Raw genomic sequence first — 144,179 nt, 5'->3', positions numbered from 1 at the left:
GAGATTTATAGTATAAAAAAAAGGACTTAAATATCTATATGTTTCTCATCCACACCTATCATATCTATTCAGAAGACATGGATTAAATGACTGGAGTTGTAAAGATTACTTTTATGCTGCCTTAATATGCTTTTGGACCTTCACACATCTGGGATAACATGAGGGTGATTAAATGATGAGAGAATTTTCATGTTTGGGTGAACTATCCCTTTAACTCAACATCATGTAATAACCCATGTGACTTATGTTCAGAAACACAAAAAGTTATTATATAGGATATAAACCTTATATTTTGTTGTTGTTGTTATGAAGTTTGGTCATGAGATGCGCAAAAACAAGGTTTGATTTGATCAATGATTTAATTTGATCATACAATGTGATTGTTTGGCTTCAGAAATCTTGGAATATGATGCACAAGTCACATGGAATACTTGTATTATTTGTTGGTTCTTTTAAGCTATAAAGTGAGTCACTATCAACTGCTATTGTATGGAAATCAGCAATCACAACATCTTTAATTCATCTAATTTCGTGTTCTGCCAAATAAAGAGAGTCATATGGGTTTGGAATGAAGTAAAGGTGAGTAAATAATGACAGAATTCTCATTTGTGGAAGAATTATCCCTTAAAAAAAATTATAGGAATAGTCTCGAAGCAACAAAGACCAGCCATTTAAAATGAGTAGCGACTGAAATCACCTTTATTATTTCAGTTTATTATTCAGAGCTCTCTGAGCATCTGGGTGTCTCTGCCACGGCTCTCCCAGAACGAAGATGAAACGTTCTGTATGCATAACCCTTCTTGTGCCCCTCTGCCCCGCGTCCACAGAAATTGGACAAGGCGAGATATTAGAGCTGAAGTTAAATTTGTGGATGTGGCTGGGGGGTGGGGACTACAGTGTCACATTACATTCAGAATATTTTTATGGCAAAGGAGGCAAAAGCCACAGTGCTCCTGAATGATTTAACAAACTGAATTGATACAGCACCCACCAAGAAATATCCCTGCGCTAATGCATCTCCTTTACACTCTTGTGTCGTCCGAAGAAGAAATCTAGTCTGTTACATACTGTGTCCGCTGGCATGACAGATACAAACTAGGCTGCATAACACATCAATGTTGGTTCTGAGCATTGGAAACATACTGTTGTTTACAGCTTTTTCAGAGATATTCCAATTTATTTTCAACTTGATGTCTTTAGATAGCATCTGTGACCTACTGTCGATAAAACCAGAAAATACTTTTAGCTTGTACCTAGTTTGTAAAACAGAATGGAAAAATATCTTTACAGCAATATACTTGCATTGGAAGTCCATGGGCCTGTTGTGTACACACAAAATGGGCATTGACTATTCACTATTCACGTGCAACTTTTAGGCTTCAGTATTATCTTCTATTTTCCTGGTACTCTTGTACCGTTATACTCCGTAGTGTCACACAATGGCAATATGCACATGATAATTATATGTAAATTACAGTATGCACAGTAAAAACAAGCAAAAATGTTTTTGTTGTTGTTTATTTATAATTTGTTTTAAATATCATGAATAATTTAGACACACACATATAAGGTCTGTTCCAAAATTTAGTGAGCTTCTTCCGGAAACAGCATTTTAAGACATCATAGGTGCACTCCCGACGTGAAGGCTGTCCCAAAACTTGGGTATCTTAATTATGCTGCCTAATCAGATATCTTGTTTTGGACAAATTCTAAGGAATCACCGTATGTATCCTTGCTGGATATCCTTTCTGGGGCAGGCAATCCCAGAATGCATCGTGATGAGCTCTGCGGGAAAATATATCCAAGATAGCGGATGAAGTAGGAGAAATTTGGATTATAAATATACTTCTAATACACTCAATACTGAAAAATATCAATAATTATTTATTATATGATAGAAAACTGACTATTTACACAAAATGTGTGTGCACTGTGCATATTTATGCTCATTAAAGTATTGCATTGTTCCTCTTGCATCACCTCTATTGAAATCCATTGCGAGCCATGTCTCGTCTGCACTGCACGTGACAAGCACTATTTGAACGATGCACGGAGCTGCTGCCCCCTATGTAGAATGTTCCAAATCTGTCTCTTATTTCAGTAAGGATGCTGCCATAGAAGACAGCTGCCTATGTAGGTAGGAGACAGCAAGGCAGCTCAGAAAGTTTTGGAACAGACCCACAAATATATATATATATACATTATGATCCAACATGAATTTTCTTGATAAAAAATATGATCGTGCCTGGTAACATGTGCATGTAAAATAACTTGAAATAGCATTTTAGCTTAGCATAAAGCTGACAATTTACACAAGGATAATTTCTATTTCTTCTGCTCCAAACTTACTTCTCTGTCTGCTCGTATGAATGTAACACATCTTAAGAAAGCATCATTTAGTAATGTCTTCAGTGATCAAAATACTTTTTGAATGTAACTTTATTCTAATTACCAATGATTTAAATCGTAACTGTAGTGGAATACAGTTACTTATATTTTGTATTTTAAATACATTAATCCGTGAATTATAATCCGTTACTCCCCAACATGTATATGTATGTATGTATGTATGTATATATATATATATATATATATATACACACAGTACTGTGCCAATGTGTTGTGTGTCAATACGTAATGTACATTTTAGACTCCCAAACATGGAATAGAATAGAAGAACACGTAGCCCTGCAACAGATGGCATGGCCCCACAGATACCCCCACTGAACATCGAGTCAGTCTGGGACTACATGAAGAGACAGAAGCATTCTATCTGCCAACATCCAAGAAAACTGTGTCCAGGTATCGCTAGGAAATGTGGTGCTGCTTTGAAGGCAGTGTTGGTCACACCAAATATTGATTTACCTTTTTTTATGTTTACTAGACTATGACTGACTATGACTGATGTTAATTGAAAAATAAAATGTATTATGGCACTATTTTTGAAGAAATCCTTACTATGCAAAATGTTTCATATGTGCCTAAAACTTTTGCTCAGTACTGTATGTATATAAATCACCTTTTTCTATATTGAAAGCACTACAACTAAAAAGTATATTATATTTTACCTTGTGAATTTCATTAAAACATTTTTTTAAATGTGCAGTAATTTCAAAACAAGACCGAAGGGGAGGACTTTGTACCGGTATGCCATGACCTCGAAGGAACAAATTGTTACGAACAAATTGCATGTCCGAAGCCATGCTCCTTCAGCACATGTGTCTGAGCTCCACCTCGTCAGGCCTTCAGAATTTCCACAGAAACCCTCAACACTGCAGTGAATAGGCATCTTAAGTCAGATTGTCAGATTCTTCAGCCAATCAGATTGATTTATTTGCTCTTGGTGGGTGTGGTCTTTAGGATATGCCCCAGTCCAGGCCTTCTAGCTAGCCTTGAGTGACGCAATCATGCATTAAGTGATGTACATAATTTGAAAGCGAAGAACGCAAGATCTTGCTGATGAGTCGGCTGTCACTGCCTCATCACCATCGAGAAAAAATCCTTTTGAATTTAAAAACATGAGATGTTCTGCATGATCGTGCAATTGATTAATTAAACAGGAAAGGAGGACTGATTTTCACTTCAAGCAAATTGGTGTGCTTGTTGCATTGTTATAGCAACATCAGGAGTTTTCCAAGTGTAAATTAGGCTGCTTGAGCATTCAGTGTCGGATCAAGTTTTGAAAAGTAACCGTGTACCTTGACGAAATGAATGTATTGCAAACAAAATTTAAATCAAAAATGTTTTCTTTGCATTATTCGAGGTCTGAAAACACAAATAAATGGTCTAAATGACAATATTTGTATTTGGAATTCGGGATAAATGTTGTCAGTACTTTATAGGAAATGTTTTTTTTTTTTATTTTACTCAAACACATACCTATAAACAGTAAATCCAGAGAAACTGATAATTTTGCAGTGGTTTTAGCAGAGTTGCATATTTTAACAGTATCCGGATAGTTACACCATTTTGACTTTATAAGCCCCAGAAAAAAATATCAAAATAACTTGCTCATCACAGTGAAGGTGTATTCAAGTCAATTAAATATTTATTGTTTGAGTTGTGAAATTGCCTATATTGTCTTTTTGGACTTGGCAGAGGAACATCTGGTTGTGTTACCAATAGTACTTTTGGTTGTAGTTTGAGTTATGTTTAAGCTTAAATTCAGCAGAACCTGGATGGCTAATATTGATTTTCACTGAACAACATGATCATTCTAAAGAGGTTTAATCTGTGTCCTTCACACTGTGTGGATCTGTTTGTAATAGTGTGTGGATCTGTCTTATGAAGAACATGCAAAAATGGTTAGATGCAAATCAGTGACCTTGAAGATGGCTGCAAAAATGACTCTATAAATGCATACACACACACGCACAATCTATCATTCTCGGTTCAGGATTGGTCAACATAATCATCGGTCACTTTCTTAATATCCGTCTCCCTCATGTCGAGATGATGAAACTGCTCTGCAGATGAGGGATGGCTGGGGAAAATGTGTGTATGTCAGTCAGTACCTTCCTCATTAACCTCTGTTAAGGTCTGACTGACAGCTGCCAAGATGAGCATCTCATTAATATCTGTCAGTAAAATAAAGGCTGTTGTGAAGAATAACATGAGAGAGAGAGAGAGAGAGAGAGAGAGAGAGAGAGAGAGAGAGAGAGTAGGTGAAATCAGTCAGAGAGAGATTGGATAAGCAAGACTTATTTGACACATGGCTGTAAATCATTAGCTTATGGAAAGATCTAGATCAAAAAGTTCAGGTCAAACACAACTGACTAACCCCAAAGGTTACTCTTTCAAACCTCAGGAGACTTCATTGAGTTTTAATTTATGTTTCATTTCAGAATCTGAAGGAGAAACAAAAATACAAACCAGATTTATTTTGCTTGTCCATGCAAAAGTGCTGTGATGATACTTCACTGCATACTTTAGTTTCTATTCACTTGTTGCTGTATTGTTGGAAGCAGCACACAGCTGGAGTTGGACACTGGAAGCTTCTGTCACCAAGACAAATTCCTTGTACGCGTAAGCATACTTGGCTACAGAGCTCATTCTGATTAATATATATATATATATATATATATATATATATATATATATATATATATATATATACAGGGTTGGGAAGGTTACTTTTGAAATGTAGTCCACTTACAGATTACAGAATACATGTTGTAAAATGGCATCAAATTAAGTGAGATTTATGCTTAAAATGAGAAAAACTGTTTGCCAATGGGGTAAGAACAATCAAATTAATTCAAAGGGAAAACCAGTTTATTTTGCTGACCCATTGGCCAATTTTATTTCTTGTTTTAACTCTAAAGTTCTTAAAACAAGACTTAATATCTTGTCCCATTTTGCTTGACATGTAAATAAATCCCACTTTAAAGGGGTCATGACATGGTTTTTTTTATTGTATTATTATGTTCCCTTAGGTGCAATTATAGTATTAATATATTTTTTTTTAAGAAAAACTTTTAAAATCTAGTGATTTATGACCTTTTCCCACCCCGTTTCTCATCCTCTGATTCAAACAGTCTGTTTTGGGGCGTTTTCCATTTAAGACTTCAGTGTTAACGCCCACTGTTATGATTGGCTAACGTCAGTGCCTATGTATCAATTATTGACGCCCCCAGCCAGAACAGTATGCAAGTAAACTAAGTAAAAACACTGTGATTATTCATAATGAATGAAATTGCGCTTTAAAAAGTAGTTTAAAGTTTAAAATAGATTACTTACAGTTTGCGTCGTCGTTGTTCCCAGAATAGTCGGCACGGACTTATCTTTGAGCAACAGTTTTCTGGCAAAGCCAGCATCATATTGAGATTTGTTCTCAAAACAGTCATCCTTAAAATGTACAGAACAAACGCTTAGGTTAACACTGCCGTGACTGGAACGTCCGCAAAAAATAAACTGCATCCATTTTTCCCTGACGTCTGGATCTTTCGGCAGCTTATTCAGAGGTTTTGTTTGACCACAGCCAGGAACAGCACATCTGTGTGGCTTCGTAATTTTCCTGTGCACAAGTAGTCTCTGTCAGAGCTCGCTGTCCATCGACTGAACACTTGTGAGGCGACGGCGATACTGAAATGAGCGTAGTTGTCTTGCGCTTAAATCGTAGTTATCTTGTGCTGGAGGCGGTCATATGCAAACGCTGTTACGTCACTTCTAACCAACACGTCACTTCTAACCATGAATCCAGAACGAGCTGTATTTTGAGCTTGATTAAATAAATGATTCGTTTAGAATGGGGAGGACGTCTTAAAATATTAAACTTGCAGGACGTTTTAATGATACAAAGACCTCTTATATACCAAAAGATCAAGGCAAATTTGGTTTCTCATGTCATGACCCCTTTAAGAATGTTTACATTATTTTACAGGAAAACAAGACAAAAAAAATAAATAATGTTTTGCAGTGTAGTGTGTTCTGAGTGGTTCTTAGGGCATTGCTGGGTGTTGTTAGTGTTACAAGGTGGTTACTTACTGGCCCATCAAGTCTCTTTGGTATTCTGGTCTGTAGATATGGCTCAGATGCCTCCTTCAATGCAAGGCTTAGGGATATTTTGCCCGTTCTATTTGTCCACCAGGTGAAAATTTCAGATGTTCGGAAAGATTTCTGATTGAGTCTGATTGCTTAGAAAAGTAATAGCAAACCTCTTCTTACAATACAATATATGCCTGCTTATAATGCTCTTCTCTTGTATTTGATCATCTTTTGGTCAGTTACTGCTGCCAGGATCAAAAGAAATTGTACCCAAACAGACATGCCTTTTAAATACAATTGCATTAATTGGCTGCATTCCATGGTAGTTAAAAGCACAAATAGGGCTCTTTTTTTAATAAGGCACAATGTATTATAATCCTAATTTACATAAAAGGAGGTTTCTTTGGGATAAAAATAAAAAGACAAATTCATTCATTTAAATTTGCATTGCGCAGTGCTATACCAGCACATATAGTGTCTGCTTTAACAAATTTAGCAAATAATATGCAGGTTTTGGTGCTGAAATACCAACATGATCAAACTGAAACTTAATATGTTGAGTTCATGTACCTTGAAATCAGTCCCATTCTGCCATATCCATCACGCATTTTTGAATCAATTCAAGCATGAATACATTTCCCTTCTGCATTACTGATAGTGTGTTGAGCAAGCAACCTTCGACAGACGAGTACTAGTCCCGTACAAACCAGTAAGTTATTGCATTTATGTAAAAAATGGTGAACATGATTGAGAGGTTGCATTTTCACTCTAAAATTAAATGTTTTTAATTAGGTTTAGAGTTGGGGTTTGGGTTCGGGGGTAAATTAATAAAACATACTCTGACTGTTGACTGTATTACCTAATTTACTACTAAAAATATAACTCGATTTTGGCGCCACTCTGTGGACATTTCACCCGGAAACTGGAGCTCACACGTTCTACAACACTTCCAGCTTCGGCCATTGGGGGGCAGTGATTACAATTTCAGTAAGCACAGACCGATTTCAGTCATGAAACTTTCTACCTACTGTTGCAGATTTCACAGTGTGATCTGTCTGGAAATTAAAAACGCAAAAGTAGTGCCAAGTGTTTATTTAATTAATTCCTTAAGAGATCGTAATGAATGTGTTTTGATGCACTCTATATCAAAGACATGCACAGAACGGGGGCCACAGGCGCACAAGCCCTTGTCCCTTTAGTTCACAAATCTAAAGGTGTTCTTTAAGAGCACAGAAATTTAAGCGGAGGTGTCTTTACTACAGCACACACACCCCCACACTCTGTCCATTTCCTTTCGCCCCTGCTAAGGTCTTTGCACGTCACTGCTCTATATTGGACATAGAGTATATGCAAAACTCATAATCATGCTTAAGGGCTTGACAGTGAAGTGCATGTAAGTACGTAAGTGGGCCTGTGTGGGCATTAGTGGGCAGTGCCAGTCTGACAACCCTGAAGTAATGGGAGTCAGGTTGAGGATGATCTGATCTAAGGAATTACATTGTTATGTGCACATTCCCTTCCAGTCAAGAGTAAGCGAGAGAGAGAGAGAGAGAGAGAGCAGTCAGTCACTCGGCTGAACTCTAATGAGTCTCTTTGTTCTGCACCCAGGGCTGTGATATACTGCTGCTCAAACACACACGCATTATTACTGACAGAAAGACAAATACTCAAATATCTGTCTGTACACAAAGAGATTCTCTGTGCATCTTTATGTGTGAGAGACTGTGAGTTATGGCAGATTGTGCATATGAACAATATGTGTGCAATAGCATTGTCTCTGCCAGTCAGTCAGAGAGAATGCAAGGGAGAGAGAGAGAGAGAAAGTGTGTGAATATGTGCACGTCTACATGTGAGATAGAAAGCAACCTTGATCTGGGGCAAATCTTTACAGACAGAATGCGTACTCATGTTTTGGTAAATATACTGTAAAGATTTTTGGAGATTACTTACATTTTCACACAATTTCTTTTTAACCCAGAGTCATTTTTTAACTTTGCTTAATATGATCCTGTGTTCTCTTGTTCCATGTATGGATGGATGATACCAATTATTTTCGATGTGATACAAAGTACTTTCAAGGCCAAGTAGCCCTTCAATGGAGGGGGTGTTCCATATTTTTCAACTTTGAAGGTGACAACCCTAACCATAGCTATATATCAATACGATACCTGTACTAAATTGATTTTTTCTAGTTTCTGAGGATAAAACTATTAAGTTTGGAATTTAACATTTAAAAGCATTTTTAATTATAAGCCTATTTATAGATAAATTGCTTTATTATGATTTAGAAACTACACTGCATAAGATATCGAATCGGTTACCTTACGTAACCTCGGTTCTCTCTAGATGAGGGAACGAGTATTGCGTAAGCTAGCTTACGCTACGGGAAAGATTCATCTTTTCTGAGATATTGAAGCCAAAAAATTATCCTTAATTTTGTATCATTTGTCAACGCAGTGCAGCAACTGCAGACCTTGAGCGGGCTAGCTAGCAAGCTCATTGGTTGCTCTGCGGCAACTGCTGCAGCCTATAGACGAACTTGGGCGAACTTCGCGTCCAATGAGAGAGCGTCCGCGTGCTACTGCATCAAAGCCCGCCAAAATGGGCGTGGCTAGAGTGCATATAAGCGTAGTTCGTAGGCTGGAACCCTGGTTTTCATTGAATGAAGCGAAAGTCGCTCGTGGCGCGAGCACAGCCGGCTACGCAATACTTGTTCCTTCATCTAGAGAGAACCGAGGTTACGTTAGGTAACCGATTCGTTCTCTTACGAGAGGTTCTCTCGTATTGCGTAAACTAGCTTACACTACGGGAACCCATTGTCAACGCCGTGCGCTCAAGCATCCACTGCATGAGCCCCGGGGTGGGGGAACCGGGGAGCCCTTGTGAGTGGGGAAATAATATTTGGCGGCAAGAGTGCGGGCCAGTGTGTGTGTAATACATAAGCACATAGTGGGAAGGGAGCGACAGAGCGGCGGTGCCGGTCTGTGTGGAATGAGTCCCATCAGTGCAGCTCACCAGGGGAGCTGTAGCGTGATTAAACCGCTAGTAGTTTTGCCTGCAGGGCGGGCACTTCCAGATTGTAAAATCTGACAAAGGTGGAGGAAGCCCAGCCCGCTGCCACACATATGTCGTGAATGGAAATCCCGCTGGACCATGCCCACGATGAGGCCATGCCTCTAGTGGAGTAAGCCCTAATGCCCAACGGGCATGGCAGGTCTTTTGACGCGTATGCGGCAGCAGTAGTGTCCACTATCCATCTAGACAGTGTCTGTTTCGAGGCGGCGAGACCTTTGGTGCGCCCTCGAGCGAAGCGAAAAGCTGCTCGGAGCGTCTGAAAGAGGCGGAGCGCGCAGTATACAATCTCAGTGCTCTGACTGGGCAAAGGAGATTGGCGTCGTGTTCGCTATCGGATGCTGGCAGCACCGATAGGGAAATGACCTGTGCTCTGAAAGGAGTACCGATCACCTTGGGAACATAGCCGTGTCTAGGCTTTAAAATGACCTTGGAGTCACTTGGTCCAAACTCAAGACACGCAGCGCTGACAGACAGCGTGTGAAGGTCTCCCACACGTTTGACTGATGACAGGGCAGTCAGAAAAAAGGTTTTGAGTGAAAGGTATTTCAAATCCACGGATTGAAGCGGTTCGAAAGGGGGGGGCTTTCATAGTTTCGAGAACTATAGAAAGATCCCAGATAGGAACCGATGGGGGCACGGGGGTTCTTCCTTCTAGCTCCCTGAGGAAGCGGATGACCAGCTCGTTTTTCCCAGTGACTGGCCGTGCAGGGGTTCAGCGAACGCGCGACGGCCGCCACATACACTTTGAGCGTGTATGGGGATCTGCCCTTATCCAGCAGCTCTTTGTAAAAACACGAGCAGCGACGACACCCCACATGTCCGTGGGTCCAGGTCTCTGTCGGTGCACCATTTTGAAAACACAGACCATTTTGATGCATAGAGTCTTCTCGTGGAAGGGGCTCTAGCGTGTATGATGGTGTTTATTACCCCTTCTGGCAGAGCGACGGGTAGTCGTTGATCACCCACGCGTGCAGCACCCAGCGCTCTGGGTGGGGATGCCAGATCGTGCCGCGAGCTTGAGAGAGGAGATCTGCTCTCACTGGGATGGGCCACGGCACTGTCAGTGACAGCTGCGTAAGCTCTGGGAACCATGTCTGATTCTCCCAACGCGGGGCTATGAGGAGCACCGAGTGACGCGTTTCCCTGATCCTCTGCATTACCTGTGGCAATAGCGAGATGGGAGGGAAGGCGTAAAGCGGGCGGTTGGGCCAGTCCTGGGCCAGCGCGTCCTCGCTTCGAGAAAAATATTGGCCAGTGAGAGTTCTCTTCTGGCGCTAAAGAGGTCTATCTCTGCTCTGCGAATATGCGCCATAACTTCTGGACTGTTTGAGCGTGCAGGGACCATTCCCTGGGGAATATTGTCTCTGGACAGTCTGTCTGGGCCGTCGTTCAGGTGGCCTGGCACGTCGCGTCGCCCTCAGCGGCGCAGGTGGCACTGGGACCAACTCAGTATGCGTTTCGATCAGATGGAAGAGGTTCCTGGATCTGACACCACCCTGGCGGTTTAGGTAGGATACCACAGATCTGTTGTCCGAGTGGACCAGGACGTGGTGACCCTGAATGACCGGAGAAGCGCCATGCGCGTACTCGACCGCTATCATTTCCAGACAATTTATGTGAAGGAGCTTTTCCTGAACTGACCATAGGCCAAAAAACCGGAGAGCCCTCGCAGACCGCGCCCCAACCCGTGTTGGGCGCGTCTGTCGAGATGACTTTTCGGCGAGATACAGCTCCCATCGTCACTCCCGCTGATACCATTCGGCCACTGTCCAGGGCTGCAGAGCTGAAATACAGGTCTGAGTCACCTTGATCGGCTGGCGGCCTGTGGCCCAAGCCCAGCGAGACGCTGGGTGTTTAGCCAATGCTGAAGCGGCGCATGCGCAGTAAACCCAGCTGAAGTACTGCTGCGGCTGAGGCCATGTAACCTAGCACTCTCTGAAATTTTTTCAGAGGCGTGAGGCTGTTCATCTGAAAGGACGCGGCTAGTCGCTGAACACGGAGGGAATTGCATAAGCACAGTAAGGAAGGAAATTGCCTGACTGGGCTGTAGTGAGCTCTTGGTCCAATTGACTGCAAGACCCAAACTGTTCAGATGGCTGAGGAGAACTGTTCTGTGAGACAGAAGCTCCGTATGTGACTGTGCCATAATCAGCCAGTCATCCAAATAGTTCAGAATTCGCAAGCCCTGACTCCGCAGGGGTGCGAGCGCTGCATCCATGCACTTCGTGAAAGTACGGGTGCTAAAGACAGGCCGAGCGGAAGGGCGGTGTATTGATAAACCTGGCCGTCGAGGCGAATCTCAAGAATGGCCTGTGACGGGGATTTATCTGAATCTGAAAATAGGCATCTTTCAGATCGAGAGAGATAAACCAGTCCCCTGGCGCGTTCTGCGAGGAGTTTCCTGATTGTAAGCATTTTGAACGGTCTTTTTGCAAGCACCTTGTTCAAAACCCTGAGATCTAATATTGGTCTGAGGCCGCCGTCTTTCTTGGGAACAAGAAAATAACGGCTGTAAAACCCTGACTCAGCTCAGCGAAGGCGGCACTTTCTCTATGGCCCTTTTGCACAGAAGGTTTGCTATTTCTGAGCGAAGCATGCAGGCTGCTTCCGTGTTCACAATAGTTTCGAGCCAGCTCTGAAGCGGGGAGGCGGCGATCGAACTGTAGCAAATAGCCCTGTTTTATTGTGCTTAACACCCATTTGGATATCCTGGGATAGCTTCCCACGCTTTGAAGCGTAGCGCTAGAGGGTGAATGGCCAAATCGCCCTGATTGCCTCACACAGCAGCTGAACAGAATGTGTGGCCGCTTACTGTGCTTATGCATGACTGCTCGCAGACAGCAGAGACAGGCTGTTCTGTGAGTGACTTACCGATTGAGGTGAATGGGGAAAGAGTCACATCTGTTAAGTGATCTGCGAGCATAGTCACGACGCGGGACTTACATACAGAGAAGTGTTTGCTGGCCGTGTGACAGAGCGGGCAGAGAATGGAGCGCGCGCGTATTCGTGGCGCGTTTATTGACTCTAACACTTGAGCGGGCTGTGTCCGCTTTATGTGAGTGGGCTCTGATCGGGACACGGGAAGTGTAATGCTTGTGTGTAGAGGTGAACACTGGATTGTGGGCACATTTTCTACACAAGGCTGGTTGTGTGACAGAGCGGCCAGAGAAGGGCGCCGCACGGATTCGTGGCGCGTTTATTGACTCTAACACTCGAGCGGGCTGTGTCCGCTTTATGTGAGTGGGCTCTGATAGGAACACGGAAGTGTAATGCTTGTGTGTAGGGGTGAACACTGGATTGTGGGCACATTTTCTACACATAAGGCATGTTTGCTCTTTACAAGATTTCTTTGGGTCGCCGTGAAAGCGGCGTTTGAGTGCAGAGCAAGCGGGCAGTATCACCGGCTTGTTGGCTGCTGAATCCACCACTGCAGTAGCCTGAGAGAAGGGGACTGACAGAGGGCGAAGCTTTGACGGCTGTCGGCTGCGGCGGGACTGAGCAGTTATTTTCTCAACAAAGCTAGGAGGACTTCGGTTGCTCAGGTTTCAAGCGCAGTCTTAGGCCGAGGCCCGCGGGGCGGCGGTCTGCGGCGGCTGTCTGAGCGCGACCTAGGGCGGCCGCCCTGTCGACGCTGAAAAGTCTGGCTTTGCTGAGCTGGGCGCTGTGAAGAGGCTGCGTGCAGGAGGCTGGTCACGTGGGCGGCCTGCAGAGGAGCTAGCGCGACGAGGCAGGAAGAGATTCATGGCTTGGGTGGCTTTCTGGACTTCCGAAGCGGTCAACAATGCCACTCACCGCTGGAACCGAAGAGACCGGACGGAGAGAGCGGCGCGTTGTCCGTCGCGCTCCTTAGATCTGAAACAGCCTCTGGGTGTCCGCCTTTCTCATCCCATTCTCGAAGGAGGTCCGCTTGGAGGATCTGTAAGGCGGCCATGGAATGCAGAGCAGATGCGGCTTGGCGGCGGCGGCATAGGCGCGCCAACACAGGCGGAAGTAGTTCTGCAGGCCTAGGCGGCAGCACCGGTTTAGACCGCCATCTCGCGGAGGGCGGGCAAAGATGTGCTGCTACCGAATCCTCTGGATTCCTGGGCCGAGCAGGAGGCCTGGGAGCCTGACCACTCCTCGCTGTCGAAGCCATGATGGAACAGCAACCCTTATCCTCCGCCTCGTCATCCCAGATGGCAGCAGTCGCGGCGCTCGGCGGCAACTGCACGTCCCGAGGCGGGGAGGGTGAAAGTGAGACTTCGAGGAGAGGCTCGGCGAGGCAGTCGCTTCTAACACCGGTTCCGGCAGCCTTTGGGAGTGGCGCTTCTTATTGCTTGGCGAAACAAAAGGCGGTGTGGCGGCTTCGGTTTTGCATGCTTCGAGTCGAGCCCGCAGGGTCGACATCGGAAGCTCCTCGGGAACATGCAGAGCTCGCCCTCGCTGACGGCGGATGGGACCTCTGCATGTTCCCGTCCCAGGCAGAGAGCGCAGATGAGGTGGCGGTCTCCGGTGCTGAGAGGAGCGCGGCATGAGCCGCAGGAAGTGCGAGGCATCTTTAAAAAGACGCTCGATACTCTTTTTGTTTCTTCGAGCGCTGTCCAAGCTTGCTAGATGCCCCTCGAACGGCGACGCGGCTTCCAGTTCAGAGATGCGAAGAGCTTCGCTGAAGAGATGAAAATCAGGGTTCCAGCCTACGAACTACGCTTATATGCACTCTAGCCACGCCCATTTTGGCGGGCTTTGATGCAGTAAGCGCGCGGACACCTCTCATTGGATGCGAGTTCGCCCAAGTTCGTCTATAGGCTGCAGCAGTTGCCGCAGAGCAACCAATGAGCTCGCTAGCTAGCCCGCTCAAGGTCTGCAGTTGCTGCACTGCGTTGACAAATGATACAAAATTAAGGATAATTTTTTGGCTTCAATATCTCAGAAAAGATGAATCTTTCCCGTAGCGTAAGCTAGCTTACGCAATACGAGAGAACCTCTCGTAAGAGAACTAGGTTTTTCAGGGAATGTATTTTTAATGTGTATTTTTGTCTTGCTACTGGCAGAGTTTTGAAGTCAAAACAAATGAAAAAATCTACCTTGTGCTGAAGAAGTAATCCAAAGTATTTCGATTACATTACTGACCTTGAGTAATCTAATGGAAAATGTTACAAATGACATTTTACAGCATGTAATCTGTAATCTGTAGTGGAATACATTTCAAAATGAACCCTCCCAACCCTGTATATATATATATACACTCACCTAAAGGATTATTAGGAACACCATACTAATACTGTGTTTGACCCCCTTTCGCCTTCAGAATTGCCTTAAATCTACGTGGCATTGATTCAACAAGGTGCTGAAAGCATTCTTTAGAAATGTTGGCCCATATTGATAGGATAGCATCTTGCAGTTGATGGAGATTTGTGGGATGCACATCCAGGGCACGAAGCTCCCGTTCCACCACATCCCAAAGATGCTCTATTGGGTTGAGATCTGGTGACTGTGGGGGCAGTACAGTGAACTCATTGTCATGTTCAAGAAACCAATTTGAAATGATTCGAGCTTTGTGACATGGTGCATTAGGATGGGTGGGTACATGGTGGCCATAAAGGGATGGACATGGTCAGAAACAATGCTCAGGTAGGCCGTGGCATTTAAACGATGCCCAATTGGCACTAAGGGGCCTAAAGTGTGCCAAGAAAACATCCCCCACACCATTACACCACCACCACCAGCCTGCACAATGGTAACAAGGCATGATGGATCCATGTTCTCATTCTGTTTACGCCAAATTCTGACTCTACCATCTGAATGTCTCAACAGAAATCGAGACTCATCAGACCAGGCAACATTTTTCCAGTCTTCAACTGTCCAATTTTGGTGAGCTCTTGCAAATTGTAGCCTCTTTTTCCTATTTGTAGTGGAGATGAGTGGTACCCGGTGGGGTCTTCTGCTGTTGTAGCCCATCCGCCTCAAGGTTGTGCGTGTTGTGGCTTCACAAATGCTTTGCTGCATACCTCGGTTGTAACGAGTGGTTATTTCAGGCAAAGTTGCTCTTCTATCAGCTTGAATCAGTCGGCCCATTCTCCTCTGACCTCTAGCATCAACAAGGCATTTTTGCCCACAGGACTGCCGCATACTGGATGTTTTTCCCTTTTCACACCATTCTTTGTAAACCCTAGAAATGGTTGTGTGTGAAAATCCCAGTAACTGAGCAGATTGTGAAATACTCAGACCGGCCCGTCTGGCACCAACAACCATGCCACGCTCAAAATTGCTTAAATCACCTTTCTTTCCCATTCTGACATTCAGTTTGGAGTTCAGGAGATTGTCTTGACCAGGACCACACCCCTAAATGCATTGAAGCAACTGCCATGTGATTGGTTGATTAGATAATTGCATTAATGAGAAATTGAACAGGTGTTCCTAATAATCCTTTAGGTGAGTGTATATACTGTATATACTGCACTTATAATTCAGATTAAACCATTGCATAAATGTGACAGACAAGCATTGTCTGTCACATTGTAAAGCATTGATTAGTCAATACAAAAAGTGGCTTTAGATGTCAAAATATTGTTTTGTTTTTTACTCAAGTCATTTTTATTTGTATAAACATTTTCACAACACACATCGTTTCCTAGCAGCTTTATAGAAAATCATGCATTAACTGAAAATAATGCATTACCTGTAATGCATTACAATAATCTAGTCTTGCGGTCACGAATGCATGAATTCGTTTTTCGGCATCAGCAACAGAGAGCCTGTGTTGTAACTTAGCAATATTTCTGAGGTGGAAGAATGCTGTTCTACAAACATTGGAAATGTGATTTTCAAAGGACAGATTGGTATCAAATATAACACCTAAGTTCTTCGCTGTAGAAAATGATGTAATAGTACATCCATCGAGAGTCAAATCATATTTTAGTGGCTTATTTTTAGATGTTTTTGTTCCAAGAATTAGCACCTCTGTTTTATCGGTATTGAGTAGAAGGAAATTTCTGGCCATCCAATCTTTGATTTCATTGATACAATCTGCTAATTTGGAGAATTGTGACATTTCGTCAGGTTTTGAAGAAACATAAAGTTGGGTATCATCGGCATAGCAGTGGATACTTATTCCATAATTCCTGATAATATCTCCTAGGGGAAGCATATATAAGGAGAAAAGCGGTGGCCCTAAATCTGATCCCTGTGGCACTCCATACTAAACAATTGTTTGATTTGACAATTACTCGTTTACATAGACAAAGTGGTAGCAGTCTGCTAAATAGGACCTAAACCATGCTAATGAAACTCCACAAATGCCAACATAATTCTCTAGCCTATTCAAGAGTATGTCATGATCTATGGTTTCAAAGGCAGCACTAAGATCTAAAATCACTATAAGAGAAATTACAGCTGTGCTCAGATGAGAAGAGCAAGTCATTTGTAACTCTGAATAGTGCAGTCTCTGTACTGTGATGAGGCCTAAATCCTGACTGAAATTGTTCAAGCACATATACAATTTATCTGTAGAAATGAACATATTTGGGAGGATACTACCTTTTCTAGTATGTTTTAAATCAAGCTGTGGCTTCTTAATAAGTGGTTTGATAACTGCTATTTTAAAGTTTCTTGGGACATAGGGTCCTAGGGATAGTGAGGAGTTAATAATATTAAGAAGAGGTTCTAATGTTACTGGGGATACATTTTAAGAGCTTAGTTGGTATTGGATGTAACATATATGTTATGGCTTTTGATGTTTCAATACATTTTGTTAGCTCTTTGTGACCTATGACAGCAAAGATTGAAGTTGTTTGTGAGCAATATTATGAGATATGTTCTCTGACAAAAAATTGCATAATTCCAATTTTATTTCTGATTATTTCAATTTTATCGGTAAAGAAATTCATGATGTCATTACTATTGTGTTGCAACGGAATATCTGGTTCTGTTGAGGCTTTATTCCTAACAAATTTAGCCACAGTAATGAATAAACACCTAAGATTGTTGTGGTTATTTTCTATGAGTTTGCTAAAATATGCTGACCTGGCAGCTTTTAGTGCCTGTCAGTAGCTACAGACACTATCCCTCCATGCACCACAAAATACCTCTAATTTTGTATTGTTCCACTTGCGCTCCATTTTCCGAGCTGCTTTCTTGAGAGCATGAATGATCATTGTACCATGGTGTGGGGCTTTTATCTTAAATTTTCTTTAATCAAAGCAGGTTGACACTATCAAGAGTGCTAGAGAAGACTGTATTTATGTTTTTTGTATTAGATCAAGTTCTCCTAGACTTTTTGGCTTACTGAATATATGAGATAAATCTGGAAGATTATTAATGAAGCTATCTTTAGTGGTCAAAAGAATAGTTCTACCTGAACGAGAGCATGTTGTAGACTGAGTAACATTAGCTGATTGTAGCACACAAGAGACGAGTTAATGATCCGAGATGTCATCGCTCTGCAACAGAATTTACATAGTATCAACTCATATGAGTAACACCAAAGACCCTTCAGATGAGGCTCATGTTTATAAAAATAACCTGGGGGAGTAGATTCATTTAAACTAATATATTCATCTGGTTTAAGCCAGGTTTCAGTCAAACAGAGTGCATCAAATCTATGATTTGTCATAATTGTATTTACAATTAGTGCTTTGGTTGAAAGAGATTTAATGTTTAGTAGCCTTACCTTTATATGATGTTTATCTTCTATTTTTATTTTGTTATTTTCAAGTTTTACGTAATCAGATTTTTTAAATATGATTTAGTGAAGGGTTTGTGTTTGCTAGTTTGGGGAACAGACACAGTCTATGTATGATATCTAGGTGATACTGTCTCTGTGTTGTAGTTTATGTGACCTGTGTGAAGTTTCAAGGCAGCTAGCAGACGTTCGGATTAGCCAGTTTGTCTGCTTCTTGACCTGGGCCCCAGTTGGTCAAATATTATCTCTATTAAGACTATGAGCCAAAATAATAGAGAGGAGAGTAGCACCTTCTCTGGAAGGATGGAGTCCATCTCTCTTTAGCAGGTCATGTCTACCCCCAAAACTCTTCCTATTGTCTATAATCCTATGCTATTCTCCAGACACTACTCAGACATCCAGCCATTCAGTGACACTAATCTACCATAAACCTCATCACTACAACAAGCAGGGAGGGGTCCAGTGCACAATAACTGTCTGACAACATGTTTACTCCCATATGATTGAATAAGCCGACGTTTTGCAATAAAATTTGTCAATCTGTCCTTTTCTTATAGAATACATTATTGCATTCTGCATGCACTATTAATTAACTATTAATTGTCATTATATGTAGGGAACAATGGGGCTAAAGGCAAACCTTAAGAAAAATTAGCTTTTTTCCTTGGTGAAACATAATTTGTGTGAAAAATAATAATAATGTAAGGTTGTTTTGATAAAAATTCTGATTTAAAAAAAGGTGGCGAAGGACTATTTCCCAAGGTCCTAAGGGGGGTTATAGTGAAATAGTGTAGATATAGGGGCAATAGTTACGTAACAAAATTTGTCAACTAATGCAAATAATTTTGAGACCGCAAGATGCTTTTTAGAATAACAAATTAAGATCATGCTATTAAGATATTCAAAATAATCACTTCAGAAATGGGTGCACAATTTCCTGTTTATTTCAAACACATTTGGCATTATATAACATCTCAAGAATTGTATAAACAACTGAATCTCCATTGTGATTGGATCAGTCAAGTTGAGCCCATATTTACAAATTTTCATAACAAATATACCCCCCTCCCCTTTAGCCTTTTTTTTTTTTTACCCAAATACTCTCCTTTCACTTAACAATTATTCAAATTCTTTTGATTTAATTACTTTGAACAAAACTATATATGAAAATTATAAATAATTATCTTGTGTTAAAATAAATGTGACATTTTCAGGGATTCTCATTAGCTACATAAAAATATGAAAAATTAGTTCAAATTGCCTCAGAATCAAACTTCAGAAACCACACGCAAAAATCTCACAGATCAGGAAAATTTAGCAGTTCATAGTGACAAACATATGTTTAGGAAGGTGCTGTGGTGGTTTTTGTTGCTATTTAGTGTTTTGGGAGAAAATACAATCAAAAGCAGCCTTTAACCCCGTGGGGCTTTTAGCTCTGTTGTACCCAACATATGCGTCAGACAGATGCTTTTGGAACATCTCACTGATTAACAGCGTTATAAAAGTCTTGTTTTCGGATGCTGTGTCAGGATTAAAGTAGTGGAACTTTGAAAATTGCATCTTGAGACTCCTGCATTTCTGTTGGTCTTTGTCCAACTACCAAACAAACTTGTGCTTCCAGTGTGACCAGTTCTCATTATGTGGCTTTGCTGCTTTTGAGGTTTGTTGAAGCATGCTGACACTGCTCACTACTGTCACGGCTTGTAAAAATGGGAAAGTACAGTACTTTCAGCTTGAATTGCTCCGATGGTAGAAAAATGCATACTTTTATAGGACACTTAATTTTTTATGTATTTAATCACACTAAATTAACTTGTTAAATCAACAGCCCTATTAAAAACATTTAGTATCTGTATTTTAATATGAGTATTGATTCTCTCGATACAACATCAGTATCAGAAGAATCAGACTGAAGCATAGTGCCCTAGAATTGATAGCTTTGGGTTGCAAAGCCTCGAAATATCCTACCTTATCTTTAAGGGGTCAAACATCTCCCTGATTTTCACACTCCTGAGAACCTTCTGTAGATCCTTCTGATGCATCTGAAATAAATGTTAACTTTTTCAAATCTCAGCTGTTCGGTATTTTCATTTAACACGTTACACATTCCTACAAAAACATCTCAGAATCAAGAACACCATTATTTGTCTAGACTTCATCAGTTTGAATTTGTGCCTGGATCCCTCTTAAGTGTTGAGCTGTGGTTTTGTTCTCATAGCCAGTAAAGGCCACCCCTTCATTCCTTAGCCTCTCATCTTTTTCTGCAGGCATTGAGACATGAAGGGACACTTTTGACACCTCTTCCCCATCTGTGCTCCCACACATTCCATTTACTCTCAGCCAGTTTATCTCTCCGATCAGCTGTCCTCCGGGAAAACTACACTCTTATCTGGGCAAAGAGACAGAGCAAAATAAAATAAAAAATGTGCGCTTTTGAGCGAAAGAGAGAGTGAAATAAAAAGTAGACTCAGATATTGTTACCTCTACGCAGAAGTGGGGAAGACAGGCAGGAGAAATGTATGTCTTGATGTCTCACTAATGGACTCTCTCCTTTTGTGTTTCACTATAATCATTTGACTTTGCTTGGCAGGACCACGAGCTTGACAGTATTCTCAAAGTCCTACTGATGCTTTAATGTGAAAATTGTACCTAGGCAGCTGAACTTCCTGGACTTTTTCTTTTACAGTCTGTGATGTTCAGTGGTTGGCGTATTACTTTGTTTGGTATTTTAAAGGTTTTTTTATATGCATAATTCCCAATTAGAGGTGGGTAGTAACACGCTACATTTATTCCGTTACATTTACTTGAGTAACTTTTTGGCGGAAAATTTACTTTTAGAGTAGGTTTAAAAGTGGGTACTTTTTACTCCTACTCAAGTGAATTTCTTATGATTTTTTGTTACTTTTACTTCTTTACAATGGGCAGCGTTCCTGTCATTATATTACTAGGTTTCATTTGACTTAATATGTAATTTATTGAGAGATTATCGAATATGACTTTTACGAGAGCGGAAGTTCACACAGCTACGCGAGCTGAGCCAGTGTCACAGACTGTCACTCAAGTCATCAGTGCAGCAGAATCAAACTTTAAAATTGAAGCACTTTCTGCACTCCGCACAGTGAAAAAAATGATAGTTTTGTCATTTAACAACAAGACAAGCTGATATTTCAAGATTAAAATGGTACGTTTTGGCTCTAATTCTAACGCAGGCTTTTCTGTGTAATGAGATGGTCATTTTCAGGGTGATTCTGTAACTGGGCTCTTATGACATCAGTGTTTAAGTGTACATTTTTAAATCAGTGCAGCAATATATCAGTGCGCTTTGTCCCGCATGTCATAAGCAGTATTTATGCATTTATTCCGCGGACTCGCAGGGTTATTTCTTTAAAATCAAATAATGGCTGTTTGAGTCACGTGACAAAGCAGGTTAAAGTGGGATCTGGACTCTGATATTTACTGATCAAAAACACCAGGAGAAGAAAGTTGATGTTGATGTTGAGATCTGTGTTCAAACCTCATTTTATGCCTTAGCACCACAAATCACTGTGGCTTAGAAACACCATATGAAACACATTATATCTTTGCCGAACCCTATCCCAAATAAACACCTTCCAAATTTCTTCCACATTTCCATTTCAATTTATTTTGGAATAAACACCTCTTCTTGGCAAAGACAGTGGAGTGCGTTTGACCTCATTTCCCCACTAGGCTACTATACTGAATATACACATACAGTATACATGATTTTTAACACAAAGAGAATAAAATAAATATTCACTAAATATTAATTGTATAATTTAAATTATACATCCATTATGAATTACAATTAATGATGTGTTTTAAATGAAAGGTAATATGTGCAAACCCTGTCAGCAATATTTAACATGAAATAACATTTAGGATGAAATAAAGGTGTACATTTCCTTTTCATTAAGTGGTGACCCAACAGAGTATAAAAATGTTATAGAAGTAAGGTTGTTTGCATTAATATGTGTTAACTACATGCAGTAATTTAACATAAACTAACAATGAACAAACGTTTTTCAACACAATGCCAATAAATGTTTTTTAATTAAAAGTTTACATTAGTTAATGCATTATGAACTAACAAGAACTAACCGTGAACTTTAATCTTGGTTAATGTTAATTTATAAAAAAATAAAGCCTTTAAAGACACAAATAAAGCCCTTTAAAGACAAAAGATCCGGGAAGCATTTTCTTCTCCCTTTTAAAAGTTGACAAGCCTATTTATAATGCTGTCCGAGCTATGCACTAGTATATGATTAGTTACATTTTATAATTGTGAGTGCAAAGCTGTGTTGAAAAATAATTTCATTCTTTTCTCGTGCAATCATTTGTGAGTATTAGTTCCTGCTTTTCTGCATGCAGTGGGTGTGTGTGTGTTCATGTGTGTGCGTCAAGGAGCTTTTCCGCACGCAGTGTAATCTGCATAAATTTCAGCCCCCTCAGCTTTGCACTTTTGATTTGAACAGAAATTCAATTAAGGTAATTTTTTTTATTGCTTAATAACAAACAATAATAATAGCATCATATCTGTGTTTGCTGAGAGGCAGGACAGGATTTTGGCATTAAAACACCATCTTTGATGCCTCGGTAATGTTTTGACAGTGTGGTGGATCGTTAGACTGCAGATCATCCTAACGTTTATTAATCATTTAGGCCATTACATTTTATTTGTTTATTTGCTGAGATTAACCACATTTGTGAAAGGAGTGTCGAGGGGAGACTATAAATATGTTCAGACAGTTTTTGAGTCCATTTGCTGCAATTCTCTGAATGTTTGACTTTCCACCTCATGATCATGCAGTGTAGTTCTTGACCAAGAATTCTGTGATTAAATTTATTAAATTTTTTACACAGTTGAAATAACATGGACTGATGGCTTCAGAAGAAGCATATACAATAGATTAAAAACCACGGTGCTCATAGTAGGTCTGTCTTTAAAGGTTTATCAGTTATCGTTACATATCAATTCACCTATGGAGAAAATTAATGAGATTTTCATTTCTGGAACAAGACTGTTGTGCTCTATAGCAAGTAGCAAGACAGTTCACAGCTGTGATGTAACTAAAATCTATTGGAAATTTTAAAAAATAACAAGGAGTGAGATCTTCAATACGTCCCACTCCACCACAGGAAAGAAAACTGTGCTTGTCTTTAACCTACAAGAACTACCACTTCGACCATCTCTCCGTTTTTATTGTTCTACTAAATGTTCTCAATCCCATCCTTAAAGGGATAGTTTACCCAAAAACGAAAATTCTCTCTTCATTTACTCTTTTCCCTAATGCCATCCCAGATGTGCATGACTTTCTTTCTTCTGCAGAACACAACATTTTTTTAGAGTAATATCTCAGCTCTTTAGGTCCTTCAATGCAAGTGAATGGTGGCCAGAACTTTGAAGGTCCAAAAATCATAAAATGTCAGCATAAAAGTAATCCACAAGACTCCAGTGGTTTAATCCATGTTTTCTGAAGCGATCTGATAGGTGTAGGTGAGAAACAGATCAATATTTCAGGCTTTTTTTTACTATAAATCTTGTGATTTATAGGTCACGTTCTTCTTCTTTTTTTTTACCGATTCACATTGTTTGTGCTAATCGCCACCTACTGGGCAGGAAGGAGAATTGCAGTAATTTATAGTAATCATAAATTATAGTATACTATGGTACTGAATGATAATTTACCATATTCAAGTAATTTATGTTATTACCCTGGTAATATGTCCAAAAAACATGGTAATACCATGGTATTTTGATTGTGTAGAACCAATAAAAGAAATACAAAACTGAAGCCTTTTTTCCAGAAAGATTAAGCTCCCAACTGCAGTTTTAGGGCACATGAGACAACTACTAACAGTGCTCTCTTCTACAGAGCAACAGGATAAACGGCACTGCTTATTTAAATATATAACTCAATTTGCAATGCTAATGCTCGCAGGCACAAGAATAAGATATTTGCTTTCAGGCAATTAATGCTTTTGTATTTAGCTGCAAGCTGTATGAACCACATATATTATACGCTGTGGATAAAATTAATTTAGAACTTGGGCCTCAAATAATTGTGTGTAAGCTGAATTTGAATTTCAGATGAGTTTAGTACCGTATTTTCCTCCTCATGCACATGCTTCTACGGGCAGTGTTAGGAAGCTTACAGTTTGCAAAGGAGCGATTCACGGATGATAATGCGTTTCACAGCATTAATCCAGCATCTATTTCTCAGATCATTTTAGCAAATTAGTTCAAGTGAAACATCAGCACCCAGCATCCCTTCCTAACAGAGGCAAAAATAATTATGGGAATAAATGAAAATGAGGCAGTCACACTAGATGGGGCAAAATTATTTTGGACCCCACAATAAAAATAGGCAACAGGATATAATTCTGTTTTAAATAAACAAAAATAATACACACAAGGATAACTATTCAGAATCTCTTTTCAACTGAAGTTTGCATTATTGCTGCTGCTGCAGCATGATCACATGGGAAGTCAGCATGCTGTTACCGAAAGTCCCAGTACCCTAGGATCGGCAACAGTATGCTGACTCACTGACATGCCCAATCTCCCATCGGACACATTTGGAACGGCTCAACAACAATTACTTTCCCTCTTGGCACGACTGGTAGCATGTTGCAACAGTTGCATGGGATACCACAGTTCAATCCCCATTCAACTGAGGAAGTAATAACATTTTAGTATAATAATGAGGTTCATTTTTTATCCCTAACATTTAATTTTGTCTCTAATAATGGTTAGGATTAGATTTGGGTTTTGTTTGGGGGGGTAGATTAAATAAAATAAGCATTTCTCTTCAATGTTTTACACCCTGTTCAGATGAAAGCAAATCTTTTTACAACTGGCTTCTGGCGACCTCTCCTGGATATAAATGGATGTCACACTTATTTAAATGCTCTGAAACACTTACCGCTTTAGCCTCTGGAGGCAGTGTTTTCAAATTCTGTAAGCGTATACAGATTTCGGCTAAAGAAAAATTGGCACACATTTGCCGATTTTTATGTGAGATCAGGATGTTAACTTTTTAACGTGATACAAAACCACCAATATAAGAGTTTCCTCCATGTTGCATTCTCCATCAAAATCTCATTCTGTAATGTTTACATCTTCTGCTCAAACACCTTTTTTTTCCATTATATATATATTCATAGGTCAGATTTCACCAAACATGAACTTAAGTATGCAGCGAAAATTATTTGCTTATGCTTGCTTTGGCCTACCTGCTCATCCATCTATGGTCTCATAGAATCACGTTACTATACCTAAATTTTTGCTAAATAATATTTACGTGGTTTGTTGTACGTATCACAGCCGTTTCCAGGTGAAATGACCACTAGAGGCGCTACAACCACGACTTTTATTTACTTTTACACAAATCATGAGTAAAACTGTAGATTAACAGTTCATAAACACTGTTCCTCACACAATGCTATCTGACATCTAAACACATTTAATATAGCACATGATGGCATGTGATATATTTGACTACATTTACAATCTTGTTCAAATACGATCAAATTGCGCTGATAGATCTATGTACTTGCAATACGAGTCCTGAAGACATGGTGGCTTCAGAATCTTTATATATATATATAATATATATATGCCACATTTCGTTTTTATGAAATTATCTGTTAGGTTTAAGGTAGGGAGGAAGGTTATGTTGATTTAAAAATTAGCTGTGCATTAATCATATAAAACCTAACCTGTTTGGGATAATATTTGACTCGCTTATAGCACCACTCAGTGTACATTTCAACTTTTGCGATACATATTAGGAACCAAGTAACATAATTTTGCAAAACTTGCAAAACTTTTCAAGCAACTTTAAATAGGTTCAGGAAGTCCATAGTTTTCATGATAAAAATAAATAAAAAATTTAAAAAATAAAAAAAAAAGTTTATATTGGCTAGTCTAGAGATTCTCCTCTTCAAGGAAATAGCTTACCTGCACACTAGGCACTGATTACGTATATGGTGTCTCACCTTGTATATCTACTGAGAGAGATACAGCTTCAGTCTACCATGAAGAATGTCTCTACAAAACCTATGAAACATTTACATTTAATCATTTAACATATGCTTTTATCCAAAGTGAATTACAAATTAGGACAAAATAATCGACAGCCCTAATATATACAGTATGTATGTGTGTGTGTGTGTGTGTGTGTGTGTGTGTGTGTGTGTGTGTGTGTGTGTGTGTGTGTGTGTGTACAAATACAAATATTTTATATAAAAGATGGTGCAAGGGAATGGTAGAACAGGTAGGTGAGGTTTGATAAATAATAATAGATTAAGTTGTGTATTGCACATAATTATTGCTCAATGGGGCAGATTATATGAAGGTAAATACTGTATGTAGAAAAACTCAAGAGCTTGCATATTTGGATTTGACAACTTGTACAATTCATATTTGTACTCGTAAGTTGAAATTTACACTCACTAAAATACAAATTTGAAGCTGAATGTTGCAATCTGCACTCACAGACAATAATTCAAAGCTTGTGTGGTGAACCATCAGACCAGATGACATTCCATGATACATTTTATAGCAGAGCCTCTCCCTAAATGTCAAGGCAAAGAAGAGTGGCTCCATTTTTATTGGATAGTGTCAGGACCAACACAAACAAATGCCAAGCACAGCACAATAGTTCACACAAACTGAACTATGGTGGTATAAATTAATGCATGCATGTTTGGTCTCTATATCTTAGAGGAGGTTTGGAAAAGGAACAGCACATAGATGAAACTTTAAAGACATTGTTCTAACTATGTACTTTATAATATGCAAATGTTCCACACAGAGAAGGAAGGGTGAGCCACACTGTGTGGGCCTCCTCAGCAGCCAATCATAACCCTGAAACAAGAAGTGCCAAACTGAAATCTCCTCATCATCAGGAAGGTATAAACTATCCTCTGGATGACCACACCTTTGACCTGAGTCCCAGTCCAGAGGGTCATTAAGAGGATACACTTCTAAAACACCTTTGATCTGGTCTCACTCTAATAGAGAGAGGCAATAACAGAATAATAATGAACATTCTGTATCTATGGCTTGAGTGGTAGGAGATGTAACAGATTACAAACCATCCAACATACTAAGTCTCACTCCATGAGAGAAAGGATAACAGATCATCCAACATTCTTAGTCTCCATCTGAGAGACTGAAGAAAATCGATCAAGTACCATGTCTCACTACAAGAGACTATTGCAATGGCAAGTTCGGAATCCCTATACCAGGGAGGTAACTATAGCGACAAGGTTTAGCTCTGGTGAGCAAACCTTCTCTTCAAGCATCTGCAAGTTCCAGATGATGAATTTTGCACCAACATAAGGGCTGTATATCTGCGTGTTCCAGATTGCAAGAATCTGATCTCCTGTGCTTCCAGGAGATCAGCATTCCTCAGCACTCAGCTTTGTGTCCAAGGCTTTTAAAACAGAATCCAGCTCCTTCCCCACTGTAATGTGGCCCTGAACCCCAGTGGAAGACGTCGCTATCACTGAACTCATCAATCGATCAAGGAGAATGTAAATATCATTACTAAACCTCTTTCCAGAGACCTTGGCATTAGTGTATACTGCACGTTTATGATTTTCCAATGTTCTTTAGATTGTATAACCTGTGTATCAAACAATGGACAATACAAAGTTGAGAGCAGACATCTGTAGAATACAGACATAGCCACTTTGAAAACAGAGATGGTCCAAACCTAGAATGACCTGTCAGTACAAACAGTGAAGCTAAGTGTTCCCAGCACTAGTGAAATAAGGACCAAAGTTAAGTTGAAATCAGCTTTGCTTGAAACATCTGTGCTGAAAAATCATCTACAAGTAGAACATAAAACTTGTGAAATGCTGAAGCAACAACTTTCCAAGTCAAATGCTTTCCAAATCCATCTCAGGGAAGAATTGAGTATAACTCGTGCCAAATTGATAGAAGTACCACAAAGTCATGACAGGGCTGCAGATGGAGCTCATAATTGGGCATCTAAAGATGGTGTAGCAGAGCAGAGATCCCTAGGAAAAGGAAGATGGATGAGTGAATATGAGATAAGTGTGCACCCCCGTTCCACACAGTAGTTAGGGACCCACTGGACAGTGTTTCGCAGAGATGATATTTCCAGGACAGTGATGATGTCACAGCCTCTATCTGCCTAACCATGAGTGCTGGTACTAATCACACTTGTGGAACACATACTGACTCCCCAATATAGGGAAAAATGTGTAGCCCCCTCTCCCGAAGCTTCCAAGACTACTGACATCTAGAGAAAGCCGACTGCGTGTACTTAGAGAATTGGCACGTGACATTGAAATGTTCAATCCTGATACCCTTGAAAACAGCATAGAGTTTAAAAAATATATTTTCTTTGACTTAATTACCAGAGGCCAGTATGGCAGACAAAATCTTCCTCCTTAGGAAGATGACATCACAGACTGTCCATGCTTTTAAAGAAAGGTAGTGCCCATCTATCACTAACAATTATGATGAATTGTGTAAAGCACTTGTAGCAGAGTATACCCTGTATCAAAATCCTGCCTCTCGTTTTTCTGCCTTCCAAATGAAACACAGTTGCCATGAATCTCCAAGAGAATATTTTTTTTTATTATTTTTTCCCCTTTTTTCCACAATTTGGCATGCCCAATTCACAATGTGCTTTTAAGTCCTCGTGGTCGCATAGTGATTTGCCTCAATCCGGGTGCTGTAGGATGAATCCCAGCTGCCTCCGCGTCTGAGACCGTCAACCCGCGCATCTTATCACATGGCTTGTTGAGCGCGTTGCCACGGAGACATAGTGCGTGTGGAGGATTCACGCCATCCACCGCAGCATCCATGCTCAACCCACCACATGCCCCACGAGAACTATATAGATCCAACTAAAGTCCTATACAAATGTGTCCACTGCAGCTTGGTGTATGCAACAATTGAAGACATTAGAAGGAATGTTTGCCTTGTCATGCTGAAATGCGAGGCAAATGTTGGATCACCATAATTAGGAACCACAGTTTCCACATATCCCTTCACTCGATTGGGATGTTCTCTGCTATTCTGGATGACAAGGGCAGTGACTTAATATTTTGTAGTATTAAACATGTATTTAAACCGATTTCATCAGGCTCCAATATTATTTCTAATAATAATTAGAAAAGAATGCAAAGAATGGCCTTCTCAGCTGCCATAGTTGCAATGGGTGTTCAAAGGGTGTTCAATGCACCACGTTTCTGTTTAAATAAACATTTTGCCACGTTTTGTCATAGCTGAACATGCCCCAGTATTTGGCAGGGGAGGGGTCAATGACATTGTTTTATTGGTTGATGCCTAGCCAATGAATGCCACCAGTGTAGATCATGTTAACTGGGCATATGTATGTGCACGTGAACAATTTCACTTGCCTTTTCAGCAGATTCCTTCAATGTGAATTGTCAAGGAGCATAGAAAAGACATTTTGCACATTATAAAAACAATGCTGGTATCATTATTAACCCGCTTTGTTTCATTGATGTCTGTTCTAATGAATTTGACACAGTTTAAGAGTGATTTTAATGGTTTCACAGGGTAACATCTGGTTTCTCATGTTAACGTGGAACATTGATTTGAACGGGAACTGGCGATTACACTTGTCAGAGTAGTAAATCGCAAGCAGAATTATTTTATTTGCAACATTAAAGCATCATAGGCTGATATGTGTCAATAATATACTTTCAAGATGAGATGCTGGTCCAGTGGTTAGGATTACTGGCAGTACAATCAGTGACCAGGGTTTGAATCCAAGTCTGACAGCACAATATGTACAGTATTTGTAGCTTAGATGCAGATTTTTTATGTATTTTTTAACAGATATAATGATTTTTTTAAACACACAGACAAACAATATATACAATTGTTTTAAATACATCAATCAAAATTTTTATTGAATCTGACAGCCAGCAATTACAGTATAATCTATTACGTTTTGTGAGAATGCATGAGTTACTGAGAAAAAATAAATAAATGAACTACGTTTTCAACATACTTGAGGCTTTTTAAAAAATAAAAAAAAATCTGCTTTAAAATGTTTTCACATCTGTGTTGTTTGTGTAAGTTTCAACTTACGAGTACACATATTTATTTTACAAGTTTTCAAATCCAAATATGTAAGCTCTCGAGTTTTGCTACTGATTTACTTTTATATGTGTAACTGTTCATGAGATAAACTTCTTGTTCCTTATGGTTCTGGTGCTCAGTGCTCTGTAGCCAGAAGGCAACAGTTCAAAAAAGTACTGGGCTGGGTGAGTGGGGTCCAGAGTGATTATTCCATACATTTTCCTCACTCTGGAAGTGTACAGTTCTTGAAGAGAGGGCAGGGGGCAACCAACAATCCGCTCAGCAGTCCGAATTGTCCTTTGTAGTCTTCTGATGTCTGATTTCGTAGCTGAACCAAACCAGACAGTTATTGAAGTGCAGAGGTCAGACTCAATGACTGCTGAGTAGAACTGGATTAGCAGTGCCTGTGGCAGGTTTAACTTTCTCAACTTGCAAAGGAAGTACAACATCTGCCTGGTCTTTGTGGCATCACAATGGCATCAATGTGGGTCTCCCACTTCAGGTCCTGTGAGATGGTCCAGGAACCTGAATGACTCCACTGCTGCCACAGTGCTGTTCAGAATGGTGAGCAGGGTCAATGTTGGGAAGGTCCTCCTGAAATCCACAACCATCACTACTGTTTTGAGCGTGTTCTGCTCCAGGTTGTTTTGACTGCACCAGACAGCCAGCTGTTCAACCTCCCTTCTGTATGCAGACTCATCATCATACTGGATCAGGCCAAGGACAGTAGTGTCATCTACAAACTTCATGAGCTTGCAGAGGGGTCATTGGTGGTGCAGACATTTGTGTACAGGGAGAAGAGTAGTAGGGAGAGCACACATCCCTTGGGGGTGCCATTGCTGATTGTACAAGTACAGGAAGTGAGTTTCCCCAGATTCACTAGCTGCTGCATGTCTGTTAGAAAGCTGGTGGTCCACTGACAGAGAGGTGGGAACAGAGAGTTGGGTTAATTTAGTCCAGAGAATAGCTGGGATGATGGTGTTGAAAGCTGAACTGAAGTCTACAAAAAGGATCCTTGCATATGTCCCTGGTCTGTCCAGATGTTGCAGGATATAATGCAATTCCATGTTGACTGCATCATCCACAGACCTGTTAGCTCGATAAGCAAATTGAAGGGGATCCAGAAAGGGTCGAGTGATGTCCTTCAGGTGAGTCAACATCAGTCTCTCAAATGACGTCAGAGCCACGGGTCCGATGGGGGACCAACAGTGTTGCGGGATGGTATCTTGTAGTTAGTAATGTCTTTCAGGCCTCTCCAAACTGTTTCAGGGTCGTTGGCTGAAATCTTGTTTTACAGTTTCTCAAAGTGGCTTCTTTTAGCCACTCTAATCGCCTTTGTCAGTGTGTTTTTGGCCTGATTATACAAGATTTAATCCCCACTTCTGTTAAGCATCCTTTTTGGCCTGACAAATCTGTCTGAGTTTGGCTGTAAACCATGGTTTGTCATTGTTGAACGTTAAATAAGTCCAAGTAGGAGTTTACATATCCTCACAGAAACTGATATATGATGTTACAGTGAGCTTGTCCAGATTGGTGTCTACAGCTTCAAAGCACTCAAATCAGTGCAGTCAAAACTTCATTGGTCCACCTTTTTACAGTCTTTACTACAGGTTTAGCTGATTTACATTTATGCCTGTTGTTCGGAAAAAGATGAACCAGACAGTGATCTGAGAGTCAAAGCTGCCCTAGGGACAAGGTGAAATGCATCCTTTACTGCTGTGTAGCAATGATCTTGTATATTTCTGTTTCTGGTTGGGGCATGTAATGTGGTGACTGTATTTTGGCAGTTCACGGGTGAGGTTGGCTCTTTTAAACTCGCAGAGAATAATAATAGGTGAGTCTGGGTATTGCTGTTCCGTGTCTGTGATCTGATCAGGCAGCTGATTTAGCGCTGCACTCACACGCGAATGTGGAGTAATATAAACACTCACCAGACTAAACAAGGAAAACTACTGTGTCGAGTAGAAACGCTTACTGTTCATAATGAGTGCTTCCAAATTAGGACAGCACATCTTCTTTAACGTTGTTACATCTGTACATCAGCTTTAGCTGATGTAATGTGCTGTCCGGAATGGCTTCATTCAGCCAGGTTTTTGTGAAGCACAAGGCATCATTAGGAAGAGAACGGAGATTCACTAGATGAATACTCTGCAGCGCTGTGCGAAAGCCATGCTGTCAGAGCTTGACCAGCGTGCCAGCTCGCTTTCCACACCTGCGTCTCATAGTGAGCGTGAACAACACAGCTGCGCCTCCGACTAAAATGTCAAGCAAAATGTCAAGAAAAGTCAAAAACCGGGAAAACAATTTCTATCGAGAAGACACGCAGACTTGAGTGAAGCTTAAGATGCCATTTATTTGATAAATGTAAAACAGAAAATAATGCCTCTCTCTATGGCGTAGGCCCCGTCCGGCAGTCCGAGGGAGTTGTACCCGGAACCATCATCTCCTGCCGGAGATAGGAGGCAGGGGCGAGGAGCCTACACCCTGCGGGACAGGGCTCAACTGGTGGTGGTGAGGTGGTGGAGGTTGCCGCGTTAGCACTGAAACAGCAATGTGATAGATTGTGAGCAGACTTATAAAGCAATGGCTTACATGCGATTGGCTAGGAATTACCCAGCTAATGATGTGTTGATGTACAGCTGCTGGTCTTCCCGCTAGAACTACGCTGCGCTTCCATGCCTGGTATGTGTTGCCGAATGTGAAGCAGTTCATCCCTGGTGGAACTGATTCGAAAAAAGTATTAGTATTCCCCATTCCTCAAACTTTCTATTCTGAATACTGTAAAAACAAAATTGCAAAATTAGAAGTTTTTATTTTTTTAATAACTGCTTTATTACTAAAAGTGTATAGGGACATTAAAGACCCTAGATATGTAATAGTGCATTTTTTCTTTTCTTTTTTTCATAAATCATATTCTTATGATTATTTCATATCTAAATAAGTTTACTATCACAGGATATGTATTTATTTGTTTATTACATATGTTCATACAAATTAATTCTACTGTATATCACGTTGATTTGTGTGACAATGGTGATTTATCAGTAGTCAAGTGTACACACATAATATTCATGCTATTTCTTACGCAACGTGTCTCTAATGTGTTATTGATTGACTTGATGAAGAAACAATGTGGAAGTAAACTATAGCAAGTGTAACACATGAAAAATATGATATGACTTTTGTCATTTTTTGTCAAGTTGTGTCTATTTAGAATTAAAAAGTGCCTGAGAAAATACATATGTGTAATTTATTTGTAGTTTATATGTTGTATAGCTTAATACAGTATGTGTTTCACAGCCAGTTGCGTCTCATCAGTGTTAAAAGTAATGAATCCTGTTCTATATTTGTTGCATCATATTGTTATGTTAAAGTAAAACATCAAAATATATAAGAATATAACCTATTCTACTATTTTCTAATTGTCTTGAAAATATTTTGAAAAGTTAACACTATCTGGGCATTTTTTAGATCCACTTTTGATAGATTTACGTACCAGGCCTCTAAAGACCCGAGTATGTAATAATGTTTGGGGAAAAAAACATGCATTTAAGGCTTAACCAAGATTATTAAATGCTTTAAAAGAATACTGTTGTAATTGTAATGTGTTACCACCAGAATAGTATAATGTAGAAGCTAGGGGAGAAGTAAGAAATGCAGGAAAAGTAGAGGAAATATTTATTTATTTTAATGGTAAATGACTTGGATTATGGTTGTGGTCTAGTTTTGTAATGTTTTGTATAATGACTGTTAATCTGTTTAATTGAATGCTGTCCCAGGCAAGCGATTTACTACATAGCTGTGCTAGTTTTATTTCTCTCGTATCACACTGTGGAGTCTTTCTTCTCAGATAATAAAACAATTTCAGCTAATTCTATATATTATGCTCATTTATTTATATATTTATTTGTTAAGTAGCTGTATAAAAAGTGGGATAATGTATAGTCAGCTGGCCATGTACATTCATTAATGCAAAATAATCCCCTTTATTTGGGATTTATTTTGTGATAATGCTCAGCTGACTGTACATTACATAGGCTTATTGTATAGTTGAAAGATGGTTCTTTAATTCATCAAGATCTGGCTGTATTCTAAGTCATCCCGTTTCCACGGCGACCACCTCCAGTCTCTCAGGACTAAAGAAGCAACAGGTGTGCACAACATCTAGAATACATAAATCTGCACATTGGAATTTTTTGGTAAGTAATTGGCTTCTATCCACAAACTCTTATCCAAAAGTTCTCTACTTTAATAGACTCTTTTGTTGGTGTGGGCACGGGCAGCTTGCATAGCAGGACAGGCGTCTGTCCCCATTTCTCCTGTAGTTATTTAAACCCTCTGTATCAGTCGAAAGATTAGACGGGCGTACAGAGCCATCAATAACAACATTTCAGCACCCGTCTCCCAGGCCGACGCTTATGATGGAGCGAGCGGAACCGTTGCTTGGTAACGGACGGATGGTCTTATTCAATGCAGAATCACCGCTCTGATGAACAGCACCCATTTTTCCCCCACCGTCTGGCACATGTCCAAAGTGCCAACCCAATTGCTTCCTATGCAAAGCCATGCAGGGCAACTTATCTCTGATGGGTTTGGGAGCACAATTTTTAATTTCTTCTGTTTTGCTGTGAAAGCCTTAAACCTCCAGCATCCAAAAACCTTCTTTGCTTTCTGTTTCAAACAGATAACTGCATCTTGTTCCTTATTCTTGAAGGGAAAAGATGCAGTTAAGTGTGCAGTATTCCATTTGGTTGCATCCATATGTTAAATAGGGACAACTTCACCCAACCATGCATAATAAAGCAATGTAGAGACCTTAGTAAATAACTTCATTAATCAATTGCAGACTGACTATAAATCATTCTAAAGCTACTGAAGACTTGTTTTAGTCCTTTTCCAATTTACTGACTCAGGTGACGATTTAATATTTAATATTTAATATAGTTTAATGCTTCGTTCACATAATGTCGGATTTACCTTAATTACAATTTTCCAACCTGTAAAAATCAATGAAAGCTCTCTGACTTTTAAAATTGACCAATGTGACAGCATGAAAAACCAACATAAACGGCAGTTGCTTCTACAATTTAAGGTATTGATGTCATTTTATTATAGCCAGTGATTCCTCCTGCCACAAATCCAGCTAAAACAGTCTGGTTGGGTTTTTTCAGCAGGGTTATTTAATATTTTTCAAGAGCATATACAAGTGAATTGATGTATTGATTAGCAAGGATTCAATTGGGGTGTAAAAGGTGGGGGGAAATCATGATTTTAGTGTGATGAAAATGACTTATAACCTTTTCTGTGTAATGTTATACCCAAGTTATGATGACATAGTACTGTAAGCCGTAACAACGGCAATTTAAACAACTTTACAGTCCAAATAATTAGTATTAACAGAAAAATGAATGTAAGTGCTTTTATAAAATTCTAAGCTTCACATTTCTGCCTTGAAAAACCTAAAAAAGTTGGCCCCATTCACTTCTATTGTTAGTGCCTCATTGTAACCTTGATTTGTGTGTGTGTGTGTGTGTGTGTGCGTGCGTGCGAGTGTGTGTGTGTGTATTAATCAACATTATGCCACAAATGCTGTCAATTTAGCTGAAATTGTATTGATCCTGGAATATTCTTTTAAAAGGTTATTATGAGCAATGTCACATTTCCAAAATTGTGACAGAAAGTGTGTGCCGGTTCCAAAAAATAGACTGGAGGATACAGAAAATGGAACGGACTAACAAACTGCCAATATTTGACTTTATTTTAATTGTTTTAATCGAAGTTAGGGAATTTTTTTTTGTGTGATCCTGGTAAGATATGACTTTAAAACACCCTTAAAGGGATAGTTCAACCAGTGGTGGCCAGAACTTTGAAGCTCCAGAAAGCATATAAATGCAGCATAAAAGTAATTCATATTACTCCAGTGGCTAAATCTTTAGTTTGGTTTGGGTGAGAAACAGATAAATAGTTAAGTCCTTTTTTTTTTTAGTCATATGGATTATCTTTATGCTGCATTTATGTGCTTTTTGAAGCTTCAAACCCTTCACTTGGCTGATGTAGGAATTTACATTTTTGGATGAATCTTGTTATCCTGTTAAAGGTTATTTTTAGCAAGAACATTTTCTAAATGGAGACCGAAAGCATGTACTGGATCAAACAAAAACTGACTGGAGGATATAGAAATGGAATGGATTGGCAAACAAGCTGCCAATTTTATATAATGTTTCAGTTTTACAAATTCGAAAATGCCAGAATGCAGTTTTGGGTCGTTCTGGCCCAACTTTACCCTGGGTTATGAAGTATTTTGCTGTCATTACAACAAAGTTGAACATGGATCCATTTTCTCATTGAGTTTTGCCAACGAAATGAATAATTTGCAAGTCCGGGGGCAAGTACAGCTCTGATAACTATCTGAGTTGTCATCTTGTAATAACAGTAATTCAGACATGACATGAAGTCCAAACTGATTTCTAACTATGAAGTTTACTATGCAATCTCATAAATGGATGGCTCTGCCTACATGGCATATTAGACTTGAAACAAGTCACCCTAAATGCAAGCAAAGGAGCAAGAACGTATTTTTAGCAAATTTGCACACACAGTAGTGTGAGAGGGAAACACACACACACACACAAACTGTTGGAGCAGAGATCTATGGAGTCTGCTAATGCCCAGGGCCAGTGGGAATCAAGGGCATGGTGATATCACAATATGCAGAGACACATACCATACCATCTGCTCAGTATCGGCTGCCAAAACCCAACACCTGGACACAGACTGGACACAAACACACACAGAGAAGTCCAAGGCGGGTTTGTTTACCATTGCACTGCAGAGCAATACAAACTGGCAGAACATTCCAAACAAATATTTTCATAGGTTGTTCAACTTCATTACTTGAAACTATTGTGGTCCTTTCTGTAAGGGTCTTCAAAGGAATAGTTTACCCAAAAAGGCACATTTGATTATGAAATAGTCAATGGATTGACGTAGTAACGAGTTAACTAGAACAAAACTGTATTTTCTGCTTTGTTTTCTTATGTGACGAAGTGTGCATTTATTTTCTTTACTCAACTTGGTCTCCAATATTTTTCTTTGCATTGTCTGTACAATCAATTGGATTGTGAAAAGTGGGCGTTCGATACAAGCAGGGTCAGACTAGCCACCGGAATGGGTGGGACTTTTCCTGGTGGGCCGGCAGGAATCTATTAAAAATAAATAAATAAAAAATTATGTGGAAAAAAAACTAATTTAAATAATAGAATAAATAAAGAATAAATTCCCTTTAAAATATTATTATTGAACAAAATATTTAATAAAACAAATACATATTTTATGTGACAAAATAAACACTATAGATATATAGCCAATGTACTGTAACTTTGAGTTAATGTCTTAATATTTAAAAGGTCAATATGTCACAGGGAAACTGATCATTATCGATCAGTACATACCTACAGCTTATCTTGTTGAGGCTAATGTTAAAGTAAGGCTAGATTAATTTTATCAGGCCAGCTATTAGGCTGCAACAATATTATGCATGTTTATTTCTGTATAGCAAGCCAGTTGCTAATAAGCGCTAACTACAAATGTATTAACTAAGTTCACTCGCACTGAATGGCAACGTACGATTGCGTGGAATTTCAACTTGAACTTAATATTGAAATAATCATTTGGCATATTGCCATTATTAATTACAGGGCTTAGTTAGGGAAGAGGATTGGGGTGGGGTGGAATAATAGGGTTCAAAACGTCTCGGGTTACATGTGTAACCCTTGTTCCCTGAAAAAGGTGGAACGAGATGTTGCGCTGCTAAGCGCTACGGGGGGAACAGCTTTCACTGTGAGCCGAGCTGAATAATGTGTGGAACACGTCAATGGACATTGACCGGAATTTATAGCCTCGGCTGATGTAATCATTAGATGCACCTGAGGCCAGGCTATAAATGGATACGTCACCAGGTGTCGTCAGATACTTCTTTTTGAAGAGCAGTCCTGGGACGTCCCATTGCGGCAAAGCAGCGCAACATCTCGTTCCGCCTTTTTCAGGGAACAAGGGTTACACATGTAACCCGAGACGTTCCCTTTACAAAAGGCTTCACTCACGATGTTGCGCTGCTAAGCGCCACGGGAATGCAATACCCACACCGCCGCACTTGGGGCTGTCCGGACCCCTACGGTTGTGCAGTGTACTCACAAAAACGCGAGAGGTCTCAGACATGAGCTTGAGATGTCGACTCAAGGGCATAAGAGCCCGGAGTAGCATAAACATCTAAACCATTAATTTTTTGATGAATGTGTGCGAAGAGAACCCTATCGCAACACAAACTTGTCATAAAAACTGATGAATGTGAGCGGAGAGGATCAGCCTGCCGCATCACAAACTTGTTCAGGCATGAGCTGAGATGTCGACTCAAGGGCATAAGAGCCCAGAGTAGCAAAGCATCTAACCCACAAAGTTCGATGAATGTGTGCGAAGAGAACCCTATCGCAACACAAACTTGTCATAAAAACTGATGAATGTGAGCGGAGAGGACCAGCCTGCCGCATCACAAACTTGTTCAGGCATGAGCTGAGATGTCGACTCAAGGGCATAAGAGCCCAGAGTAGCAAAGCATCTAACCCATAAAGTTCGATGAATGTGTGCGAAGAGAACCCTATCGCAACACAAACTTGTCATAAAAACTGATGAATGTGAGCGGAGAGGACCAGCCTGCCGCATCATAAACTTGTTTAGGCATGGGCTGAGATGTCGACTCAAGGACATAAGAGTCCGGAGTAGCAAAGCATCTAAACCATAAAATGTGATTAGTGTGTGTGGAGAGTGCCAACCTGCCGCACCACAAACTTGTTCGGTGTCAACTTAAGGGCGTAAGAGCCAAGAGTGGCAAGAACATCCAAACTATAAAAGTTTAATGAATGTGCGCGGAGAGGACCAACCTGCCGCACCACAAACTTGCTGCAGAGGGAGACCTCTAGCCAAGGCTTTAGAGGAGGAGAGCCCTCTAGAAGAGTGCGCCCTAAAACCTACCGGCGAAGCTTGAACGCGCGCCTCGTAGGCCCGGGCAGTAAGGTCCCTCACCCAAAGTGACAACCCGGTCACGGCTTCAAAGTGAAGAACTGCTGCCCTGACTTTACGCCACTAGCAAATGCGGTGGACATAATTCTGAAGGGCACAGACTGGACAAAGTCTGAGTAGTCTTTAGCTGCTCCGGCATTACAAACGGCAGGGAGCAGAAGGCTTAGAGAATGACTGGCCAAGGGTCGAGAAAGGCACCTTGGGCAGGTAGTCAGGGTGAGGGTGCAAAGAATGCTCTTGGTCCTACCTGGGGCAACTCAAAACAGGCCGGCAAAAGAGACAGAGCCTGTAGGTACCCAAGTCTCCTTAGAGACGTAATTGCCATATGAAAAACCATCTTGAGAGTCAGAAGTCTACCAAACGCTGACTCTAGAGGTTTTAAAAAGGGGGGTCTTACCCTATGAAGAGGTCCTAGCAAGGATGCCTCTTAGAGGGCACCCCGCCCACCAAGGCGTGGCAAGCCGAAGTGGGAGCCACATAGAACCTGGCAGTGGCGAGGCAAGTGCCCGCTGAAAGTTCTTTCCACAGAAAATCCAGAACTGAAGCAAACTGGCAGTTAGCTGGTTCTGTAATTTGAACTTATTAGAAGGAAACGCATGCAGGAGCATTTGTGCCATGTATGCGCCACCACGATCAGCACCCCCGAGGGGGGGACTGGGTGACTCGGGGAGAAGTAGAGGAGACATTGCGCTATCAACAGAGGCGAAGAGGTCCTCTTCTGCCCTGTAAAATCTACCCATATCAGTTCCAAGGGAGGGAGCCCTAGCACTTGAAATGGTCTCGATAACTTCAGGAGAAAGCCCTGTGAACCTCAGTTGGTACCCTATAGGGGCCAAGCATGAAAGGTTTCACAATTCGGGCCGGGGATGAATATGTCCCCCGAGCCTGAGAAAGAAGGTCCTACCTGTTCGGAATCGCCCAAGGCGAGCCGTCGAGGAGAGATATTAACTCCGAGAACCATATCCTGTTCAGCCAGCGCAGCGCCATTAATAGAAGGCAAGACCCTTGCTGGTGAACATTGCCAAGACTCACGGGAGCAGAGAAACCGGGGAAAGAAATGCATACAGACGCATTCTGGGTCATGTATGTGTCTTAACGTCCAGACCCATGGGGGCTGGGTGATTTCAGGGAGAAGTAGAGGAGACATTGCGCTATTCATAGAGGCGAAGAGGTCCTCTTCTGCCCTAAGATCTCACCCAAACTTGTTCCAAGTGGAAAAAGCCCGGCATTTAAAAAGGTCTCGATAACCTCAGGAGAGAGCCCTGTGTCCCTCAGTTGGTACCCTTAGGGGCCAAACATGAAAGATTCCACAATTTGGGGCAGGGATGAAATATTGCCCTGTGCCTGAGACAGAAGATCCTTCCTGTTCGGCATCGCCAAAGGCGAGCCGTCGAGGGAAGAGATTAGCGCCGAGAACCAAGCCCTGTTCGGCCAGCGCGGTGCTATCAGTAAGAGGCAAAAACCCTTGCTGGCGAACTCTGGGCAACTACTACCTTAGGGTGGAGTTCTTAACTCCCCCGTTGGTATTTTTTGTCTGGACCGTAAATCTGCTCCCATATACGGGCATCCAGGGATATAACTGACCTGAGTGACAGGAGCTTGCCCTGGGCCCTAAGGAGAACCCAACGTGTCAGAAATACAGCTGACAAGAACGTGGGTCTTCTTGATGATTTATGTAAGAGGCTACCGCTGCATTGTCCACCCGCACCAAGACATGGCAGCCTCAGGAGGAGGTATTTCAGGGCCAGAAATACAGCCATCAACCCGAGACAGTGACTGTGACAACCGAGCTGACGACCCTCCTATCCCCTTAAGCTGGACGACCACTTAAGGCCGCTACCCCGCCCATCAGGGAGGTGTCTGTCGTTAGCAGCCTGCGACAACAAGACGCACCTAGAGTGGGACCCAAGGCAGAAAACCGGAGTCTGAACCACATAGAAAGGGAATGAAGCCTGAGGCGCGTAACCCTATTTAGCCTAGGGGTTTTGGCCCTTGGAAGAATCCCCTGGCTTTTGGCCACAACAAAAACGGTCTCATGAGCAGAAGGTCCAGAGGGATCACTGTGGACGCATTCGCTCTGAGACCTGGAAATCATTGATACTGATAACAGTGCAACCTTGACCTAGCCTGACTTTGCTCAGGGTGATCTAAATGGACTCAATCCTAGCAGGAGACAGTTGTGCCAGCATTGAGATTGAACTCCATACGATGCCCCGATAGACAGTGTTCTGAGTGGAAGAGAGGACGCTTTTCTTGGCGTTGAGCCTCAACCCCAGAGAAACAGATGAGCTAAGACGATGTCCCTGTGCTGAACTGCCAGTTCCTGGAACTGCGCTAGGATCAGCCAGTCGTCTACATAATTCAGAATGCAGATGCCCCGGAGTCGCAAGGAGCCAGCGCTACATCATGCATTGTGAATGTGCGGGTAAAAATGGCTAGGCTGAGTGAAAGAACCTGACCCTGGAAGACTTCGCCCCCGGAAGTGAACCTCAGGAACTTTCCATGTTGTGGCAGAACTTCTAAATGAAGTTTAGAAGTGCGTCATAAGATCGATGGTGACCAGCCAAACGAGTTGTAGGGCTTGAGACACGACCGTCTTGACTTGAACACCCACGGGTAGTTCAAGCTTTAAGATCTAAGCCAGACGCCACCCCTCACCCTCCATGGGTAACGGGAAGTATTTAGTGTAATAACCTAACTCTCTCTCTGGAAGGGGAACACATACCGTGGCCCCTTTAACCAGGAGAATGAGTTTTTGTTTTTACAAAAAAAGAAATCCGGTTTACGGTAGTGAGAACACGCCGTTGAAACACGGAAAAACAGCGAGTGAATTAAATCCTGACGCCCTTATAAGACCCACAAAAAGAATATATCCGGCAGGAGTTTCCACGCTGCCAGGATCTCTGAGATGGGTATTATATTTTAACACTTCCTGTTGAGGGGTTGTCGGGTGCTTCGCGTCCTGAATAAGATGCAGGAACAGCGAAAACACCCAATTTTGGTGGAAGCCTCTGCAACCCGAAACACCAAGAGGTGGCGGGAATGGGGGGCTTCGAGGGGTACCGGGAGGGGTGAAGTGAAACACGCGCCCCGTCCCGAGGGGAGCGACCCCCTAATCTAGGTTCAAGACCGTCAGGGTTTTCTCTTGGGTCTTGCTTCGGGGCTGGCGAGGGCGGCGAGACTGTCCCCAATCCCTGGGAGGAGGAGCACGACTCGCCACGCTTTGTTTTTGAGCCTCCCTTCAGTCAGGACCGAGGCGGGTCTGCGGCTTGCTCGTCAAGCGCAGAACCCACACTCAGGTCGCCCAGGGGGTCAGCCTGGTACGCCTGTAAAACAGCATAGTGTGCAGAGCAGCACCAGCCTGACCTGCTGCTTGATAAGCCCTTCCCACTAAAGTGGAGGTTGTCCTACAAGGCTTTGAGGGGAGAGAGGGCTACTTAAGTGACGATGCCGAGCCCGGCGAGAGATAGCCCATAAGCGTCTCTTCGACCGGCGGCATCACTGAATACCGCCGTGCCTCAGCACCCACGACAGTCGAATATAATGACGTCGAGGGTATGTGAACACGGGAAGAAAATATATATATATATATATATATATATATATATATATATATATATATATATATATATATATATATTTTTTTTTTTTTAGGGGTTCTCCATGAGCGAAAAAGCTCTTAATGGAGGTTTATCAAAGAAGGGAAGGAAGCCATGAGGCGTTCCCTTTCTTAGACTGGAAGATAAAATCTATCCCCTAATTTGGAGCATTTGGGGGTCTCTTTTTCGCGTGGCCAGACCAATCTGGCAACCGCACGAGTAACAACATCGAGCAATTCCTCCGTAGATTTTTTATCGCGGACGGAAAGCTCGGAGGCGGGAAGAGAATAGCGATCCACCTCATGATCCGAGAAGCGTCGAGATCATGTGAAAAAACAGCTGGGTTTGGGGAGAGAGTGAGAGAAAGGGATCAACCCGTCTCTTGCTCCTCAGCAAAAAAACCATGCAAGAGCCCCACGAACGATCTTCTTTTCGAGAGTGCTGACTCCCGGAAGCAAGCGAGGCGAGCACGACGCACTCTTCCTGTTAAAGCAAATCACAGTGCTCGCACCCGCCCTGCTGCAACGCGAGAGCAGCGTGCTCCCGAACAAACAGCAAAAACTGATGTGTGTCGTCTTCAGCTATAGAGCGAGAAGAGGGGAACACGCACCGTTTGCGGCTTTCAGTCATTCTCTCTTTTTTAGAAATATATATATATAATATTTTCTAAACAGAAGAGAAAAGAGAACAAAGAACAAAGTTCACTGCACACTGTTTAACTGATTCTAACTCCTAACTGAGGAAAGAATGTTTTGACAGGGTGTGTGAAACACACAGAAACAGAATCGCTCTGAAAAAAGAGTTTCTGACGACACCTGGTGACGTATCCATTTATAGCGTGGCCTCAGGTGCATCTAATGATTACATCAGCCGAGGCTATAAATTCCGGTCAATGTCCATTGACGTGTTCCACACATTATTCAGCTCGGCTCACAGTGAAAGCTGTTCCCCCCGTAGCGCTTAGCAGCGCAACATCATAGTGAAGCCTTTTGTAAAGGGAACAGTGTTACTATGAATGCAAACTTTAATAAATTGAAAAAGTCACTATTAGCATAACATAAATATATATATATATATATATGAATTTCCAACATTCTTTTGAATGTCCATGTACTAAAATAAAATATTTGATGCCATGAGAGTACCTTCATTTACTGTTACTATTATTTTGAATGGCCATGGAAAATGAAGCAATGTGATAAGAATTTTACCTGGTCGCAAAAAGTAGTCCGTTAATTTACCTGATGAACTTTCACCTTTTGCTGACCCTTTATGCTTCACAGAGCTAATGTGTGCTTCTAAATCACTTGCACATTTATTAGCAACTGACACATAAGTGCCAGCTTTACATGCCATACATTCTGCTTCCCACAGATCTCCACCTGGACAAAAGCATGGGAAGATTTTGTGCAAATTTGCACTTCCGTTTGGGCATTGTTTCCACTCAGCTGTCATTTGTTTCTACTGTAAAGCAACTGTTTGATGCCGAACACAACAGTGCTTAGCGCGTTTGTGGAGAGATTGACAGGCAGGAATTTGGCCAATAGTTGCTGCAAGCCTCTTATAATCGACCAATTGTTGTGCGAGAAGGCGGGACTTACAAAGAGGGGTTAAAGCAATGCAAATGTGCGCACACGCAATTAAGTATTAGACCAGATGCACATCATAATGCAACTATGATATGATATTACAGGATGCTCAGTTTGGAAAAACGAGCAGAACTGTCACAAATTAACTGTCCTGCTGATGAGCGAACATGTTGGATGGGTTCCCATGTTTTGTTGCTACTTTTCTGCCAGTCTGTTCAGTGTTTTACACAAAGGGAAGCCATCTTCAACCAACAATCATTCTGCATTTTTAAAAATACTTTCACACTTCAGACTTTAACCTATTAGAAGGCAAATAAAGGTTCGACTGCATTCCTCCTTCAGCCATGCTTTTGTGCACATTGTCATCTGTGCCGCATACACTGCTGTTTTGTTATACAAATGTTGCGAATTTGATTCGTTGATTGGGGAAAAAACTTTCAGAAAAATCTAATCTTTGACTAAAAGTTTATCTAGAATTATTTACGGATTTTTAAAGTGCCCACGATAATCATATCGCGCATGTTAATTACCTTAATATACCATATTACCGAATACCATCACATGCCTAGTGCACGATAAAATCAGGAACATTTTTAATTTTTCCAACATCATAAAGCATATGTTTCCAGCACTGGCAGACAAAACAAAAGTGGTTGCAAACATTGGCCCTGTAGATTAAATTAAATCAGTATCTAGGCATATTTAGTATTTATTCTTGTAATCCACACAAAAATTCCTAAATTCAACTGTCAGATTAATTGCTCTCTCGGGGACCTCAGGGAGTTCTTAACCCTGATGTTGTTCTCACTCAGGTTTCCTACCACTGCAAGACGTTCCTCATATCCACTTGAAATCTAATAAATCTTTGTGATCCAATATCTTCTGTTCCAACTGCATTAGAAAAAGCTTTAAATGTCACAAAAGACTGCAAGCAAACCCAAAATGAGGCGAGGACATCGGATCAAAGGATTAAAGGGAAATATAAATAAATATCTAACCCTTCCTGAAGTTATCACCTCAAATAATGAATTCAGAGGTAATTCTGAATGCTGACTTAAGGCAGAAAGAAGCCAAAGTGCAGATATTTCTCACAGCATGATGACGGAGGGTAATCAAACTACACTCACCTAAAGGATTATTAGGAACACCATACTAATACTGCGTTTGACCCCCTTTCGCCTTCAGAACTGCCTTAATTCTACGTGGCATTGATTCAACAAGGTGCTGAAAGCATTCTTTAGAAATGTTGGCCCATATTGATAGGATAGCATCTTGCAGTTGATGGAGATTTGTGGGATGCACATCCAGGGCACGAAGCTCCCGTTCCACCACATCCCAAAGATGCTCTATTGGGTTGAGATCTGGTGACTGTGGGGGCCATTTTAGTACAGTGAACTCATTGTCATGTTCAAGAAACCAATTTGAAATGATTCGAGCTTTGTGACATGGTGCATTATCCTGCTGGAAGTAGCCATCAGAGGATGGGTACATGGTGGCCATAAAGGGATGGACATGGTCAGAAACAATGCTCAGGTAGGCCGTGGCATTTAAACGATGCCCAATTGGCACTAAGAGGCCTAAAGTGTGCCAAGAAAACACCCCCCACACCATTACACCACCACCACCAGCCTGCACAATGGTAACAAGGCATGATGGATCCATGTTCTCATTCTGTTTACGCCAAATTCTGACTCTACCATCTGAATGTCTCAACAGAAATCGAGACTCATCAGACCAGGCAACATTTTTCCAGTCTTCAACTGTCCAATTTTGGTGAGCTCTTGCAAATTGTAGCCTCTTTTTCCTATTTGTAGTGGAGATGAGTAGTAGCCGGTGGGGTCTTCTGCTGTTGTAGCCCATCCGCCTCAAGGTTGTGCGTGTTGTGGCTTCACAAATCCTTTGCTGCATACCTCGGTTGTAACGAGTGGTTATTTCAGGCAAAGTTTCTCTTCTATCAGCTTGAATCAGTCGGCCCATTCTCCTCTGACCTCTAGCATCAACAAGGCATTTTCGCCCACAGGACTGCCGCATACTGGATGTTTTTCCCTTTTCACACCATTCTTTGTAAACCCTAGAAATGGTTGTGCGTGAAAATCCCAGTAACTGAGCAGATTGTGAAATACTCAGACCGGCCCGTCTGGCACCAACAACCATGCCACGCTCAAAATTGCTTAAATCACCTTTCTTTCCCATTCTGACATTCAGTTTGGAGTTCAGGAGATTGTCTTGACCAGGACCACACCCCTAAATGCATTGAAGCAACTGCCATGTGATTGGTTGATTAGATATTGCATTAATGAGAAATTGAACAGGTGTTCCTAATAATCCTTTAGGTGAGTGTATTTGTCAAGAGCAGATTACAAAATTCCACTAGATCCAGTGTGTTAGGAACCAGTCCTGACACAATATGCATGTTCAAGAACAGAAACAAAAATATAAATATCTGAAATATAAACATCTGAAGATATAAATATCTTAGGGAGGCCATCAGGTCTGTGTGGGTCCTGATGCCCCAGTATAGTGACAGGCACACTTTACTGTAAAAAAGCACCATCTTTCAGATGGGACGTTAAACCGAGGTCCTGACTCTCTGTGGTCATAAAAAATCCCTAGGGCACTCCTCGTAAAGAGTAGGGGTTTAACCCCGGTGTCCTAGCCAAATTCCCCCATTGGCCCCCATCTATCATGGCCTCCTAATAATCTCCATCCCTGAATTGGCTACATTACTCTACCATCTCCTCTCCACCAATAGCTGGTGTGTGGTGGGCGTTCTGGCGCACTATGGCTGCCGTCACATCATCCAGGTGGATGCTGCACACTGGTGGTGGTTGAGGAGATTCCCCCTATACTATGTAAAGCACTTTGAGTTTGAGAAAAGCGCTATATAAATGTAAGTTGTTGTTGTTGAACTCAGCAGGAAACCGATGGAGTGCGTACTCCAGGTAGGGAATGAGGTTTTGCCCCAAGTGAAGGAGTACAAGTACCTCGGGGTCTTGTTCACGAGTGAGGGGACAATGGAGCAGGAGGTTGGCCGGAGAATCGGGGCAGCGGGGGCGGTATTGCACTCGCTCTATCGCACCGTTGTCACGAAAAGAGAGCTGAGCCGAAAGGCAAAGCTCCCGATCTACCGGTCAATTTTTGTTCCTACCCTCACCTATGGTCACGAAGGTTGGGTCATGACCGAAAGAACTAGGTCGCGAGTACAAGCGGCCGAAATGGGCTTCCTCAGAAGGGTGACGGGCTTCTCCCTTAGAGATAGAGTGAGGAGCTCAGTCATCCGTGAGGAGCTCGGAGTAGAGCCGCTGCTCCTTTGCGTTGAAAGGAGTCAGTTGAGGTGGTTTGGGCATCTGGTAAGGATGCCCCCTGGCCGCCTCCCTAGGGAGGTGTTTCAGGCACGTCCAGCTGGGAGGAGGCCTTGGGGAAGACCCAGGACTAGGTGGAGAGATTACATCTCCACACTGGCCTGGGAACGCCTCGGGGTCCCCCAGTCAGAGTTGGTTAATGTGGCTCGGGATAGGGAAGTTTGGGGCCCCCTGCTGGAGCAGCTGCCCCCGCGACCCGACTTCGGATAAGCGGTTGAAGATGGATGGATGGATGGATGTTGTTGAAATATAAATATCTGAAGAGATGTTCACAATTCAAGTTCTACAACATAAATAGCTCAAATCTGACTTTTGAAGCTGCTGTGATAATAAACAAGTTACTAAATATGGACTACAACTACCACAAGCATGTTTACATGCTTGACGAATCAGACAACCATTGTAGTCCTCATGTAGCAACTTAAGTTTCAAAACAATGCACCAGCTTTTAAATTCACATTTAAGGTATGATTGGATATTGTTTATGTTGTAGAACCAAACATGAACATCTTTGTTATTCAAAAAACCAATAGGAAATTCCCGAGTCAACCCATGGCAAATCTACAGAGCTCCTTAGACTAGAGGACAGGAAGAGATTTTTTTTTCCTGAAATAGTTCTGCGTTTCCTCGCAATTGCCTAATCCATCCCTAAGGAAGATTAACCTACAGCTGAAGCTAAACTATGATAGCCTATTTGTAGAAAAACCATATATTCACAAAATGTACCATGATTTTACTACAGTAATCATATTTTAACCATGCTATTTGTGGTGAAACCACAGTAATAATAATACAGAAAAACCAAAACTATGTTAATTAAAAATCATAATCACGGCAAATGTTTTTTTATACAATTTACTATAGAAACATCAATGCCACCTGTATCAGATTTGATACACTATATTCTAAAGCCTGTGCATCATTAACATAATCAAAATTGTGCCGAAAATCCTGTTGTCTGCAATGCACTAGATGTCTGCTGCCACCTGGTGGACGTTTCTGGGCATTTCTTGTTGGAAAAATATTTGTAAACATTTTCCAAAAATTTCCGCTTTGGTATTGCATGCACACATTTCTCAAGTAAAGGGACAGTAATAATTATATTGTTACTGAAATTGTAAAATAATTATTTGCTGAATATAAGCAACATGTGCTTGGTTAAAATTTTGTATGTTATTTTATTGAAATCATTAATTTATTTAAATTATTATCAAATATGCTTTTGATACATGGCTTTTGAGGTATATCTCTCAATCACCATTACATTCCATTCATGCCCACCACCACTAAGAGTGAACTAAATAATATAAAGAGTATTTTCATATATGCTGCATGCTCTGTCATTATAAAGATCTCATTATTTTACATTACAAGCTATTATGATGCTATCTTATCATAAGTTCCTTGAGACTCAGCGGAAATATCTTCTTTACATGATGCGTGACACAAACTTTTTCATCAGCAGAGTGCGTGGCCCGATTTTTCTAACCGCATGTAATCTGAAGGCGCAGTATGCACCAGGAATTATTTTTCACTTATTAGTGTATAGAATATGTAATCGCTGCTAAACAGCAGGAGACAAAGGTGGAAACAAAAACAGTGGATGTGCACATAGAGAACGCATGTGTAAGGAAGTCATGAGATATCTGCATTTGTATAACTCGAGCCTGAAGGAATATAAAGACATCTTTATGGGTCAAAACTCTTGAAGTCTAGTCTCTCATTGCAGTCGTGGTGCATATGCGCCTGTGCATGCGCACAAAGTCAAATGAAGGATGATTTGAAAGGCTAGCATTTGATTGTAGTCAGATGCTAAGCGTTTGAGTTGAAACTAAATTATACTTTGGGCTTTACAGTCCTTTAAGTACATTGTTTATCCAGGTAAGACGAAGGCTCTGATTGGACAGGCCTCAAATGCCACCCTCAGCCTTTGCGGTCATCCTCCGAGTCCACACTTTGGTGAAGTGATGGTGCATAGACTGTTGGCTAGCAGTTGGTTAGTAACCGCAAAGGCCACGAGACTGTAAGTACACATCATACACTTTGCAGAACGCTATGAATAAGCAGCCTTCTGAGTTTTCAAAACCTCTTCACGTAGGACTTGAAAGAATATTTCATCCATTTATATGGTTCAGCATGTGATGAAACTTTAATGAGTTTCTGAAATAATCATGTATTAAAGAGAATAAAAGGCCTCAGGTGAAAAAAAAACTTCTGGTATCATTAAACACATTTAAAGAGCAAAAAAAAAAGAAAGAGAGAGAGACATGCAGACAGACAGACAGAGGTGAGTAAGGTTGTGGCATCCATTAAATTATCTTGGAGTTTTGTAATTATCCACTTTACAAAAACGACTCCAACCTCTTACAAAATGGCAGTACATGCCTTAAAGATGGACAGATTGTGATACTTTGTCCAGAAAGGGTCTGAGGGTTGTCAGTTGGTTACATTGTTATTTGTCTGAGCTCCAGGTTCTGGCTCTTTTCTCAAAAGTAGTGGTGGGCTTAAAGTATTGATACTTACAAAACTGATGTTACATTCATGTAAACATACTAAAGGCTTTTACTTAACTAGAGATTTTATTATTTCTTTACCATGAAAAATATTGTGTTTCATAAGACTTAAAGTGAATAAAAAAATAAATAAAAAACATAAGCAAATAGTTGTGAATATTTATTATTCCCATTTTAAAATTCTCTGATATTTACAGGTTTTCTATGACCTTGCGAACCCTGTAACTAAAATACTAAGTCAGCATACAGCCAATGCTAGCTGTATTGCAATTTCCCATCATGCTTTTGAACTTTAAAATTCAGTGTGACTTGTGGACATTTACAATTTAGTACACTATAACTTGGCTAAAAACTGCTGTACTGTGTCCTGTTTCGCATACAGCGGTGGCCAAAAGTATTGGCAGTGACATAAATTTAGTGTTTTGCAAAGTTTGTTGCTTCAGTATTTGTACATTATTTTTTCACATTCTATATAATCTATTCTATTATATACTGGAAAACAATGATAAGCATTTCATAAGTTTTAAATGCATTTATTGGAAAAAAAATTACATTTATGCAAAGAGTCAATATTTACAGTGTTGACCCTTGTTCTTCATAACCTCTGCAATTCACTCCTGCTGGATATCAGCTTCTGGCCCAAATCCTGACTGATGGCGATCCACTCTTGCCTTATTAGTGCTCGGAGTTTATCACAATTTGTGGGCTTCTGCTTGTCCATTCACCTTTTGAGGATTGACCACTGGTTCTCTATGGATTAAGATCCGGGGAGTTGCCTGGTCACGGATCCAAAATTTAAATGTAATGTTCTCTGAGCCACTTCATTATTACTCTTGCCTTGTGATATGGTGCTCCATCATGCTGGAAAATGCACGGATCATCACCAAATTGCTCCTGGATCGTTGGGAAAAGTTGCTCTTGCAGGAGGCTTTGATACCATTCTTTATTCATGGCAGTGTTTTTGGGCAGAATTGTGAGAGAACCCACTCCCTTGGATGAAAAGCAACCCCACACATGGATGGTCTCAGGATGCTTCACTGTTGGCACGACACAGGACTCGTGGTAGCGTTCACCTTTTTTTCTCCGGACTATCGATTTTCCAGATGTCCCAGAACAGTCGGAAGGGGGCTTCATCAGAGAAAATATCTTTGCACCAGTCTTCTGCTGTCCAATCCTTGCACTTCCTGCAGATTTTCAGTCTGTAAATACTTTTGGCCATAGCTGTAGACAGTATATGTAGAATTATATTTTGCTACTAAAATCAGGCAGATACATGTTTTAAAGGGGTCATGACATGAGAAACCAAATTTGCCTTGATCTTTTGGTATATAAGAGGTCTTTGTATCATTAAAACGTCCTGCAAGTTTAATATTTTAAGACGTCCTCCCCATTCTAAACGAATCATTTATTTAATCAAGCTCAAAATACAGCTCGTTCTGGATTCATGGTTAGAAGTGACGTGTCGGTTAGAAGTGATGTAACAGCGTTTGCATATGACCGCCTCCAGCACAAGATAACTACGCTTTAAGCGCAAGACAACTACGCTGATTTCGTATCGCCGTGCGCCTCACAAGTGTTCAGTCGATGGACAGCGAGCTCTGACAGAGACTACTTGTGCACAGGAAAATTACGAAGCCACACAGATGTGCTGTTCCTGGCTGTGGTCAAACAAAACCTCTGAATAAGCTGCCGAAAGATCCAGACGTCAGGGAAAAATGGATGCAGTTTATTTTTTGCGGACGTCCCAGTCACGGCAGTGTTAACTTAAGCGTTTGTTCTGTACATTTTAAGGATGACTGTTTTGAGAACAAATCTCAATATGATGCTGGCTTTGCCAGAAAACTGTTGCTCAAAGATAAGTCCGTGCCGACTATTCTGGGAACAACGACGACGCAAACTGTAAGTAATCTATTTTAAACTTTAAACTACTTTTTAAAGCGCAATTTCATTCATTATGAATAATCACAGTGTTTTTACTTAGTTTACTTGCATATTGTTCTGGCTGGGAGCGTCAATAATTGATACATAGGCACTGACGTTAGCCAATCATAACAGTGGGCGTTAACACTGAGGTCTTCAATGGAAAACGCCCCCAAAACAGACTGTTTGAATCAGAGGATGAGAAACAGGGTGGGAAAAGGTCATAAATCACTAGATTTTAAAAGTTTTTCTTAAAAAAATATATATTAATACTATAATTGCACCTAAGGGAACATAATAATACAATAAAAAAAACCATGTCATGACCCCTTTAAACAAAGATTTACACCCCAACAAAGACAGAGACAAATAGGTACTTAAAGGTATAGTTTATCCAAAAATTTTAATTCTCTCATCATTTACTCATTTACGTTATCTCTCATGTGCAGAACACAAATTAAGATTTTTAGAAGTATACCATAGCTCTGTACGTCCTTTTATGTTTGTGTTCAGCAGAAGAAAGACATACATAACTGGGATGGCAGTAAATGAGAGAATTAAAATTTTTGGGTGAACTATACCTTTAAAGTTCCTGAAATACTTCATATGAAATCGAAACATGAACAGGTGTGATGTGATTTAGAACAATATCTGGCAAAAAAGAAGCAGATTTTTTAAGTTCGTTTCGGTGGTTTGTAACAGCTCGCCTGGGCGAACTTTTAGCAAAACTTCTTGCAAGCAACTAAACGTCATCTTATTGCCATTGGTCCATGGAAGTGGTAGGTGTCACCTGTAGCTCCGCCTACTTTGAGGCCGGCAGCTAATTCCCCTTCAGTCAGTTAAGATCAGTCAACATGTTGCAGAGTTATTATGGAGCTGGTGCAAATGTAACTACATCTCTACAATCGTTCACGTAGAGACATTTTCCAAGAACATGTCATGCATTTTGTGTTTAATTAGTCTACAAAAGGAATCAAATCTACTCAAATACTGTCAAGATCCCATTCACTCTTTTGTTTTATATGCTGCTTCACTCATTCTGAAGTGAAAGCCATTCACACATCTGCCCATAAGGTATGGCTATCATAATTCTTTTGTCTGTACTTTTATAATCTTTGCAGTAGTATCAGTATCATCATTAATTACAATGACAGAGTGTAATCGGTGCATATTATGGCCATGTATAGCATGTTAGCGCATTAGCATCATGAACTCAGAATGTAAACAAGACAAATTGTGCATTTTCTACTGCATATATATTACTTTGATCATCATCGAGTGGTTAATAAAGCATCTATTAGTTATCTAGAGTGAATTCAAATCATAGAATGAGGCATAAAGTCATTGATAACACATTGTAATGTCACATTAGTTAAGGTTTTACTAAGCTTCCTCATATTTGTATGTACTTCTAAACACCTCTCATTGCGGTGTGGCGGGTGTCTGAATGTTCACAAATAGTATACCTTCCTATAGCCTTCCTATAGCGCTATCTGGTGCTCTGCGCATGCATTAAGCATTAGGAAGTTTAATGGAACTTGAAATCATGATTGTGCCTAGAGACTACAGTGACAAGATGTACAGTGAATAAGGAGTTAAAAGTTGGTCTGTTCTCACCCAAAATCAACTGGATCGCTTTAGAATACATTGACTAAGTCGCTGGAGTCATGGATTACTTGTATGCTGCCATTTTGTGCTTTTTAGTGCTTCAAAGTTTTGGTCAAGAGTTCTGCAAAAGAAAGAAAGAAAGAAGTGAGTAAATGATGAGAGAATTTTTTGGATGAACTATCCCTTTAAAGCACTGCCACATTTTCCTGAAGAGATACCATGGTAATCATTACATGGTATGTTAGGCCATTACAACACACAAGCATGCTGTCCAACAGCTAAATGTGAGGCCACAAATTATCATGAGCTGTTAAAGCAGTAAAATGAAAATGAATATCCAATCTATCCTCATTGGAAGTAGCAGTCATATATCGGGAAAAGTTAAGGCGAACTGACAAACAGCCCGCTCTCCTGTCATCAATCACCCTATTGTGATGTCAGGCTTACTTTGTCAAGGACAAAAGGGTACTTCTTACAGTAGTGGGGATGAGACAAAACATTTATCTCCAGATGGTAATCACTTCCATTGTATGGAAAGATGCAATGAAAGTGAATAATGACTGTTACACTTCAGTTCAACATCAACTGTACTGATCAGTCTGGTCATGTAAAGGTTGGTTTAAAGAGAGAGACACAGAATTCAAACCGATCACTTTTTAAATTGCAAAGCATATACATCGCATAGATAAAAAGTTATGTCCTTGCTTGGCCCTCAAGTCTTGTTGAAGTTTGTATGGATGAAGCATCCCGCAGGGTGTTCTTTGTGCTGTTATTCCCAAGGATTATTTCACCATCACAGCTCCCAACTAAAAACCCCATCAAAGTCCCATTTCAAAAAGTTCTCTCATTCTCTAAGTCAAACTCTGCGCTTCAGACACATCACAGCAGACATGAAAAATGTAAAAAATTTTGGTGTTATAGATTCTGGTGCAGAGAAAATGAGCCACAGCACACAACCTCCATTATTCATCTGCCCAAGGGCCATTTACGTATTTAAGTTCCCAAAAATTGTCCCACACTCGATAGTCATCCGTTCCAAACAGTCTGCTAATGCAGTCGTTGGGGTGTGCAGAAATGTCCAGGGGCTGCATTGCAAGTCTCTTGGCTGCATATCGTAGACTCAAACCTTGTGATTCAGGACGCTTATCTGTGATTATGCTAATAGTTCATGTATGGCTTTTTGCTCATCAGATGTGCGTTCATCAGGCTCATACAAGGGTCTGAAATTTGGTTATGGAACTTTGAAAAGCTAGCGATACAAAAATGTTTTTGAGAGTATAATAGATTTTGATGTACAGAAGAGTGAATGCACACTTGCTGTGAAAAATGTGTGCCTGTTTGTGTTAAGAAATGTGCTGATGTGCGATTAGCCGCCAGTGTTGTTGCCTTAGTTGTGTGCGTGAGTGAAAAACTCAGTGAATTTGAATAGTAATGAGGGAACGTTGCCCCTACAGTTAAAAGTGACTTCTCTCTTATGCAGATTCAATGCATCTGGGCCGCTCCAATAAATATAATTTAATTTGAGCATAAGGATAATCTAAACAGGAGGAATGTTCATAATAGCTTGTTAGTTATGCTCCGTTCACACTACATTGCGTTCTCTCTTTCATAAGCACACGCTGTTTTGCATTCTACTTCCTCTCCACTTTATCACACTCAGATTGTCCTCAGTGTTCTGTGAAGTTTTGAAATGCAGGACAAACTGAACGCTAATGCAATTTTGCTACTGTTGTATGGATTTCAAACTGCTTGGCAATTTCAAAGTAAACGGCAAATCTTCTGAAAAGTAATAGTTAAATCATAAAAGAACATTCTGTCATCATTTACGCACCATCATGTCATTCCAAATATGACATTTGACTTTTATTTTATTTCTGTTTAACACAAAAGGAGACATTAGGCAGGACGTTCATGCTGTTCTTTTCCATACAATAAAAGCATACAGTGACCAATGGCTGTCAGACCAATTTAAGTAAAGGTGAGTAGTTTGCATCTCTGAATAAATGAGGGACGAGTCGAAATTATTTTGGCAGATGCTTTTTGCAGACTGGTGCAAATAAAGTTAAATGCTATTTACACCCCAGTGCAAATGGAGTGATATATTATTTGCACCCCAGCCCTGGTACAAACAATGGTAGTTGCTATTTGCACCCCTAATTAAATACCAACAGTATAGGGGCATCACTGTGGCGTGTTTATTGTGTTTATTTAGAGTCCCACAGAAAACATTACAGCAACTCCTACCCCGAACCCTAATATATGGTAAATAATAAATGCTATAGCACCTGAAAACATTTCCTAACCACTTTCATCAGCATAGCTAATATAATAGAATTCAGTTTGTTTTGCAATGAAGCTGAGAGAAGGAAGCAGGACCTATTAAATGTGTCTTTCGGTGTCCGGCAAGGCAATGCATGACAATTTAAACTGTAATATGTTTAATATGTAATATGTAATGTTGCTAATATGTTAATAGTGCCACCACTATTTTTGTGGTAGTCATCATTATGCCTTAAATGCTGTTAATTGGCCTTGTAACAAGTAAAACAAGTAAAATGCTTGTTAATTGGAATATTCTGGATTAAAAAAATCATAAAATGTCGTAAAATCGTACAAAAGTCTTTATTCACTATAAATCCCTCCACCATAGCTTTCAAATCGTATTTATGGTCGCACACATTTCAACATGGCACCTCAAAAGTGTCATGTCAGGTTTGATGACATGCATCTTTTGACGAATCATGTCATAAGTAACGCGTTTGAATGTTTTGATTTTAGCCAGGGATTAAAAACTAAACGTTTTTCATTTTGGTTCTTTCTGAGCAAAATTTATTTTAGAACAAAATAAAACAATATACCATTAATAACGTTCTTCTTAAAGTGACAGTACTCTGAGATAAGGGTGGGTGAAATACAAGTTGCAGGGTTGCCAGATCTAGCAAGAGAAGCAAGCAACGACATCTGGAAAATCAAGCCCAAAATAAGCCACTTACCACACCAAAATAAGTGAAAATAAGCTATTACATTTTTCTGGTTTGGGGAATTTACCAACATAGAAATCATAACCAGCATACAGTTAATTCAAGTATAATTTTTATTACAGATCTGCTTCTCAGTCAAAATCCAGGAACATCAAATCTGTATTAATGCATCATATTCATCAGTTGGAAACAACTGAGAAATTTACTTTTTACCACTGATAATGTTTTCCTTGTATCTGGATTAGCCGTGCATGTACAGTATATTTAGTAATTATACATAGTTGTTAAAAAGGTCTTCATCAACAGAATGCGACATACACAACAGGCAATTAGGCAAAGAAATGTGTGATGCAGCAGATTCCTTCAGGATCAAAGCACATGTGTTTTGGCAACACAAAGTAAAAATGTACTGTTATAAACTCTTTGGGCTTTGGTTTCATGAAAAAAAAATTGGAACAAAATTAACCGGTTATAAACAGTTACCAGCATTTAAAAATAAAAGTTTTCCCTCCGGAATAATTGAAAATGTCATTTTCGTTCTTTAAACCGTTTTCTGTCCCTGATTTTAACCCAATCTGAATTGTAGAATTCAAGAAAGAAAACACAGTTTTGGAGTGATATGAGGGTGAGTTTTTATTTTGGGTGAAATAACCCTTTAAAAGAACGACACCCCATGTTTGTGCATGAACAATGGAAAATTACTTTCATTTCGGGTTGATTTTCACCCAAAAGAAGGATTACTTTTATTATACTTTTAGGTCCTTTTTTAAGCTTTAAATTGAGACACTACCCATTGACATTTTATTGAAAAGACAGCAGAGAAATTCAATAAAACATTTCCTTTAGTGTTCTGCAAAAGAAAGAAAGTCTTACAGGTTTGAAACGACATGAGAGTGATGACAGAATCTTCATTTTTGGAACTATCCTAGTATGTTCTTGCCTGTCTGGGAATGACTGTGTGTATGAAATAACTTGTTTTATTAAACCCTGTGTGTGTGTGTGTGTGTGTGTGTGTGTGTGTGTGTGTGTGTGTGTGTGTGTGTGTGTGTGTGTGTGTGTGTGTGTGTGTAGTGTGTGTGTGTGTGTGTATTATCACTTTGTGGGGACCAAATGTCCCCATAAGGATAGTAAAACCCGAAATTTTTGACCTTGTGGGGACATTTTGTCGGTCCCCATGAGGAAAACAGCTTATAAATCATACTAAATTATGTTTTTTGAAAATGTAAAAATGCAGAAAGTTTTCTGTGAGGGTTAGGTTTAGGGGTAGGGTTAGGTTTAGGGGATAGAATATAAAGTTTGTACAGTATAAAAACCATTATGTCTATGGAAAGTCCCCATAAAACATGGAAACACAACATGTGTGTGTGTGTGTGTGTGTGTGTGTGTGTGTGTGTGTGTGTGTGTGTGTGTGTGTGTGTGTGTGTGTGTGTGTGTGTCTTTATAAAGTTGAATTATAAAAAGTTCATGACTTAAGATGAAAATATGAACAGCACACAATCTAGCTAGCATCACAGGGAGAAAGTCAACACAAACACACAGCTAGCTTTGATAAAACACGAGCAGATACTACTGAAGCTTTTATCATTCCGGTTCTTTCCAGCACCCGGTGAATTTTATTTGAGATCATCTTTGATGGGCGTGTCCGATTTCTTCCGTCATTCAACACAGATTCATAGACAGACATACAGACAGACACGCATACTTTCATTTACATAAACGCAAACAGCTTTGTGCCTTTTCGAGGCACCCGGCTAGAGATAAAAGAGACTTCTGATTGTGTCTTTGATGAGTCTTGGAACGAGACAAGCACATTACGCTAAGACGCTGAATAATGCTGGTTAGACAAATGTGGGCTCTTCAAACACCCCCTGGTGTTTATTATTTTTCAGAAAATGAGGAAGAGAAAGATGAGAGAGACATAGGGCAGAGGAACTGAGGACATGGGTAAAAAGAAAGATGGAAAAATGTATACCTGTGACAAGACTCATTGAGCGCCGACTACACACACAAAATAACATCACAATGATAAACACAACTGCTTCATACCTTAGAGAGAGATAGAGATAGAGAGAGAGTTCCTAGTCTGGTTTGCTGGTTTTAGGCACTTGAGAAACCTGCTAGACCTTTAAACCATTTTAGGCTGGTTTAAGCTGCTTCTTTTTTCTCCAGTAGGGTGTATTTCGGTGATTCAATCTTAAATCCGTCGAACATGTTGACATTTATTAAAGCTGCACTATGTAACTTTGTGCTCCTAGTGACATCTGTGGTTGCCAGTTAAAATTGCAAGCAATTTGCAGAAGCACACTTTACTTTAGTCGTGTTTCGGCACTGCTCATCTGGCGAATACATCTCATGATTTGAGCTTACCTGGACATTGACTGTGTGTGATCATTCATGACTGGAGATATTCAGAGCTGGAATGATAACATGCTACTTTCATGTTGATATGTATGTTAATGTGGCAGGGCGGAGGGCGGGGCCAGGTCGTTATCCTACACACCCGGTCCTGTATTAGGCTAATTATGCCTCCGTGAGGGGGTAAAGCACGCCCTCCCCCAGGGAAAGAGGGGGGGATATACGTCAGGCCGGGGCTCCCCAGCCTGAGAGAACGAGGGAGGAATGTGGCAGGGCGGAGGGCTAATTATGCCTCCGTGAGGGATAAAGGTCGACTGCAGGGGATCGTGTGGGAGAGAGAGATAGTTTGAGGACATGTCCGTCATGTGTGTGTTGATGTTGTCTTTTAAGTTTATCATTAAAACTATTATTTATATCGTCAAGCCGGTTCTCGCCGCCTCCTTTCCATTGATCACTTTACAGTTGATCAAAGTATTACTTGCTTTAATGTAGATAAACAACACTCTTATTTACATATTTCTGACACTACACTCAAAGTGCTTTTACATCGAGAACAGGGGACTCAATCACCTCAATCATTACTATCCATCCATCTTCAAACGCTTATCCGAAGTCGGGTCGTGGGGGAAGCAGCTCCAGCAGGGGGCCACAAACTTCCCTATCCCGAGCCACAATAACCAGCTCTGACTGAGCGGACCCTGAGGCGTTCGCAGGCAATCAATCTCTACCGTTATATTTTTATATGATTATTCATATGTTTCATCCACTATTAATGTTCGTAAACTAAAAACATAAAATGTGGTTTCTATAATGATGGGGATAAAATATACATTATTAAACATGACAATAATATGCTTAAATATGCAATGTAACAATTACAATATGTCAATTTCAGAAGTCATACATCAACATTTCATAGACAACATAGACATCGCGATCGTTTAATACACGAGTAATGTTCAGTTCATAAAAGCATGACAAGCAATATAAGCTTCAACAACCCTACCAGACAACATATCCAAGCATTATAGCAGGTAAACAACTTTGCCAAATGGATAACAGATAAATATCCATCCAGATTGTTGCAATGCTCTGCTGAACTGTGTGAATGTGACTGAACTGAACCTAGTTTCTCCAGCTGGAACACGTGATGGCCGATACTTCTTTCCTGTATTTACAGACATGACATAATGACGCAAGGATGAACGATATGAACGCAGTGATTCTGCGCCAAAACCGACCCGACAGCTCAAAAAATAAATCATTTTTACAGGCTTACCTATAAAGTTGTGAATCAGGTTAAGGTAAGGACATTTGTTTTGAACACTGATTGTTTATGTACTCAATCATTTATGGCAATTGTTAATTTTGTTGAATCTAATATAGTGCAGCTTTTATGAATTCTGGTATGAACAGACAGGTGTGCATCTCATCCAGCACCATGAGTGAAATATGTGCGCTTCAACAACAACTGGGGAATTGCCTGACCTTTGACCTGTGTTCACCAGTCAGCACATCACTGTAGAGCTAGAATCACAACCAATGAAATCTTAAAGAAGAGGTAGAACAGGAATATTGTGGCTTAAACCATGGCTCCTCCAGTGATTACAAAAATATTGAAGTGCACACATCCAAAAAAGGGGGGGCGGGGGGGCGGTTATTGTCACTCTACTTTTTCTTATGCCACCCCGTTGTATCATGGAACAATCAAGATTAGTGTCTAAAGCAAATGAAATATTCAAGAGATCTCCTTTGTTATTTTTCTGTCCTTTTTATCTCATAAGAGAACAGGTAAGATAAAATGATCTTTTATTTAAAAGTATGATATTTAAATGTAAAAGCAACTTGATTATTCAATATTCTAAAACGTTCATCCATTGCCATGCGGAGTTGCAGACAATCTATGCAAACACTATAAAAGTTTATTCACGTAAACATCAAGCTGCACATTCAACACAGCTCCACACTGCCCCCACCTGTCTGAAGAGTGAATTGTACGAGACGCTGGAGACAGGGCTCTGCCAGGCTGGTCACCCTTTACTCTCATCCAACCAGGCATCAGAGGGGAACAGCGTGCCATTGAAGGGGAGAAAAAATTAAAGCATTCCTGAGACTTTGGAAGAATTCACAGTAGACTACATACAGTACATCTTATACTTTCAACATCTGGGAGCGAGAAATACGAGAAAATGACCCAGGATCTGTGTGATTTTTTTAAGATCTGAATATAGAACTTCACTCTTAACACCATCACGCCTTAAAACAGACAGTTTAAGTGTTGATTGTGTCAAAAATCGACATTATGTAGTGCAGTCCTCCCGAGCAGAGCCCAAACCACTCCTCTTCTTTCATTGCTCTTTTCGCTCATTGCTCTTTTCCCTTCTCATTGTATCATGACACTTCTGTTTGACACCCCCTCCTCTTCATCACCTCTTCAGTTCCTCTCTCGACTCTATCACCTCTGTTGTAGTCTCATTTCCTCAGCATCTCTCTGTTTTTCGTCATCTTTTTTTTCTTCTTTTTTTTAAACTAAGCATTTTCCTCAACTGCATGAACTGCACTGCCACAATGTCGGCCATGTGACATCTGAATGTGCCCACAGGTGTGAAACTAAGGTACAAGCAGAATCCAAAAAGCATAAAGGGATATTTTTGCCATTATCATTTATTCACCCTCATGTCATTCCAAACATGTAGGACTTTTTTCTACTTCAGAACACAAAAGGAGATGTCAGGCAGAATATTCAGTCTCAGTCACCATTAAATGTAATTTTATGGTGAGAAAAAATTACCCCATGAAAGTGAATGGTGACGGTGATACGGAGCAGTTTCAACTCAACTTCAAACTGAGATAACTTGCTGAAAAAAAAAAAAACACATTACGCCAGGCTAAAATGGTTTGCCGGTCTCCAAGCCTAGCCAAGCTGTTTTCAGACAGTTTAGCAGGTCAGGCAGGAAGTCTCCCAGCCTGGCCAGCTGAAAAGTGTTAAAAACCACTCCAAACCGTGCAAAAGAGAGACCATCTAGGACCAGTTTAGGCTGATTTTCAAGAAGGATCCAAAATCCGAAGGGAAGAATAATCACCTTGAGCTGAGGGATGCACTGGCCCCTCAGAGACTGACGTTATAGTGAATTTAAAATGTGACTTCAGGCAACCAAAAACAAAAAACACTCCCCAATGCAGAAAATCAACAGTGATGCTTTATACTCAAGAGCAACTGAGGGATTATGGCAAATAGCATCTATGCACGCAACAGGATTGGGACCCCACACATACACACATAGTAAAACAAGCTGCGTGTCTAATCCTGAACACTTGACAATTCCCCAAGGAGGTGTGACTTCAAAAGGATACTGCCCACAGCGAGAGAGATAAAGCACCACACAATTTTCAATTAACTAGTCTTTTTCATGTTCCGTTGTGTTCTCATTTGTTTTTCTTGTTTGCTTCAAATTCTATTCTTTCACTCATTCCTCTCTCTCTTTCGGGGCAATGGTATCGGCACATAGAGGCGAACTGACATTCATGCTGTGAGAAGCATATCAAATGGCGAGTTATGGCTACATAATAGTAAAAATGACAAATAACGAATAGCGCCCAATATCAGAGCATTTGGATCATGGCTTAAGGGTATATGCCCGACAGGAGCTGTCAACCTGATGAATGCATGTGATTTTGAGTTTCTGTCAAAAAATATCTACAGAAGAACCCTATAGTAAAATGATTCTCCCCGGTATATTATGGAATTATTTGCCTCAGGCAATCTGGAGGCTTAAGGTTTCAACAGATGCCTTTTTGTAAGACGAAAATCTATACGCAGCGCAACAAATAGAACAGAATGCAGGTGTCTTGAGACCCTTTTTTTTAAGTTGAAATACTTTTAACTTGACACGGCTTCAAAAAAACGTGACATTCCTACTCGAGACAATGTAAGATAACAGTAAGATTCAGCACAACGGTTAAGCAGGGCATGACCCTGGCAACATTTGTTGACATGTCGAATCGAGAGGCACCTTGACATGTAGCTAAGTGCTGATGTCTACCAACACACTTGCGCCCTAAAATGAGTAAGCGCTTAAGTGACTTCATCATAAAAAGTCCCGTCATGAGTGACAAGGTTAAAAACCCGCTGGAGAAATTAGCATTTCTTATATAATTCAACAGGAGAGAAAGGGAATTCGAACATGATCTTCCATATTAGTGAGGCGTTAAAACTCTTAATTGCCCTGTTGAAACTCACTGGGTGACATCAAAAAGACATGAAAGGAAAAAAAAGCCAGTGAGGCATCTCCATGAGTAAGGGCTTAATAAAACCTAGCTGATTTACATATTAATTAATATGCGGGTAGTGGAGGGTGACCAAGGGATGCAAGCTGTCTGGATGTGGCAGAGTCCTTCAAATTCCACTCTCCGTCAAATGTCGACACTCACAGAGTCCACGGGATACGTCATAAGATATTTAGACACTTCGACAGTGATGTGTTTATTAACAGCTGCCCTGGCCTACTCTGCAAATGTTTGCATGCTTAATCATACCCACAAGACAACAGAAACTTTGGTTGGAGTTTAAGTCAGCAGACTCTGGACCAAATATCAAAAGCAAAAATTATAGATTTTGTGGACTTTCATTAAAAATCAATAGATACTCGGGGGAACCATTTTGAAATTTTTGGAGATTCTCCAGATATTTTAAAGGAGCCTAAAATATTCTATTAATGTCCTCAAGGAACTTCTAGTTCTTATACTATTAATTTCATAAACTGGTGAGGACAATATGTCAAAGAATTCAAAATCCTCAGGCTGTGGACACATTAAAAGACACTTACGTGCTCAAGCTAACACCCCGAGCAGCAGGCCGCGAGCCAGGGAGCCGATTTGATCGGGGAAAATGTTGAACATGTCGCCAATACTGACAAAGGTCATTGCTGACTTGGAGGATCTTGCTGTAATATGTTGATCGATCACTACCATGGAGACAAAATTCACTGAGATGGTTACAAGAGTGGGGGATGTCGAGAAACTGATCGATTATCTGGAGTCATCGGAGAGGGAATTATCTGATAATCCACTAGCGACTAAGGGGATTTGGAATGTGTCTGAGAGAAGTTGGAGGACTTGGAGAACCATAGCGAGTGGAATAACGTCTGTATATTTGGAATTCCTGAGGCCGAAGAAGGTCAGGATATGGTTAAATTCCTGGACAGGTTCTTTCAGAGTCTGCTCGACATAACAGATTGGAAAAAGAGCGAGCTCACAGGGTTCCGGCTAGGTGATCCTCTGAGGGAGACCAGCCCCTCTTAATTCTGGCCAAATTTCTGAGATTATCCAATAAAGATCTTGTGTTACGCGAGGCGAATAGTAAAGGAAGGCTTTCTTGAAATAACCACAGCATTTTCTTGTTCCCAGACTTTGCAAATTCAACGAAAGAAATGTAATCGGTTCAAGGAATGCAAGAATCTCTTACATCAACGGAAGGTCGCTTTTGCACTGATGTTCCCGGCCAAATTGAGAATAGATGCTATGGATGACCAAAAATATTGACATGTCCCCAGCAAGCAATGTCCTTCATAAAGTCAATGGAGTAAGTTATTTTGTCCGACTCACTGGGCATTCACTATTGCCTGGAGTTTGTTTTGTGGAGTATTTCTTACAAGTCATTGGAGTGATTAGGCGCCGAGGCTCACTGAACATTCATTTGACTGTCCGAGGAAACTGAGCACCTTTTTTAATGTAATTTTTTTGTGCTGGTTCCGCCTAGCAGCAGAAGTTTATTTTATGGAGGAATATTATGTTGATGAATCTACACGTTCTTTGTGTTTATTTCACCTATTGGCTAGAGTTTGTTTTATAGATGATCTTTTGTTGTGTAATTCTGTCTCACAAAATTTGTATATAAACACCAGACTTGAGCAATCTGACAGCAACGTTGTCACAGGGGCTCTCATAGCAGTACATGGACTGTTTTGAGTTTAGAGGGGTGGATGCCAGTTGACGCTGTCGTGCGAGGGGTTAATGCACATGTTTTTCTTTTTTCTGTTTGTTTGGTTCAGGGGAAGTTTGGGGTTCGATTGTTGCACTAATGTTGGAATGTGGGCTTTATAATTTTGTTTTTGACATGCAGTCTATTTTTTCTATTATGTCAAAATGTCAAATGTTAATATGAGTGGATTGTCTCTCTCCACGTGGAATGTGAATGGGTTGGGGCACCCCATAAAAAGAAGGAAGGTTATTTCTCTTCTTGAGTGTAAGAAAGATGATATAGTGTTTCATCCAGAAACACATCTTTCCCCACACAAAGCTGAAAAGTTTGGGAAGATATGGGGTGGACATGTTTTCTTTAGTGCTGGCTCAAGTAAGAGCATGGGAGTCATTACACTGATAAGTAAGCATCTACAATTCAAATGTCTCAAACAGATTAAAGATAAATTAGGAAGAGTCAATATTGTTTTAGCAGAAATTCAGGGGCAAAGTCTTATTTTGGCTAATATTTACACACCTAACGTTGATGAGCAGGGCTTTTTTATCGCTCTTTAAGGGATGTTGCAAGCCGCTGGTACCCCTCATGATATAAAATTGGGAGGAGATTTACATTTTTTGACTGTATTTGATCATTATGAAGCAAAAACATTATCTTGATTCTGAGAATTAAGGCCTTGCCTACAGGCAAGGCTCCAGGGCCAGATGGCTTTGATGCTGACATTTTTAGATCTTATGCTACAGAATTGGTTCCACTTTTGCTAGAAGTTTAAATGGAAACATTAAAAAATGGAAAGTTTCCACCAACCATGACGCAAGCCCGGATCAGTCTGATTCTTAAAAAGGACAAAGATCCAAGCGAGTGTAATAGTTACCATTACATTTCCCTGATCCAGCTAGATGTAAAATATTGTCAAAAGTTTGGCTAACAGATTAAGTAAAGTTATGACATCTCTTTTAGCTCTTCTGATAACATTAGGCATTTCATCAATATCATGTGGTCAGTGGCAAATGATCAGACTCTGGTCGCTGCCATCTCACTTGATGCCAAAGTGGCGTTTGATATGGTAGAATGGGATTATTTTATTAAGATTTTGGAAATGTACAGTTTAAGGACTACTTTTATTGGTTGGATTAAGTTACTTTATAGACACAGTGGCAGTACAAACTAAGGAATACATTTCAGATTATTTTACTCTGGATAGGAGCACCAGGCAGGGTTGCCCTCTTTCCCCATTATTGTTCTATCTTGCCCTGGAAACATTAGCAGCTTTGATAAGAAAGATTTTGCACAAAAGATTTTACTTTACGCAGATTATGTTTTACTATTCATCTCCAACCCCACTAGATCTATGCCTTGCCTCCACAGAATTATTAATTCCTTTCTACTCAGGATACAGAGTCAATTGGTCTAAATCCGAAGCTTTGGCTCTGACAGTGTACTGCCTGGTAATGGCTTTTCAGCCTGGCACCTTCCAGTGGCCCAAACAGGGCATTAAGTATTTGGGTATTTTATTCCCAACAAATTTGTGTGATTTAGTTCAATTTTACCCTTTAATGAAAAGGTTTTCGAGCGATGTGGGCAGGTGGGGTTCATTACATTTATCTATGACCAAATTCAACTACCTGCTACAATCTCTCCCTATAGATGTCCCCCTCTATTATTTCAAGCATTTTGATAGCATAGTGAAGTCTTTCATTTGGACTGGTAAACATCCCAGATTACATTTCACTAAATTTCATAGGCCGATTGACAAAGGTGGGTTAGGCCTACCCAAGATTTTGTGTTATTATTATGCATTCAGTCTCAGACATTTGGCTCATTTGTCGCTTCCATCTGAGAGAGAGCCCTTCCTTGGTTTTGTAATGAACAGGAAGTTCTTGCCCCCATTTCGCCATTGTAAAGCCGTTCTATCAAAGTAATCGGAAAAGTTACAAGAAACACTCACATTTGCAGTCGATATGGACAAAAGAGTGTTTCATTTGGACATTTAATTAAATGTTGCCTCGAACATTTGGCTGAACCAAAAATTATGTATTATTAAGTCCCCTTTCTGCTGGTCAGAGTGGATTATGAGAGAGGTTAATACACTCGGTGACCTATATGAGAGTGGAGTGTTGAGATCCTTTGAAAATTTGGTTCAACATTTTGGGATTCCCAGGAGTTCTTTAGATTTTTACAGCTGTGCAACCTGCACTGTACTCTTTTTTGGAGTAGCATATACCGCCCTAAATCGGCAGATACTCTGGGAGTGGTGATTACTGGTTTTGGAAAAGGTTATGAGGCATTTGTGTATTACTCTCTGCTAATTCAGAGTCTGGGGGATGGAGCTTTAACTTCTGTCAAGAGATTATGGGAGAAAGATTTAACCCTTTCCGGTCAGAGCGATCAAATTTGGGAACAATTATTCCCATGGTTCCTGTCTCAATATCTTTGCTGTCCAATCACTGATCTTATTTCTGAAAACAGTCAGATACTCATGACAATACAAGCTAAAAGCACATATGATTGGTTAAGGTGTTACTGGTCTTGAATAATAAATGCATCGTCATCCGCGTCATCCTCCATTTGCCTGACCAGAGCAAGAGAGCCTATCCCGGGAGATTGCATCCAGTGTTGGACTCACAGCTTCAAATTGAAAACTGAGGTGATCTTTTGAGGTAAGATGAGTTATTTAACATGTGTTGTCAATATTGTCAATTGAAAGTCAAAATGTTTTAGTAACAAAGCATTTATTTGTAGGAGTAACGCTAGTGAAAAAATGGCATGTCCGTCGCCGTTCATCGGAAAGGCAGCTAGCCTCTATTTTTCAGCAAATTTCTATGAAACTTTCTAAATAGCAATACTATGTCCATTTTAGCTATTTTTTGGCCAATTTCGTTGCTTGTGGAAGATAGTCAAACCTTTTTAGTTATGAATAATTTATTTGTAGTAGCGCTAGCTAATTTTCTTCTGGAAAAAAACGTGACAAGCCTCTTCTTTTTATATAACCTTTTTTTTGGCAGTTTCTGTGAAACTTGCTAAATAAACATTAGCTAGCAATACTATGTACATTTTTAACTTAATATCAATAACTTTTTTTTGCCAATTTTGTCGCTTGTGAAAAATCCACCTGAAGTAATGTGAGGCAGAGAGCAGACCTCCAGACACCCTTTCAGTTCTCTGACAAACTTACTAAGTTCCTGCAAGAAATCTATGTACCACATCATGAGGAAAAGTCTTTGAATAACTTGAAATATATATTTTTTAGTACCTTGAGAAATCCATAAATAGGATTTTATTGGCTCTTTTAATTGGGGGACTGGATGATCTCCAGGGGCTCCTGCCAGTGTGCTAAGTGAGGAACCCCAATGGTAGAATCTCTACATTTTTACAGTCTATCCAGCCCACCCACTTCCTGTGTCAAAGGGGTGCCTTTTCTCTTGGGAGTTTTGGTCAATCACACACCAGTCCAGTTTTATAGCCTCTGCTTTTCTTATCCATTATGAGGGTCATGTGGGACTGGAAGGTAATGTGGTCTTATAAGGAAACGAGTGCCATTTGAAACCTGTGTTGGTTCTGGAACTTGCATCTCTCTAGGAGTCTTCATATGGCTTGAAAAATTAAATTCAACACTTCAGCATTTCCATAAACATCAATGCCATGCCTCTTCCAAATCATTACCTTTTTAAAAATCTATAGTTGCAATCATTGTGGTTGAAGCAAAATTTGCTAAACGCTGTTTACAAAACTCACCTATGAAGACATTCTGAGCTTGAATAGATAAACAGCTGATTCAAACATGCTTTATCAAACAGAACTTCAAAAGCACCACTGCTCAGAGAAGATCCTCATATCTTCACAAAGTCCTCAGCAGTCAGCCGACACTGCAAATGATTAGCTTCCCTCATGGTCTCCTTGATTTCAGCTCATAGAGTAGCAGCTGATAATCAAAGTCTAGTAGAAAAGAAGGACGTTTCACTGGGACACGGGGCCTTGAGTTCATACTGGGAAAAGATGCATTATGTATTACAGCAACAAGGAGAACACCTGAGGAAACACAGTGAAGACATGCTGTGAATAAGGGATGATAGTAGGGCCCTGACACACTGCAGCATGACTATAATGGAAAGAAAAATCTCAAGAGTGACGACAAAACACTTCTGATACAGAACACTACACACACATGATGTGTACATCTATAGTCTTTTCATACAGATGTGTAGACTATAGATCTTTTTCACTGTTGGATTAATACAGTTAAATGAATGGTCTATTTTCACTGAAATAATGTTCCCATACATTTTTGTCAATGTAAGAACTAGTTTATGATTTTCTCAATCTGTTGTAGTATTTCTCATTTGAAAGTTGCTTTGGCTAAATTAATATATGTAAATGTAGGTACCAGGCTGTTTAGCTGAGGACTTTTTAAGAAATTGACAGTCAAATGTTTAGTGGCTACAAAGCAAAGCCATCATATATTATTGATCACTTTAAAACTTGTTGTCAATGCATAAGGGTCACAAAGCTAAGCAGCAACACTAAAAAAGCTTTCCCACCATCGGGCCTGTGTCGTTCTGAAACAATCGGGGCTCGTTGACATAAGGTTTCTCTATCCATTGTGGTAAGAATAGACAGGGCAAGTGACCAATAGTGAGTCGCCATGTCATTAAAGCTGTTCGACCAACCTGGTTCTCTATCCTGAGTATATTTAGCTGACTGGACTTAGAAATACGTGTCAGGAATGGTTTGTATTCATACCAAATCGTGATCCAAGAGTAAATACTATGGCAACCTTTACTCACAGTGTTCAGAAACTTTCAACCAAATGTTAGAAAAGCACCTGTTGCCTCACTGGCAGAACCCTTTGGAAAACATCTAATGTGCCCTTGCAAAAGGGTAGCTCCCATATGAACTTACAAAATGGAACTCAGAATGGAAAACAGATCTTAAGAACAATGCAACTGAAGTTCCTTCAAGAACTCTAAAGACTGTCAATAGTTCCTCTAGTAATCCCATTATAAAGGAAAGGATTTGAGGCAGTTGAAATATATTAAAGTTTTTTGAGTCCACAAAAGGATATTTGAGGCACCTTGAAAAGGGTGTCTAGAGGTTCTCCCTTATAAAGGGTATCTAAGGGTTCCACCAGTGTGGCAATTGGTGGAAGCACAATTTGTGCCTGATGGATCATTTTATTTCTTTTTTTTTAACATGGAAGTCCAGCATTTATGGGTGGCAAGAAACATGACTCAAAACAACCATCTAACCAAACTGCAACAAGTCAGTTAAAGGTACTTTATAGTCCAAATTTGTTGTGCAAAAATCACCCACATCCTAGTTTCAATAAACCTGGTTTAAAAAAGGACAGATTCATAAAATACACCTTTACAATCACCTTATGCACAAAGTAGCTTAAAAACTCCCCCAATCTTTAAAGCCTTCCATGCTGATTTGGAATATTTTAAGACCTTGAATTAAAGCACATGCCCAGAAGGTCTTTAAACTCCTAGAGTAATGAGGGCATTTCCATGACAGCCATTCACAATGAGAAAGACAGAACAGAGGGCGAGCATGTCCTTAGTGCAAGAGGGAACTGCCACCAGTGGTTGTGGCACTGTCAAATCCCACACACATTATCCTTTTATTATCTTTCCTCACACAAAGCCTCTGGAATGTGTCTTGGCAACCAGTGAGTGAGAGAAGACAGTGTTTGTGTGTCGGGCATTTGCTCGGTCCAATGATTGGACGCTAGAGAGGAGCTTATCATAACACAGAGCACAATTTCCCCAACACACACAAGAAAGAGTTTTATTAGAGTTCCCAAATCCCCAGTGGTAGCTTCATTCATCATCCTTTTTTCCCCTCAAATGCTTAAAACAAAAACGGTTAAAATGAGGCTTGGATCTCATTCAGAATTTAGCCAGACCACAAACAGATGGTCTGAGGCTAGGCAAACCTTTTGTTTTTTTCTCAGTTCAGACATCACATTTTCCACAAACGTTTTATGAACAAATTAACTAATTTGATTTCTCAGTCATTTCTTTGCTTGAAATGAAATTCAATACAAAATGAAATAGTGCTTTTCTTAACATAATTAAAAAAAACATATTTCTATGTATAGTGATAAATCAATATATAGGCTAGGCTGATTAATCGGCCAATACTTGGCTATTTTATGATTATCTGTATCGCATAATCCTGCACACTTCGCCAATTAATGCAAGTGCATCAGAAAACCTACATAAAGCCTTGTAAATTGATAATGCATGTTAAAAAGGGAGATGTTTGTATCTCATTTGTGAACATTAAATTGCTACAAAAATGATAACTGGTAAACTGGGCCTCTTATTGATAGTTGCTGCATGTAGCTTGTATAGTGAAGTGACCGTGTATGCGTTCTCTAAATCAATTCAAGGAATAGCCAACCAAAAAAATGAAAATTCTGTCAATTTACTCACCCTCATGTCATTTTTATGAATATTGCGCTCCACCTTTTCAATACAATGGCAGTTATTAGTAAAGGTTAACAAGCGTTTCTCATAGTCCTCATGAATGTGCAATGGGCGTGCACTTTTTCAGTGAAAAAGTGCATAAAATCATGGGTCGATTCTCACCAAAATCTATTATCTATATGCCATCAGAAGATGGCACACAATTTACATGGACTATTTTATGATACATTTGGACCAATTTTTAAGCTTTAAAATGAGGCACTATCAAATGCCATTAAACTGAAATGACAGTCTGCAATTTTTATTAAAACATCTTCTTTTGAGTTCTGCATGATGGGTTTGAAATTTAAATTTGCGGGGTGAACTACATCTTTAATGGCTCAAAATAATAGCCGACGCTAACCTCCTAAATTAGAGATGTGTTTTAAAATGAGGTTACTGCAATAGAATTGACAGACATTTTTGGTTAAACACCAACCATAATCTAACCCTTTACCTAACCCTAAAGATGATTCGATTTTTTTCACACCTCTCCACAACAAGCCGAGTTCTGCACTGAAATTAATACTTAGAGTTTGGGGTCAAGTTGAAACCCTTACCCACAAGTATGAGCAATCGCCGTAGCAAGCACCAATACTGTAAATACATGCTGCTAGTATTTATGATGAAAGAAAAAGAATACAAATCAATTCAATTTAAATCTTTCCAACATGTGCAATGTTTATTTGAACAATTCCATTACCAAATATTGTCTAAATATACATCTCTCATTCAAATTCAGCATCAGGGTAGACAGACAAACCCCAGCATTTACAAGCGCTTCTGGAATGCCCCTTGTCCCACCCATTTAAAGCCCCCAGGCATTTGGCTTCCTCTTGGACTGATCAGACAAAAAAAAAAAAAACACATCGGAAGTGAGACAGAGGGAGAAAGCAAGCGAGATCGTCTCCACAGCGATAGCATGACTGTAAAGCTCAGCATATGAGGAACAATGGGCAGTCACTCCAGCTTATAAAGAACGTTAGATGTGGGGTTAGAAATTATTATCGAAGCCATCTTGCCTTAAGTGTTACCTCCATGAGACAAGAATCATAAATTACAGTCCAAAGTTTGTTTTTTTACATTGTTCATATAAATGTTATTTAAAAAATTAAAATAAAAAAATACACGTCTTGACTCCTATGCGACAGTTTTGAAGGTCTGCAGTATCAAGTTGGTTTGGTGAATAAGCCTGTTGGCACTGGCAAACACATTTATAGCCCTGGGAGAAAGGGGGAGAGAGAAATACAATTTAAAACTATATTAGCTGTCTTTCATCTACAATAGGTCTATTATTTCCCAATCAAAATGCAATTTACTAGTTATTTGTTGAGTTTATAACTATGGCATATATTAGGGCTTAATGATTTGGACAAAAAAAAAAATCGAATTGCGATTATTTTGAAAAATATTGTGATTTGAATTGCAAGATGATTATTACGGACTCCCTTTGAGGACAGGGCGGGAATTTGTTTTCTGAAATAGTTTTACGTTCTCTCGCAATCACCATGGTTTTACTAAAATATCCATATTTCAACCATGATATTCATAGTAAAACCATAGTATTAATACAGGAAAACAAAAACTATGGTAATAAAAATTATAGTTTTGTGGTTATTTTGATTTGACTACAAATACCATGGTAGGGAAAGCAAAACTTATGGCGAGGGAACGCTAAACTTATGGCGAGGGCATGCAAAATTTATTGCGAGGGAACGCAAAACCTATGGCGAGGGCGCGCTAAAATTATGGCGAGGGCGCGCAAAACTTATGGCGAGGGAACGCTAAACTTATTGCCATGGAACGCTAAACTTATTGCCATGGAACGCTAAACTATTTAAGAAAAAAATTCCCGCCCTGTCCTCTAAGTGGCTCTGTAGATTATATATGTAAATGAGTTTCCTTTTTACCAAAATTAATTAATCTACACACTCTAAAAACAGTATTTTTAGAACCCAATAATAAGCCATTATTAAGTTAAGAAATTAAAGAAAAATATTTTTGTTTATTAATAATAATAATAATAATAATAAAATCAATAATTATTGTTATAAAACAGTACCATATTTTTTGTAATAATTTCTTTACATGCATGCGGCATTGCTATGCGGTTAAACACTTAAGCCTTTATTTTAGTGGAACACTGCAGGAAGCCACTCTTCTGCCTACAATACCCAGTGTTATGAGGTTACTTTAGATTTGGATAGTAATTTTAAGTTCCCAAACATTTTTGGAATTGCAATAGTATCTAGAGGGCTGTAAATATAACACGCTCAGCTCATTAACCTCGCGCTGCTGTGCACATACAGTAAGCAGCATGTGCAGACAATTTATTTATGAATAACTGAATGAATGACTGTGAACACACTTTACATTTGTCAAGAAAAACAACAAGATGTGAATAAAAGCAATAAAAAAATAAATAAAAAAACATTAAGATTTTCATACTTTCCATCTTTGAAATATGTTTTCAGAGTGTCGCTGAAGCTTTTTGAGTGTTTCACAAACTCTTTCTTCTGATGCTCAAGTGCCTGGAAAACACAAAACCATTTTTATTGCTTATTTCAATAAGTGAAATATTATTATATACTGTATCCCAAATAAATTAGTCTCATAAAAAAGCATTGTGTGTGTGTGAGTGTGTGTCTGTACAAGAGAGAGAGAGAGAGAGAGACACTCACCCTTCTGTTCTGATACTGGTATTTCCTAAAGACGTTGTTGACCGTATCCAGCAGTTCTTTTATGGCACTGGCAATGTCTCTGAGGACACCAAATAAATGTATGTTCAGATAAGCAGTACTGCAGTTTCTGCAATGTTACAAGATCTTACTCTCTTATCTTTCTTGAATACTTTCAAAGTTTGTCAGTGCTTTTAGTGTGCAAGCTGCTTAACCCTTTAATGCATACCTCAGGTCTTTAGTGACCCGGGGCCTCATTCCAAACCCTGTACCTCATTCGTTTTTTGGCTTTGTGGACACAGCTCTTTAGTATTCCTCAATCTTTCTCTTCTGAATATTATTTATTTTAACAAATGGCTTCATTACCAAAATTTGACATTGCTTTTTGACGAAGCAGCAATGTGGAAGTAAACTATAGCAAGTTTAACACATTATCAGTTTGATTTGGTTATTGCCGTTTGGGTGTATTACTGAAATTATGTAAGTTGTGTGTCTATTTGGACTCAATAAGTGCCTGAGAAAATACATATGTGTAGCTTATGTGTAGCTCAATATGTGTTTGACAGCCAGTGGAGTCTCATGAAATTTCAGTGTGGAAGTAATTAATCCTATGCTATATGTTGCATCATCTCTTTGATATGAAAAATAAAACATCAAAATATATCAGAATGTATTCTCTTTCATTATTTTCCAATTGTCTTGAAAGTTTGACACTATTTGGGCATTTTGTAGATCAATTTGTGATCGATATAAGAACTGGGTCTCTAAAGACCGGAGTATAGGAAGACCAGGGGAAAAATGTCCCTCTGACACGGATCAGACATGTTTCTTAGCAATATATGGATGCTAAGACCTTCAATAAGGAAACTGAAAGTACCTCAACAAGTAAATAGGCTAATAAACTTTTACAATCATATCTACAAAGACGTGCATAAAAACAGAAACATTGCTCAGAGCAGGTGATTTAAAGTGTGACAGTAATTGTCTTGAAAAATATTTGTTCGGCGGTGAATTTGTTACGAAAGAAAGCAACTTTTCAAAGAGGAATGACATAGACAGTTACTATTAGCACGTTAAAACTCTCTCTGAGAAATTGTGTCTCTACATTTACCCCATTTAGCACTGCCTGCTAAAAATATTACAGCTTACATAAACTTGTCCATTTTTTTCACAAACCAATCAAATACCACTGGACAAAATCAAACCCCAGTTTACATAATTTCCCACTTAATGGTTATTCTGTTTTACTCAAAAATGTGTCAAATTACGGGATTTAAATGTGTTGCAAATGCCATTTTTTGTTTTTAAGGCTAAAAATGAAATCACATGGGGGGAAAAACCTAAGTTAAAACATATTAATGTGAAATTTAGCTCTGAATATGTGTGGAAAAGTGTTCTCACTTGATTGTCTGCAGGAAACGGACTCGGTCGTTGATTTCGTCTGGGATTTTGCTGAGGATCTGCTTCAGTGCGCGAGCTCTTTCATTCAGGTCCTGAAACTCCCGCTCGGGCCTGTCAATCATGTACTCTACACGCAAGACACGCCCACAGGAAGCAATCAGTCACCAAGGTAACAAATGTTGAGCTTAATCTAATGCCTTCTCATTAAAATATGATGCCAGAACACTTAAAAGGATGGTTCATCCAAAAATGAAGAGTCTGTTGTCATTCACTGAATTTCATGTTTTTCCAAAACTGAATGACTTTCTTTTTCTGTTTGGCAGAATAGTATTTCATATTATAAGAATATTAGAGTGCATCAAATGCTGAACTGTAAAATCCACTGAATATGTCCCTATTTCAACCCAGAAACTTCTATATTATCCTGTAGAATCCTGCAATACAGTCAGTCAGTCACCTTAAACACACACAAGTTTTCAAGGATTGATTAAAGTTGAAACAGCAAAGCAAGGATTAAAAAATTGCAATTGGTTTGAAGTTAAATTTAGAATTCTTCACATTTTACATCAACACAAGTGAACAATACCCAGAAACACCCTGTGCATTCATTAGCAGTATAAATCCAAACATGTCAATAAACACTTGCAAAAAGGAAGAAATTAAATTATGGAGGGGAACACATTACCGTCCTAATTGTGTTTTAATTCATGGGGAAACAGCTCCCCCTAGATGCACATTTAGGTAGCACTTTTGACTTTAACTTTGGATTGCAAACAATCCCATAGGAAAGAAATATCACAAATGAGATCTGTAAAATCTAACTGTATCTCCTAGAGAGCAATGAGACTCAATGGAGAGCAATCAAAGACTTTAGCTCAAGTTTTAGGCTTTTCAGATTTTTCTTCTGACCAAAACATACTCCAGTAATTTCTCACACCTCCTCTTAAAATTCTGAAGATATTTCAATCATGTCATAAACTGTGGTTACATTGCAATGTTGCCAAAGTCTAGCATTCATTTTATAGCTCTATATATACACCTTTACTGTACATCAACAATTGCCTAATTTGCTTTTACATTTATAAGATTTCCCACCCTTTTTGACAAATGAAATTCCATGACTTTTTCAGGCATTTTGCGATTTCTGGATACAAATTTCTAAATTTCATTTTGATTCAGACCGATGTACAAATGTATCATTTAGACCAATTTACGAGCTGACTCAAAAGAACAATTCAGTGATGAAAAAGGACATCACTATGGCTTAGTTTTCTCTATACGAGAGCAATATCAAACCAATAAATATTCTAGAGTTGTCCGATACAGTGCTCATGTACTTGTGCTCATAAAAATGCTCCGATAAAATAAAAAACTATACCATCTGATGTATAAATGTCGTAACGATAACATTCAGCGCACAGATTAAAATCAAGTATTGTCCTAGCGATTAAAACTGAGATTTAATCAGATAAATATATAGTTTGCATGTGCTGCATGCCTCAAAGTGAATGTGTGGAGCTGGTGTTGTGCTGACAAAAAGACACAAAGTGCTCATACCTCATACACAGAAAACACCATCATGAGCATCGCACACTCTGTTTGTAGTATATGACATCAGGCAGAGTGCTAATTCACTTTGTAGCGTGCAGCACATACAGACTACATATTTATTTATTTACTAAATAGCAGCATTTTGCACATTAATAATCACTCTGAGTCATATAGCGACCGGTTTTCCAGAGTGGGAAGCTGCTGTCATAACGTCAGAGCTCCAACACAGAAACACATTAAAATAAAAGCTTTGGCAATATAAAACAATTTAAATCAGGGAAAAAATGTACAACAGAACTAGATCACTACTCTATAGTTCTGTAATATTTACTGTAATTATACAAATAATAATACTAATCATTATTATTATAAATCAAGTAATTTTATTACATTTAAGCAATATCTCACACCTGTGATGATCTGTTATGCAGCACTTTATTTGACAAAAATAACTCCAATGTTCTGAGAGGTTCTGTACAAAATAGGGATGTCCCGATCCGATACCTAGATCGGTATCGCATCGATACTGACGTTTTTAGACGGATCGGGTATCGGTCCGACGAGCCCGACCCAAATCCGATACTCTGTGTTAGTCATGTTCGTTACTGTCAAGCTTAAAAAAATGACATAAAAGAACTGTTAAAACACCATTAAAGCGGTTCATATGACTAGTGCATTTTATTCAAAGCCACTTGAAGCCACGTGATAGCTCTGTGAATTGCAATAGGCTGTGTTTAATAAGTAAACATATATGTTCTTGCACGCGCAGCTTCAGCGCGGTACTGAATGGTGCTTTTACACACACGCGCACGGCTATTTATAGCCTTCACCCGTGCACAATATTTGTGCGCTACAAACGAACATCTCAGATGTAGATGCTCAGCAGTTCGGTTCACTTATAATATGGACTTAAGCACTGGAGGTGCATTTAACCAGAATTGAATGAAGAAGCGAATTAAACTGTGAATAAAAAGGGTGAGGGTTTAAAAGTTAAAGCTGTCACGGGAGACTCACGGAGAGGCAGAGATATGAACTCAGTAGCAGGGTTAATTGAGCAAAGGATTGAAACAGTGATGTAAATATTGTGAGTAAATTCAGTTAAGCAGAGTGGCAAACAGCAGGTAAGTAATATCCAGACAGTGTATAGATATGATGAAAGAGATAACTCAAAACAATTTTATGATACATGCAGGCAATAATGAAGACACATGATTGATATAGTAGAAAGTTCTGGAGTCTCAGAAATACCCTTCATGAGAACAGGCACAGAGTGAGAAAGTGAGTGTGTGTGTGTGTGTGTGTGTGTGTGTGTGTGTGTGTGTGTGTGTGTGTGTGTGTGAGCGCGTGCGAAAGCGGGGTATTTATTTATGCAGTCATTGATTAGCCACTAATGATATGCAGGTGCGTGTAATCAGAACTCAGGGAGTGCCAGTATGCTAGTTAATAATAAAGTGTTTCTTAAGCTATACATTTATATTGAAATAATGTGCAGTTAACACATTAACTCTTTACATTGCCTATTAAAGAGTACACCCAATTATTTCCACACAATACTGTAAAGATATTATAAACTGATTATGTAAAAAAGCAACACTGTATCGGATCGGGATCGGTATCGGCCAATACTGAGATTTCCGATATCGGAATCGGAAGTGGAAAAAGTGGTATCGGGACATCCCTAGTACAAAATCAATTAATTTGATAAAAAATAATACAATTTCATGTTGAAAGTGAATTGTTATACTTTAAATTGATTAAAGTTTTAAGCAATTTATTTATTTATTTAAACAACATTGCGATGATAAAATTCTAATACATTTTTGATATGGAATTTAGTAAAATAAAAAGAACAAAAAAAAGGTATCACGCACGGTTTAGTGAGTACCAAAAATAAAGTACCAGTACTCGTTCTCAAACATTTTTTATTTATTTCCATGACTTTTCCAGGCCTGTAATAAAAAAAAATTTTTAATTCTTTGATATTGCCAATCGTTTTATGACCACATAAACCATGATGTACAAGGAATTTTATAAGAAACAAGAGCCAAAATTTACCCTTAATCATAATTGAATCTCCTGAGCTCTGAAAGAGCAAAAACATTTATACTTTTCCAAAACCTAAAAAAATAAAAAAAATAACACACAAACCTTCGACATCGTCGGCAGCCATGCGTAATAAAGACTCTGTGAAGTTGATCTCCACGTTTTTCTTCTCCAGAATCTTCATGATAATGTCCTGAGTCAGTCCGGGGTTCTCCTTCTCTGCCTAACACAAACAGAAACCCCAAGCACAGGTCAGTCCAAATGTTTTAGTTGTTTTCTAACACCATGCCAGCTTCTATGGATATTTTACATGGGAAAAATCAGGTTACAATATAATAAGTAGCCAAATATATATATATATATATATATATATATATATATATATTAAAATACATAAAACCTCTTAATCTGATTCAAACATTACATGAAATTTCAAACTGATGTTGTTAAAAACCTTTTCAAGCAGAATAACAAATTCTTCTCAGAAAACTAGAAATACCACAGTTCAAGAAATAACTATATAATTGTCATAAATAAATAAAATAAACCAATATAATTTGGTCAGTCCAAATGAACACAATTTCTTAAAAAAATAAAATAAATGGCTGTGGTAAAAATTGGAACAATATCACCCATGACAACTCAGAAGTCATGCATAGCATACCAGTATTTGGTTTCATAATTTGCCCAACTTATCAAATTCATCAAATCTTGAAACTGGGTGACGTCAGCCGAAAAGGAAAGAGGCGATTTCAGAGGCGTAGCAAGTTTTTTTCATTTTGATGAAAGATTGTGAAGACAAATATAGGAATATTATAAGGACAAAAATATTACATGCACAGATGAATTGAGCTCAATAAGACCAAGAATGTTTGTTAAGAAAGGAAATTAAATTCTCTGTCAATAACAGAATAGTTCACCCAAAATTGAAATTCCGTCATCATTTACTTACCCTCATGTTGTTCCAATTCCAAACCCATATGACTTTATTTCTTCTGTGGAAGACAAGACTAAATGAAATGTAGGGCAGAATGATGGGGAATGACCATTCGAGTCACCATTCACTTTCAATGTATGGAACAAAAGATGGAATGAAAGTCAATAATGACTAAACCCACATTCTCCCTAACATCTCATTTTGGGTTCCATGGAACGAAGAAAGTCCTATGGCTATGAAACAACATGAGGGTGAGTAAATAATGATAGAATTTTCATTTAGGGGTGAACCATCCCTTTATAAATAATAACAAATAAAAATATCAAGTTAAAGACTGCAGAGCTCTCGTAATGTCAAGCACATCAGGCCATCTCACCTTTATAAAAGCCGCTCTTAGGGTCTGTGCTGCAGACAGATTCACTCTCTCCAGCTGTAACACATACAAGATAAAGTAGGCTACTTAGTTTTAGTGTTGCATATGTTATACACACTCATTATCACCACATTAAACATGGAAATAGTTTGTTGTCGGTTTTGCCTCTCATTACAGACATCTGAATAAGTCATGTAAGTAGTAACATGTGCTGTGTGTTATCTGTTGATTCTGATTGATCAAATCGCAGCAATTTGTAGTCTAATATTTTTGTATAATGACAACTAAGCTGTATAATTGAGCCTTGTCCCAGGCGACCGATTTCTTCCTAGACAACCAGTCTCTTCACAGGATAAAATAATTCAAATATGTAGCATAAATCAAGATTTCATGTCCATTTTTATTTATCTATTTGTAAAGTAGTCATTTAATAAGTTGGATAAATTAGCCGATAAATTGCACCACTAGCGGCATCAAACAGACTCGCAATAGTGTGCAACAGAAGGGCTGGGTATTGATACAGATTGTCCGATTCATTCCGATTCACAAGCTCTCAATTCGATTTCAGTGCATCCGGAAAGTATTCACAGCGCTTCACTTTTTTCACATGTTGTTGTTACAGACTTATTCCAAAATGGATTAAATTCATTATTTTCCTCAAAATTCTACAAACTTGAAAGAAGTTTGTTTGAAATCTTTGCAAATTTATACAAAATTCAAAACTTGTATTAAAAAATACACAGAGGACTCTTATTTTGAAATGCTTGACCTTCACTGCTTCCAGCTGCTCATTCAAACAAATAAGGGATATAACATGTGCACTCTATTTTTACAATATCAGGGCTCCAGACTAAAAAAAATTGCTTGGAAGCCATTGGCTCCTAAGCTGAAATATTAAGGAGCCTAATGGCTGTTTTTAGTAGCCAAATCACAGATTTCCTCGATTTAGATTGCTGTTCAGAAACAAGATAGAAAGTCAAAGAAAAGAAAGACAGCTGATAACCCATTCATCGAAGGTTTAATAAACAGTATATACAGTTGAGAAGTTTGTATTCCCTTTTGTCTATTAAATATTCACACCCCTTTCATAATTTATACAAATATAAGAGAAGAAATATTTATTTGATATTTACTGCTCTTTAGAATCTACATTACAGATATTTATATAAAGTATAGTATGCATATAGTAGTGTGTTGTCTTCTTGAACATCAGTGAATGTTTGCACCTTGTGTAATAGTTGTGTACAAGTCCCTCAATTGTCATAAGTGTCAAAAGCTTATATATATATATTATTTTTATTTTTTTGCAAATTGAATGAAATCCCAGATGCAGTTTAATTGTGCTACTCCAATCCCAATCAATAATTTCCAGAAGAAAAAAAGTGGTACACAATATGGGAGATTTAATTATAAAGAAGACTGAAATACACATGGGACTCTTATTTTGAAATGTTTGCACTCCCAGTTGGGAGTTCACTGATGGCTGATTCACTGAGAAAGTGAATCTGATTAAAACTGCTAGCCTGACCTCCTGAGTTCTTTTCGGGTGATTCATGAAAAAGATCCGGTTCAAAAGAGTAATTTGTTCAAGACTCTCTCTCACTGGGTTTGTTGTTTTGTGCGGTGCAGCGAGCTCGTCAGAAACAGAACGGTGAAAAGTGGCTCGAGACACATATTTGACTAAACCGCATTTGAACGCACACAACACGACTGTCACCAATAGCGACTAGATTTTAAATGATTGTTATCACCATCACTTATTTTTGGTCGCAGTATGTAGTAAACATTGTCATATTTCATCAACACTATATCATCATCATCATCATCATCATCATCAAAAGTAAGCGCCCACATGCTTGGAGAAAATACAACAGTGCCAATTTTTCACTCTGAGGGACGTGGAGCATGCATTTAATTAATTAAATCATATTCTTTTGAAGTTTGACAATCACATTAAGCCATATCACGATGCCTGCCTGTCCACTCCCAAATTTAAAGAGGCCCTATTATGCTTTTTTGGGATTTTACCTTTCCTTTAGTGTGTAATAATATATTATGAACCTGTAAATGAGCATAATATGGGCTATTTAAGACCTCTTTAAATAAAAATTAAGACTTTTTAAGACCTTAAAATACTTTAAGGATCTGTGGGAACCCTGCACATTTAGAAAAAAACAATCTTGGGATTTATGAATTGATGTTGTTCAAACGAAGACCACGATGCATTGGAATATAGACATTTTTACCCTCTCCTACGTAACAGTGACCACTTTTTCAGCCTTCTTGGTTACAGAATTTTTTTCCACAGGGTTTTTATAAAATAGTTAATAACAGTGTTGTAAGTCATGAACCAAACCTGCCAACCCTGAGGTGAATCACAACATTACATATTTTTATTCAAAGCAAAAAAGTATTTGAAATAAAGCATTGCGAATGACGTAATAGGGTTAAGAACGATGGAAAAACATCAAACTAATGATTTAAAGCTGCACTACATAACATTGTGCTCTCTAGCGACATCTGTGGTTGAGACTTTAAATTGCAAGCAATTTGCAGAAGAATACATTACGTCAATCGTGTTCTGGCACTGCTTTTCTGGCGGATGAATCTCCCAAATTGAGTTTACCTGGACATCATCTATGTGTGATCATGACTGGAGCTGGAGTCATAACCTGCTGTTTTCATGCTGTTGTTGTATGATTGAACATTTGAAATGGAAATATTACATGCTTTGATGAAGATAAACAACATTCTGATTTACATAATTGAATGAATTTTACACTAAAATCACATTTCTGACACTACACTCAAAACACTTTTAAAAGGAGAACAGGGGACTCTCCTATCCACCACCAGTAGATCTTAACATTTATGCATTTGGCAGATTCATTACACAAAATTCATAGTCGCACCACCAGTAGATCTTAATATTATTATTCAAGTGTTTTATCTACTATTAATGTTTGTATTGTACTACACTTATCAATTTAAGAGGTTAAACTTATTATATGGCTGATAAGAGTTCAATAGAAGAAAAATAATCTAAAAATAGATTATTTTTATACTGTAGTGTGCAGCCTCAGTTACTACAATAGTATGTCTATGCAATGCACAAGATAGCACCGTAAACTAAAAACATAAAACACGGATTCAATGATGATGGGGATAAAAAATTCTTTAAACATGATAATAATATACTTAAAAATGCAATATAACAAGAAGTCAATTTCAGAAGTCATACATATTAACACAGTGTTTCCCAACATTTTTTCTGCCACGGGCACACTTTTTACAATTAAATAAATCCCACTGTCCCACTGTTTCCTTTCGTGTTTGGAACGTTTGCCGTTTGATATTTCTCATACGGAAACAAAAACGACAAAGCACAATCAGAGAGTCAGCCAACTTTGTAGTCGCACCAATGCGATCTCTCGCAAAGTTTAAATTGCACTGTTAGGAAAAATCGTGAATGTTTTCCGGAGTCCGGAGCACTGATACATTTTGTGGAAACTGATCATTTTCCAAGGCACACCTGACAATCTTTCATGGCACACTAGTGTATCAAGGCACAGTGGTTGGGAAAAACTGTATTAACATGAAACAAATTCACCAAACGGATAACAGATAAACATCCATCCAGACGGCTGCGATGCTCTCCTGAACTGTGTGAGTGTGACTGAACAGTGTAGTTAGTTTCTCCAGCCGGAACATGAGACAGCCGGCACTTCTTTCCTGTGTGTGCGGACATGATGTAATGGCGCAAGGATGAACGACATAAGCCAGCGATTTCATGCCAAATCGAAACTGACAGCTCAAAATACAAATCATTTTTATAGGCTTACCATATTGAATCGGGGTAAGGTAAGGACAATGTTTTGAACAATGATTGTTTATGTACTCAACCAATAATGGAAATTTGTTAATTTTTAACCAAAACAATCTTACATACTACAGCTTTAAAGTTGATTATAAGTATAGAATCAATATATTTTACATTTATTGCAAATATTTTGAGATACAGTAGGGGTGGGTAAAAATTTAGATTTTTGGATGCATCGCGATCTTAATTTGAATGATCTCGATATCGAATCTTAATGTAAATGAGTAACAGGAAATCGCTTGCATTTGCATCCAAATTCCGTGCTCTGCGACTAAAATGTATACAGTGTACTTGGTAACTGGCTGGCAAATGTTTAGATTTCACTCACCAGTAATTGTGCAATATAGTGGTGGATTATTCAACAGCAAGATACTTTTACTGTGTGTTGAGAGTAAAAGTGTAAAAGGCAAGATCCACGCAACCGATTTGTAATTGCATAACGTATCTTCTAATGCCCTTTCTGTTCTCTACAGTCAGTTGTTGATCAAAAACAACCAAAACATTTAATTGTAATCATGCATGGCACAGATGAGATGAATTCATCTTGAATGGCTTGCCACTACAGTTCTCTCTAATTAACATTCATTTACACAAATGCCAGTACAGCTCATAAAAAACTAATATTCGAATATTCTATTATTTAAATGAAGGTAATTAATGAGAAAGAGACATTGTAAAAAAATTTTTTTTAGTCATAAAGTTGCGTCACCATTAAAAATCAATTTAATTAAATCAAAACAAGCTTATATAATGTTCTGTGTTTTTTTTATATATATATTTAAACAAGCAATGTGAGAAAACAAAACAAAAAAAGAATAGAATGAAAGCATTAAGCTCACGCAAAGTGAAGAAAAAGAAACCGCTAATAAAGTAGACTGACGCAGTTAACATACAGGACGAGTATAAACACTCGGCATACAATACTGTTCATGTTTATATTGTATGTTATGTTTTGGTTGAGAAAAACAATCATATCTACGTGCTCAGTAAACTATACTCATTTATACACACCCTTTTAAATTATGAAATGTCCCTTACCTCAGCTAGCATAGTCTTTCTCAGATGCCATGTTTGTTGTTTACAGAAGCGTTGCGGGGATTATGTTGCTATGGGGATGCTGCTTTCTGACAAGCTACACAATACGAGAGTAAAGTGTACACCGCTTATCAGTACATTTAAACCGGAACCCAGCTTTCTCACAATAAGCCACTTTTCTGGTGTCCATCTGAAAGTACTGACAGAATCGTTTGCTCAACAAATGTGATCAACTTGTGTCCACACTAGTGTTGTCAAAAATATCGATATTTCGATAAATATCGATACTGAAATATCTGAACGGTACCAATACTAATTTCCCGAAGTATCGATACTAGCCGAGCTGTCACTTTCACTTCTCTCCAAAGGCGCATTGACACACACACACACACACACACACACACATAAACACACACACACACACACACACACACACACACACACACACACACACACACACACACACACACACACACACACACACACACACACACACACACACACACACACGTCTCATTCGCTCTGGTTAAATAGCAAAAGTGAAGTGAATGTAAAGATGGCGAGTGCATGCGGCGCCCCCGCGACCAGTTTTGGTTGATAAAGAACACAGCAGGAGTGCTATCTGGAAATATTTTTGATATGAAGCCAGACATCCCAAGTCTCCCGGAAGTTCCGGGAGTCTCCCGCATATTGATAGCTTCTCCCTGATGCCAGCAAATGAGTTCAAATCTCCCGGAATCTATAGCGCACATGCGAGACAGAACATATCTGCCGTGCGCGCATAACAGATAGCGCACGCACAACATGCATAGCGCGTGCACGGCAGAGAGGGAGAGAGCGAGAGACCTTATGAAAGCTAGTCAACCCCCCCAACGTTTAAGTATCTTTTGTTGACATTGAGATTGGATTTGATTTGACTTGGAAATACAAAAGATTGCACTTTTTATTTACTTGCACTTTATTGGTTTTTGAATGTATGGCAATTTGAGAGACTTTTGAACAAGTGCACTACCTCAGGACATTTTGTTCATGTAAAATATACCTCATTGTCATGTTCTAGACTTAGTTCTACCCCCTTAATATAGTGGCAGTTTTCAAAAATGGTATCGAATATCGATATTTTTCAAGGTATCGTATCGAAGTAAGAAATTCTAGTATCGTGACAACACTAGTCCACACTCAACAGCGCCACCCAGTGCATTCTGTTATAACTGCCAGTTGTAGTTTGTGTGTTCAGGATTTAACATGCATCTCACTGTAAATATGTCCAGCAAAGCAAATCTAGCATTTTAACTATTCGAATAATTATTGCAGAACGAATATTCGACAACTTGTGCTCATCCCTGGTTTACAGTAAGTCATGGAAGTAGGCGGTCACTGCAGGGATGTTTTGCTGTGCTTTGTTTGCCATGATTCGCTGATTGGGCAAAAGGAAGTTGAAATAACATAAAATGATAGCTTCAAAAGAAGCATATACCATTGATAAACAAAATGTTTTTAAAGGTTTATACAGTAAGTTATCGTTAAAGATAGATTCCCTATGAAAGTGTTACATTTTGTACTCTATTTTTGAATAAAAAACATGGTCCACTTTGTGGATTTCTCACCTTTTGTTATTTTTAAACAATATTTAGGCTAATAGATTTTTCAAAAATCAGTTAGCAAGCTGGATTGACAACGTTAGCATCTTAATGTGTGGGACAACCAGAACAGTCCTTCTTAGCAAATAAATAAAGAGAAGAGTGCTGTGAGATTTGTGTGACTACACTTGAAGCAAAGCAAATTTGAAACTCCAGGCCTTTGAGCATGTGGGTGTGCACCATTTGCATCTCAGAATCATCCATTCCTAAAACTTCTCGGTTTGTGTGTCTCAACACAACCATGACTGAACAGTGAACAAGCCAATCTCAAATACTGTTACCACTGTACCTCATTGAAGACAGGGTACATCACGGCATAGAGCGTCATGGAAACCATCGAGGTCGCGTCTGCTTCATTCTTCATCTCTTCCATTGTCATCCTCGGCAGGGTGTGGAAGGGGCGGGGTGGAGTGTCCTTCACTCCTGGGGGGGCTCAAGATGAAGGGGGCCCAGTCAATCCCTAAAACACAAGGGCACCATGAGGAAGAGATTATAAAAGGGTAGCGGGATTCCATTTCAGAGGTAAGGAAATGACATTTTCAACCTGCGTTCAAAAGGTAGACTTGATAGCCATAGGAAAGCGCCAAGTTTTTGATGGAACCAGTGAGCTTTGGGCGATTTAGGCCCCTCGAGATTAAGGTATTAGTCATGTTCTGGGTTTAACAAAAATAAAAGCCATTTCCTGATTGTTAAGGATAGTTAAGATAATGTTATGAATTTGCCTTCTCAAACCGTATGGACCAAAGATGACAGCAATTTGACAATTAGAGCTACAAACTATCACTTGATAGTGTAACTGCGATTCATTTCAATTAATGGAATTGACATACTACCATAGAAGTTTGACCATATTTAGGAGGGCTTCAGCCATAATATCCTTTAACAAGAAGAAAAAGGGGCTGGATGAATTATGAGTAAACGCGATTTATTTTAGGGATGCACCGATACCACTTTTTCTCTTCCGATCCGATTCCAATATCGGAAATCTCAGTATCGGCCGATACCGATCCTGATCCGATACCAGTGTTGTTGTTTTTTGCATAATCAGTTAAGAATATCTTTACATTATTGTGTGGAAGTAATTGAGAATACACTTTAATATGTAAAGAAACACAATCCTCTAACTAAACATTAGTTCAATATAAATGTATAGCTTATTAAGAAACACTTTATTATTAACTATTATACTGGATAATGTTGCAGCAAAATTAACAGTAATTCCAATATAATCATCAGTAGAAAATAATTGGGGGGTTTTTGGGGAATAATTCTTTTAACTTGTATCTGGACTGTAAAGGATTCAGATCTTAATCGTGCACCTTTAACTTTTAATCCTCATGCTTTTATTTTGACATTCTGAATTATCCAGGAAGTCCTGTAAGTGTGTCTGTTTTTAGGCAAGTTCATAGTTTAATTCGCTTCTTATTCAAATTCTGGTAAAATGCTCCTCCGGAGCCGTTCTAAATTCATATTATAAATGAACCGAACTATTGAGCATCTACATCTGAGATGTTGTTCGTGAGTCATGCTCAAATGTTGCGCACCGCATGAAGGCTAAAATTAGCCGCGAGTGTGTGTGTGTAAACAGAGCAGCACCATTCAATAACGCGCTGTAGCTGGGCGTGCATTTTATATATTTACTTATTAAACACGGCCTTTTCTGATTCACAGAGCTATCGCATGTCTTCAAGTGGCTTTGAATAATATGCACGAGTCATATGAATTACTTTAGTAGTGTTTTTATGGTTCTTTTATGTAATTTTCTGAGCTTGACAGTAATGAACATGACTAACACATAGTAACGGATGTTTGGATCGGGCTCATCGGACCGATACCTGATCAGTCTAAAATCTTCAGTATTGGAGCCGATATCGGATTGGTGCATCCCTAATTTATGACATTACAATGATATCAGGACGTAAATTAAAACTTCTTATTACTTTTAGGCTAATAATATTCTCTTTTGTTGTAGACCTCGATGGCCATGAACAGCAGATCACAAAATGATATGCATTGTTGTCATTTGCGAGAAAAAAAGCTTATGATATTTAAAAACCGCTGAAGTCTCTTAGTAGACACGCTTATTTTAATTAAGTATTATTAGACTTGTTTTAGTCATGAATGAGGTGCTTTATCAATTGTTTAATGACTTACTCAAAACACAAAAGACGCTCATTTGTTGCCACCTACTGGTGTAAAAGTGTGATGTAGAAAAACGGTTACTGAACTATTAAGTGCACAAATCTGAACTAATCTTTTTTTATTATTATTTTACACATTTATTTTACCTGGGTTTAAATCTGTATGGAGTTATTTTTTCTTTGAATGAATTCAAAAGACTCAAGTCATGAGTTTATGACATCATTAACTCATGACAAGAGTCTTTTGAATACAGAGAAACATAATCTGGAGTTAAATAACTACACTAAAGATCAACCAAGCTAAATTTGATATTTATAAAATTTTAGTTTGCTCCAAAAAAATAAAACTGTCATTATTTAAATGATTTTTTCTGTTGAAAACAAAAGTAGAACTTTTTATTGCAGCTCTTTCAATACAACTACAGTCTATGACCACAAAAATAGTCCATACGACTCGTGCACTATGATGTTGTGCCATCAATGGTGTTGACATGTCATTTTTCATTTGAAGGCATAACTAGATGAGAGCTAGACGTGACTTCAAGTCATATGGACTACTTTTATCAAACTCTTTTTTTTTTTTTCTTTTGGAGCTTGACAGAAAATGACAAAAATAACTTTTTCAGTTCCAATAAAAAAGCTCTTACTGTCAAATGGTAATTAGATAAACAACCAACTTATTTCGGCGTTCAACATCCACAAGAACATGCCACAGTGTTTTTTTCTTCTTCATCCGACACGTGTTAAACAATAGTGCTTGTTATCGCCAGAAGGTCACAGCTCCTCTCAGACTACAAGGAACATTACAAACCATTAAAGTGGCATGCTTATCTCAATGCCTCCAATTCAGGCTAAAGGACAGGAGATGGTGAATCACACTTTTTTTATTCCCACCTGATCGAAATGGCCTTTGGCCCTGCTGTGGAAGGTGGCCTTATCTGGGTGACATTCACAGGGAGCGATGTGACACCACAGAAAGCAGGCCATTGCTTCACTCAATGTCTGTAAATACCAACACTTCCCTTGTAAAGCATGGTTGCCAGGTTACATATGCATTATAATGACTAACCTTTTTCCTCTTGACAAAGGCCAACCAACACCTGATTCCTGTACTGTCTCTAGTCAGAATCTGAAATGGGTAACACCCTATGCAGGTGAATCCGGAATCAGATCCAAAGATTTTATTTTTGGGACAGTTCAGCCAAAAATAAAAGTTATATCCCGATTTAATTACCCGCACGTTGTTCTAAACCTGTTTGACTTTCTTTCCTCTGTGGAACACACAAAAAGAGATGTTAGGCAGGACATTATCCTCAGTCACCATTTACTATTCACTGCATCTTTTTGCAATTCAAAGAAAATGAATGGTGACCGAGGCTAACGTTCTGCCGAACATCTCATTTTGTGTTCCAAAGAGTTAAGCAAGTCATTCTACCAAACAGTACGGAAGTCAGATCAGGTGAGTTAAATATCCCTTTAAAGGGTAACTAAACCCTAAACCAACTTTTTTTAGTTAATGATCTGTAAGCATGGGGCTTTATTAGGACTGGTCATTGATTCAAGTAATTTTTTTGACATTTGTGTATAAAGTGTTTTAATTCTACAATATATGGTGTAAAAGCGTCTGAGTGCTGCCCTCTTCAGGTTGAACGGTGGCTACTGCAGTTGAATTTTCCTATTGGCTGTTGCGGTGCTCGTGGCGTAAGTGGTGACAGCTGGCGTAAGCAGGTTCCAGCTCACCACGCCAGATTCATGTACATGTCGTCTTGCGACCGTGTGAGGAATAATAATAACATAGAGTCTGACAGCAGCTGTCAATTAATCCGTCACTACGAGTCTCAGGTGCCCCCCAGCCCCGCACTCGGTTCGTTCCCTCTATCCCCGCTGGGGTCTGCCCACTTTTCCAGCATTTTCAAATATTTCTAGTGGGTGGAGTCAGACTATGAGCAGGTGTTTAGTTACCCTTTAACAATCAAGCTGGAGAATGCAAATCAACTTAACCCTGTAAGCTCAAGTAGATGAAAGTTCCACAAATGATTCACATCACTTTATGAATTTACACAGCGGAAACAAACGACAATAGGATATTACATTTTACTAGGCATTTAGCTTCAAAAAACCAAGAAACCTCATCACATAGCTAGAATTCCATAGTTTACAGTCTGATCCAGTTGAAGTCAGAAGTTTACACCTTAGTCAAATACATTTAAACTCGGTTTTTCACAATTCCTGACATTTAATCGTAGAAAACTATGATTAAATTCTGTCTTAGGTCAGTTAGGGTCACTACTTTATATTAAGAATGTGAAATGTCAGAATAATAGTAGAGAGAATGATTTATTTCAGCATTTATTTCTTTCATCACATTCTTAGTGGGTCAGAAGTTTACATACACCTTGTTAGTATTTGGTAGCATTGCCTTTAAATTGTTTAACTTGGGTCAGATGTTTTAGGTAGCCGTCCACAAGCTTCTCAAAATAGGTTGCTGGAATTTTGGCCCATTCCTCCAGACAGAACTGGTGCAACTGTGTCAGGTGTGTAGGCCTCCATGCTCACACAAGCTCTGCCCACAAATTTTCTATCGGACTGAGGTCAGGGCTTTGTTATGGCCACTCCAATACCTTGACTTTGTTGTCCTTAATCCATTTTGCCACAACTTTGGAGGTATGCTTGGGATCATTGTCCATTTGGAAGACCCATTTGCAACTGAGCTTTAACTTCCTGGTTGATGTAAATTTATGTTTCATCAGAGCAGATGACATTTCTCCACAAAGTAAAATCGTTATCCCCATGTGCACCTGCAAACTGTATTCTGGCTTTTTATGGTGGTTTTGGAGCAGTGGCTTCTTCCTTGCTGAGCAGCCTTTCAGGTTATGTTGATATAGGACTTGTTTCACTGTGGATATAGATACCTGTCTACCTGTTTCCTTCAGCATCTTCACAAGGAACTTTGCTGTTGTTCTGGGATTGATCTGAACTTTTCGCACCAAACTACATTCATCTCTAGGAGAAAGAATGAGTCTCCTTCCTTCGCCGTATGATAGCTGCATGGTCCCATGGTGTTTATACTTGCGTACTATTGTTTGTACAGATGAACATGGTACCTTCAGGCATTTCAAAATTGCTCCCAAGGATAAACCAGACTTGTGGAGGTTAAAAAAAACATTCTGAGGTCTTGACTGATTTCTTTTGATTTTCCCATGATGTCAAGCAAAGAGGCACTGAGTTTGAAGGTAGGCCTTGAAATACATCCACAGGTACACCTCTAATTGACTCCAATTAGCCAATCAGAAGCTAAATGGCCTATTGTAATTTTCCAAGCTGCTTAAAGGCACAGTTAACTTAGTGTATGTAAACTTCTGACACACTGAAACTGTGATATAGTCAATTAAAAGTGAAACAATCTGTCTGTAAACAATTGTTAGAAAAATTACTTGTGTCATGCACAAAGTAGATGTTGTGTGATTATTGTGCAATTCAAAATCCAATCGCATTTTGCTGTAAAAGAAATAAGGGAATTTGAAGCAAATATATAAATGCTAAGAACTAGGGGTGGATAAAAATATAGATTTTCCTATTAAATTTTGCACGAGCGGACCGCCAAAGCTGGCGTCCGGCACTTGATGCGCTTTAAGCGTATTTGTGCTGTGCAGTTGAAGCCAGGTTACATTTCACGATTCATCACAAAAGCTCGCGGAAATGATGCGCTGTGCTCTATTCTTGTGTAAATCTGGAGCACGTGCTTCGAACGGAATTCCCTTGCTATCAGCGCTCCAGAGATGGGATAGTACAGAGCAGCTGATCACTTGATATTGCAGCGACTTCCCTTGATGATCACAGGCATACCTTGATATCGTGGTGCAGACTTTTAACTTTTTTCAATTCTGAAAATTACAAGTTTAAAGTGCTATCGAGGAAGTAAAACCTCTCAAACAGCTCGATAGCCCTGACATTTTATTCAGCACTGATGAGAAAAAAAGAAACAGTTTACATGCGCCAAAATCCGATTTTTTTAAATTGCACATTATCACACTTGCTTACATTTATCACGATTTTACAGTAGTGACAGTAACATACTATTTTGACAGAAATGTTTTAGTTTTAAATACATTTATTATAAATATTTACTACAACTGTGGCAGGTGTAGAAAAAAAGATTAGTTATATTGACCTAACTACAGTAATGATTACTTAGCTTAAATCATTAGAAGCTTGATGAAATAAAATGATATCTGTTATGGAGTGGGAAACATATTTTATTACTAGCTATGTCCCAAATCAGTAACGTGATCTACTGTACAGTCAGAAAGTATAGAAGAACTAGTCCTACAGAAATAAGATGTTAATTAAATTGAGGTATAATTCACATAGTATCTTAAAGTAAAACTTCAGTGTCGAATTCAAAAGGTTCCAGATGCTTTTAACATGTAACAAAATATATACATGCAATATATATATATATATAATTAAGATATCATATTCATTGATGGAATACATGGAATTTATGCATTTTTAAAAAGCTAAAATGTGACTAAAATAATGAAAAACAATGAAATAAAATTTGTAAAATTCATAATTTAATAATGTACCAAGAAAGTCCCCTGTAAAATGTACAGCATTAGCTGAGAGAGAATTACTTTAATGTCAGCAAAATGAACATTATTAACTGAAATATACCTATATGAATCGATATCGAATTGAGAGCTTGTAAAATGGGAATAGAAAAATCTGTATCAATACCCGGCCCTGCTGTGAACGCCATGTTTTGGTTTCTTATTCAATTGAACTCTGACCGTTATGAAATATAGTTATAACATAATGAAATAATGTGTAGTTAGAGGTTTGTGTTTCTTTACACATAAAGGATTATTGCCAATCAGTTCCACACAGTGGGTTATAGATATTTAAATATTATTACGAAAAAAAAACACTGGTATCGTATAGTTATCGGCTGATATTTCAGGTATTGTATGAGAATTTTTTTTATTGATGCATCCCTAATTAAACTTAAACTAGTTCAATGTTTATCAATGATCTAATTAGACCTGGATCAACTGCCATAAATATGCCAGAAGGTGTTGTCAGAACATAAACATCTAGCTTACATAAGACCTAAATATTCATTACCGCTACAGGTCAATAATCACTTAACGTCATCACTTTTATCAAACCCAGTTTTACAGTAAAGACAAACAAATACCTTTACAATTTCTTGCAATGTGATTAATATAATTTCTTCCACACTTATAGCTTATATTAGCTGAGAAATGATTGTGGGTTAATAATGAAACCTACTATTCACCTTCACCTGTCTTGATCTGTATTGTTTACTCCAGAGCATCACAAGTCTTTAGTCATCATTTGATTAACAAAATTGACACAAATTCAATGGCAACTGTGCTACAATTTTAACATTTTCCATTTGTCAAATATAACATTGAAACATTGTCACACCAGATTCTTCTGAGTGATGCCTAAACGATCAGATACGTCACGTTTACACCCAAATATTACGTCATTCATCAAAAACAACAAACTGAAAGATAATAACATTAGGCTAATGTCAACGACTAAGCAAAATATTCACATTCCACTTATCAAATTGATCTACTGAGCGATTTCTATCAAATTTGTGTTAAAACTGTGTCGTTTTATAGCCTCATTTTCTAAATTTCTGTTATATTTTCTCTATTAGTCTCCAGAAGGCCTGGTTTAGCTCTCTTTAAAACTGATTTTCAAGAAAAAGCTTCAAAAGAATCTGATGCCTGCTCAATATTGATCCAAGTTGGACTCCGTGCAATTGTATAAAACATAACTTCAATAAAATTGAAACATATTTATTTGAACGTTTCTAAGTATCTGATCTATTGTGATGATCTTGTTAGCTGCCTTGCTAAAGACTCTGCTCGTCCCAAAACAACCGTAAATGCTTTTATACAGAAACACCGTTAATGACAGATTACATTTATAAAGAGTATTTTAACCGTTCCTACCTGTGTGAGGCTCGTAAATGTGTTTATCCGACTGCCAATTAGCCTCGTCAACTCTTTTGAATATTGTCCTTTCTGTCGCTAGAATCGCTTGAGAAAGACGGAAGTTTCTGCATGACCAATCTAAAGAATGAGGGGCGGGGCTGTGTGGCGGTGAGCGCCAATCAGAGGACAGTGTAGGAATGGAAAATCCAGAGGCGTGACTCTTTGCAGTCCTCTTCACAAACATGAATCACTGCAGTTCGATACGAAGCGGCTGGTGAAAGAACTACAACTCCCTTCACATCCATTGCGAAACATAGGAAACGGAGTCGAAAGACTGGAGTCCGTTTCGTCCATCCATAGTTTTCATAGAACGATTCGCGTATTTAAATGTATTTATTAAATTATTTATTTATTACAGTGCTTATTTTACATTTAATTCAATAAGAGGTATTTAGGATAAAATATAAGAAGTAAAAGAAAGAAAAACAAGATAAATAAGGGCTATTTAAAGCGAGAGTTAAATCTGACCAATCACAAGAGAGGAGGGGCGGGACCGCCTTTCATAATAAAGGTGTGAGTGCGCGGAGGAAAGCAGAATTCAACATCAGCATCACAGAGTATCAGCATCTGTCTGACATCTCACGGTAAGACATTTCCTCGCATCTTCATCTCAGGTTATCTGAATTTCACTTATCCAAAATTACAAAAAGAATGTATTCTGAAAATTTTATAAATCATTATCATTATGCCATTTCCGATGTTGGTTTTATTTTTTTATATATATATACGAATGGGTCTGCAGATGTGTTGTCCTTATAAAACAACTAGCGGGTTGTTCGCATACATATTCCAAACATATTCCATTTCATTTTCCGTTCATGTGTTTTTTTTTTTTTTTTCTGTCAATTTATTTATTTTTTTTTATATGTTCTGAAACCTATGAATGTACAATTTAAAATGATATGCCAATTTGCAGGTGTGCTTGCATTGATATATTTTGCTTATACAGGGGGGGGGGTATAGGTGGGAGATAACCCCCTACAAATAATCAAAACAAGCAAGTACACCCCCATTATTTATACCATGATAAATGGAAACCTGTAAATACCTCATGCTGCAACTCACCAATGTTCAAACTAAATCTACGCCACATAGCTGAAATAATCCAAAACATGACCATAAACTATAACCCTCCTTAATGAAAGAAATTCAGCCTATTTTCCCTGTTGTTTATGATCATATCACCATTAATTCTTACTCCATTCTCAATAAAAATAACCTTATTCTCTTAATATACCCCTGCATGTGTTTTTATTCTTGTCTTTTTCTAGTTTTAAACAATGCTTTTGGTTTAGATTCAATTATTCTTATTTTCAATCCGATAAGGGCAGCAGAGAATATGTGGATACCGCAGGCAGCATTGCATCCTCTCACATCTGGGCGTGGGGGGAGCGTGTCTGGGGATGTGTAATTCTTCTCCTGCAAAAAAATCCTATTTCATGTTTCTGTAAATGAGACGCACGGGGAGAGGCATGGTGTAAAATAGCTGGTGCGTTCTGGATAATGCTGGTGGGACACATTCACGTGGAGATTAGGTGTGCTGGGCAGAGCATGTGTAATGTAGAATACATCCACTAAAGGAGAAGGAAGGTAAATTAGGTGTTAAAGTGCAGTCGGTACAAGAAGAAAGGCAATGAAAGCGACAGATCAATAAGAGAGGGATGAGGGAAGAGAGAAGAATGGAACGGAATGGATAACAAGCTCCATGAAGGTGCAACGGAGTTGTAATAGAATTGCAGCATTTTATTCCAAGACCTCTGCTGTGGTTCCAAGGGCTGCCAATCACACACACATTATATGCTCATGTATATGTGGGCTCCTTGGTGGTCACCTCTAATCAGTTGATATTGATTCCTTGATTGATTGCTGTTTTGCAGGCGTGGATAAGACTCTAATTTGAAAGCATAAGTGTGGCTTTTTCAAATGACACAATCAACACATATGTCATTTACAAATAAGGCTGTCGGAGGTGATAAAAATTAGAAATCTTTTAAAACCTAGTTTAAAACGCCTGTAAAGTTCACAAAAATTTAATCTTTTGTCCATTTTTGTTTCATACATCTTTAAAAAAAATACGTATAACATTTTCAACAAAATTATTGATTTAACGACTTCGAAATGACTTTGAACTCAGAAATCGAATGTTCATCATAATAGAGATAATTTTTTGTGTCAATTGTATATTTAAAGGATTACTTCACCCAACAATTAAAATTCCCTCATCTTTTATTCACTCTCATGTCATCCCAGATGTGTGGCTTTCTTTCTTCTGCAGAACACAAACAAAGATTTTTAGTAGAATATCTCTCCTCTGTAGGTCCTTACAATGCAAGTCAACAGGAGTCCAAAACTTTGCAGCTCAAAAAAGCACATAAAGGCAGCACAAAAGTAATCCAGAAGATCCATGTCTTCAGAAGCAATATGAAAGGTGTGAATGAGAAACAAATGAATAAGTCCTTTTTACTATCAGTCTCCACTTTCAAACAGCCATCCTAAGTGCTCTTCTGTCCTAATGGTGCGTTCACATACAACATGAAAAAAATGTTTGTCTCGCATTGCTCGCGTGAGTTTGACGTCTAGATTAAATTTATGTTTAATCTTGCGTTCCCACAAGTAACGTGAACCCGCGAGTATTCCCCCATCTCTTCTGGAAAAGGACAGGAGGAGGGGCTTCTACAACAACTTATCTTTCCGCCATCAACCATGGCCGATATCACAATGATTGCTGCTCTGTATCTGTTGTGGAAGTCCCAGAAACGTTGATGTTGTGTGATACAATTCTGGGTGCCCACACACCGCTACAACCATTTTCTCACCCAGTTTTCCTGATTTCTTCTGCTACTATGCCAGTACACCAGTGACATCCGAACAATCTCAATGCTGATAGGCTTTTGCGACAACGCATCGTGCGGATATTTAGCTCGAGTTGTAAATTTAAATTCACGCGAACACACGAATGAAGCGATTTCGTGTTTTAGCTTCATGCCATTCACTTCACCATCCACCCGCCGTGAATTTGCGTCTATTCGCGCCTTTGCATTGACTTTGTATGTAATCGCGGCATGCGAAACGCTCGATTTGCATTGTTTGCGAACGCACCATAAGAGTTCTTCTTTTGTTTTTGGCTATTTGCATTCTTCGTGCATATTGCCACCTACAGGGGAGGTAGGAGAATTTATAAAGAACTTCAACGTTAATCGGTTTCTCATTCACAAAGACATGATTTAACCACTGGAGTCATATGGATTACTTTTATGCTACCTTTTGTGTGCTTTTTTAGGACCTTCAAAGTTCTGGTCACCATTTACTTGCATTGAATGGACCTACAGAGCTTAGATATTTTTGTTAGTATTTTTCTGTGCAATCACACTGACACATTTTTGCTTGATGGACAATTAAACAAGTAAAAAAAATCACATAGACTTACACTAACATTGTCATATCTAGGGACCCAAATTTCATAGAGACTTGGGGATGGGATGTTTTGATTTTAAGCAACTGTTTAGCTAGCAACCACCAAGACCACCCTAGCAACTGCATAGCAATGTCCTTGCATTGAGTTTATTCTGCTAAATGACCTTTAACCATGCCATTTGCTTTATTTTAAGTTTTTTGTAATACCACACATAATATGCCCCTTCTGCCTGACAGATATCACTGAAATAGGTGTCATGAGAAATTACACCTGTCTCTGTTACAGCACTAGACTCTGTAAATGAAAAATAGTTCTATTGCTAACCAGAAAACTAGCCAATCAGAAACGCTCTACCTATGAAAATATGAGTTTGCTGACATCGGGTTGCTGATATATCTTTGGAGAGCAGGGTTTTGGTGTTTGAAGTTAACAAAAAAGGTAACCTTACAGTAGTTCACAGATATGTGTTTACTAATGATGGTTGGAGGTGTTTTTGGTGTCCAGAAAAATTCAGGTGAGATCTGGATAGCTTTGACAGTTGTTTTCCTTTTCACACTGGAGGATTGTTGTGTGATTTTTGTTGTGTGATTTTTTTAAAGAAGATAAACAATGTTTTAAGTTGCAACCTGGTCTCATAGAATCGCATTACAATACCTACAGTAAAGCAGGGGTTGGGGGGTGGGTTGTGGTTCTGAGCCAAAAGTTGTTGAGGGGGGTGGGGCGGTGTTCGCTGACCTTTTCTGTAATCGCGGTGCCGTTTTGTGGTCAGTTCTGCATAACGCAGCGGCTCATTATAGCTTGTCATGGCCCATTCGGTCTGTTTTGCGGCCGACCCACCAGCCCGCTCGGTTCTTCTGATGGCCAGTCCGCCCCTGATTGGCTCCAAAATGCGTCGGCCCACCGGGAAAATGCCCGGAATGCCAGATTACCAGTCCAGCCCTGCTTGTCAGATCATGCATTTTAATGTTCACATTGCTTAAACAATTAAGAAGCTTGTTTGTATGCAGTCAAATCGTGAAGTAGCTCAACTTAGCGTTAACTTGCAATGCAAAGGACCGGGGTATGAGTCCTGAAGAGCACACGAGTCGACACATGAGCCCAAAAGTGTAATAGAAACACCATAAAATGGCGTGGTTGTTTAATGGTGGTGGCGTAGTGGCTAAAGCACAGTGCTGTTAATCAGAAGGTCACAGGTTCTAACCCCATGGCCACCACCATTGTGTCCTTGAGCAAGGCACTTAACTCCAGGTTGCTCCAGGGGGATTGTCCCTGTAATAAGGGCTCTGTAAGTCGCTTTGGATAAAAGCGTCTGCCAAATGCGTAAATGTAAATGTTTAGGTTTAAGGTTTAGAGGGAGGTCATTTAAGTTGATTTCAAATTCAATAGAGCATTAACCTTAAAAACCTCATCTGTTTGGGAGAACATTTAACACACTTTTATTGCCACTCAGTGGACATTTCACCTCGGAACTGACGTTAGATGAGTAATGAACCACGTAATATCATTTAGCAAAAATGTGGCACAGTCATGTAATCGGGCTGACTTATTTGCTGTGTAATTTCACAGCTTTACAGTTTACCCTTTGCTTTTTGTGCACAAACCCCACATATCTGTTTGCTTGTTTCAGTTTACAGAGGAAAACCTTCAATGTTCTGTTAAATGAGGTGGCTTACAGAATCAGTCACATCCATGTAACATCAGATTTTGAGCCATGGATAGAAAAAATTATTTTAGATGATGTCTTATCTGTTTTGGCGACTGTGCCAGTACTGTCACTCATTGCTTACCCATAGGAAAGCACAGATGGCTGGAAAAGTATCCAGACAACATCTGTGCTATCTCAAGGGCAATGTCACTAAGTGGGCATTATATATTGAACTTCACTCTTGCCCTTTAATTAAACATTCCTTGGGCGTTGTGATGGTCTTTCTAAACATATGCAAAGCTGCTTGTTATTGATTGCTTTGCAATTATGTCACATCTATGGACTGCAACATTATGCCATACGCAGCACTGTTCAGTGTGCCCTTGACTGTCCAGCACAATTATTTTTCTGCTTCTGAGAAGATATGAACACAGAGGAGTTACAATAATTTTTCTTTCGGCTGGTTACTGACAGATTCTTATTCTTCTGATTTGCTCACTATTAATTTAGTCACTATTTATTTTATTTATTTTCTTTTTGCTTTTGCTCTGAGTACATTCTGTGCGGGTCTTCTTTCTGATGGGTTCGTGTGACAATGAATGACAAATGATTGTTGATAGTTTGCACATGCAATGGAAGTCTATGGGCAAGTGTACAAGCAAACGGTTGCCCCATTGACTTCCATTGATACTGCATTTCTATACAGGCATTTTTTGTTTGTTTTTATTTTCTGTGGTAACTCTCACGTCACATGCTGCAGATAGAGCTTAACTTGCATTTTACACAGAATATTCCTTTAAAGTGCAATGATTTAAGGTACTGTAGCTCAACTAATGAACCTAATGATGGCGCCGCAGATGAAACAATGATGGAACTCGGTGTGGAGCACTCCAATTCTTTTGTTATTTTTGTTTGTTTGTCCTTTGTTTAGTAATCTTTTTCTAGACAGTTTTACCAGGGACGAACTGCTGAACATTCGGCAGCACATACCAGATAATCTTTTCCCGGTTTTTGAATATTCTGACGTTTTGCTGGATATTTTAGTCGGAGGCGCAGCTATGTTGTTTAAACGTGCTACAAGACGCAAGAGAGGGAAACGAGCCGGTGCGCTGGTAAAGTTCCGTCAGCGCGGCGTTTGAACTGCACTGCCGAGCATTCATCTAGCGAATCTCCACTCTCTTCCTAACAAAACAGACGAACTACATATCCTCACATGTACAAATAAAGACTTTTCAAACTCTGCTGCACTGTGCTTCAGGGGCGTCGGACTGGGGGGGTAAAGGGTACCGAGTACCCAGGGCCCGAGGCAGGGGGGGCCCCTTAGAAGTCAGTTTTCTATACATACATATTTGGTACGGGGGCCCAGCAAGATGGTTTGTACCCAGGGCCCAAAATTTGGTGCTACGCCCCTGCTGTGCTTCACAGAAACCTGGCTGAGTGAAGCCATTCCGGACAGCGCATTACATCTGCTGGGTTTTCAGCTGTTCAGAGCGGATTGCATTGCGGAGTTATCGGGGAAAACGGGAGGCGGTGGAACATGCTTTTACATCAATGAAAGTTGGTGTACAGATGTAACAACATTAAAGAGGCCATCTGCCTGGGGACAGAGGGGTCGCTGCTGGCCGCCAAGAGCTGGAGGAACCGCTGCCGTCCGCCAGAGGACTCTCTGCCATCCGCGGGGTGGAGCGAGCTGGCATCCGCCAGATGGCATAGCAGCGGTTGAGGACGGGCGACAGCACGTCCGGGAGCCGGCGAACAAGTTCTTCTCTCTCTCTCCTATCTTCTCTCTCTCTGTGTGTCTCCGCTCACCCTTTCCCTCTCCCCCAGGATCACAGGAGGTGGGGTGGTCCACCTGCTGACAGAACGTCCTAAGGGGCGGTGTCTCCCCTTGAGAGATTGGGTGGGGGTTAGTCAGACCGGTGGTGCCCCGGCCTCAATCGGGCGGAGGAGGAGGGCATGGCAGGCCATGATGGTGCATGGCAGGTGCTGAATCAGCTGATCAGCGGGAGAGCAAGATAAAGGGGAGCCGGAGGCGCCAGTTCGAGAGAGAGAGAGAGAGAGAGTGAGAGACGCACGTGGCCGCACTGAATGTGTGTCTGTTCAGCTGTTCAGCCGGTACCCTGTTCAGCCTGTACCTGTCTCCTCCTTGCCCATCCTTATAATGTTACAATCATGTTTACAATAATGCACTTACAATAGACTTTTATGGAGCAAGTATACCGGAGGGGTTAAATGCAGAAATGTGGAATTCGTATTTTTGTTAAAACACTTATATTGATTCTTCAGTACAAATATGTGTATTATTTCAGCTGTAACCTTGGCCAATTGGTCCTAGACACCCTAGCTCTGGGACTATTTTTCTAAGTGGATGAAGTTCTGTTAATGCATCACAGACATCATTCCTGTGAGTAGATGTTTCTCCATGTAAACAGTCAGTTTCTGGTATACTTGCCAGTTTTATAAGCACTCAAAGTTCAAGCATTCAGAATTGATTGACCAATTACAGATCATTTTAAAATCATCATTCAAGATCATTCAAAATAGAAACATTGTTGACCTTTTATTGCAGATACTTTCTCTGCCTTTGATAAACCTAGCTAGAATCGCTGAATTGACGTGTTGTAGCTAGGAAGGGTGAATTAATCAGGTCGTTTGAAGTGCGTGAGCATTGGCAGCCCATGAGCGATTGGGCTCGACATTCTCTGGCCCTCTTGGAGGGGGGTGTTTTTGAAGGACGCCTGCAATCCTGAGTCACGTCTACTCTCGTCAACACAGGCAGGTTGGAGGGTCCTTTGAACTTGGTAAGGATAAATGCACCTATAAGAAGGTTTTCAGCTTCACCACCATGTCATGCTGAGGGAGAGAGGCAAATTCGGTGATTGTCTGTGTTAAGGCGACCGAAGGAAAAGAACGAGGAAGGTTGGATAGAACTGGTAGAGGACAGATGGAAAGAGAGATTTGTCCCATGGTACAATTTATAATATAGCGACATGCATTAGCCTGGTGGTCTCTATGATGGCAGCGATTTATGGCCCTGTTTTGTGTTTATTTTCCAGCTGTGGAAAATACTGTTGGACAGCTGTGCCAGTGCAGATTAGAGATATAATATCACATACACACACACAAACAAACACACACACACACACACACATACTGTAGTTAAAGCCTCTTTAATCTGAAGCACCTTGTTTTCCTCCTAACTCCATACACAGCCACCGAACACAGACACAGCCTCTGTAACATCTTTGTGTTTCACAGAGGAAAGAAAGTCCTACTTTGGGACAACATATGGGTGGGTAAATGTAAAGAATGAAATCCCTTTATCGGAATGTTCCGGTTTCAAGTTAAGTTTAATTGACAGTATTTGTAGCACAATGTTGATTACCACAAAAGATTATTTTGACTCTACCTCATTTTTACTTTAATCTCCTGAGACCGTAGCGTGACTGCTTTGTGGATTAACCATTTCCCTTTTTGATTTGTAACTAGTAGCCCCTATTAAACATGCAAAGAAAAAACAATTCTAGAGCAAATTGTTTTCCTAAAAATTGATGGCAACATATGTGGATGGTGGGAATACATTTTTTAAATAATACCAAGCTATAGAAAGTCAGATTTTTTAAATCAAATAGTTTATTATGTTTCCAAGAGTGTTGGTTATTCATGTTTTTGAGATGTTATATACATTACATCATAAAATAGCATAAATCATGTTTATTCAAAGTGATGTCCAGCATCATCCAATCACTGCCAACCATGTTAAAATAAAATGATACATTATAAATTGTGAATCTATGTACTGATTATCACTGTCCCGTGTCTGCCAAACATGTTGAGTGGTCCAAACATCATCTGCAGCATGAAACTGACCGTTTGACTGGATGTTAGGAGTGAATGCACTTGGTAGCATAGAGAGCTTGCTCCCTATATAGTGAATGACTTAACCTCTGTCTGTCTGTCTGCACTGGTCTCAGAGCAGTTTGAAATGCACATTATTTTCATCCTAACTTTGGAGTTTATATGGATAAAGATCAAACATTTTCATGTGATAATGCACATTGAATATATGATTTCTAAGGATAGAAATTTGCTAAAGTACACATTAGTTTACATTGTGTATATCAGCACGGCGTTTCGCAATAAATCGCTAAAATGTTAAAAACGTAATTAGGTTGGGGCCTGGGTAGCTCAGGAGGTATTGACGCTGACTATCACCCCTGGAGTCGTGAGTTTGAATCCAGGGTGTGCTGAGTGACTCCAGCCAGGTCTCCTAAGCAACCAAATTGGCCTGGTTGCTAGGGTAGGTAGAGTCACATGGGGTAACCTCCTCGTGGTTACGATTAGTGGTTTTTGCTCTCAATGGGTCACGTGGTAAGTTGTGTGTGGATCGTGGCCAGTAGCATGATCCTAGTCATCCTAGTCGCTGAGTCGCCGCGGTGTCATGCATGATGAGCCACGTGATAAGATGCGCGGATTGACTGTCTCAGAAGCGGGGGCAACTGAGACTTGTCTACAATGTGAACCGTAAGACTACAAAACCTTTGTAGTCTGTCCTCATATGTCTGCTTAGCTCGGTTATCCATGTTCTCAATCTCTGATCTAAACATAAATTTTAAGTGATAGCAGTGGACAGGATGGTCCTGTACAGCAGTGCTCTGTTTGTTCCTAATGGCGGCGGGCTCTTTATTAGAGTTTAACTAAATCTGACCCTGGAGTCGTTAACTAACGACTGCACTGTCATAGAATGCCTCTTTAACTCCTCAACTAGCCTTCTAGATTGTTCTACCTCTGAATAGTTTATCTCATTCTGATTCCTCAACTCGCTTGACATTTCTCCTGCAGTCAAACCAGCTCCTGTTCAACGTGTTCTTCTCCGTGTACCTTCTTGACAGCACTACACCACTGGGTCTGTCCTCTGGAGGCAAAAGGATGGCAGCGTACCCAATATGCCCTACTTTATCTAGGTCACCCTGTCAGGAAAATGGGGGCTGATGGATGTGGATGGAGAGTTCTGGTGCCACCAGCTTTCTCGGTCAGATGATTATAGATGCGTATGTGTGTATGAGCGATTGTCTTTGGGACATTTTGAGCTGTTTGATTTTATATACCTCCCCTGTTAAAGAGCCTCGGTCCTGCTCAAAATTCTTGGGAAGGTTGTGTTAAATAGGTAAAAACAGTCAGAGATAAAAAAAAAAGGGCGCCTATGCTGCCCCTGTTTTAGAAAAGGTTAACTGTGCGCTTCTAGTTGAGTACAGTTTGAAGGCAGTAGGGAGGGTAGGACATATTTATAGCAGTTGCTCTGTATGTGCGAGTTGTGTGAAATGCAGATGTTTACAACCCTCTTACTGTCTTAAGAAACAGCACCTTTAGACCTGTATTGAAAACCATGCAAAATGCTAAAATCCTTGATTAGTGTACAATGGCACTAAAGACCCCCCTTAACATGTGTAATTATATAAATGATCTTGAATATTCATGGATAACATCATTTTTTAAGAATCATTTTTACAAATTATTATTATAATATTTTTTTTTTAACTTGGCAAACATTGGTATTTCAATCACTTTTGGCATTTTTATAATACCTCAACTTTATTACAACAAATTATTTTTATCTGCTTGTAGAAAATCAATAGTGTACATTTTAGAGTTACAATTTTATTACATGCATAATTTACAAATTAAACTCTCTTTTGGATTTTCTAGCAGTTATAACAGGCCTACATTTGCAAGTCCATTACAACAAATCCATTCCTTCCCACTAGTGTCAAACAATGTGTTGCAGTGTTACAGGGGTTTAGGAAGATGCTGCTATAGTTCTTTCTGCCCATCTCATGATTTAGGAAAAAATAACTCAATAGATCTTTTACCACTGTGAGAATTTACATTACATTTACATTTACATTTATTCATTTGGCAGACACTTTTATCTAAAGCGACTTACAAAAGAGGAAGAACATCAGCGAATCATCTTAAGGAGACAGTGGTACAAAAAGTGCCATATTACAAAGTTTCACTATCATCATAATAGTATACAAAACAGATTAAAGTGCAACAAGAAATGTAAATATTTTATTTATTTTTTTTTTTTATTGACCGGTTAAGTGCTTTTGGAAAAGATGTGTTTTTAGCCGTTTTTTGAAGATAGAGAGTGAGTTAGCTTCCCGGATTGAGTTGGGAAGGTCATTCCACCACCGTGGTATGATGAAACTGAAAGTCCGGGAAAGTGTTTTGGTGCCTCTTTGTTTTGGTACGACAAGGCGACGTTCCTTAGCCGACCGCAGGCTTCTGGTGGGAACGTAGCTCTGCATAAATGTTTTTAGGTATGCTGGAGCAGACCCAGTGTTTTGTATGCTAGCATCAGGGCCTTGAATTTAAAACGTGCATGAACCGGCAGCCAGTGGATAGAGACAAAGAGTGGTGTAACATGTGCTCTCTTAGGTTCATTAAAGACCAGACGTGTTGCTGCATTCTGGATCATTTGGAGAGGTCTAATAGCACATGCAGGAAGGCCTGCAATGAGAGCATTACAGTAGTCCAGTCTAGTTATGACAAGGGACTGAACGAGCAGTTGTAAGGCATGCACAGAGAGGAAGGGTCTTATCTTCCTGATATTGTAGAGTGTAAATCTACACTCTACACTCTAAATGAATTTAGCCCCATTGTGTCCCATTTTTACTCACATGTTCAAAAATGTAGGCCCTGTTTGGGAGGAATGTAGGGCATTTGTGGGAAAGATGAAGTACCCAGTGGAGCAGGTGGGGGCGCTAGAGAACAGTATGGGGTTAGGGGCTAAATGTGAGGAAATGTGAAATATTTTAACGTAAAATTGTATTCATGCATGTACAAAAAATAATTTGAAGCTGTAAAACATCCAGAATGTCCGAAGGTGAAAGGTCACCACTGCTTCTTCCCATATGGGTCAAAATTGACCAGTTAAGACAATGGAAGGAACATTTTGTTTTAAATTGATATTTATCTTAAACAATGTCCTTCAAAAAAAAATAAAAATCTGTTTTTATTTATTTTTTATGTTCTTGAAAAAGTCACAACATTTGTTCCAGTACCAAAAAATTATGCAGTATTTGTTTTACCTGTGCCAGGGTAAAAAATTACCCTAGGACAATAGGAGGGTTCAAAGCTTGATTTCACTTGAGGAGAAACTCACAGTTTTGTCTTGGCTTTATGGTTTGTATAACAGATATCAGACATCCTTGGGGAAATCTGTCCTTTGTCTGGGTTGCTGTACTTTTCTGCATATCGTGGCACCATTTTGTGGTCCGTTCTGCATAACACGGTGGCTCATTTCAGCTTATCGCGGCACATTCTGCCCATTTCGCGGCCGACCCACAGTCCCGCTCGATTCCCCCGATGGCCAGTTCACCCTGATCCGCCCCAAAGTGTGTTGGCCCACCGGGAAAATGCCTGGTATGCCAGATTACCAGTCCAGCCCTGATTATGGAGCTAATCAGCTAATCATAATGGAATTTACATAAAATGACTGACCTGCAATCCATACAAGATCTGTTCTTCAACTTATCTTTAACTTTCCTGACCTCTCATGAACTGAGCCCTTCCTATCAGAGGCAACTGGTTTTGCTCAGGCTCACATGCACAGGTACGCCCTGCTTGTGTAACTGGACCTGACCCAGGTGACCGAGTTGGGGACTGAAAAGGAGATGACCGGTTGTGAATTAAAGATAAAAGAGAGTGGATGGATAAGAGAGGGTACACATGAAAACTACCAGACCTGCCTGACCTTTCACTCACCCGTACTGGATTCTACATAAAGTCTGACTGCCACCTGGGAGAACGCAACAAGACCAGTCTAAAACTCCCACCACCCTATTGTCCCAACCAGAAAGAATTTGGCAACATTAAACCCCAATTCAGCTCTATTTTTGGATCTTGTGTCAGGTTTGCTCACTGGTGACATTTTAGAAGCTGCTAAAACAATAGAAAATGTCTTTGCCTGTGTGTAATGAAGAACATTAGAAGACTAACTAGAACATATTTCCAATTTTTCCCCATACATCTGTGTATTTGTCAGAACATCTGTGTAGTAAATAGTGTTTTTGGTACACAACAGAGTGCAACAACAGAGTAACAAAACTAGATTTAATATTTTTTGGAAGAAAATATTAGTGGTTCTTACCTGTTCAAAAGTCACCTCCAGGATGGTAGGGTTTTGTCACATGGACATTGCTGTGGGGTTGCTAGGGTGTTATGGGTGATTGCTAGGTGGTTACTTACTAGCCTCGTTCAACAGAGCCCACCCCCAAGTATCTATGATATTCTTGGGACCAGATTGTGGGCTGTTTTGACTTAATGGTCAATAATGTGACATAATTGTTTTTGTCTGGAACTATTAAGTTATTCAAAAATACATTAAATTGCAATTCTCACACACACACACACACACACACACACACACACTAAAATGCTTTTTTTATGAGATTAATTTCATTGGTATACAGTATATAAAAATATTGCTAGACTTTCCATAGACATAATGGTTTTTAAAATGTACAAACTATATTTTCTATCCCCTACATTTTCAAAAAACATAATTTAGTAAGATTTATAAGCTGTTTTCCTCATGGGGACCGACAAAATGTCCCCACATCGTCAAAAAATGTCAGGATTTACTATCCTTACATTTGGTTCCCACAAAGTGATAAATACACGCAAACACACACACACACACACACACACACACACACACACACACACACACAAAGTCATTTGTATTTTTTTTTTTCTGGGGGCAAAAATGTCTAATTGGTTTAACCGTCCGGAGACAGTATAATTAAATCAAAAATGTCTCTTTATAAGGTGAAATTAAATGTAAAAAAAAAGTTAAATGTTGATATAAGCAGTTTAGTATAATTTCTAAAAATAAATTGCAGTGTAACAATTTTGATTTCAAATATTTTTAATATAGCTAGAAAAACTTTTGTCCACCAAATCAAAGTCAGGTTGTGTAACCAACATATTGGTAACATTTTTTTGTCAGGTGACCAAAATAAAAAATAAAAAATTTAAAACCAAGTTAGACCATAAAAGATATTTAAAACATAAATTAAAAACATAAAACCTTTTTAGACCCCAAAAAAAAGTTATAAAAAGCACATTTTATTCAGGTGAAAAATTCATGATATTTGCAAAACAAAATACCTTAAAAATTATTTTGAAAACGTTTTCAAATTAATGATCAAATGTCCACGCATGTGAATTCAAGGAAAGTATTTAAACATTTTAATTGATGGTAACACCACGGTGATATTTTTTTAAAACATTAAATTAGTTTTGTTTTGTTTGTTTTTAGAAAATGCAATAAATGTTTTTCAAAATTGTATGAAACCATAATGTGAAACAATTTCACAAAAAGATTCCTTATTTTTATAATCTTGGACTTTATTTCTCAATAACCCAGTAGCAAGCACCCAGAATACCCTAGCAACACACCAAAACTATGACATAAGTCAGGAAATGTTTCCTACGATTAAATGTCAGGAATTGTGAATAATTGAGTTTAGATGTATCTGACTTCAACTGTATGTATACTCAGAATCACCCATTTATACAGCTTAGCTTCCATAAATACTCTGGTGGACGGCAGAGGGAGTTTTCCATTGCGAATCAGAGTTTGTATATACTGAACTCTTCCATGAGCCATGATTATGCTCTTTAATGCTCAGTAGAGTGTGATGCCTCTCATTCGCAAAGAGTTTAGTTTACAAGTGTCCTCTCACTCTGACTCTCTCCTTCTCGCCGTTCTCTCCGTTCTCTCTGTTCTCTAGTTATTTACCATGCTGTTCCTCGGACTCTTACCGCTGATGCTGCTGAGGGGGTGTGGTTGCCAAGCGGCAGACGTTCCTGAGGATGTGACAGCAGAGTTCTCGGTCAGACTGTACCACCAGCTCCAAATCACAGGAGGAGAGGAGAACATCATCTTCTCCCCACTGAGTGTGGCTCTGGCTCTGGGCATGGTGGAGCTGGGCGCCCAGGGCTCTTCTTTAGAGGAGATCAGACAGGCTGTGGGCTATAGTCATTTCAGAGAAGGTACGAGTATCTAAATTCATAAAGCTGTACATGAGGGACATGATTTTCTCATGATCTCGACATAACAAAAGCTGTTTTATCGTGATTTCGACTTAAAGTTCCCACAAGAAAACACCTTTTGCCACCTGGAGCACCTCATAACTTCACAGGCACAGCATTTGCATCTTCAGTTTATCGCAATTCTATACATTTGCATTTAAAGCTTCTGTGCATGGTTCAATTTACTGTCATCTGGTGATCAAAAACATTAACTAGCAATAAAATGTATAAGGCATGTGCAAAACTACCAATTTTCATAATCGAGTAGTCGGTCGGTTGTTTGAATATAACATAGTCTCCGTAATGATAACGCGACCCTGATCAGATGCATTTCATCTATATGGGGATATATGTATGCTAAGTGCATCATTTGAACATGGTAACGGTTATGCAACAAAAAAATAGGCTAAATAACGGTAATGTCTTATTGCACAAAACTATCATAGTAAAAAAAGAAGAAAATAAGTAATGCTTTAATAAAGAGCGGCACAAATACAATGACATGCAACAATATAAACAGAGAGCTTGGGAGTCTTAAGGCGATCCTAGCTGTGCAGCCAGGGCTGGACTGGCAATCTGGCATACCGGGCATTTTCCCGGTGGGCCGACGCACTTTGGGGCCGATCATGGGCGGACTGGCCAGCAGGAGAACAAGAGCTGGCCGGTGGTGCGTCCGAGAAACCTGCCGAATAGGCCACGGTAAGCAAAAATGAGCCGCCGCGTTATACAGAAAAGGACAGCGAACCGACAACCAACCAACAACTTTTGGGCGAGTTGCAGTGTAAAATCCCAGGCCGATTTCTCTTCCCAGTCCAGCCCTGTCCAACTCCAAGATGATGCGGGTACACATCTAGTTCATGACATCAAGCTGTGTAAACATATTTAACTACAACTATTTATTTGAGTAGTTTCATACAGAATTACCAAAAGACTTTAATACCTCCAAATACCTCCAAAGATTTACTGTACTGGCTATTATTCACTTTTAACCACAGCGAGCTATAATCACGCAAAAATTCTTACAGAGAAGTTGCGTCTCTCAGTTAATATGAGAACTGCGTCTCCCATTAAAACCTCCACCACTAAAACTATTAATGTTATTAGTTGACCCCACTAATCGACTAGTCAGTTGTTGGCAAATGAAGCTTCGGACTTCCCTGATTAATGAGGCCTTGATTAATGAGATATGTGGCGCGCTCTTGCTCCTCTGACATCTGTCATACTGAATGATGTCTCTGGAATGATTCGTGATAAGTCGTGATCACGAGAAAGCAAAACACCAACACCTTGGACAAAACGGGCTTCCGTAGTAATATAAATAAAAGTAAAATGCTATATATTCTGGTAAATAATAATATATATACATATAATATAATATGCTAGATTTATGCTGCTAAGGCAGAAACGTGTGAAAAGTTTGTTAAAAGGCTGCATAAGTTAAGTTACTTTTTCCCATAAATCCCGTAAATACACACACCTCCATCAGACACTTGGTGGCGATATAATAAATACATTTACGTTTTGTAATAACTCTTTTTTTCAATTTTTTTATAAACTTTCCTTTAAGCATGACAAAATAGATGTATTTCATAATACATTTTTACAGAGAACAGGGGCTACAGGGGCAAGCCCCTGTCCCTTTCGTTCACAAATCTAAAGGTGCCCTTTATGAGGAGGTGCCTTTAAGAGCACAGAGGTGCCTTTAAGAGCATGTAGACTTAAGCGGAAGTGTCTTTACCACACAACTCGCCAACAACTATTGACGGCAGATTTCTCTTCACACTCTATCCATGTCCTTTCGCCCCTGCTAAGGTCTGTGCACGTCACTGTGGCCCATAATGACTAATTGACCTGTATTTGTTTAGCACAATGTTCAAACTTGACAAAACTTCACAAAAGGACAGTAATTTTGTTAATTACTGAAGATAAGTGCCTCTATAAAACAACTTTTCCAAACTGCTTGGACCCCAATGACTGCGGTTTGATTTTATTTATTTAAATCGTGATCAGAATTTAAAGGCAACTTCAGTTCTTCCATTAGGTGTGAATACTTTAAATGTAAATAATATATCATCCTTCTTATTAGTGTCTTTTGAACTTAGAGTGAAATGCTCAGACATGTTCTTGACATCTTTTGTGAAATTCAACCAAATATTATTTAAAATATTGTAATAATGGAGAGGTTGTGAGTCGGTCTCCATTACAGAATTTGAACTGTGTTCCAAGGACTTATTTGTTATTTTACACTCCATTCAGTATTAGAGTTAATTTTATTTAACTATAGTACGCTCCAGTTTGCAGAGGCGGGAAAAATGTGTGGGTAAATATAGGCCTACCGCCACTAGAGGCACTAGACTAATGGACTAGACTAATACTATCTGTTAGCGCTGCTTGAGTGTGAGATACTCTGGCCTCCATTGTTGAGGGAGGGGAGTGGGTACTGCGCTAGAACCAAAATATTTGAGCTTTTAGACTTTTTTTTTTTTTTTTTTGCTCTTAAACACTATTTATTTGCACGTTTCACTTCCTGCTAATAAACATTTTGGAACGACGCTCCTGCTTGAAATGGCGATTCTCCTTGCGACTTCCTTGATTATCACAAATACACTTTATGAAAATACATTTCTATGTAGATTTTTTTAATGGTATTTTTTACTGTGGAACCCTACTGTTGCAGTCTATACAAAAGCATTTTCTTACATATTTACGATTGGGATTGATTCTCTCCCTGTTTCAGATGAGGAGTTCTCTCTGTTGAGCAACCTGACTCAGGCCCTGTCCACAGACGAAGAGCAGTATGTGGTACGGCTGGCCAATTCTCTCTTTCTACAAACGGGGGTTCACTTCAGCGAGGACTTCCTTCATCTGATGAATAAGTATTTCAAAGCTGAAGTGGAGACGGTGGACTTCGGCGAGTCAGAAGCCGTGGCCGAACACATCAACTCTTGGGTCCAAAACCACACAGAGAGTAAGTCTGGTTACACTGCTGAATGAAGTGTATATCCAGATGGCCCTGTTGTGCTGTATTTCAAAAGTTGTTGAAATATTGTCCTTTTACTAACAAATATTAAAGCTGCACTACATAACATTGTGCTCTCTAGCGACATCTGTGGTTGAGACTTTAAATTGCAAGCAATTTGCGGAAGAATACATTACGTCAATCGTGTTCTGGCACTGCTTTTCTGGCAGATGAATCTCCCAATTTGAGTTTACCTGGACATCGTCTATGTGTGATCATGACTGGAGCTGGAGTCATAACCTGCTGTTTTCATGTTGTTGTTATATGATTGAACATTTGAAACGGAAATATTACATGCTTTGATGAAGATAAACAACACTCTGATTTACATAATTGAATGAATTTTACACTAAAATGACATTTCTGACACTACACTCAAAACACTTTTAAAAGGAGAACAAGAGACTTTCCTATCCACCACCAGTAGATCTTAATATGATTATTCAAGTGTTTTATCTACTATTAATGTTTGTATTGCACTACACTTATCAATTTAAGAGGTTAAACCTTAGATATGGCTGATACGAGTTCAATAGAAGACGTTTATTTTATATTGTACAGCCTCAGTTGATAATGCAAGTGAACCGTAATACTATAATAGTATGTCTATGCAATGCACACAATAACACCGTAAACTAATAACATAAAACGAGTATTCTATAATAATGGGGATAAAATGACACAGGATGAACGACATAAGCAATAACAATTACAAGAAGTCAATTTCAGAAGTCATACGTATTAACATGTCATAAGTAAACAAATTCACCAAACGGATAACAGAAAAACAACCATCCAGACGGCTGCGATGCTCTCCTGAACTGTGTGAGTGTGACTGAACAGTGTAGTTAGTTTCTCCAGCCGGAACATGAGACAGCCGGCACTTCTTTCCTGTGTGTGCGGACATGATGTAATGGCGCAAGGATGAACGACATAAGCCAGCGATTTCGCGCCAAATCGAACCTGACAGCTCAAAATACAAATCATTTTTATAGGCTTACCATATTGAATCGGGGTAAGGACAATATTTTGAACACTGATTGCTTATATACTCAACCAATAATGGCAATTTGTAAACTTTGTTAAATCTTACATAGTGCAGCTTTAAGACCACTGAATGACCCCATGAATTGACTTGTGACTCCTGAAAGTTGGACATATAGAAAGGTGTATCTCTTTCTTTTCTTGTTTTTTAATAGCCAACAAACTGATGTGCAAATTGCTTTTGCTAGTCAGAGGCAGATGGAATTAGGGGGAGGGACATTTTAGTGGATAACAAATTACAAGCGCCCCTGAGTCAAAGTTGACTTATTGATATTTTTGGTCTGTTTCCATGGAAGAGAGGGACTGTACATTTGTAACGCTTATATCTACCACTGATTTGGCTACTAAAATGAGCATATAGAATGCATCAAAGATAATAGAAATGGACTAAAAGCCACAAAAGTCCAATTTTTCAAGTATAATCCACTGTGGTACATTTGTTGTGTTGCAATTGTGTTACATTTGCATTTAGTTTTGGTTAGATATTCCCATTAATCCTTCACTTTTACTTAAATGAGTTATTAAATAATCAAATGACCTCAAAATCAACCTTTAGAATTGATTAGCATGTGATAACCTCGTGAATCAGGAAAATATTGCCCTCTATAGTGAAAAACAGGTGTTTAGGAAAGTGCTGTGGTAGTTTTTGTTACTATTATAGTGTTTTGGGGAACATAAAATCAAAAGTGTCTTTTACCCTGCAGTGCCTTTAGCATCGTTGTACCCTACAAGTAAATGCACTGTTGAATATAGTCACAGTTCATAATCCAATTAGGAGTGAGTATTTTTATGTAAAAGTATTTTCAAAATGGGTATTTAACGTTAGGAAGAATTAATATGACTTAAGTAAAATAGGACCCTGTAGATAACTGCAAATCAGTCATATTCTGCATCATAATGACTCCATTTCCAAGAAAATCTTTTTGGACTGTCAGATAATAGCACAAATCCCAGAGCTTTGGATATGGGATAATGTTATACCACTGAAGAGATCAGACTATCTTTCCTTTGATGAAACAGAAGATGGGAAACATCCATGTGAGTGGTGGTGGCATAGTGGGCTAAAACACATAACTGGTAATCAGAAGGTTGCTGGTTCAATCCCTACAGCCACCACCATTGTGGCCTTGAGCAAGGCACTTAACTCCAGGTTGGTCTGGGGGGATTGTCCCTGTAATAAGTGCTCTGTAAGTCACTTTGGATAAAAGCGTCTGCCAAATGCATAAATGTAAATGAAACATGCAACGTTTATTTCAGTCTCTGGGTTTGTCTTTGGTTTTTAGGCAAGATCCACAACCTGGTATCGACAGAAGATTTCAGCAGTGTTACAACGATCATGCTAGTGAACGCTGTGTACTTCAGAGGCAGCTGGAAGAATCAGTTCAGACCAGAAAACACCAGAACTTTCTCCTTCACCAAGGATGATGGCAGTGAAGTGCAGACCCTGATGATGTACCAGCAGGGAGACTTTAACTATGGTAAGAACACGTGTGAACGCACGTCAGATTTATGAAAACAATACTGAACAAGCACATAGGTTCAGATAGATAGAAAGAATGACAGATAGATAGACACACAGACAGACAGACAGAAAGGCAGAGAAACAGACAGATTGAATGTGTCTCTCTCAGAAGACAGAAAGGCAGAGGAAAAGACAGATAGAATGACAGACAGACAGAAAGGCAGAGAAACAGACAGACAGAATGACAGACAGACAGACAGAGCGACAAAATTACCAACATAAAGACAGACAAACAGATAGAAACAAAGAATGACACACAGACAGACAGAAATGCAGAGAAACAGACAGATAGAATGAGAGAGAGACAGACAGATCGACCAAATGACCGACATAAAGACAGACAAACAGATAGAAACAAAGAATGACAGACAGATAGATAGATAGACACACAGACAGACAGAAATGCAGAGAAACAGACAGATAGAATGAGAGAGAGAGACAGACAGATCGACCAAATGACCGACATAAAGACAGACAAACAGATAGAAACAAAGAATGACAGACAGATACATAGATAGACACACAGACAGACAGAAATGCAGAGAAACAGACAGATAGAATGAGAGAGAGACAGACAGATCGACCAAATGACCGACATAAAGACAGACAGACAGATAGAAACAAAGAATGACAGACAGATAGATAGACACACAGACAGACAGAAATGCAGAGAAACAGACAGATAGAATGAGAGAGAGACAGACAGATCGACCAAATGACCGACATAAAGACAGACAGACAGATAGAAACAAAGAATGACAGACAGATACATAGATAGACACACAGACAGACAGAAATGCAGAGAAACAGACAGATAGAATGAGAGAGAGACAGACAGATCGACCAAATGACCGACATAAAGACAGACAAACAGATAGAAACAAAGAATGACAGACAGATACATAGATAGACACACAGACAGACAGAAATGCAGAGAAACAGACAGATAGAATGAGAGAGAGACAGACAGATCGACCAAATGACCGACATAAAGACAGACAGACAGATAGAAACAAAGAATGACAGATAGATAGATAGACACACAGACAGACAGAAATGCAGAGAAACAGACAGATAGAATGAGAGAGAGACAGACAGATCGACCAAATGACCGACATAAAGACAGACAAACAGATAGAAACAAAGAATGACAGACAGATAGATAGATAGACACACAGACAGACAGAAATGCAGAGAAACAGACAGATAGAATGAGAGAGAGACAGACAGATCGACCAAATGACCGACATAAAGACAGACAGACAGATAGAAACAAAGAATGACAGACAGATAGATAGATAGACACACAGACAGACAGAAATGCAGAGAAACAGACAGATAGAATGAGAGAGAGACAGACAGACAGACAGACAGATCAACCAAATGACCGACTTAAAGACATATAGATAGATATACAGACAGACAGACAGACAGATCCACCAAATGACCGATAGATAGATAGATAGATAGATAGATAGATAGATAGATAGATAGATAGATAGATAGATAGATAGATAGATAGATAGATAGATAGATAGATAGATAGATAGATAGATAGATAGATAGATAGAAACAAAGAAGGACAGACAGATAGATAGATAGACACACAGACAGACAGAAATGCAGAGACACAGACAGATAGAATGACTGAGAGACAGACAGATCGACCAAATGACCGACATAAAGACAGACAGACAGACAGACAGACAGATAGAAACAAAGAATAACAGACAGATAGACACACAGACAGACAGAAATGCAGAGAAACAGACAGATAGAATGACTGAGAGACAGACAGATCGACCAAATGACCGACATAAAGACAGACAGACAGACAGACAGACAGATAGAAACAAAGAATAACAGACAGATAGACACACAGACAGACAGAAATGCAGAGAAACAGACAGATAGAATGACAAAATTACCGACAGACAGACAGACAGATCAACCAAATGACCGACTTAAAGACATATAGATAGATATACAGACAGACAGACAGATCCACCAAATGACCGATAGATAGATAGATAGATAGATAGATAGATAGATAGATAGATAGATAGATAGATAGATAGATAGATAGATAGATAGATAGATAGAAACAAAGAAGGACAGACAGATAGATAGATAGACACACAGACAGACAGAAATGCAGAGAAACAGACAGATAGAATGAGAGAGAGACAGACAGATCGACCAAATGACCGACATAAAGACAGACAGACAGATAGATAGATAGAAACAAAGAATGACAGACAAACAGACAGATAGACACACAGACAGACAGAAATGCAGAGAAACAGACAGATAGAATGACAAAATTACCGACAGACAGACAGACAGACAGACAGACAGACAGACAGACAGATAGATAGATAGATAGATAGATAGATAGATAGATAGATAGATAGATAGATAGATAGACAGACAGACAGACAGACAGGCAGACAGACAGACAATGATGTTGTGTATTATTGATTCAATAATTCAGTTTCTTCATGGCTCACTGCTGATTGGTCAGGTAGAGTCTTTAAGGTCCCGCAGAATCACTGCAGTGCTCCTGCGCTCCAACAAAACAAAAGAGAGATGAAGATAAATGTGGAGGCAGGAAAGGGTTGAAGGAATTTGGCAGAAGCAGAGAAACAGAAAAAACTGAGTGTAAGAAATGAAAAATGCTCAGTAGAAGAACTGAAGGTGAAAAGTGAGAGAAAAACAGTAAGAGATACAGTGCCAGTGAGACAGGAACGAAAATGATGTGAGATGTTTCTCTGAGAGACGCAGAGCTGTTTTTAGAGTCTGCATGTTCAGGTTGTTGTACATTTGAAAAGCAGCGTTGCATAAATGAAGGACATGCTTTGAAACCGGCCTGAGGACAAGTCCAAACTGACATTATGAATGATAAGATTTAAAATGAGTAGAGCTGAACAAACAAACACTTCACATAGCCACATGCACAATGTGAATTATCCAAGCATTCAGTATTCAGTTCTACATCATACTGAAGTCCTCTTCATTACATCAGATATACAATAGATTTCCTTATCACTGACATCACATTCTTCATCTTCAGGAGAGTTCAGTGATGGCACCACAGAGGCAGGTGGAGTGTATCAGGTTCTGGAGATGCTCTATGAAGGTGAAGATATGAGCATGATGATTGTGTTGCCCCGTCAAGAGGTTCCTCTGGCCTCTCTGGAGCCCATCATCAAAGCTCAGTTGCTGGAGGAGTGGGCCAACAATGTCAAGAGACAGAAGGTGGAGGTCTACCTGCCCAGGTGAGATTTAAAAGGTTTCATTTAAAACCAAACCTAATGTATTCCTTTAAGTGTTCAAATAATTTTGGGGCCACTGAACTGATTGTTTGTGGACAAAGTTTAAACATCCCTGTTCATGTGCATTTTCTTTTAAAGATTTAAGGTGGAGCAGAAGATCGATCTGAGAGACACACTGCAGCAGCTTGGGATCAAGAACATCTTCACCAAAGACGCTGATCTGTCAGCCATGACAGCTGAGATAGCAGGTACTCGATAAAGCACGCCAACTCAGAGCTACTGACCTATAAGAACGTTCTAGGATTCTGCACACGAACACAGATGTTCTCTAAACCATGATTGACAGCTAAAGGACATGATGTTGCTATTAAAGCAGTAATACGTAGTGACTATGATGGGTGTTCTTTGGCATGAAGCAGACACCAATGTTCTATAATTGTTCCAATTATTAAAAGTAACCATAATAATCAGAATAATCTATTTCTCTGCAAAGTATGATTGTTTATTATAGTTTACGGTTGCAAAGCGATAGGAACTGTAACATTCATAAAGAATTAATTAATAAATTGTATGTTAATATAGGATAGGCTCCAGCCCCCCGCGACCCTGTACACAGGATAAGCGGTTGACGATGGATGGATGGATGGATGGATGGATGTTAATATAGGAAGTTTAGTCATGTGTTCTGTGTGACTCCAGCCGGGTCTCCTAAGCAACCAAATTGGCCGATTGCTAGGGAGGGTAGATTCACATGGGGTAACCTCTTTGCAGTCGCTATAATGTGTGGTTCTCACTCTCCGTGGTGCACGTGGTGAGTTGTGTGTGGATGAATAGCATGAAGCTTCCACTCGCGCTATGTCTCCGTGGTAACGACTCAACAAGCCATGTGATAAGATGCGCGGATTGACTGTGTCAGACGCGGAGGCAACTGAGATTCATCCTTCGCCACCCGGATTGAGGCGAGTCATCACGCCACCACAAGGACTTAGAGCGCATTGGGAATTGGGCATTCCAAATAAGGGAGAAAAGGGGAGAAAAAAACAAAACAAAAAATTTACGTTTAGTCACAGGTGTGTGTTGTTCAGCATTTTACAATGGCTTTGAATGCAGTTTATCCAATCAGAATTTAGAATCAGAACTACCCGTTTTTATTTAAGATATTTAAGATTTTCAGAATATATACAGTGGAGGAAAAAAAGGGAAAACATATATATATATATTTTTTTTTAATATGATACTATTATGCAGGGACTAAAAACTAAATGTTTTTCATTTCAGTTCGTTTTGAGCAGAAACTGTATTTTTTTTTTTTAATAACGATTAATAACGTTCTTTTTAAATTTTTTAAAAGTGGCGTAGTGGGCTAAAGTACATAACTGGTAATCAGATGGTTGCTGGTTCGAGCCCCACAGCCACCACCATTGTGCCCTTGAGCAAGGCACTTAACTCCAGGTTGCTCTGGGGGGATTGTCCCTGTAATAAGTGCATTGTAAGTCGCTTTGGATAAAAGCGTCTGCCAAATGCATAAATGTAAATGTAAATAAGGGACTTGCCTCACCAAAAATAAACATACAGTACATATGCGATAAAAAAAATTCCCATGTGGGGGAATTTTCAGGATAGAAATCACAGCAAGCACAGTATATAGGTGCCTAAATAAAGTGGCATATTTTCAAAAAATGTATTCTTAAAATTAAATATATCCCCAAAATATAAAAAATATTAATTTGGCCACCGAAAAACAATTAATTGCCTAAATCTCTCTTTGCGTGCCAAATTATTTTTATGTTTTTAACATTGGTTTTAAACTAGCAGTTTCCTTCAGAATCATGAAGCATGCTTAAGTTCTACTAAAAAGAGAGAAGCCTAATTTTTTCGGGCAACAGGAAGTGGTGTAACTCTTTAAATGAACCGCAATAAACCCTTTAGTCTTTGGTTTCATGAAAACAATATTGCAACAAAATTAACCGGTCGTCGTATTTAAAAAATTATGTTTTTGCTCCGGAACAATTATAAGGGATTTTGTTCCTGTTCCTTTGGTTACGTTCTGCAAATTTTATTTGTTCTTTTCCTTTGTTCTTACTATTTTAAATAATATTAATAAAACATTTTTTATTATATTTTAACAATTTATGTCGTATATGCTCAAAAGCATATTTTGTTTTTTTATTTAGTATTAAATATGCCCTTGAATCTTTAATGTGTGTGAATGAACTGTACTTGTATGTTCATTATTCACAAAGCCACTCTGCTCTGCATCCCTAATTACACCAGACAATAAATAAATGAATAATTCAAAGTGTGTGCAGATGCTTAGCATATTCATACTTTTCTAATTTTCTGTCTTCTCTGTTTATCTACAGAAAGACAGGATCTGTTTATCAGTAAGGCAGTGCAGAAAGCGTACTTGGAAGTAACAGAGGAAGGAGCCGAAGGGGCGGCCGGATCAGGTGACTTATTTATCTCTATTTACATGATCCGTTTTAATATTCTCACTCTATCGCTCTCTTCCTCCACGCTTCATTCATCTCTTGCCATTTCTAATTCATTTTTTTCCCTTTAAAGACCTCTTTATTGCTTTATTTTTACCTTTTGCTTTGCCAGTCTTTCTCTTTCTTGTGTGATTTTTAAGCACTTTTTTTTGCATTTCACTGCAGCAGATTGTTTTGAGAATCCTGTACATTGACAAATGCAAAAAGCGCCCCCTCCTGTTCAACTTCTGTTATGTAACTGAGATTTATGAGAGCATATGAGGTTGACTAAGTCATCATAGGGTGTTAGTTAGATCCTTTTGTCATTGCTATGTTTTGTTATTCTGCAGGTATGATCGCATTGACGAGGACGTTGGTGTTGTACCCTCAGGTGATGGCAGACCACCCCTTTTTCTTCATCATCAGAAACAGAAAAACAGGTACAGACAATATGATATGAAAAGCAGTGGCCCCAAGGAGTATTTTAATGCTTAAGCCACACTAAAATGTCAAACAATGTGACATTTATTTGAAAGAAAGAAAGCACACTTTTCAAGCAAAACATTTAACAAAAAGAGGTATGCTGGGTTTGAAATGATAAAACTATATATTTATATATTTTTAAGAAAAGTATTTTTACTAGGGCTGTCAACTGATAAAATGTTTTAATCGAATTAATTACACAGTGTCCCGATTAATTACATATAGTTTAATACTCTTTAAACACATCTTGAGATCCCTTAGCTCACATTTGAGCTCCTTCAAGTGTTTTGAATGCAAGAACATAATGCATTTGTGTTGTTCTGCCTACTGAAGTGTTTTCTTCACTGTATAAACTGCTCGTTGCTCATACAGCTGAAGTTTCACTTACTGCCATCTGGAGTAAACAGGTGGTACTACATGCTTGCATTTCTCAGGAATCTTCCTTATTGTGGTCCGGGGGGCATTGCGATTAATTGCATAAATTTTTTGCAGCATTTAATTGCAGCATTGATTAACGCGTTATTTTTTTTGTCAAATTAATCACACTGAATTAACGCGTTAAATCGACAGCCCTAATTTTGACACTTTCTGGAAGTCAGACATTAATAAAACATACACATGTTTCAAATATATCAGTTCCTAACTAATGATCTGTGAAGCATTACATAGTGTTGTAATGTACTGTTAATGTTCTTAATAAAACTTATATCAGTACCACCAGGATTTTGTGCCACTTTTTCCTGATTTTTGCGGACCAAAATGACGGAATTTTTTTCTGGGTTGTTTTGCAGTGAAAACTCACAAATCATCATTATACAACTCTGTAATTGTGTTAATTACATTAAATATTCTAGTGCAGAATACCTTAATATGCAGTTAGCAAGCAAAAAAAGAAAGGGAAAAAAGAATTACACACACAAAACCATACATTTAGGTGAACCCTGTAGGTGGGTAAGACCCTTCATTATTTTCTGTATGAAAATGTACTGCCTCAGACAATGCAAGAAAGCTTTTCTAAATTTAAAATAGACATGCAAAAAATCTGTAAACTAAATTGATATTGAAATCTGATATATGGCCATGTATGAACTACTACTAGAGTTCATATATTTGAGCATTTATGTCTAACTTTAAATTCAACAAGTGTTACATATATGAATATGACCATTTTTGTCATATTTTGAAATATAGGCTTATGTTGCATGTACTGTTTGCATATATGTGACCATTTTTATATCAGTAAAAAAATTATGCAAATGTATTTTCAGCATATAAGTGTGTCATCAGTTATATGGTATCATATAAATCTGCTCAGAATGATATTGCAATGAAATATATGCATTTTTAAGTGTGACTTAAGTGTTCAAATACTTTATTTTTGGGCAACTCTATCAAATATTATACATCACTCACAGAAATGAAAAGACAAAATATTTTCTGTATCAGTTTACAATAATTTTCCTTTGTTGTCTCGTAGGTTCCGTCCTTTTCATGGGCCGAGTCATGACCCCTGAAGTCATCGAGCCCTTTGACAACAACTTTGACATGTAAAACGCCAGCACATAAATGTGACACTTAACCGAGTTAATGCTTATCTTCAACGAACCACAAGTCACGCCATCACAGAAAGCGAGTTGTTAACTCATTCCGTTGCAATGCTTTTCTAAACACATGAGAAAATATTATATAAACAGAATATTTATATATTAAAAGTGATTGTGTTTTGATACCTGTAAGCTTTAACCACACCAGGAAATACAGAGCTGTAAATTTTTGAGGTAAATCGGTCTTTGCGGCCATTTGAACGTATTCTCGCTCCATTCCATCTACACATGTTTTATCACACCTCTTATTCGGCACCAGCATCATTCGGTCCTTTAGTCTTCTCAGACTTGTATATTTGCTATTGTCTTTTCCGTAGAGAAACATTGATATTTATTGCGAGGATGTGTGCAGTTCTCTATATGTAGACTTGGTCATTTTATTCCTTTTCCTATATTTATTTGGTTTTGTACATGGCTGATGTACTGCTGACATACTAATATGCCTTATTATACACCAATCAGCCACAACATTAAAACCACATGCCTAATATTGTGTAGATCCCCCTCGTGCCACCAAAATAGCGGCAATACGCGTCTCAAATCCTGGGATCACACAAAACTGTCGCTAGAATTTATTCAGAATGGTGCCAAAGACAAAAAAACTCCAGTGAGGGTCAGTTCTGTGGACGGAAACACCTTGTTGATGAGAGAGGTCAACAGAGAATGGCCAGAATGGTTTGAACTGACAAAGTCTACAGTAACTCAGATAACCACTCTGTACAATTGTGGTGAGAAGAATATCATCTCAAAGCTGTTCTGAGATGCGGGTTGGCGCTGTTTTGGCGGCACAAGGGGGACCAACGCAATATAAGGCAGGTGGTTTTAATGTTGTGGCTGAGTTTTTGATTTAATGAAAGGTTGTGAATGTACAGGTAGTGCAGCACTGTTGCCATGGAGACTCAGGCGGGCTGAGCGAGAAAGCATTTGGTATATTGATAAAAATACCAGCTGTATTCTCTATTTCAGAAATAAAGATGAATGTCTTCAACCTTTCCTCTTTTGCTATTTCAGAAACTGCCATGTTGAAAATTCAAGATGTACGCAGAGATAAACACAATATACTGTACATACACTGTCAAAGTACTGTCTAAAATAACCTTTGATTTTAGACATTCAAAGTGGCATGTCTAAATGCCACTTCTTGAGCATAAAGGTCACCAGATGGAGGTCCAACGGTTCAACCGCCTAAACATGCTTGGACCAGCTAAAATCCAGCTACCATGTTCCAAAACACAGCTGCTGTGGACTGTGGACTAATTGCAGAAAATATGTCAATTTTTTTCAGAAATCCTCCCCAAATAAAATTATCCATAAATAATGTTGTATGTGTTTATTATCTTATGATAAACAAAGTCTGTTTTTGTTTTTTTGAAAAAGATTTTTTGTTTTTTGTTGTTGTCCTAACTTTGTAAACATGTAATTCTGGTTCAGTTCACTCTGCCTCACTTTGACAAGTCTTATTTCATTCCCCTAGATGGCAACGAGCACTAGAAAAAATTAGTTTCTCTATCACATTTCATCACGATATACAGATCTGAAATGTAGGTGGCGATCTAACACATATTAGCCCTCACAGATGTGCTCGTCCATAGACATTTAGTCTAACTTTCAGTTCATGTACCACCCTTGTTATTTCATAGAATAGCTCGTCCTCTGAGTGGACTAGAAGCACAATTTAAATGACTTTAGAAAGCTGAGATCCTCCCCTTTGTGATGATATATAACATTGTATCATCAATAAGCATGCTTTTCCTGCTGGATGGCATATTTTGCTCTGGACATCTACATTTACATTTATTCATTTGGCAGATGCTTTTATCCAAAGCGACATACTTCATCTAAGAAATAACATTGAATTATTCAGCCAAGCAAGCTCACAGACAAATAAAAAAATGTCTCTTTTAGCTTTTTTGAAAACTGGCTAAAGTAAAAGCCGTTATAAAGTTTTTAGCTATTTGGTGCTTACAGCAGCACTGATCGGCACATAAAAGAGACATTTGCATTTGATAAATGACAGAAATCATATTTCACTTTGTGATTCTTTTAAAAATCTTTCGAACTGTGGTTTTACGGTAACAAAATAATCTATACAGTTGCATTTCTGAGAGTAAGAGCTTTAATTTGATATATGACTTGTCCATTTAGTTACTATGTGATAGACTTATAGATATTTGTACCCCCATTACCTCTAGGGGGCGCTAATTTTCAACGATTTGAGGCCTTATTTTGTTATTTTAAGTAACAAATGCAGAAGTGATGTTATCGCTAAAAGTTTTGATTGTAAGTTTTCAAATGATCCCTCAAATGCCTGACTTATGTATATGGAAACTTTAAGGTTTTAAGCGTTACAATTTTTCGCGATATAGTAGATATTTCTCTATGTAGAAATATTCGTTGTTCGTAGTGGTGAAGTGCACTGAGAACTGAAAAATTAATATGCTATTAATCTCAACTTTCACTTACGCATTATAATTTTGTTTTTGGAAATTCGCATTCTTTGTGCATATCGCCACCTACTGGGCAGGCAGAAGAATGTATAGTAAAAATTACTTTAATATTGATGTGTTTCTCACCCACACCTATCATATCACTTCTGAAGACATGGATTTAGCCACTGGAGTCTTATGGATTACTTTTGTGCTGCCTTTATGTGCTTTTTGGAACTTCACATTTCTGGTCATCATTCACTTTCATTTTATGGACCTACAGAGCGGAGACATTTTTCCAAATCCTCAGTTGTGTTCAGCAGAAGACACAAAGTCACACATCTGGGATGATATTAAGGTTAGTAAATGATGAGAGTATTGACATTTTGGGGTGAATTATCCCTTTAATTGAGGAATACTTGGAGAGACGGTTCAAAAGACCACTTCATGTAAAATATTATAGTCAAAGAAGTAGACAGCCATGTATTTTTTACACACACATCTTGGGTTGATGTAAGATTTAGATTTAATATAAGATTTAATGTTTGATTTATAGTCAGGAAATTGTAATGATAAAACATAGATATACCGTTCAAAATTATGCTTAAAAAGGTATTTGGACACTTTCTGGTTGTCCGTGTGTGGATACAAACATTTCATGGATCAAACTTTTGGAGTCCATGCCAACTTGAGTGCATGCTGATAATAAAACAAAAGGTGGACATGGTATATGCAATAAATCTTGAAATCCGAGTTACATTTTCAATTGTACTCTTTATCTAATTATGCTAATAATATCATTTTTCAAATAATGAAATGAATCAGAGAAATGCAAAATAATCATTTTACACTGAAAAGTGGAACATTGTATTGTTACCTCAAAGATCTATTTCTATTTGATCTAACCCTTGAAGTTAGTTTTGTTACTGTAACCTAATGTATTCAGGCTGATTCAGTGATGTTAAATAATATATTTTTGACTTGAATAAAACCAGACCAAACCTAAATAAAACAACATGAACCACATTTTTAGGTTATTAAGGTCCTTATTTTTTTTATTATTAAACAGGTGTACCGCTATATGAACACTTTGACATTTTCCAAAAGTCACTGAGGTGCAACCTTAGACACACACTGCCACTCAACGCGCGCACCTGCTGCCCTATCTGACCTCCGCTTGCAGATCAGTGCACCTGACGCTGCCACGCGCACGCGCACAGCTCACACTCACCTGTCGCACTTAAACACGACCGTTCATCCATCCTCAATGGGAAACCGCACGATATTCTACATTAATCGATACTTTCACTACGACTCAAATGCCAAAGGGATCTGTCAGAACCTACGGACATGTCCGAAAGGTAGGAACTTCTAAACACGAATGGAAAATGTAGCAAAACCTTGTTAAATGTGTTTACATTTGATATATATATCTGCTTTATTTCGCGTTAATAGATACTTTTCTTGCGGGGACATGGAAATGAAGGTTAAAAGCTGATTTATTCGTGAACTACTAATACAATTATGATGATATTGGTATAGATTTTACACATATATTCGATTCATTGTATTCACGTTACTGTAATTGACCACTAAGCAATACAAAAGCAATGTATATGTACACTAAGTAGCTCCACAAAATAATCCGAATTTTAGTGCATTTAGTTTATCATTAATTAATACCTATTACTCCGTGTTTTGAACCATTCGAGCAAATCTTATAAAATCTTGTGATACAATGGGTCAATTATATAATGTACTCGAATGTCGTGCTTTTCTGGTGATGGATGGCTTTAATCCGGATTAGGGTGCAGAGTTCAGGGTAATGTACACCAGAACCTCGGCACAGCGGATGTAAGGCGCGCTGGCTCTCATTACACACATGCTTTGTCTCAAAACCTACTGAGCTGCCTACCTAGACAGCAGATATGGGCATCATTGGTGCGTGCAGCATTCTTTGGTATAGTTTTGTGAACTAATATAAAATGTGGCAATATCTATTGTAAAATAACTGTTGTTATTTACAAAGTAGATGGATCATTCCTTTGAATTTGACTTGGGGGTGGGGTGGGGGCAACCAAGTAGGACCTCATTATTTACAGTGTATTCAGACCACTTCATTTCTTTATACATTTAGTTGTTGCAGCCTTATGCTAAAATGCTTTAAATTATTCATTTTTTCACATCAATCTACACTCCATACCCCATAATGACTAAGCAAAAAAAACTTATTTTTGTTAATGTGACAATTTTGTTCAACCCGCTCCGTACGAGACTCGAACCTAGGTCTCCAGCATGGGAGGTGGGTGCTCTAACAAGAGGCTAAAGGCTACAGCCTTTAGCATCAGTCGCTAGGGCACCTCTTGAGGTCAGGAGAGTGAGGTTTACACACTGCACAGCTATCTACCAGCTGGCTCCCGTTACACTCACCCCCCTAAACCTCACTCCCACCCGGGTCACGGCACCAATTTGATGCTTTTGTTCTACCCGCTCCGTACGGGACTCGAATCTAGGTCTCCAGCGTGGGAGGCGGGTGCTCTAACAAGGAGGCTAAAGGCTACAGCATCAGTCGCTAGGGTACCTCTTGAGGTCAGGAGAGTGAGGTTTACACACTGCACAGCTATCTACCAGCTGGCTCCCGTTACACTAACTTTGAAAATTTATTAAAAAGAAAAGGCTGAAATTTCACATTGACATACATATTCAGACCCTTTGCTATGTCACATTATATTTAGCTCAGGTGCATCCCATCTCTCTTGTTTCTACACTTTGATTGGAGTGCATCTGTGGCAAATGCAATTGATTGGACGTGATTTAGAAAGGCACACTCATGTCTATATAAGTTCTTACAGCTGAAAATGCATATCAGAGCAAAAACCAAGCCATGAGGTCAAAGTAACTGCCTGCAGAGCTCTGAGACAGGATTGTGTCGAGGTACAGATTTGGGGAAGTCTACAAAAAAAATTCTGGCTGCATTGAAGGTTCCCAAGAGCACAGTGGCCTCCACAATTCTTAAATGGAAGAAGTTTGGAACAATCAGGACTCTTCTTTGAGCTGGACGCCTGGCCAAACTGAGCAATCAGGGGAGACGGGCCTTGGTAAGAGAGGAGACCTAGAACCCGATGGTCACTCTGGTTGAACTCCAGAGATCATGTGTGGAGATGGGAGAAACTTGCAGAAGGACAATCATCACTGCAACACTCCCCCAATCTGGCCTTTATGGCAGAGTGGCCAGACGGAAGCCTCCCCTCAGTGCAAGACACACAAAGACCCTCAGACTGTGAAAAAAAACAAGCTTCTCTGGTCTGATGAAATGAAGATTGAACTGTTTGGCCTCAATTCCAAGCATCAAATCTGGTAGAAACCAGGCACCGCTCATCACCTACACAATACCATCCCAACAGTGAAGCATGGTGGTGGTAACATCATGCTTTGGGGGTGTTTTTCAGCGGCAGGGACTGGGGGACTGGTCAGGATTGAAGGAAAGCTGAAAACAGCAAAATACTGAGATATCCTAAATGAAAACCTGGTCCAGAGGACCTCAGACTGGGCTGAAGGTTCACCTTCCAACAGGACAATGACCCTAAGCACTCAGCCAAGACATCGCAAGAGTTGCTTAGGGACAACTCTGTGAATGTCCATTAGTGGCACAGCCAGAGCCCAGACTTGAACCCAATCGAACATCTCTGGAGAGACCTGAAAATGGCTCTCCACCGATGGTCCCCATCTAACCTGACAGAGCTTGAGGATCTGCAGAGAAGAATGGCAACAAATCCAGGTGTGCAAAGCTTGTCGCATCATACCCAAAAAGACTTGAGGTTGTAATCGCTGCTAAAGATGCTTCAACTAAGAACTGAGTTAAGGGTATGAATACTTATGGAAATGTGATATTTCAGTTTTCTCTTTGAATACATTTGCAAAGTTATCAAAAATCAGAGTTTTGCTTTGTCATTATGGGGTATGGAGTGTAGATTGATGTAAAAAATAATTATAATTTAAAGTATTTTAGCTTTACAAAATGAAAAAAAAAATTAAGGGATCTGAATACTTTCTGAATGCCATGTATACCATAATCAATGGAAACATGGGTAAATGCTTCATGTTGCTGTGTCAGATGCCATTGTAGAAGTGTAGTATTCACAGTCAGTCGTGATTACTTTAATCAATGAGTGAAAGTGTCCAATACTGAGATTAAGGGAGTAGTATTTGGCTGGTCATGTAATTCTAAGGGTGCGTTCAGACCAGAGGCGTCAAAAGCGTCATTTGTGGCACACATCTATGGCAGTCAGCGTCTCTCGGTGGCGAGAAGCGGCACATCCGTGGCCGGCACGTCTTGGATGTTTTGGGCATCAGAGGAAAGTTCAAGTGCGGGCAACATTAGGGTAATGAGCTTTGATGCGGTTCGGCAGCAACCTATTTGAACATAGAAGTGCTCTGCTCTAGCGAATTCTAGAGAACACAACAGTGTAAACTTTGGTTCCCACCAAACAATAGTCCCGAAGACAAAATGGAGGAGAAACGAATTATTGCCGTGGCGGATTTTCCCGTAATATACGATCTTTCCTTGTTTGCTTACAGGGATATATATGTTTTATTTTGGTTATTTTGGTAACAAACAATTGTGTGTATAAAAGCGGGCAAATACTTCGAGTTCATTCAGGAATTTTCTGAGGAATGGTCCGCCCACTACAGTGGCTCGGCTCAGCGACGTGGCATGGAGGACACAACGTCTTGTTCCATCCATAAGGGAACGGAGGTTACATTCGTAACCTAGATGTTCACAAAATGAACGTTAAGGTTAAGGGACATGTTTTTCACCATTTGATAATGAACCAGGTCAAGGATTATGATTAATTATGATTAAATCTGACTGCATGCGATTAACAACAACAGTAACTTTTAAGCAACCTACTCGCAGCGAAGAAACATTACTATAACTAAATTTTTGCAAACTGTCATTTATATCCCGAATTCTAGGTTTTGACGCAGTTTCTTGGTGAAATGAACACTAGAGGCGCTATAACAACTGCGTTTTTCACACCAATCATGCCTACAATGGCTCATTATGACTTTATAAACACTTATTTTTCACACTGTTACTCACACACTGATAGGTTATGATATCAAAACACTTGCCATAATGCATAATGCAATAGAATTACAAATTCATGTTATGCATATGAATATTATGTATGCTTAGTTTTCAGATTTAATTCATTTTAGTTGGTATTACTTTATATTACACACATAAACAATGTTTTTAATTTTACACAATGCAGTAAAAGTTGATATTACAAAGGAATCAAAAGTTAAATCGTTTGGAATGCAAGTGTCCAACAACATCTCCAAGCAAGAATTCAGGCGTTTAATTGCACATTCAAATTGCATAACTGAAATACTTAAATAACTGAAAACTCTGCATGCAAAAAATATAAAAAATACTTCTCTGAGTAAAACAAATTTGCTCGTTGTATTCTACCATTTAAGATCTTTCAAAATATATAGTGTTCTTTTTTATGTTTTTACTGGTTCTACTGGTTGTTGTGATCTCAAATTTGCAATTTGCCAGCAAATTTAAAAGCAGTATTTTAGAATTGGTCAGATCAGTTATATTAATTTTAAAGATAAGAGTCTTTTGCGTGGATCAAGCATGTCGTTGTTGAATAGACCAATCCCATTGTTTACAAAAATGTCAGTGGGTGTGCAGTAAGTGGTTGCAGAAAGCTGGCACACTGTTTAAAAGATTAGACGATAAAACAAAAGCATGACACAAAACCATCATAAACACATAAATATACTTAGCTGCAAAATGAAAAGAGAGCAAAGAGAGCGCACGTCACACCACTCCTTGTCTCTCTCCACTGGCTGCCGGTTGATGCACGTATCAAATTCAAGGCTCTGATGCTGGCATAGAGAACAGTCACTGGGTCTGCTCCAGCATACCTAAAATCACTCCTGCAGAGCTACGTTCCCACTGAAGCCTGCGGTCACCTAATGTGTGACGCATTGTTGTACCAATAAAAAGAGGCACCAAATCACTGTCCCAGTTTAACTGTGCCTCGTTGGTGGAATGACCTTCCCAACTCAATCACTCTCCATCTTCAAAAAAACGACTAAAGACTCATCTTTTCCATTAGCACTTGAGCATAAACTCATAAATATATATACTCTAATCTGTCTTGGATACCTGAATTAATGTTCCCAATACATTTTCGCTGCAAAGCCGTGAGTTGTAATGATCCCCTCAGTCCAGTCAGCTCTGTTGATGGCTTGGAGCCACAGCTGTCTACAAGAGACTTTGAAATACATTTTGCAACAACGGAATAAGATAAAAATGTATTGTTTGCACATGGTTCTGGCCACCACGTCCACGTGTGACATAAACGGTGATGTTGACAAAGGATTGGTCAATAATACCATCATGTCCAAGCGATTAGCACCCCTGTCGCCCCGATACTTGGCCTCTCCAGTTTTAAGGTTAAAATGTTAGATCAGGTTGAAATGGCTCCTTACGGCAACACTTGCAGGTTACTACTTTTTACATTTACAGTCATATCTGAATGAAGTACTGATCTGTTAAACATTGGGTTTTTTTAATGTTTGTTAACGATCTCTCTAGTTCCTCAGGAGTGAACACCAGCAGTGACAGTTTTCCCAAGTCTCAATCCAATTGCTCAGAATTAAGTGTCACACACACTCCTGTCTCTGTGGAACTGACTCCAGACTCTGGCATTGTTGCCACACCAGTGAGTGCCTACTTCTCTATACGAGTGCGTGTGTTTGATTTAACTGTGTATATTAATGTTAGATTATTTCATTGTTCAAAACAGTATGTAGGAATAAATGCCATTTTTATGCTTACCTTACAATGAGCGGCTGCTGTAACTACAATGTACAATATATAATTTGAATGTTTAAATGGTTATTTATGAGGTTACATTATGCTTTACAAATATACAATGATTACTGCTAGACTATACACTGTGTTTTACAGGAAAATAAAAAGTTTTTTAGTTTTCATTCTCCGTGTAGTTAAGTATAGATATGAAACTTTAAAGATAGACTATGGGTACACATTAGTGGTTGAGCGAGATGGGTTGGTATGAATGATTATTTATATATTAAATGAACTTATTTTATACAAATTTGACTCATAATGCTGTAAAAATATTTGAAAACAGAAAACTTTTAAATACATTTTCAAACTGTCCAGTTATATAAATTGGCCAATGCTGATAAAATCAAATATTCAATGATTAATCTGCCAGGCATATTCACTGGCGGCCAACATTTTGTTAAATTTGTTATTCTTTTTTAAGTCATTATTCGTGCCTTTCCGAATAAGGTATTCAGCTCCAGGCACATCCCTAGTGCCTACATTACCTTGGTTTATGTGGTCTGTTGATATTTGTCAGAAAAAGTTCACTTCAGTTAACATAGTAATTGCAAATTCTGGTTTGATTTGGCAGCTCATGTGTCTATATGGTGTGTTAAATGTTGTCTCCATCTCACAATGTTATATGTAGCTGCCGTCCAGCCGGTTCAGGTTTGCCTCGTGGCACTGGTTAGAAGAGCATGATGTCCGCGGAGACCAGCTGGCCTGTCCCAGGGTCAGAGAGGGTAAGGGGTCATTCAGGGTGTCTTTTCACACTGCAATCGCAAATATTTATCAGTGCATCAATATAATCACTGGGCACAGACCTTCGGTGATGTCATCAAACAGGGCCTGCTGAAGAGGAGCTGTCTGTTAACAGTGAAGACATTTTTCTCAGAGGAGGCCGGAGGAAGAGGAGGGAGGGAGAAGGACAGAAATGGGAGGAGAGACTCCAGGAGAACTGGGAGAACTGTGTGGTGAGCCAAACAAACAAGTATACACACAAATGTTATACTTCTCTTATTATGTATCCCACAATTCAAACACATAGTGGTTGAATAATGTGGGTTTTTCCAATGGCAGTGCAATGCTATTATGAATGCCATTTTATATATATATATATACACTCACCTAAAGGATTATTAGGAACACCTGTTCAGTTTCTCATTAATGCAATTATCTAATCAACCAATCACATGGCAGTTGCTTTCCTATCAATATGGGCCAACATTTCTAAAGAATGCTTTCAGCACCTTGTTGAATCAATGCCACGTAGAATTAAGGCAGTTCTGAAGGCGAAAGGGGGTCAAACAGAGTATTAGTATGGTGTTCCTAATAATCCTTTAGGTGAGTGTATATACACACAGACACAAACACACCAATCAGCCACAACATTAAAACGATCTGCCTAATGTTGTGTAGGTCCCCCTCGTGCTGCCAAAACTGCGCCAACCCGCAACCCTACTCAATAGGGTTCAGATTATGTATTTTCTAATTAACTGTTGTCCAATGTCGGTTTCTGTCCTTTCTAACCATTTTTTATTTATTTTTTTCTGTTTCAAAAGTGGCTTTTCTTTGCAATTCTTCCCATAAGTCCTGCACCCCTGAGTCTTCTCTTTACTGTTGAACATGAAACTGGTGTTTAGCGGGTAGAATTCAATGAAGCCGTCAGCGGAGGACATGTGAGGCATCTATTTCTCAAACTAGAGACTCTGATGTACTTATCCTCTTGTTTAGTTGTACATCTGGTCTTCCACATCTCTTTCTGTCCTTGTTAGAGACAGTTGTCCTTTGTCTTTGAAGACTGCAGTGTACGCCTTTGTATGAAATCTTCAAGCATTGTATAGCCTTCATTCCTCAAAACAATGATTGACTGATGAGTTTCTAGAGAAAGCTGTTTCTTTTTTTTACCTAATATTGACCTTAAGACATGCCAGTCTATTGCATACTGTGGCAACTGAAAAACAAGCACAAAGACAACGTTAAGCTTCATTTAATGAACCAAATAGCTTTCAACTGTGAAGAAAAAGTATGTCATCGAGTCATCTTTCCTACTTCTAGTATCATGCTGTTATCTATGCAAGTTAGTTAATAAAATAATTCTACTCAAATGAATATTTCATGTCCATTTATTTATTTATTTGGCAAGTAGTCTTTTAATAAGCAGGATCATGAGCAATCAGACTTCTGTAATTTTCACAGTATAAACACCAGCAGAACTCCAGTGCAAACCGGATGTGAAATTCAGCTGTTTCGATTTGTTTCAATGCAAATCAATATTTCATGTCCATTTGTTTATTATTTGGTTAGTAGCCATGTAATAAGCTGGATAATGTACAGTCCAGTCATTGTCACAAAATAAACCCCATTCAACATCATGATCCTGACCACCCTGTCAGGCTTTATTTTGCAATAACGACCAGCTGACTGTACATCACACCTTACATATATAATTGAACAAGTTATTTGTTCCACACAGCTATAGAAATGGATGTACCTCAAATAATGTGGTTTTTTTTTTATTTATTTATTTTTTTTACGATAAAACTGGCAAAATAATATCATGGGAAGGATCAGACCCATATCTAGGGACTAGGGGCTTGAATCACAAAAATCTTCTTAAGAAGAAATGAAGAAAATTCTTAGGATAAATGATAAAAAAAAAGTTCATAAAAAGGCATCTATAAATGTTGACTGCTTGAAATGTTCAAATATAATCCATTATTGGCATTGTCAATCACTACAAACATACATGGGCTAGTTTAAGCCATCTAGTTTTGGCTAGATATACATGATTACACAAGCTTCACATTGCTTAAATCTTCCTGTGTCTGTAGGTGCAGAACTTGTCTTATCAGGACCTGGGAGATCCATACCAGCTGGAGAACTTTACCCGTATTCTCAGGAGACTGATCCGTGTGGAACAACTGCAGCTGGTTAATAATGCGCTGCGGGATCTCAGTTCTGTCAGACTGCCAAGGTACAATACTGCTCTCTATACTGACTGAGAGATGTTTTTCTTCTTTATAGTGGGCATAAATGTCATTCAGAATACTGTCAACAATATGGAAGTTAGTGGTGGTAGATTGAAGGTCTAAGGTCATAATGTTTAGTGGAGTATTATTCAGCATGAATGGCAAAACAGAATTCCCCCCTTCAAGAAAACTATCCTTCGCTGGAAACGGTCCTATGATATGGCATAAGTTGTTTTGTAACAGTACATGTATGGCTGTGTAAAAATACATGTAGTGCAACTTTAGCTGTGTGCTGTAATCTCATATGACTAGTTTAATTTACAGTAAGTAGGAAACTGTTAATTATGTATTACCATAAGACACAGTCCAAAAAAGCAAGCCTAATAATGTGGCAGTGTAAAATACAGATAACAATGATGAATAAGGCCCAATCAAATACATGATTACAATTTGAAAACAAAATATCAAACCAAGTTGCATCCGCAAACAAATTATGCTAGATCTTTCATCAGAACTAATTTGACTTTTCTCTTCATTTTGAACACTATCCATTGTTTGACCATTTAAAATCAGTGCAATTATTTTGGGTTCCCAAGCAAAAAATAACCATGGTTTTACTATAGTAACCATTGTTGAACTATTGTATTTGTAGTAAAACGATAACAACCACAATATTTACCATGGTTTCACTATAGTACATTTATTTTAACCATGATATTCATAGCAAATCAAGGGAACTTTGTATAGCGTATTGTGAGGGAACCCAAACTATAGCGAAGGAATGCAAAAAGTAATGCGAGGAAAGCAAAACTTATTGTGAGGGAATGCAACTATTGCAAGGGAATGAGAAACTTAATGCGAGGAAACATGGAACTATTGCGAGGGAACGAAAAAGGTATTGCGAGGGAACGCAAAACTTATTGCGAGGGAGCACAAACTGTTGCGAGGGAACACAAAATGTTGCGAGGGAACACAAACCGTTGCGAAGGAACGAAAAGGGTATTGCGAAGAAACACAAACCTTATTGCAAGGGAACGCAATCCTTTGAGAGGGAACGCAAACCATTGCAAGGAAATGTGAAATGTTGTGAGGGAACGCAAAATGTTTTGAGGGAACGCAAAATGTATCGTGAGGAACCACAAACCATATTGCAAGGGTACGAACAACATTGCGAGGGAATTAAAAATGTATTGTGAGGGAATGCAAATCTTACTGCGAGGAAACGCAAACTATTGCGAGGAAATGCAAAACGTATTACGAGGAAACGTAAACTATTGCGAGGGAACACAAAATGTTGAGAGGGAATGAAGAATGTATTTTAAGGGAACGCAAACCTTGTTGCAATGGAATGCAAAACGTATTGAACGCAAATCATTGCGAGGGAATGCAAAACTTTGTGAGGGAACGCAAATCATATTGCGAGGAAACACAAACTATTCCGAGGGAACTCAACCATTTCAGAAAATGTATTCCCTCCCTGTCCTCTCAGGGGCTCTGTAGATAGAAAACAGAGACGCGTCACAATCACTTACAAAAGGTGTGATTGACAATCTGCCTTCATTATAGATGTAAAATCCTGAATCTTCACCGGAATCACTTGAATCGTTAATCCAAAAATTTTAATTCTGCCAATATTTCTCAACCAAACCCCTTCCTTCTTATGTGGAACACAAAAGGATATGTTTAGTAGTACTTGCTTGTTTGATTATTGGGGATACAAGTAATAGCACACAGGGTTGTCAGAACTACAACAGCAGAAAAGAATGGAAAAAAAAAAAAAAGAAAAAGGTTTGTGGCCTTTCTTCATGGAACAGAAGACGACGATGTTAGGTAGAATGTTAGCCTTGGTCACCATTCACTTTCATTGTAAATGAAATGCAAATAAAGAGAATGGTGACTGAGGTTGTCAGAAGTCACATGGTTCTAGAACAAGAGAGTGAGTAAACGATGACAGAATCTTCCTTTTTTGGGTGAATCCATTAAGAGAATGTTGGTTTCACTAGTATTAAACCAATAAATCAAAAAATATATATATATTTGTCGAGTAAAATATTTTTTTTTATATATATATATATATATATAATATAGAAAAACAGTAAATACATGACAAAATAAATACACATTTTCAATATTGTAGTGAAATAGCATACATTCAGGACAAATCATTTTGAGTAAGCTAAACTGTTTGTGTATGGTTGAGATGCGTCACAATCACTTACAAAAGGTGTGATTGACAATCTGCCTTCATTATAGATGTAAAATCCTGAATCTTCACCGGAATCACTTGACATCCATTCGTCAGCTGCCAAAGATTCCCGAGATCCAGCACTTGTGCCTGTCTGAAAACAGTATTTGCTCTCTGGGCGAGCTGTCCCTGCTGAGGGCCACACCGCTCCAATCTCTGACCCTCCAACATAATCCCTGCCAGTTTCTGGAGGACTACCGCTCACGGTGAGAGAAACAGACAGATAGAGCAAAAAGATTAATCTGAGAGCTTTGATTTATTTATAGAAAAGCACTGAGTTTTTTATAACTTGGTGTCACAAATATTGAAGAACTTGGCAGATTTAAACTAATCCGTTAATTATAGCTTTGAATTAATATAGCAGAACAGATACCACGTAGGCAGAGAGAGCAGCCTTACGAGGGTCATATGTTTTCAAAATCACATTGTCTCCAGTTAACAGCTGAAGACAATGTTACTAAAATAATTTACTGAAAAAAAAAGTTTTAGATCATCCCAAACAGACAGAGGCAGCAGAATCATTTAAAGTGCCCACATGGGACTGACTTTGAGATTTGTGCTATGCTCTCTGCAGAGTGTTCTCCTGTTTGCCAAAACTACAAGTTCTGGATGGCATCCCCAAGCTACCGGAAGATTCCGTGCCTCTCCCGTCCCCAGCAGCAGCGTCCAGATTTTGTACCATTCTCTGACATCAAAACAGCGCAGACAGGAAACACAATGAAGCTCTGAAAGTCAAGCCTCAAAGGCAAAAACCAAAGCCAAGATCTTATCCAATGTACTGTACTGTCAGGGTGCACTGTGAAAGCCTAACTGCATAAATGCACTGTTTTGAGATGTTGAATGTACATTTATATAATTTATTAAAGCTATTTTTGTACCTCTGGTTCACATTTTTGCATTTTTCACTCCTAAAGGATAATCAACTTTAGAGAGCAGCAGCCAAGATATAAATTGGCAAAGACTTGAAAGGAATAGTTAATCCAAAAATTTTAATTCTGCCAATATTTCTCAACCAAACCCCTTCCTTCTTATGTGGAACACAAAAGGATATGTTTAGTAGTACATTCCAAGTATTCTGAAGCCATATGATAAGAGACATGGTAGTGGTAGAGCAAGTATTCCATGAAGTATGCAATTGACACATTGGACAATTATCACATTTTGTTATAAGTACGGGTGGCTACATACAGAATAGCTCAGTGCTAGTTGTCTATTTAGGTCAGTTCAGGTCACAGAATGTCTGATGAGGCTAATTCAGGCTATTTGGTTGCTCAATAACCAGCCAACCCTTGTCTTTGTTACGTTCACGCCTCGTCTTTAAGACTGTTTTGACAGAAGACTTAGCTCTTGGGTGGCATCGCCCGCTGTTCAGTTGACATGGTGTGAAGAGAGGGCAGAGAGATTAAATCAGATACAGTCATGTGACACTAGCGTGCAGCACACATAAACTGATAATGTCATGGCATGCTTTTGCAACGTGTTTCGTGTTCTCACTGGACTTTTGTGGTTATCCAAAAGAAGTCGCATGAACATTTCCAATTCGGTCAATAGACTATGATAAAGCTACAACTGGGATTTGATCATGGCTCTTCAAATGAAGATTAGGCCTACCAGTCAAACGTTTGGACACACTTGACTGAAATAATCTTATTTTGTTGTAAATGCTTAAATGCTTAGTTTTATATATAAAATAATAAATGGTGCATATGTATGAAAACTATAATTGAGTTGATGGACCAGGAAGGGAACTAGTGCACTAACAAGTGGATACTTTCACTAACACTCAAGATGTTGCCTCGTTTAACATTCTTTTGGTCCCTACATAATTCCCATATGTCCATTTGTCTTATTTCATAGTTTAGAAAATAAAAAAGTGAATAGTGTGTTGGGACACAAATGTACTGTATTAAATGGTCCTATACTGTATGTAATAAAGACCCTACAAGTAATAAAGACCCTAAATGTAATGGTAACTCTTTACAGTAAAGTTTCATTTCTTAAGGGGTTAAAAATAGGTTTATTGATGCATTAGAAATCCTTGATATGCAGTTATAACAAGAGGCATAATAAGGCACTCTTACATTGCATACTTGCTAAATAGTGAGATGTTTTTAAGATTTTTGGGGGATGTTTATTCCTTATTACACTCAGAAGCACAAGCTTATATTTAGGGTCTTTATAACATTTTAGGAAAGAATTTGATTAGATTTAGGACCATTATTACATTTAGGTCCAATAGTTTATTAGAGCGATTATAACATTTAGCACCACATTTGATTACATTTAGGGCTTTTTACATTTAGGACCAATGAGGGTGATTATTACATTTGGGGCATTTATTATTTTCAAGACCAAATTTGTAGTACATTTGGTTCCTTTTATTACCATATTTTATTACATTTGGAGCCTTTATTACATTTAGACCCAATAGTTAATTAGGGCAATTATTTCATTTAGAACCAACATTTGATTACATTTAGGGCCATTTACAGTTAGAACCAATAGTTTAATAATGGCAATAATTGCATTTAAGACCAGGTTTCTATTACATTTGGGGCCCTCGTTACATTTAAGATCAACATTTTGTTACATTTGGGGCTTTTAACTTTTAAGACCAAAAGTTAATTAGGTTGATTGTTACATTTCAGATCATATTTTATTACATTTGGGGTCTTCGTATTTAAGACCAAGTTTCTATTACATTTGGTGCCTTCATTGCATTTAAGACAAGGTTTCTATTACATTTGGGGCCCTCGTTACATTTAAGACCAAGTTTATTTTAAATTTGGGGCCTTCATTACATTTAAGACCAAGTTTCTATTACATTTGGGGCCTTCATTACATTTAAGACCAAGTTTCTATTACATTTGGGGCCTTCATTACATTTAAGACCAAGTTTCTATTACATTTGGGGCCTTCATTACATTTAAGACCAAGTTTCTTTTACATTTGGGGCCTTCATTACATTTAAGACCAAGTTTCTATTACATTTGGGGCCTTCATTACATTTAAGACCAAGTTTATTTTAAATTTGGGGCCTTCATTACATTTAAGACCAAGTTTCTATTACATTTGGGGCCCTCGTTACATTTAAGACCAAGTTTATTTTAAATTTGGGGCCTTCATTACATTTAAGACCAAGTTTCTATTACATTTGGGGCCTTCATTACATTTAAGACCAAGTTTCTATTACATTTGGGGCCTTCATTACATTTAAGACCAAGTTTCTATTACATTTGGGGCCTTCATTACATTTAAGACCAAGTTTCTTTTACATTTGGGGCCTTCATTACATTTAAGACCAAGTTTCTATTACATTTGGGGCCTTCATTACATTTAAGACCAAGTTTCTATTACATTTGGGGCCTTCATTACATTTAAGACCAAGTTTCTATTACATTTGGGGCCTTCGTTGCATTTAAGACCAAGTTTCTATTACATTTGGAGCCTTCGTTACATTTAAGACCAAGTTTCTATTACATTTGGGGCCTTCGTTGCATTTAAGACCAAGTTTCTATTAAATTTGGGGCCTTCGTTACATTTAAGACCAAGTTTCTATTACATTTGGGGCCTTCGTTACATTTAAGACCAAGTTTCTATTACATCTGGGGCCTTCGTTACATTTAAGACCAAGTTTCTATTACATCTGGGGCCTTCGTTACATTTAAGACCAAGTTTCTATTACATTTGGGGCCTTCATTACATTTAAGACCAAGTTTCTATTACATTTGGGGCCTTCATTACATTTAAGACCAAGTTTCTATTACATCTGGGGCCTTCATTACATTTAAGACCAAGTTTCTATTACATTTGGGGCCTTCATTACATTTAAGACCAAGTTTCTATTACATTTGGGGCCGTCTTTGCATTTAAGACCAAGTTTCTTTTAAATTTGGGGCCTTTATTCCATTTTTGACTAAATGCTAAAACCATACATTCTCACCAAAGTTTATTACATTTAGGGCCTTTAGGACAAATTATTACACATGTGCTTTCAACAAGGTGTCCAAGCATTTGACTGGTAGTGTATAACTATCACAGCCTCATATACATTCAATGGCCATTCATGACCGTCATTGTCCTGTGAAGAACGACTCATTCAGTGGCAATCACTAATTCATATGCGGTTCAGTGTTTTGTTTTAATTTTGGTGTCGATTTCAGCTCCACCGAAACCTGAGCTGAAGAGACGGTACACGTAGGATAGAGACGAAGAGTAGAACGCCGAAACAAAAGATCTGACAAAAAAAATGCAGCTTATTAAATCAGTGAGTGCTGCTTTTGTTTGTCCTCAAACCGCTGCCCACCTACGGACAGCGTTTTCTTCTGCGTATAGACAGAGATTAATTACAGATGCCTGCAAAAGCAAAACAAACAAACTCAGCATTTTTTAAACAGTGACATCAGTAGAGTATTCATTCATACAGCATGACCTGACGAGAAAGATAACCTAAGATTTGTAACTGTGTACAGTAGTACACATTACTTTTAAATCAGAGGCTTGACACATTTAGTGATAGAAAGCAAAGGTGTAGATTTGGTTTGAATATTGGGGGGTTGTAGCGTGAAGCATCTACATTTGGGGGTTGTACTTGCTTGTTTGATTATTGGGGATACAGGTAATAGCGCACAGGGTTGTCAGAACTACAACAGCAGAAAAGAATGGGGCAGTGGCAAAAAAAAAAGAAAAAGGTTTGTGGCCTGTTTCTGAAACAGAAAGATTGAGAGGCAACAGGCAGAACAACATAAATGTGGCCTCTGTGTCACTTTCTGCAGCAGCTTTATCAGCCATCCAGAAACACCAGGATGAAAAAAGTCAGCTCACAGGGCTAATCTCACAGAGTTCTTCTGCTCTTGATTCATTCATCATATTTACATTAGAACAAAGAGATTTTCTGAAGGTTAACAAACATCCAAATATCAGCCCACCCTCTGGAGGGAATGTCTGTGCATGATTAGACCTGGTGGTCTGAACTCAAAACACAAACAAAAAATCATCAAAGAAAAGGGATTAATATTAAATCATTCACCAATATTTTTTATTCATCTCACATACCATTATAAACATAACGGCTCACAAGTATTTCTCTGTAAATAATTTTCAGAAAGGTTACATTTGTCATACTTTTACCAAAAGTTTTTTGGGGGAAAAAAAAATCTGTACACATATAGAGATTTATTCATTTAAATATAATGCATTAAACAGAGCTAAACAAACTAAAAATGAAAATTCAATCATCATTTACTCACCCTCATGTTGTTCCAAACTCATCCGACTTTCTTCATGGAACAGAAGACGACGATGTTAGGTAGAATGTTAGCCTTGGTCACCATTCACTTTCATTGTAAATGAAATGCAAATAAAGAGAATGGTGACTGAGGTTGTCAGAAGTCACATGGTTCTAGAACAAGAGAGTGAGTAAACGATGACAGAATCTTCCTTTTTTGGGTGAATCCATTAAGAGAATGTTGGTTTCACCAGTATTAAACCAATAAATCAAATATATATATTTGTCGAGTAAAATTTTTTTTTAATATATATATAATATAGAAAAACAGTAAATACATGACAAAATAAAT

General features: G+C 38.9%; 2 protein-coding genes across 3 annotated transcripts; one reads left to right on the top strand and one right to left on the bottom strand.

Moving 5' to 3' along the window:
- Positions 1 to 72,451: 72,451 nt before the first annotated feature.
- On the bottom strand, positions 72,452 to 95,586 carry LOC127661603 (programmed cell death protein 10-A). Its single transcript, XM_052152371.1, has 8 exons — positions 95,457 to 95,586; positions 87,612 to 87,782; positions 80,771 to 80,824; positions 79,563 to 79,680; positions 75,864 to 75,990; positions 74,466 to 74,544; positions 74,233 to 74,315; positions 72,452 to 73,006 (listed from the first exon to the last, which is right to left on the bottom strand). The coding sequence occupies exons 2-8, from the start codon at positions 87,699 to 87,701 to the stop codon at positions 72,925 to 72,927; spliced, it is 633 nt and encodes a 210-aa protein (XP_052008331.1). The 5' UTR covers positions 87,702 to 87,782; positions 95,457 to 95,586; the 3' UTR covers positions 72,452 to 72,924.
- Positions 95,587 to 96,018: 432 nt separating this feature from the next.
- LOC127661599 (neuroserpin-like) lies at positions 96,019 to 125,381 on the top strand. Of its 2 annotated transcripts, none has more exons than XM_052152366.1 (9): positions 96,019 to 96,082; positions 110,362 to 110,623; positions 113,400 to 113,630; positions 116,009 to 116,203; positions 119,321 to 119,525; positions 119,661 to 119,770; positions 121,886 to 121,972; positions 122,344 to 122,433; positions 123,954 to 125,381. In XM_052152366.1, the coding sequence occupies exons 2-9, from the start codon at positions 110,371 to 110,373 to the stop codon at positions 124,025 to 124,027; spliced, it is 1,245 nt and encodes a 414-aa protein (XP_052008326.1). In that variant the 5' UTR covers positions 96,019 to 96,082; positions 110,362 to 110,370; the 3' UTR covers positions 124,028 to 125,381. The 2 variants fall into 2 exon arrangements, with proteins under 2 accessions (XP_052008326.1, XP_052008327.1); XM_052152367.1 differs by lacking the exon at positions 96,019 to 96,082 and adding an exon at positions 103,228 to 103,359.
- Positions 125,382 to 144,179: the final 18,798 nt, after the last annotated feature.

The sequence above is a fragment of the Xyrauchen texanus genome, chromosome 21, assembly GCF_025860055.1.
Source record: "Xyrauchen texanus isolate HMW12.3.18 chromosome 21, RBS_HiC_50CHRs, whole genome shotgun sequence".
NCBI classification, from domain to species: Eukaryota; Metazoa; Chordata; class Actinopteri; order Cypriniformes; family Catostomidae; genus Xyrauchen; species Xyrauchen texanus.
This window is presented reverse-complemented; position numbering and strand designations above follow the sequence as displayed.

Bases quoted from the DNA above. Each gene is read 5' to 3' on its own strand.
- LOC127661603 (XM_052152371.1), bottom strand. From the start codon at position 87,701: ATGACAATGGAAGAGATGAAGAATGAAGCAGACGCGACCTCGATGGTT. The intron at 80,825-87,611 runs GTACAGTGGTAA...TATGTGTTACAG, and splicing joins TGTACCCTGTCTTCAATGAG to CTGGAGAGAGTGAATCTGTC. The intron at 79,681-80,770 runs GTGAGATGGCCT...TGTTTGTGTTAG, and splicing joins TAAGAGCGGCTTTTATAAAG to GCAGAGAAGGAGAACCCCGG.
- LOC127661599 (XM_052152366.1), top strand. From the start codon at position 110,371: ATGCTGTTCCTCGGACTCTTACCGCTGATGCTGCTGAGGGGGTGTGGT. The intron at 119,771-121,885 runs GTACTCGATAAA...GTTTATCTACAG, and splicing joins CATGACAGCTGAGATAGCAG to AAAGACAGGATCTGTTTATC. The intron at 121,973-122,343 runs GTGACTTATTTA...GTTATTCTGCAG, and splicing joins CGAAGGGGCGGCCGGATCAG to GTATGATCGCATTGACGAGG.